Below are 144179 nucleotides of genomic sequence, written 5' to 3'. Positions count from 1 at the left end.
TTCTCTTTAGAAACCGTGTTGTCGAGACAGTGACGGGAACATCTTCCCTCAAACTGTGTCCCACTGGGATTTGCTGCTGAGCCTCTTTTCGGGGTGTCTGGGAGATCGGAGACAGATGAGTTAGTGAGGGAGGGGCTGGGTCATGTGATGGGAGGCTCTGGGGGCTTTCAGTGAACGAGTTGATTGTGAGTGATTTGTGTCTTTGCCCTCCCCTCTCAGGTTGCTGCTCTTGCTGTCCTGCTGCATGCACCGAATGTGCCAATGGCTGTGTGTGTAAAGGGAAATCCTCTGACAAATGTAACTGCTGCTCCTGAACAACACGCTCTTCAGGCACAATCTCCGAACAATTGTCCGTTTGCATTGCGTTCCTCAGTCTGCGTATCCTCGTTGGAGAGCTCATGCGAACTTTTGTCTGTTTGTGAATCATTGCAAGTTTACTGAATGTTGTTCTATTACATCTTTTCATATGAGTACTTCAATAAAGTTTGTCTCTTTGATACACTTGAAACATCGTCTTTTTCTTTGAAAAGCCGCCGTGCATCACGAAATAAGCGATATTGATGTATCACTGCCATGTAGCATACTGTTAAACTTTGAAGCCACATTGATGTCTGTGATAGTCTGGTGAATGAGGTTGAAGCGTCTTTTGCTGAGTCAGTTTAAGGATTGGTGGAGTGAAAAACTGAATGGCATTTCTACTGATGTTCTTGCGCAGGAACAAAGCAGTAACCCGTTCTGAACTGTGTCATAAATTTGATACGAGCTTATTCTATCCGTAAGTTCATCCTCCATCCTCAGGCATATGACATTGACTGTTTGAATGCATTTGAATAAACGCAGGCATGTGTGTGTCTTACAGGCAATGTTTTTCACAATTCCAAATCGACGATTTCGTTCGTCATTGTACACCTTTCTGTGTAAAATGATTCCCACTAAGCATTAACGCATGCGTAATAAATGATTACTGGCCCTTTCTATCACTTCTGTTTTGGCCTTTCATCTGCCGAGAGCGTGTTCACCTCCCCATTCCATTTTCTTGATCCACTTCTGACCACCACATTACTTACGAATATTCTTGTGTTCAAATCGCTTGTTGCTTGAGTCAGAGAAAATTACACAGCTGCACCCGTGTTCAAAAAACGAATGTTAAGACAATTCCCAGTCGTTACAGACCTTTCATTCCAACTTTGGTCGTGGGATATCCTCAAGTAATGGTGATTTGGTATGTCATTTCAAGCCACATGAACCGATGTTGATTGATTCGGGAGAGATAGCTTTTTGACTGATTTACCCCTGCGGTCCTCTCTGTTGAAAGAACATTAGCCAATGGAATGTTGGTTTAGAACCAAAAAAGAGCATTTCTCTGGAGGCAGACATCATACTTAAAGTGCTCAGTGAATGATATTTTTAACATCTCCCCCCCTAGCGACGAGAATGTTGGCCATGTATGGTACAAAGGATTTGAAAGTGGACTGGTTGTTCTACTCAACAAGGAGAGAACATCTCTCAGTCAGTGTTCACATTTAATATCTCGTGTAACGTCTCTTTGGAGGACTAAATCCAGATGAACTAATTCTTTGCAAAGGCAACGATTTTCTCTGCTGGAGACCATTAACTTTGCTGTACTAAATGCTGCCTCCAATCCGTTTAATGAATGTTTCTATGCACAGTCGTTGATATTATAAGTTCATATTTCAAATAACACATAAGCCTCAAATTAAATGTTATTCTTGTGAATATGGGATTACAAGGACAAATATCAGAATGTCACAGAATCTCAGAATTCTAACAGTGCAGTCGGAGAGCATCTGCCTGTTGTTTCTGCATCAGCTCTTTGAGCACCTATCATCCCTTAGTGCCACACCCCATTGGCTTGCAGTAACCCTGCGCATTCCGTTCATCAAACAACCAAGTCAAGTTCTTTTGAATATTTCATGTCTTCCTTACTTTTTTGTATTTCTGGAATATCTTTTTCCCCGTCTTCCATGCCCAGGCTTTTCGCAATTTTGAAAACTTCAACCAACTGCCCCCTTGTCCCTTCCGTCTCCAAGGCAATCAATCTTTCCACGCTGTCTACAGAACTGGACACAATACACCACCTGAGGTCTGATGAGCGGCAAATAAACTTTTCGTGATTTCTCCCTACTTCTGTAATCTCCACCAATATTATTAAAGTCTAGAATATTGCATCATTTGTGGTCTATGCTTGTCTCTCTATTGTTTACGGTTGATGCACATGTACTGGCAGGTCCCTCTGCTAATGCAGACCTCGTGCAACCAACGCCTTTCATTTATAGCGACTCTCCCCATTTTCGAACTAAATGTACAAAGCCAAGCATTTCGGGCTTTCTGACAAATTGTCCTTAATATACTTCAATGACAATTGTGCATTTCAAGATTGCTGCATTGCATGAGTGCAGTGTGAGATGTCCCGTCGTTGGGAAAAGTGCGATATCATTAAAATCATTCTTTAAAGTTGGCACTGCACTGTGGTGTCATTATCACTGCAAAACAGAGATAAACTGCATCACCCTGGGGCATACAGATCCTGTGATGCCAATATCCAAATTGCGCGGCCTGGGTGAAGTTGTCAGAACCTTCCTGACTGATGTAAATCTAAATATGAAAGCGATGACAAGGTGCAGCCATTCAGTCCATCATTCCCCACGCTGCTCCATCAGCATCTGGTTTCACGTCACCATCAGAGTCCACCAGATGGCAAAGTGGCTTTGAGTTTCCTTTTGTGTATTCTGGGTTTGCAGGTTTGAATATGCACCTGACAGGTTGCATGATAACCATAAATATCATTTAATAAATCAACAGAATTGAATATACGGAAGTAACTGGAAGAATTTATTTCATTCACTGACACAAAATTGAACTCAAAATTAAAATTTACAAACAGTTCATTAGTTCAAATTGTTATGAATCACAGATTGCATAGAAGTGGAACATACAGCTGGGAGAAAACAGAACAAATGGACAATTGTTCGGAGATTGTGCCTGAAGAGCGTGTTGTTCAGGAACAGCAGTTACATTTGTCAGAGGATTTCCCTTTACACACACAGCCATTGGCACATTCGGTGCATGCAGCAGGACAGCAAGAGCAGCAACCTGAGAGGGGAGGGCAAAGACACAAATCACTCACAATCAACTCGTTCACTGAAAGCCCCCAGAGCCTCCCATCACAAGGACCAGCCCCTCCCTCACTAACTCATCTGTCTCCGATCTCCCAGCCATAGCACCCTCAAGAGTCTCCGCAGTAGTTCCCAGTGGGAGACAGTTTGAGGGAAGATGTCCCTGTCACTATCTCGACAACACAGTTTCTAATGAGAAGTTTATGAGATCAGCGCTTTGCGATTGAAACCTCAGACACTGCGTGAAACAGCAGCTTCATTTCTGGAGGTTTTTCCGATTGGAAATCGAATGGGAATTCAATCCGGTGTAATCCCGGATTTTCTACGCGTCTATGGTGTCCCTGTGTGAGTTGTGCCCAGGACTATGTCTCACATCAATAGAACGGGAGCAGTTTGAAAGCCTGTCCCAGTGACTCACTTTTCTGGCAGCGTCCAGCTTTGCTGACAGCACATTGACAGTCGGAGCATCTGCAGGTGTTTGCACAGGAGCAGGAGCCTGAAAAGAGGAAAAACACAGACAGTGAGTGGTGTCCAACGCTCAGCAATGGGCCCAGGCAGGGCCTGTGCAGGGGGCCCGGCTCTTTGTGCCATTGCCCTGTGCTGCAGTGAGTTGAAGAAGCAGCCTGGCCTCCCCCCAATGCTGCTGGCTCCCAGTCAGGCTGAGCCCCACACTGGGACACTGTGCTGAAAGCACTGAACCAGGTACCACTCACCATCCAGGCACAAACAGGGCTTCGAGTCCGACATCTCACCGACTTGTTTTGCAGCTTCGATCCGTCTCCAATCCGCGCTTCTCGATCTTGTGCCGTTTGCTGAAGCCGAGCCGAGCTTTATGAGCTTGTGATGGGAGGCGAACCGGCTGCAAAACCGGGGAACGGGAGGCTTGGCGCTACCTGAATGCACACGGGCCACCGGAGTGAGTCAGCGGCTCGAGGTTTGAACTGCAGCCGCTTCCTTCATTCACAACACGGCCCTGAAAGATTTCTCAATCAGCGCAACGGAGATCATGTGACCGGAAATGTTTGGAGAGTTCGTGAAATCATACTGTAGGTCTCACCGCGGACATAGCCTGCCCTCTATCCGGCTCCTCTCGTATCATTTCCATTCTCCCAGAACAAAAACATTTATTTTTAAGATTTGTCATTTCATCCCTAGTTTTGTTAATAAAGTCCTGAATTGGTTGGCTATGAATCTTGAGAAGAAGTAAGAAAAGTACACGCAAACTCATAGAATCTAAATATGAGAGAAATTACCAGTCTCTGAGCTGTTTTTCTGCTCTAGACGATGTTTCTCACAACCAAAATACATGAGTTAGTCAATATTTGCTGCATAAAGTCACACAGGGATAGAGATTCGCAGCATGGAATCCGGCCCGACGGCTGAACGTGCCCCTGTCACCTCGGTTCCATAATTTAAACTTTTCCCACTTTGCCCGTGTTTGATCCATATGCCCTCTGATGTCTCCCTATACATATAGCTGTCTAAACGTATCTGAAATGATGAAATCGTGCTCGCTTCCACCATGATCCAGTTAGTTTCAGACACTCACCACTCTCAGCGTGAAAAAGATTTCCCCTTCTGACCATTTTGTATTTCTCTCCTCTCACCTTAAACAGATGCACATCCAGTTTCAGCCGTCCCTCCCTGGGGAAAAGCTGTTGTCTCTCGACCTATGCCTCCCATGATTTTCTCGATCTCCATAAAGTCACTCCTCAGTCTCCTAAGTTCTAGGTGAAAAAGCCCAAACCTTCCCAGCCTCTCCCTATAACTCAACCCTTCTGGCCCAGTTAGCATGCTCATATATTTTTTCCTGCACTCTTTCTAGTTTAATCAATTTTCTAACTTGGGCAACCACAACTGCAGTAAGTTCTCTGAACGTGGTCTCGTGGATGTGTTGTACAGCATCAACATGATGCCCCATCTCCTCTACTCAGTGCTCTGATTGTTGAAAGCTAGCATGCTGAAAACCTTCTTCATCACTCTGTCTACATGTGACTCCACTTTTGAGGAGCATGAACTGGTAGCCATAGATCCCTTTGTTCTAAAACACTTCCACAGTCCTTCCATTGACTTTGTAAGTCCTGCTCTGGTTTCAACATCAAAAATACAACGCTTTGCACTTACCTAAATGTAAATCCATCTGCTTTTTGTCAGACCACTGATGTGGATGGTCAAGATTTTATTGCATTCTCAGATAACTTTCTTCACTGTCCACTGTCCCATCAATCTTCGTGCCATCTGCAAACTTACTAACCATTTCTCTGAATTGCCAACCAAATTATTTAATTAAATAATAAATAGCAGTCTCCCAGCACTGATCCCTGACCACAATAGTGGTCACAGACCTCCAATCTGGAGAACAACCCTGTACCATCACACTCCAAGTTCTACCATCATGCCATTTTTGTTGTTAATTGGGTATCCCTCCCTGGATCTTGTGAGATTTGATTTTCCTCAACAACCTATCATGTGGTATTTTATCAAAGGCTTTGATAAAGCCCATGGAGACAACATTGCCCACACAGTCCTCATCTACTTTCTTGGTCACACCTTGAAAAAACTCAATCAAATTTATCAGATATGATTTCTGATGCACAAAGCCTCAATGAAGGTCGCAAATGCCTGTCGATCCTGTCTCTCACAATCCCTCTTGACAACTTACCCCCATACAAGGTATGCTCGTGGCCTATTGGATACCAAGCACTTCCCTGCAGCCTTTCTTAAATAATGACAGAGCATTCATCACCCTCCAATCTTTGGGCCCTTTATTCATGCTGTCGACGGCACACATGCCTTTGTCAGAGGGCCTGTAAATTTCTCCCTTGAATCCCGCATAATCTTGTGATATACTTCATGAGGTCTCAAGGATTTATCTTTCTTAATGCAGTTAAGACTTCCATCACCTCTTCATCCATAATGTGGACTTGAGGTGATACAATTCATCCTATAACATGGAGAGGCAGGAAATAAGAAAGATGTCGAATCTAAGTGGTGCACATGAACAGAGAGACATCGCAGTATCGGTGCACCAGACATTCAAGGTGGCAGGGGAGTTGGAGAGCACAGTTCATAAAGCATACAACATTGTAGGAATTTTTAAAAGCCGTGTAGAGCACAGGAACAGGGACGCTACATTCAAACTCTACAAAACGCTTGTCGGATGACAGCTGGAGTATTATGTTGAAATTTGAAGATAGATTGAAAATAGCGAGACTGTTTTCCTTGGAGAGGAGAAGGTGAAGATGAAATTTGATTGGCTTTTTCACAATCATGAAAGGTTTGGACATGGAAGACAGGGAGAAAGATCCTCCAAGTCATAAAAGAATGAGCGGGCACAGAGGGCTCAGGCACAGTTTGTAAATGCAGCAAAGGTGATATTTTCCCTCTGCCAGTGTGGAAGGCACAATGGGAAAGACTGAAGCAGATAGGGACAATTGACACTTGCACTAGAACATTGTATGAATATTTAATCAAAATAATTTAACAGGGATAGTATTGATTCTCGACATGAAGTCATGATGCTCACTCGGAGAGCTGATATATTAATGACAGCCTAACCAATTCCTTCTGGAAAGCAATAGACTGTGGTTCTGTGACTGTATGGACTGGAAGCTTGGAGTGGAGACGGTTGTTTGAATGAGGCCTCATGGTGGACATCAGACCAAGCCCTCAGACCCAGCGCTCAGCTCCTGCAATGTCATGAGAATTGATGAATTTTTTCCACTAAATCTGACGATAACATCATTCCTTTAACTGTGTATTATTCCAAACTTATTCTATAAACACTGTAAAGTAAGGCAAAAACGTTTCTCCCCCTCTCCTGTGTTGTACCTAACATTTGTACCGAGGTACTTATATCTAAGTTGGTGCAACAAGAGGAAACATTTTACAAATTCCACGGTACTCCCCTACTTATATACTGCAGTACACGTGAAAATAAAGATTATTCTATTCATTTTGCCTTGTGTCTCCATAACCAGATCGTTCATTTTTATTTAAATAAGGATGTGTCTCCTCAAATCGACACATACACTGACAATAACTCAACGTTTAGATACAGCTTCAGTATTTTGGAAACAACATTTTGGAGAGTAAAGCCGATGGGCTGCACAGAGAAAGGGTCAGCTCAAACAGAGAATGCGGTCCCTGCCTCCCACAGACCGTGAGGGTGAACGGTGTTGCAGACGCTCGGATTCTGGCTGACTCCAACAGGAAATGTTGTCACATTGCACTGATTGGGAAACCTTTCAGGGCCGCGTTGTGAATGAAGGAAGCGGCTGCAGTTCTGACCTTCAGCCGCTGTCTCTTAGACGCTCATTGTGTGAAGGCTAGTTGCAGTTAAGTTTCACTTCAACTTTAATGTGAAAGTGTAGGAACTGTGGTAAGTTCTTTCTGCACCAAATATTCAACACTCGCTTCACAAAACTGCATCAAACTTGTTCAAATATTTGTGCAATTAAAATCTTTATAACTGTCAGACATATTCAAGGCGCTTACAGAATAAATGCTGCCAAATCTACCAAATAGTGACAGGCATGGTTTTAACCTGTCAATATGTAGCCAATAAGGGTGTGGGTTATTTGTTTTCATGCCTGCGCTTGCAGAGATTCAGAAAATGACTACCTTGCAGGAAAATGATGCCAACACATAATTAATTGGGATTAAATAATAATTATTTGAACTACCCGTTGTCCTCGAGAATATGGTTCAGCATGAATATTCTTGCCAGTTAGTCACTTACAGCTTTATCATTAAGTTTTCAAATGGTTCGAATTATTTCTATAGAGTCAGTTGGGTGTTACAGAACATGGGACGATGAAAAGAAAGGAATGGAAAGGCTTGCATTCATAAAGCACTTTTAATTACCCGTGCATGTCTCAAAGCATTTTACAATGACAGATAATTTGCATTCCGTAAGCACTTATAAACAACAATATCATAATGACCAGGCAATCTGTTTTGTTTTGTTCGTGAAGGTTAAGTATCAGCCATGGACAAATCCTCTGTTCTCCTTTGAAATACAGATATTGGATCTTTTACATTCTCTCTAGCAGCCAGCTTGGGCATCAGTTTAACATTCAAAAAGTTGCACCTCTGACAGTGTGGCACTTTTTCAGCTCTGGAGTGTCAGCCTGGATTCTCATGGACACCCAGGAGTGGGACTTAAACCTGGAATTTGGTGACTCAGATGCAAGAGTGCTGTCAACTGTTGCACAATAAAAGCTGGCATAATTTAGACATTTCAGTGCATTAAAGCACAATCATTCGTAAAGTCCAGTCAAATACCTCTTTGAGAGAAGATACTCCATTCACTAAACTTGTAAAAGTACAGTTAACTAACAGTTCAAATTTGAAATTACATAAAGTGTCCTACGGTTCATTTCCCTTCAACATAGTACTTGCAATATTATGATGCCATGTTACACTTAGCGTTACATGTGACTTTTACAAGATATAGCAGTTATATTTCATTACAAGTGTTCTCTGGTCCATAGAACTTGAGAGCTTCACCCATGGATTCCAGTCCCTCATTATACTAGTGTGGGCGGGCCTTAAATGGTAGCCTTTTCCCATTGTGCCTTTGTAGCAGCTGTTGCAAGTTTTAGGGGCCCCTGAGCATGTCATTTTGAATGTGTATCACTTAGTTGGGACCAGCATGGCAAAACAGAGAGCACATATCAAAGAGCTGATTGCTCTCCATAGCATCTCGGTGTGCATTCCAAGTAACCATTGATAATGTGAGTGAATTGTTTTCATATCAGCAAAAAACAGTATTTCATTGTGAAGCAGGTGAAATTTCTGAACAGATCTGAATGTTTAGGCAATGGGTTAGAGCTCAGTCAGGGAACATTTCATTAGTTATGTTTTGAAACCATAGTGCTATCTGGTGTCATCTGGTGGAAGAGGTTCTGTGGAGCGTAAGCAATGTGAAATGCAAAGCCTGCAATGAAATTGACCATAAATAGGATTGCTAAGATGTTCAGACATAGCTTAGAAATTGTATGTTAGCTTTGTGCATGTGTGTCTGTAGCAGGATTAAGATGATCACTATTACTGCAGTTTACATTCAACATATCATTAATAAATACTGAGTTTTCAATATTACGGCTATCCCTCTGTGAATTGCAGGCTCCAGTAGCTTAGTACTTGATGCAATAAATGCCTTCTGGGCAATTAGGAATGGGCAGTAAATGCTGCCTAGCAGCAACACCCTCGTGCCGTGAATGAATAGAGAAAATAAAATAGTATTACTCAGTCTGGAATGCTCAGCTTCATTTTTGGAGATGTCCATACTTTGTTGCTGTCTGATCATTTTCTTCCTCTGAGTTGTCCAACACGAACTAAAACTGCATACTTCTCCTTCTCTGAATCATATGTTTTTAACTCCCACACTGAAAGATATTAACTAAAACTGGTGATATTGTTCACAAATTTCATTCTGTCATATTGATAACTTCACATTATGTCATCCTGTTTCAGCACCTTGTGTGCTTTAGAGACCATTCACTAAGATAGTAGTGCTTAGTTTGTTCTTCTCCCAGTAAGTCAAATGTGACCTTTCATCTACTGATTTCAGGTGCAACTTGGACACACATAACCAGTCTTGACCGACCGATGTTTCAACATTTTGAGGTGGGCAGTGACAACCTTCGTAAAATCATGATGTCATGAAGACCATCAATGGCAGGATTTAAGGCTTAGTGGAGGGGGTGATGTAAGTAATATTGACATCTTAATGACAAATTTTGCACTTGTGTTCACTAGGATGAGGCTCCAAACCTCCCCCCTCGCCCCCATGGGTTCATTTATGCACATTTCTTGGTTTACTGATGTAGTTGTACATAGTGATAAAAGACAATGCATTAAAGCAATGAATATCATTCCGGGAGACAAGTAATCACAACTAAACCTGAACACAAATGAACAATTTTTGATTCTGATTCTTTTTTCTGACAAGAAATAATCACTATTTTTCAGCAGCATCAACAACCTGCAATTACACAAAGCTTTTAATAGGGTAAAATGCCTGAGGTGCTTCATAAGAATGAGATTAAAGATGATTTGACACCAAGCCATGTGGGGTAACATTAAAACAAGTCAAAGAAGAAGGTTTTAAGGAGTATCTTAAAGTGGAAAGATAAATCAAGAGTTGAAGAGATTTAAGGACCTAGTTTCAAAGACTATGATTTTACAGCTATAGATATAACCACCAATTGTAGAAATATGCAAGAGGACAGATATTGAAGAGTGCAGAGACATTGGGCTGATGTCTTATTGGAGGCTAGAGAGGCAGTAAGAATCTAAGTTATAGATGATTTTGAAACCAAGAATGAAATTTGACAATTTTGGTAGCTTAAATACAGTAACAAAATATGCAAAATAATAATTTATTTCAGGGTGTAACATAAATATGGCATTTTGTGTTGAAAGTGAATATTTGCAGGGTGTTGCATTATCACTTTGGTTGACAGAAATTGCTGTATTAAAACAGGGCTGGGTTTAGAATCAGCAAAAACAGGCATTTCTGGCATAGTCATCCTTTATCAGGCAAATATCTTGTCTAAGTGCATCTTTCTGATTCAGGGTACATGACCATTCATACTGCCTTTTTTTTCCAATGATCAGTCTGTGATGAGTCAGCTCATTTTTGCCTGGGCAGTAATAGGATTGCCTTTGCACTCTGCGCTAAGAAGAGGAAACTTTAAGATAAAGTCATTACTGATTACTATCAGAGACTCTTATTGGGAAAGTTTATGAGTGTAGCCAAAGAAGAATAGTGTGACATTTACCTGTGACATTTCACAAGGTAATTATGGATGATGATGGTCATTTGATTCATTGAACTTCATCTATCCAGAAAAATTCTCCAATTTCCTCAAAGACAAATCTAGTTGTCAATTCCATTATTCTGTGTGAAGAGAAACTTTACATAGTGCTCCTTAGGATGTACAATACCAAAAGAGCTCATTGAGTCCAACCAGCCATGTATTGCTGTTTATGTTTCCGCTCAAGTCTTCTCTAAATTTTCCTCATCTAAATCTATTACTTTAGCTCCCGAGGCCCCTCCCAGTCATACGCTTGTTTATTTTCTCCTTAAGTGCATCTACACTGTTCATTTCAACCAGCACCGGTGGTAGAACACTCCACATTCTCACCACAATTTAAGTGAAGAAGTTTCTTTTGAATTCCCTAATGGATTTTTGGTGATGATCTTATATTGACGGCCTTTAGTTCCCAACAAGAGGAAACATTCTCTCTGTATCTGCTCCATCAAGACCTTTCATAATTTGAAAGTCCTCTATTAGGTTACTGCTCGGCTTATGTCTTTCCAGAGAAATGAATCCAAGTCTATCAAACTTATCCTGGTATGGATGCTCACACATTCCTTTGTAAATCTTCTCCATACTTGCTTTTACTATCTGTCTGTCCTACTTATGATATGATGATAAAATTGCATACAGTACTCTATAGTACCACAGAAGGCTGCAGAGCAGAGGGATTTGGGAGTCTTCGTACACAAATTACAAAAAAAACTAGCATTCAAATCCAGCAGGTAATAGAGAAAGCAAATGGAATACTGACTAATAGTTCTGAGGGAATGGGATTTAGAAGTAAGGAGGTTTTACTAAAATTACACCAGGCACTAGTGAGACCACAGATTGAATAATATGAACAGTTTTTATTCCACGTATCTCAGGAAAGATAACCTGGCATTGGGGGCAATCTAGAGAAGGCCCATTAGACTGACACCTACTGAGGAAAGACTGTCTTGTAACAAAAGATTCAGTAGGTTGGTCATGTACTCATTGAACTTTAGAAGAATGAGAGATGACTTCATTGAAAGGTACAAGATTCTTACGTAATTTCACAAGGGTAGATACAGAATGGTTGCTTCCTTTTGTGGGAGAGTTCAGGACCATAGATCATAGAATACATCATAGAATCCCCACATTGTGGAAACAGGCTCTTCGGTCCAACAAGTCACACTGACCTTCAGAGCATCCCACCTAGACCCAATCCCTTATGATCCACCTAATCTACACATGCCCGAAAATTACGGGAAATTTAGCATGCCCAGTCCACCCAGCCTGCACTTCTTTTGGACTGTGGGAGGAAACCGGAGCACCTGAAGGAAACCCATGCAGACATTGGAAGAATGTGCAAACTCCACACAGACGGTTGCCTGAGGGTGGAACCAAACCCAGGTCCCTGGCTCTGTGAGGCTCATAATCTCAGAAAAAGGGGTACCCTTTTAAGACACAGATAGGGAGGAATTTCTTCTGTCTCAGGAAGGTAAATTTGTGAAATACTGCACCGCACAGGGCTGTAGAGGCTGGTCATTAAGCATATTCATGACTGGGATAGATTTTTAATCAGTAGGGAAATCAAAGCTGATGTGGATAATGGAAGGGAAATGGAGCTCAGGCTTACCAGCTCAGTCACAATCTCATTGAATGCAGAGGAAACCTGGTGGGCTCAATAGCCTAATTCTGCTCTTATGTCTCATGGTATTTGCTTTTTGTTACACATGTCAGCATCAAACTTCATTTGCCATTATTCTGCCCATCTACATAGTACTCCGGATGTTGCAACACTTAAACAATGATGTTCTCTGGTCTTGTCAATATTAAACTGTTAATTGGACAGCAATTTCTGGTGCTCCTGCATGCACAGTCAAACACAAAAGCCTGAAGATTGCTGTTGAAGATGTCCTACTTCTCCAGGAGCTGGACAATAATGGTATCTCACTGAAATACTCAAAATTGAAACACACGGAATAACTTAACATTGGCATGATGGATGAACACTAAACCCCTGAGAGAAAGTTAGCAGTTGTCCATTCCAAAGTAAGTAATTTTTAAAGATTATGTAACTGGTCATGATTACAGGTGAATAACCTCTCTGATACTGAAAAAAAATTGTTGCTGGCTGTAGAGCAGAGATGTGGTAGTGGATAGCATCCTTGGTTCTGAGCCAGAAACTCTAGAATTAAATCCCATTCCAGGATGTGATTACAGGTGTGAGAGTTGGAGAAATTCCTGGTCATGTATGTGATGGAATGAAAATTGGGAGCTCTGCTGTAGTACAATGGGATAGGAAATTGTCGATGATGATGATGTAAGTGGCGATGCTATTCTGACATCAGCACAGCAGAAGAGAAACAAGTGATCGAAACAAAAAGAGAGGCAGAAGAGAGACTCTGTACTAGAGAGCCGCATTTAGTACAGTATATAGTGTAAATAATGAGTTTATAGCACCATTGAGAATGAGAGGTCCCTACTCTAAAGAAGAACTAGGGATGTAAGGGACTTGGAGCAACAGAAGCTTAGTAAGACAGAATAGCCTCTAAGACAGCAATTGTAGACATCCAACACCCTATTGAACCAAACAGTATAGAACTGATGATGTCACAGTAAGTAACCAACTGCCTGTGGGAGAAGCACAATACATTGTGTAGCAGTCCAAGGTAATGGTGACTGCAGAGTTCTCTCAAGAGTACTATCATCCCTCACAGCTCTGGGCTAGAAAATGCACATGAAAGTATGCGTTACCACAGAAAAATGCATTCCTTTTTGTAGTGGGGTGGGGGGCAGTAAATGTGATGTTTGGGCACAGCAGTTGGCTTAGTTGCTTAGAGCGGCCTGATGAGGGTAATGGTTGGTGCTAACAGCCCAGACTTCATTCCTCTTTCTGAATAGATTGGATTCCAGAATTTGTTGCCTGTTTAGATATGGTTGAGGTCATGTTGTTGAGGGTCAGTTCTGCTTTGTGGCAGAGAGTTCCAGAAACTGCAGAATCTCATTTGTTTAGATTTTAATTTCTGGTAGAGATACCCCAAAATCAAATGTTATCTTTAGTTTTTCAATCTGTTGCTTTTTGAACATGTATGAATTAATCTTTCTTTCCCTCACTTTATTTAACCTTCTGCACATAATCTCACATAGAGCATAGAACATTGAGCATTACAGCGCAGTGCAGGTCCTTCGACCCTCAATGTTGCGCCGACCAGTGAAACCAATCTGAAGCCCATCTAAACTACAGTATTCCATTATCATCCATATGTTTATCCAATGACCATTTAAATGCCCTTAATCTTGGCCAGTCTATTACTGTTGTAGGCAGGGCATTCCATGCCCTTACTACTCTCTGAGTAAAGAACCTACCTCTGGCATCTGTCCTATATTTATCACCCCTCAATTTAAAGCTATGTCCCTTCATGCTAGGCATCACCATCCAAGGAAAAAGGCTCTCACTGTCCACCCTATCTAATCCTCTGATCATCTATGTGTGTCTACTAAGTCACCTTTTAACCTTCTTCTCTTTAACAAAAACAGCCCCAAGTCCCTCAGCCTTTCCTCATAAGACCTTCCCTCCATACCAGGCAACATCCTGGTAAATCTCCTCTGCATCCTTTCCAATGCTTCCACATCCTTCCTATAATGTGGCGACTGAGCTGTACGCAATACTGCAAGTGCAGCCGCACCAGAGTTTTGTGCAGCTGCAACATGACCTCAGGGCTCCGATACTCAATCCCTCTACTAATAAAACCTAACACACTGTACGCCTTCCCAACAACCCTATCAACCTGGGTGGCAACTTTCAGGGATCTATGCACATGGACACCGAGATCTCTCTGCTCATCCACACTACCAAGAATCTTACCATTAGCCCTGTACTCTGTATTCCCATTATTCCTTCCAAAGTGAATCACCTCACACTTTTCCGCATTAAACTCCATTTGCTACCTCTCAGCCCAGCTCTGCAGCTTATCTATGTCCCTCTGTAACATGTAACATTCTTCCGCACTATCCACAACTCCACCGACTTTAGTGTCATCTGCAAGTTTACTAACCCATCCTTCTACGCCATCATCCAGGTCATTTATAAAAATGACAAACAGCAGTGGCCCCAGAACAGATCCTTGTGGTACACCACTAGTGACTGAACTCCAGGATGAACATTTCCCATCAACCATCACCCTCTGTCTTCTTCCAGCAAGCCAATCTCTGACATGATATTTAACGCTTGTTTCAAGGAAAGCACATCCTGAGAAATAGGATCAGCATACTATTCTTTAATAGTGTTTGTTTATGATCACATTTTCTTTCTGTTCTCAGAGGTAACTGTGCAAGGGAAATAGAGAATAAGAAAAAGAAGAGACAACTGTAGGGCCTGCATGAACTGGCCTACAGATTAATTGTACTGAAAGAGTGAAGTCTATAGGCACACTTGTGGCCTTGGTTACAAAGTGTTTCACACAAAGATCAACAGTCCCACAGCCTGCGACTACAGGTTGAAAGACACGTTTCTGATAGGTAATCAGGTTACACCCTTTGTCTCCATGCCAAGTACTTTGAAGCCACTCTGAGCATACAGTCTAACACACCCCATGCTAATGTGTGCAAAATCTTATTTCCTGCACAGGCTTGTTCTAGGTGCAATCTAGGGGCATCAGCAACTTACATCAGGTGCTGCTGACATTATAGTTCCAACGGCTTACTGGATTTTTTGCTGCCTGCACTTTAAGCTTCACATAATTGCCCATTTAAACATGGCAGCTACAATTTGTCGGTTGCAGAAACTTGTTGCAAAGTAGCCGCCTGCCTCTCTTTAGTAATAGTGACTACAGTTTAAAATGGACTCTTTGGCTATGTAGCTGTTTTAAAATGTCCTGAAGTGGGAAAGGCACTAAATAAATGGAAGCATTTGTAAAATTTGCATCACGCACTATATTCCCAGCTAGCTTTAACTAGAAAAGATTTGGATGATAATACAGAAGGAATGATCAGGAAGTTTGCAGATGACACCAGAAAATTGGTGGCACAGTCAACAGTCAAGAAGGTTACCTAAGACTACAAAGAGATCTTGATCAATTGGGTCAATGGGCTGAGGAGTGGCAGATGGAGTTTAGTTTGGATAAATGTGAGGTGTTGCATTTTGGTAAGATGGACAAGGACAGGGCTTTTACAGTTAATGGTAGGGCCCTGGGTCATGTTGCAGAACAGACAGAACTAGGGGTTCAGGTACATGACTCTTTGAAATTTGCTTCACAGGCAGGCAGAGCAGTTATAAAGGTGTTTCAGAGATAATGGGAACTGCAGATGCTGGAGAATCTGAGATAACAAAGTGTAGAGCTGGATGAACACAGCAGGCCAAGCAGCATCAGAGGAGCAGGAAAGCTGACATTTCAGGCCTAGGCCCTCCTTCAGAAATGGGGGAGGGGAAGGCATTTCTGAAATAAATAGGGAGGGGGGGGAGGCGGATAGAAGATGGAAAGAGGAGAAGATAGGTGGTGAGGAGACAGACAGGTCAAAGAGGGAGGGATGGAGCCAGTAAAGGTGAGTGTATGTGGGGAGGAAGGGAGGAGATAGGTCAGTCCAGAGAGGACGGACAGGTCAAGGGGGTGGGATGAGGTTAGTAGGTAGGAGATGGGGGTGGGGCTTGAGGTGGGAGGAGGGGGCAGATGAATGGGAGGACAGGTTAAGGAGGTGGGGACGAGCTGGGCTGGTTTTGGGATGCGGTCGGAGGAGGGGAGATTTTGAAACTTGTGAAATCCACATTGATGCCATTGGGCTGCAGTGTTCCCAAGCGGAATATGAGTTGCTGTTCCTGCAATTTTCGGGTAGAATCATTGTGGCACTGCAGGAGGCCCAGGATGGATATGTCGTATGATGAATGGGAGGAGGAGTTGAAATGGTTCGTGACTGGGAGGTGCAGTTGTTTAGTGCGAACCGCAAAGTGGTCCCTAAGCCTCTGCTTGGTTTTCTCAATGTAGAGGGAACCACAACAGGAACAGCAGATAACAAGGTGTGGAGCTGGATGAACACGGCAGGCCAAGCAGCATCAGAGGAGCAGGAAAGCTGACGTTTCGGGTCAGGACCCTTCTTCAGAAATGGGAGAGGGGAAGGGGATTCTGAAATAAACAGGGAGACAGGGGGAGGCGGATAGAATATGGATAAAGGAGAAGATAGGGTGAGAGGAGACAGACAGGTCAAAGAGGTGGGGTTAGAGCCAGTGAAGGTGTGTGTAGGTGGGAAGTTAGGGAGGGGACAGGTCTGTCCAGGAAGGGCGGAGAGGTCAGGGGGGCTTGAGGTGGGAGGAATGGTTAGGGAGGTGGGGATGAGCTGGGCTGGTTTTGGCATGTGGTCAGGGGAGGGGAGATTTTGAAGCTTGTGAAGTCCACATTGATACCCTTGGGCAGGAACAGGTACAGCGGATGCAGTATACTATGTTAGCAGATGTGCAGGTGAACATCTGCTTGATGTGGAAAGTCTTTTTGGGGCCTGGGATGGGGGTGAGGTGGGTTGTGTAGGGGCAGGTGTAGCACTCCCTGTGGTTGCAGGGAAAAGTGCCGAGTGTGGTGGGGCTGGAGTGGAATGTGGAGCAGATAAGGTTGTCACGGAGAGAGTGGTCCCTCTGGAAAGCAGATAAGGGTGGGGAGGGGAAAATATCTTTGGTGGTGGAATCGGATTGCAGATGGCAGAAGTGCCGGAGGATGATGTGAGGAGAGATAATGGGAACTGCAGATGCTGGAGAATCCTAGATAACAAAGTGTGAAGCTGGATGAACACAGCAGGCCAAGCAGTATCTCAGGAGCACAAAAGCTGAAATTTTGGGCCTAGACACTTCATCAGAGATGCTGTGTTCATCCAGCTTCACACTTTGTTATCGGAGGATGATGCGTTGGATCTGGAGGTTGATGGAGTGGTACGTGAGGTCAAGGGGGATTCTGTTTTGTTTGTTATTGCAGGGAGGTGGTGTTAGGGATGAGTTGCAGGAAACGCGGGAGACCCGGTCGAGGGCGTTCCCAACCACTGAGAGGTCAAGTTGCGGTCCTTGAAAAACGAGGACATCTGAGATGTTCAGGAGTGGAATGCCTCATCCTGGGAGCAGAAGTGAAGGAATTTGGAATAGGGGATGGCACTTTTGCAGGAAAGTGGATGGGAGGAGGTGTATTCTTGGTAGCTGTAGGAGTCGGTGGGCTTGAAATGGATATCGGTTTCCAGGTGGTTGCCTGAGATGGAGACAGAGAGGTCCAGGAAGGTGAGGGATGTGTTGGAGATGGCCCAGGTGAACTTAAGGTTGGGGTGAAAGGTGTTGGTGAAGTGGATGAACTGTTCGAGCTCTTCGTGGGAGCACGAGACGGCGCCGATACAGTTATCAATGTAATGGAGGAAGAGGTGGTGTTTGGAGCCTGTGTAGGTGCGGAAGAGGGACTGTTCCATGTAACTTACAAAGAGGCAGACATAGTTTGGGCCCATGCGGGTACCCATGGCCACCCCCTTTGTCTGTATGAAGTGGGAGGGATTGAAAGAGAAGTTGTTGAGGGTGAGAACGAGTTCAGCTAAGCGGCTGAGGGTGTCAGTGGAGGGGGACTGGTCGGGCCAGCGGGACAGGAAGAAGCAGAGGGCCTTTAGGCCATCTGTATGGGGAATGCAGGTGTATACGGACTGGATGACCATAGTAAAGATGAGGTGTTGGGGACCGGGGAGTTGGAAGTTCTGGAGGAAGTGGAAGGTGTGGGTGGTGTCACGGACGTAGGTGGGGTGGTCCTGGACCAAAGGGGATAAAATGGAGCCGCGATAGGTGGAGATAAGTTCGGTCGGGCAGGAGAAGGTGGAGACAATGGGTTGACCAGGGCAGCTGGGTTTGTGGATTTTGGGAAGAAGATTGAAGCGGGCCGTGCGGGGTTGAGGAACAATGAGGTTGGAGGCTGTGGGTGGGAGGTCACCTGAGGTGATGAGGCTGTGGATGGTTTGAGAGATGATGGTTTGATGGTCGGGGTTGGGGTCATGATCAAGGGGGCGGTAGGAGGAGGTGTCGGAGAGTTGGCACCTGGCCTCAGCAATGTAGAGGTCAGTGCGCCATACTCCAACTGTGCCTCCCTTGTCTGCGGGTTTGATAGTGAGGTTGGGTTTGGAGAAGAGGGAGCGGAGGGCTGCCTGTTCTGTGGGGGAGAGGTTGGAGTGGGTGAGGGGGTGGAGAGGTTGAAGCAGTTAATGTCTCGACGGCAGTTGGAGATGAAGAGGTCGAGAGAGGGTAGGAGGCCTTGGGGTGGTGTCCAGGGTTAAAGTGTGCTAAACTTGCCTTCATAGCTCAGCCTTTTGAGTAAAGGAGTTGGGATGTTATGTTGAGGTTGTACAGGATACTGGTGAGGCCTCATCTTGAATACTGTGTCCAGTTCTGGTTGCCCTGCTATAGGAAGGATGTTATTAAATTGGAGAGGGCTTGGGATTTCACTGGGAATGGAGGGTTTGAGTTATAGGGAGAGACTGGGGTGTAGGAGTTGAGGGGTAACCTTATAGGATTTCATGAGGGGCATAAATAAGCTAAATATCAGGGGTCCTTTCCTGAGGGTGGGGGAGTTCAAAACAAGGGGGCATATTTTTAAGGAGAGGAAAAAGGACATTAGGGGCAAAAAAACAAAGTTGCTGGAAAAGCTCAGCAGGTCTGGCAGCATCTGTGGAGGAGAAAACAGAGTTAACGTTTCGGGTTTGGTGGCCCGTCCTCAGAACTGGGGAAGTTCTGACCTGACCTGAATAACAAAGGGAGGGCATGGGGGTTTACCGAGTTAAATATGTGGGATGAAGGTGCTGCATGTGTGAGTATTTATACAGAGGATGAGAGTATATGAATGTCCCACTGTGGACAGGTATGACATCTCATTAAACAATTTAAATTGGGCTGTGCACTGCAATTAGGTCACTGATTTAAAATTCACTTTTGCTGCCGAGGTTTCATAGGGATCAGAAACCTGGCAGTGCATGGAAAGCAGGAGCTGCTGGACCCCAAGTTAAATGCCTTCCTCAGTTCAAGCTGGAATGGCCCACTAGACTCATGGAAGTCTCCCCTCAGTCCTGAATGCTAGACTTACGTTTGTGAATGTCAGCAGTGTGACCTGTGTGGGAATGAGGTTACTCCTGCCTCAGATGAACCTTAATGAAAGAAGAGGCTAAGGTCTCCTTTCTATGACAGACTTGGTAATCTGTATCAGGCAGATGTGCGGAAATTGCTATCCAACCTGTTTCATTCTTTTCTGCAGTTCATCCCCTGCTCTTCCTAATAATAATACATCCCAGAGAACTTTAAGTGCAGATCATCAAAGAAAATTTGACACTGAATCTCAGTGAACTAGTCATCAAATATCCAAAATCTCAGTCAAAACGGTGAGTTGTAAGCGGTGTCTTAAAACAGGAAAGGGACATAGAGGGATGAGGAGCTTTAGGGAGGGAATGCCAGAGTTTAGGGTGATTGTACTAGTGCATTCAATAGCTGAGCAATTAAAATCAGGACTATCTGAGAGGCCAGAATTAGAGAAGCATAGTCATGTCGTAGGGTTTTTGGACAGAAGTTGTTCATAGACAGAGGGAGGAGCAAACCATTAGCAGGATTTGAAAACAAGGATGAGAAGTTTAAAATTGAGGCATTGCCCAAATGGAACCAATGTTGGATATCAAACACAGAGATGGGCGGTGAGTGTGGTTTGCTGTGAGGTAGGACAGATCCAGTGGATTTTTGGCACGATCTGATGTTTGGGAAGGTTTCCTATGTTATAACAGTGACTGAACTTCCAAAAATGAACTTCATTGGCTGTAATGGCCTTTGATTTCCAACAGATGTGAAAAACGCTATTCAAATGCAAGACTTTCAGTTGGAAAGGGAAGAGCTTAGCCGAGGGAAGAGTAGAACTGTCGAGTCCAGGGGTAGCAATGGCAACGATGAGAGCTCCTGCAGCAGATGAGCTGAGGCTGGAGTAGAGGCGACTGTTGGTAGTGAGTTGGTTTTGACAAGGGGGAGTTTGTACAATTGGCAGCTCGGGGTCAACAAGAACCCAAAGTTCCAAGGGGCCTGATTCAGACATAGTGCACAGGGACAGTTGGAGCAAAAAGGGTGAATAAAAGTAATATCAAAAGTTAAAGTGAATTAATGAACATGACAAGAATATATTTATTTTCTGGACAAGGCCTAACAGATTAGCACGAGAAGTAGTCAGGCATTCCATTTTCTATTTTCCTGCACACTACTGTTTTCAATTAGCCATCAGACTAGTAAATACAAGTTGAGTATTAGATGTACTTTGGCACCCCCTAATGACCAGCCAGATTATGACTGCTTCAATTAAATTTGCAGAACTGCGGATGCTGTAAATCGGGAATAAAAGCAGAAGTTATTAGAAAAGCTCAGCAGGTCTGGCAGCATCTGAGAAGAAAAAAAAATCAGGGTCGACCCGAAGGAATACCGGACCCAAAGAATGTGCAGACCTGCTGAGCTTTTCCAATAACTTTTGCTTTTATTCCTGATTTACAGCATCCACAGTTCTTTCAGTTTTTATTGTGCATTCTGCAAATTTATTTGAAGCAGTCATAATCTGGTCGGTCACTAGGGGGGGGGGGTGCCTAAGTACATCTAATACTCAACTTGTGCTTGGTAGTCTGAGAAGAAAAAAAATCAGGGTCGACCCAGAGGGACGCCAGACCTGAAAAGTCAACTCTGATAATTTTCCTCACAGACGCTGCCAGACCTGCTGAGCTTCCAGCAACTTCTGTACTTGTGCCTACAGAATGCTGCCTGTGTTAATGAAGTCTAAATTTTATTTGGGTAACCAGCAGAACAGGACATCAGGCTGCTGTTTGTACTGCTTGCAACTTCGAGTGAACTGTCGAGAAATATCACTCGTGCAAACTGTATACGAAATAGCTGGGGCATTAGCAGATATCACAGGCCAGTTAGCCTGATATTTGTGGTGGGGAAGCTCTTGGAGAAGATACTGAAGGACATATGCACATTTGGAAGGAATGGACTAGTCTGTGACAGACAGCATGGTTTTGTACGCGAAGATCATGTCTCACCAACCTGAGTGAATTTTTTGAAGAGGTGACAAAGATAATATGTGAGGGAAAGGCTACAGATGTAGTTTATATGAACTTTAGTAAGGGATTTAATGAAGTCCCACATGGCAGATTGGTACAAAACAAAAATAACATGGGGATTCAGGGTGATAATGGGAACTGCAGATGCTGGAGAATCCAAGATAACAAAGTGTGGAGCTGGATGAACACAGCAGACCAAGCAGCATCTCAGGAGCACAAAAGCTCTAGAGATGCTGCTTGGCCTGCTGTGTTCATTCAGCTCCACACTTTGTTATCTGGGGATTCAGGGTGGTCTGGCTTGTTGGGTACAAAACTGGCTTGGGCTTAGAAGACCGATGATAGTGGTGGAACGGTGTTTTTTTTCAGAGTGGAGATCGGCAACTAGTGATGTTCCACCGAGATCAGTCTTAGGTCTTCTGTTGTTGTAGAACATATAAATGATCTGGAGGAGAATGTGAGTGTGGTCTGATTAGTAAGTTTGCAGATGACGCGAAGATTGGTGGAGTTGCTGACAGTGCCGATGATTGTGAAAGGATACAACGGCATACAGATTGGTGACTTGGGCACAGAAATAGCAGATGGAGTTTAATCCAGTCAAATGAAAGGTAATGCATTTTGGAGGATTAAATTCAGGTGTGAATTATACTGTAAACAGCAGAACCTTTAGGAACATTAACATACAAACGTATCTGGGCACTGTTCCCTGAAAGTGGCAACACAAGTGACCAAAGCGATTAAGAAGGCATATCGCATGCTTGCCTTCATCAGCCGGGATTTGGTGTACAAGAGTTGCCAAACCCTGGGGAGGTAATGGCCTTGTGGTATTTTTGCTGGAATGTTAACCCAGAGGCCCAGATAATATTCTGGGGATGTGGGTTTGAATCCTGCCATGGCAGATGGTGGAATTTGAATTCAATAAATATCTGGAGTTAAGAATCTAATGCCACCCATTGTTGATTGTCAGAAAAACCCACCTGGTTCACTAATGTCCTTTAGGGAAGGAAACTGCCATCCTTACCTGGTCTGGCCTACATGTGACTCCAGACCCACAGTAATGTGGTTGACTCTTAACGACCCTCTTGGCAATTATTGATGGGTAATTAATGTTGTCCCTATATAAAAGCCTTGTTAGGTCACATTTGGAGCGTTGTGTGCAGTTTTAGTCACCACATTACCAGAAGGATGTGGAAGCTTTGTAGGGAGTGTAGAGGAGGTTTAATGGGATTTTACCTGGTCTTGAGGGCATTGGCTATGAGGAAAGGTTAAAAAGACTAGGACGGTTTTCACTGGAAAGAAGGCAGCTGAGTTAGGGTGGATAGTCAGAGGCTTTTTCCCATGGTTGAAGTTTCAATTACAAGGGGGCACAGGTTCAAATTGAAAGGGAGAAAGTTAAAGGGAGATGTGAGAGGGAGGTTTTTCACGCAGACAGTGATCGGAGTCTGGAATGCACTGCCAGAAAAGATGATGGAAGCAGGAACGTTGGCTACATTTAAGAGGCATCTGGAATAGGGAGGGAATAGAGGGATATGGTCTGAATAAGGGAAAAGGTTTGTTTTTTAGTTTAGTTAGGGCTGATGGTCGGCGCAGGCTTGGAGGGTTGAAGGGCCTGTTCCTGTGCTGTACTTCTCTTTGGTTTTGTTCTAATTATTAGGAATGCTGAGCTGGGACATCACAGAAAAACACCAATATCCAGTTTTCTGTGAATACTGACTTTTCCAATATAAAGCGAATGACATCCACGTTTTTTTGGAAATTTCTATCTGACGGGGGGAAAAAATCTTCCAATTCAATATGAAGAAAAATCCTGCTGTAAATGCAAAAATAAAACAATGGAGGGGCATACAACAAAACATATATTTAGAATCATGTGTCTGCTGGGCAAGAACAGACCATGAGTGAGGTATGTGAACAGCTGGGGTGAAGTTTGTGAGTTGCTTCGGGGAGATTTCTTGCTGACGGCTGTTTGTGTGAGCTCCCCGGAACTCTCGTGCTGGGAACATTCCGGCCGGAACATTGAGCAGGTGGCACCGGTGCCCAAGATGGCGGCAACTACACGGAAGATGGTGTGAGAATCCTAGGCCCCGCGATGTTTCTGGTGAATTACAGTAGTAGCAGCAGCGAGGAAGAGGAGGAGGAGGAGCAGGAGCAGAAGAAGCGGGGTCTGGGCGAAGCGGGTTCCCGGGGCCCAGCAGAGCAAGGAGCTGTCGGCGGGGCTGAGTGAGTATCTCAGGTCGGAAGTAGCGGAAGAAGGGTCGGTGTGCATCGCCAGGAGGTTCCCCCGACTCAAGTATTACCCAAAATAAATATAACAAACAGAATTAATGTAACAGCACAGAGACAGGCCATTCAGCCCAAACAGACTTTGCTAGAATAAATATTCTCACATGCTCCTTCATAACGTTCTGTCAGTACGACTTACAACATCTAAGATTGGCTGGTAAAGCTGTAACTTTAAAAAAGGGGGATGGTTCAGTTAGATACAGATGGAACGTCTGGGGTAAAACTCAAGGCAATTAAAGCAGGAGCACCCTGGATGGTGAAAGAGATACAAAGAATGGCAAAACCAACAAAAGAGGAAGGACTGATGATAGATGTAAGCTGAATAATATGAGTGAAAAGATCAGACTAAATATAGAACCTTCGGAAGTGAAATGAAAATGGGAATCAATATAACAAAGAGTATGAAAAAAGATTAGCAGATACATAGAAGGAAATCCATATGCACTTAAATAGTAAAAGGGCGAGAGAGGGACACTTCATAGTCAAAATACTATATGACTGCTTAAGCATCAAAGAATGGCTGTTAAAGTGTAGCAGCAAATCACAAAGTGACTGAGGCTTGGATGGGCTGAAATTTAATGAAGAGGATGTTTTCAAAAGAATGGCTGTACTTGACATTAGTAAGCCATTAGGACCATAGGGATGCTGAAGGAAGCAGGCTGGAAAATATGGTGATATAGTTTTCCTTGAAACGAGATGTGCCAGAACATCGAATATTTGCAAATGCCGCACCCTTGTTCAAACCAGACTAGTCAGTTTAACCTCAGTGCTGGGTAGTAAATGTCCAAGACCAAGTTAACAGTCACTGGAACAAATAAAGCTAACTAGAGAAAAGCTGTCCTGGATTTGTTGGAGGCAGATTTTGTTGAACTAGTTTGATTGAACTTATTGATGAGGTGCCAGAGAGGATTAATGCAACTAATATACTTTTATAATGCACTTCCAAATGACATTCGATTATGTGCAACTCAATATGCTTAGCACCAAAGCTAAGACAATCAGCCTTTCATCATTATATATTTAAGCAAACAATTTTATTGTCATCCTTTTAAATGACCTTTATACCTCATTGGCACTTGTATACCCTGTTTATAATTCAGAACACTGAGAAAATGTGACTTAATTAAGGTTTGAAGAAAGTTCAACATAATTCAGATACTTAGTGATATGTTTATTTGCGATCATGGATCCCTTTGTTCCACTACCTTGCTTAGATACTTATATTTTAAGTAACGTAGAATTTTTATCCTTTGTGTGTGTGGAGTTCTTTAATATTCCCATATTTAAATAATAACAAATATGCCTGATCATTATATTTTGGCACACCACATCAGTTTGCATCTCATTCTGTTTTTAAAAAATGCAGCTGTAAATTTCTGTATTTCTTCCTACAAACTGGAAATGGAGAGCACAATGAAGGATAAGAAAGAGGAAAAAAATCACTTGTAAGAATGGGAGAGAAACAAAGATATGTAATTTAGAAACAAAGAGCAAGTAGCGTGAAAGCAAGCAATACATTTTTATTTGAACCCTCTGTCTGGATTTTGCTTAGCACAGTGATGTACTGATTCCAGTTGTTATATGCTGACTCTGAGTGTTGATGTTTTGTTTTTATTGGTGTTGCACAGAGTGAAATCCCAACGCTTGCCAGTCCCAGAGAGTGTAATGGGTATGTTTAGGGAATTTGAAGAGGAGCCGGATGATAGTGCCAAACATGATGGTCGCATACGCAGCTTTCCACACCAGCGAGGCAACTGGGCAACACTTGTATACTTGGAATGTAAGTCACTGATTTTTAAAGTTTAGCAAATTTCAACATGGAAATTGGAAAACTGCTGATGGAATTTCTAGTGATGTCAGTACAAAGTCTGAAAGGAAAGAAGGAACTCTGGGTTACATACTGTATTCTTACATGTTCCAAGGTGCTTCACAGCAAACAAATTGTCAAAGCGATTATGAAAGCAAAACCCACAGTTACTTTGAAAAGAGAACAAGCCCCCAAAAAGCAATGAAGTGATTCACTTGTGTCTTATATCCTTTTGCTGTTATTCATTGCAAAGAAATACTAGCTGTGCCAAATGTAGAATAAATGTCGCTACATCTTTGTTAATGTTGGTGGACTGTGGATCTCGGTACATTGGATTTATTGTGTAAATGATCCTCTAGTGGTTTGTTTTCACTTGTAAGATAAATATGCGACATAATGAGAGTTCATCATTAGGCAAGTGATACTGATGCGCTCAGTTTTATGTAAGTATTTTCACAATACTGGCAAACAACAAGATAAAGAACGTCAAAATTCAAATTTGTTAAGACAAACGAGCAAGCATTTTATTTAATGCTTTAATAGTCTGTTAATAACAGGGTACAGCAAAAGGATATTTTTCATTGGCAAGTTTACACAACATGATTGTAACACCCACCCCTTGTATAACGTTTCTCACTGAAATGTTTAATGATCAGAACACCATGTAAAAACATGACTGGAACTAAACTTTAAACATAGCCCATTGTAATTGTATTGATGACCACAATAGATGACCATACCTTCTATTTCAAAAGGGAAATAAACAGGGACAGTTAATAATCCACTTTCACTTCCAGTTGATAAGTTGTTTAGTGCTCTGGCAACCATTTCCATAGTTTTCCTCATCTTGTATCTTGGCAGTCTTTAGTGACACATTCACATCTTTTTATCAGGGTTATTGGCTACACTCTGATCATTTTGTTTTCCAATTAGACTGTTTGTAGATTAGCTTAATTTCATCATTAAATACCATGTATTATTGTCTATCTTTATTGAAAACTCCCATTAGAGAGAGACAACTGGTGGTGAGTTTAACATGAGGGTCACCGTGACTCAGCTGATGGAAGGTTGAGAAAGCAGAACCTTCGTGGTGACCTCAAATGATATGGGAATTGAACCTGTGCTATTATCATCACTCTGCATTGCAACCCAGCTGAGTGTTGGATTGAATCAGCCTAAAAATAATATTGCTTCAGTGTGCACTTTGTTATCTCAGTTATACATACAACTCAGGTGAGTGTGTTCTCTCAGACTCAGGCTGATATTTAGTCGACTGATGCACTAAATTTCAAACTTGAATGGAACTCAGACTCTTTATAAAATGCAGACGGGGGCTTTGATCCATTCATTCGATTAAAATTGAGAAGCTTGTGTCACGGCTAAACGAATTCTTGACTTTATTGACGGGCAGTTCGGTTGGTAGATCTGAGAGCCGATTTTCAGTTGGTGGCGAGAGTCATGATATGGAAGACGACAAATGAAAGTAAAACAAAGCATAAAAATACCGTTTTCAGATAGCTCAGATTGTAGAAATTTTCATTTTGTTTTAAGCATAAGTTAAACATTTGGGGTGAAAGTCTAAACTATCATATATAATTTGAAAGAAAAATGCTGATTGTAAATTCACCAAAAATGACCTAATTCTGTCCTGTATAAGATAATAAAATGTGAGGCTGGATGAACACAGCAGGCCCAGCAGCATCTCAGGAGCACAAAAGCTGACGTTTCGGGCCTAGACCCTTCATCAGAGAGGGGGATGGGGTGAGGGAACTGGAATAAATAGGGAGAGAGGGGGAGGCGGACCGAAGATGGAGAGTAAAGAAGATAGGTGGAGAGAGTATAGGTGGGGAGGTAGGGAGGGGATAGGTCAGTCCAGGGAAGACGGACAGGTCAAGGAGGTGGGATGGGGTTAGTAGGTAGGTGATGGAGGCGCGGCTTGGGGTGGGAGGAAGGGATGGGTGAGAGGAAGAACCGGTTAGGGAGGCAGAGACAGGTTGGACTGGTTTTGGGATGCAGTGGGTGGGGGGAAAGAGCTGGGCTGGTTGTGTGGTGCAGTGGGGGGAGGGGACGAACTGGGCTGGTTTTGGGATACAGTGGGGGAAGGGGAGATTTTGAAACTGGTGAAGTCCACATTGATATCATTAGGCTGCAGGGTTCCCAGGCGGAATATGAGTTGCTGTTCCTGCAACCAGTTCCTTCAACAGTTTCAAAATCTCCCCTTCCCCTACTGCATCCCTAAACCAGCCCAGTTCGTCCCCTCCCCCCACTGCACCATACAACCAGCCCAGCTCTTCCCCCCCCACCCCCCCCCACCCCACCCCCCCACCCAAAACCCAACCACCCCCCCACCCCCCCACCCCACCCCCCCACCCAAAACCCAGCCACCCCCCCACCCCCCCACCCAAAACCCAGCCACCCCCCCACCCACCCCCCCCACTGCATCCCAAAACCAGTCCAACCTGTCTCTGCCTCCCTAACCGGTTCTTCCTCTCACCCATCCCTTCCTCCCACCCCAAGCCGCACCCCCATCCACCTACTAACCTCATCCCACCTCCTTGACCTGTCCGTCTTCCCTGGACTGACCTATCCCCTCCCTACCTCCCCACCTATACTCTCTCCACCTGTCTTCTTTACTCTCCATCTTCGGTCCGCCTCCCCCTCTCTCCTTATTTATTCCAGTTCCCTCTCCCCATCCCCCTCTCTGATGAAGGGTCTAGGCCCGAAACGTCAGCTTTTGTGCTCCTGAGATGCTGCTGGGCCTGCTGTGTTCATCCAGCCTCACATTTTATTATCTTGGATTCTCCAGCATCTGCAGTTCCCATTATCTCTAATTCTGTCCTGTACCTGAGTTTATAATATTTCAGCATGCCTAGGAATGTTGTGAATGTGGTTTGATGTTAGACTTTCTGTGTGGGCGACAGTTAAGGAGAGAAATTGTCCATGTTGTACATTATTGGGGAGGCTTCACTGACTGTTCAGAGGGCCAGGACTAGCTTTTTGGCTCATTTTAGCAGGACATTTTCTTTACCATTTTGTCAAGTTGATGCTGTATTTGATTTTAGCCACTGGTAGGAGCTGTAACAAACATGTTAAAATAACTAGTGGCTGAATCTTTAACGCTAAAGGGGAAAGAAATGATCTTTCTGCAAACGAAGTCTCTTTTCCACAATGTTCATCACTGCTAAGACCCTTAAAGAATGTGCCCTCTCTTGGCACCTTGCTTGTTCTCAGTTAGAGAAAACTCGGACCTTTTATTCACTGGTTGGATCTGGGCATTGCTGGCTGGATTAGCGTTATTGGCCTTTCTTAGTTGCGCACGAGAACGTGTTGGTGAGTTGCCTTCTTGAACCGCTGCAGCCCATGTGTTGTAGGGAGAGCCACGATGCCTCCTTTGGAAACTGGGCTGAATTTTCCCAGTCCCCGAGAAACATTGGCTATGGTAACAGAGTGGGAAAACACAGTGAGAGTGAAATGTGAGGTTTTCAGTGTTGAGAAAAAGAAGTCTGTTTTCTGTTTAAATGACTAGATGAGAATCTCATTGAGTGGCAAGGAGCATTTTGTATGATTTAACAACTCATTATTGCCTAATCTTGCTTCATTTATATGTAGATTGCTATTTCCCAGGTACCAGAAGCAAACTAGATGGGACCAAGTCCCAGTCTTGAAAATAACCTAATGATTACAGCTTGCTTTTGACTTCCCCTGGCATCCGTTTTGACCTGCTTTCCCCACTGTCTTAGAGCCCACTCCATGGGCAGGGACTGCCTATACTTTTCATTCGTGGAAGCACCAGCCTTACCCCATCATGACACATCTTCAACTCACTTATCATCCAGTTCACCACTTGGTACTGCATAATGAACCTTCTTATAGCATGTGTGTGAGCTTGGTTGGATCATGGACACCACACCACGCCAATCCAGGTATATACTTAAGACCAAACTGGCAATGTTGGAAATAGTGTGCAGCTAGGGTTTAAGTGTAAGATTGCACAAAAAGCAGGGCCATGAAGGCAGTGTGCAGACTTGAATGAAGTGAGCAGGGTAAAATTGAATGAGAAATGTCTCTACGGCTCACAGAAGGAATCCTCCATGAAACCACCAAATATGAAAATTTCGTCGAATGTTTAGAAAATTCACCCCTCAGTTTGAAGACAACTCCATGGTAATCCATGTTATAGTTTGTGTCACAATTGCCTCGAGACAAGAAGAAATTTATTTGAAGGCCTTCATTGATAGCAATCGAGGAGGTTTAAATAAGTTGAAGAAATCTTTGGCGGGCAATGATTTTTCGGTCAAAAACACAACAGCTAGACTTTCCCTGCCCTGCATAAAGTGGATGAAATATTGTACACTTCAGCACATCCTAATCAGCAATGTGCTGAACATGTTTTCAATCTACTCAGATAATTCCTGAACAATAGGAATGTGTCCTTACTTTGCTTGGAGGTTAACCTGGCAACATAGGGCAGATAGCAATTATTTTAATATTAATATGCATTTATGCTTTAGTTACTCTTTGCTTTAACAACAGGACCAATTGAATAATTTTGATTTTGCTGTTTCAAAATACCTTGTAATTAAATGAATGTGTGATAACCTATTGCATAACCTGTGCAACTGAGCAATTGGTGCTTTCATATTTTCTAAAGGAAACAAGACTCTGTTTTTAAATTTCAGATTACCCTGTAGAGGAGTTTTTCGAACTTATTGATTTGCTGCTGACTCATCTGCAGACTGTCAGGCTACCGATGGTTCGCCTGTCAGAGTTTCATATCAGTCTGTCACAGACTGTTGTGCTGCGTTATCATTGGATAAACATCTTTGTGGAATCTTTAAAGGAAAAGCTGAGTTTCTTTGACAGGTGGGTTTGAGTCTACTGTACTGTTGGTGCATAAACGTAACTGTCTGTGGCAATGAATAAAATATGTTTTCAATCATCATGACTGATCAGAAATAATAACATGTTTAAAGTAATGTTTGTGTTATTTTTCATCCCATTTTGTTATCTGGGATGATTTGTATAGTCTAGCAGTTAGGATTTGTTTTTCCTATCACTGCAGTCCAGTTTCAGTTTATGGATAGGGAATTAATTTACAAAATTGAATGGAACTTGGAAACATGTTGTGCTTTTTGAGCCTGTGCAAAGTCACAGAAGAAGCAGTCACCTTGTTAGTGCCTAGCTGGAGTTCAGTAAAGTCACGTTCCAGTTTTAGTCAGCAAGCACCCACTGACAAAGTGAATCATTACATGGATACACCACGCTGCAGCCTGCTTGGACGTGGCCGCCCTACTGATATTGGCTACAGAGAGGCATCTGGAAATGGTTTAAAAGGGTTCACCATGAAGATCAAAGCTGAGTAGGCAAGCGGTGGGGTCTACAGTGTGGAAGTGGTTTCTGCTGGATGTTTCTTCTGCCGTAGGTCCTCAGCTATTACTCCTCAGTGTGGTAGAATGAGCAAAAAAAGTATTGCTGGTGGGTTGACGAGGTCCTTGAATAAAAATAGACCATCTCCAATAGTTTGCCTGTTGCAGTTACCCTCCTGGGTTTTGGTGGCAGGAGCAGTAATCATGCCCAGAACAGGAGCAAACCCCCGACCAGGGACAAAGAATCAGGAGGCAGGCAAAGTTTAGGTGGGTGGCAGTTTTATTCAAGCAATCACTGGATCTCACAGGGAGAGGGCCAGTGACTGCCCCCGAATCTGGCCTTGACGTGAGAACTCAATTACCCCCGTAATCTTTGGCTCAGATTGGAAGAGAGGTCAATAATGCTCTGATTTTCCCAATGGGATACAGTATTTTAGTACACTTTGTTATAGGAATCGCATAGAACGTGGTCACTGTGCCTTTCCTCTTACGCTATACATCCAATCTTGTGTAACACCTAATCAATGATGGGGACTTCTGTGGATAGCCTTAGGTTCCGTGTCATCTCATGATGTTTCATAGACATTGCAATCACCAGGCCTTGGGATCTTTCAACGCACCCTATCAACTCGCATTCCAAAGTTACTGGCTATACTCCTTTAGACATATCCCATATTTGCTTATCTCTAAGCTCTGCTTGTATTCTATTATTCATTGTATTTATTGCTATCCCTATCAAGTTATGTTATTTGTAGAGTCATACACATGGAAACAAACCCTTCGGTCCAACCAGGCCATGCCAAACATAATCCAAACTAAACTTGTTTCACCCACCTACTCCTGGCCCACATTCCTCCAAACCTTTCCTATTCATGTATCCAACCAAATGTCTTTTAAACATTGTAATTGTACCAGCATTCACCACATCCTCAGGAAGTTCATTCCACACGCGAACCACCATCTGTGTAAAAAAAAAAAAATTGTCTCAAGTGTTTTTTTAAATCTCTCCCACTCACCTTAAAAATGTGCCTCCTAGTCTTGAAATCTCCCATCCTAGGGAAAAGATCTTATTTCCTACGGTCCAAATGACAAAAGATACAGAAGGAAGTTGGTTCTTACCAACTGATATAAGATTCATAATTTTAGTTCTACTATATAGTTAGTAAAGTTTTATATCTACTCCTACTGTTAGCATTCTTTAGCCAATGAGTTGTGAGCAATTTCTTTCTTAGAGTGTGTACTAGGCTTTCCTTTAATGGTAAGTGGTGGGGAGGGGTGCTGCTTTACTTTCACAGACTAGTTAGTGTTCATATTTTTATTTGAATCGTTTTCCCCAATGCTTTCAGTGATTTCTGTATTTTTGTAATATGTGTATTTAAAGCAATGTTGAAATCTATCTCTGTGATTATCTGAAGAATCTTTAACTAGAACCTAGTCTTAAAATTGTAAATAGTTCAAGAAAAATAGCTAATTATTGTGAAATGTTCTTATCTGTTGGTTTGCACCATGACACATTCCGGTCACTTAATCTTTGTGGGATGAGATTTATTGTCTCTCAGAAACAAATACAGAAGTTGCTGGAAAAGCTCAAAAGGTCTGCCAGCATCTGTGAAGAGAAGTCAGAGTTAACGTTTTAAGTTTGGTGCCCCTTCCTCGGAACTGTACTTTTCTCATTGATAAGGCTGAAACTCGATCACTTTCATAGCTGAAAGAGTTTGTTTGGTCTCCTATATTTATACGAGCCATAGTCCCCCTTTTAATCATCTGCGTCTGTTATTGTGGGATTATACATTTTTCTTCAATGTTTGTTACAAATTTTCAAGCTTTCTGTTACTTGGACATTTCTGATCACACTGCTTCTAACAGAACTTTTTCAGCTGCTGTTTGTACAGAACTCCTTTTTACCTTGGAATAACCCCTGCTTAAAGTTACCATTGTGTTACTTATGATCTCCCTTAAATGCTGGATCAGGCTTTTAATTCTGTTTAACTACTTGTCAGCCATTTTGAACAGGGCTAGAGGGACTTTCAGTCATTTTGTGTCTGTCGGTTATGGGCATTCCACTTAGTGCTTGGAATATCTGTGACAGTGTGCAATGTTGAGTTGTACATCACACGTTTAATTTGGGTAAATTAGTACAATGCTGGGGTGGCGTATTCTGCAGTTCAGTATTTGATAGTAAAAGAAGAGGTCCTTAGGGTTTTGGCCTGTGATGCCTATACAGTGCCAGCCTGTTTACTGAGGAGATTGTTGCAGGTTTCACTTTTTCTGAGTATTAATGAGGTGCTATCCATTCACGAGTGTGCTAGCAAGTGTGATAGCCAGCTTGCCACAGTGCAGGTCATTCTTCAGTCTCTGGTCAACAATACACAGTAACAGAGTTCAGGAGGAATAACAAAATTGTGAAATGGGATGACCACAGAAATTTTACACAGAAGTGTGAAATAATTCATTTTGATGAAAAGAATGAGGAGAGCCTAAAGGTGCAGAAGCAGATCCACTGTTGGTTTATGTGCACAAATCTGGACAGAGTCGATAGAAACTGTTCCTGCTTTTAAAAGAAAAATGAATGAGAAAGCATACATTTAAAGTGATGTGAGAAAAGACCTCTTCATGCAGTGAGTAGTTAAGGCATGGAATGCACTGCCTGGAAACGAGGAGTAGGTATTTTCAATTAAGGCAATTGAGAGATTGGATGATTATTTGGATAGAAATAGTGTGCCGGGATTTGGGGAAAAGGCTGGAGTTTGGTAACAGAATTGATGCAAGCACAATGGGCCCAAATGGCTTCCTCCTGCACTGTAACAATTCTGCAGCTCAATGATCTATTGAAGATGACTGGACAAGTTGAGCAAGCTTAAAAAATATGAGATCCCTAGCTTTATAAATAGAGGCATGGCATACAAAAGTAAAAAATTTTCCTGTGTGAAGTTAAAGAATGGGATCCCTACTGAAAGAAGAGCTGAAGCAGATAGATAAATGTATTCAAAGGAAAGCTAGGTAAGTGCAATGGAGAATGCAATACGAGGATATGTTGATAGAGTTAGGTAAGGGTTTTGGAAGGTGGCTCTCATAGAGTCCGAACATTGGCATGGACTTATTGAGCCATATAGCCAGGTTGCCTATTGTAAATATTATGCAGGTTATGTTCAGTCTTTAATAAGTACTGGTTGGGCTCCAGTGGTGTATTGTGTGTATTTCTGGGCACTACAATTGGAGCAAGTGCAGAAGATATTTACAGGAATGATAACAGATATCGCAGATTTCACTTACATGGAGAAAGTAGAAGAATTAGCTGGGGCAAGATTAAGAGGAGATTTGACCAACATGTTTAAAATAATTAAGGTTGTTGAAGCTTAAATAAGGAGCAGCTGCTTCCAGTTGCAGAAAGATTGGGAACCAATTGGCACTGTGCGCTCTGGTGGCACAGTGGCAGTGCACTTAACCCTGAGCCAGGAGGCCCAGATTCAAGCCCCACCTCTTCCAAATGTATATAATAACATCCCTGAACAGGTTGATTACCAGTGTTAAGGTAGTTGGCAAAAATGCCAGTGGTGATATGAGAAAAATAAAGTTTATACCATGTCACATGATCTGGCTGAGAGAGTGGTGGAAACAGATTCAATAATAAAAGAAAACTGACTAACTGCTAAAAGGGGTGAACTGCCAAGCTGTCGAGCAAGGTCAAGGAAAATTAATTAATGGATAGCTCTGTCAAAGGGTTGGTAGGGAAATGATGGGTTGAATGCAGCCTCCAGTGCTGAATAGTTCTGTGATGTTTTTGTGTTTACCCTTGCTTCATCGTTTCCTTTGTAGCTGCAGTATAGCTGATCTCTGTGTGGCTACAGCAAAGAATCGGTTGGACAAAAGTGTCCAAATTGATAACCACTGCAAGAACCTGCACTCTTGAAGACCTCAAGTCGCAAAGCACCTCGTGTGCTATTAAGTACTTTTATTGTGTGGCTATTGTTGTAATTTAGCTTATTATTAATGCTCAGATTTTTTTTATTATGCTGCAGGTTCTATTGTGTTTCAGATAAAGTGAAGATCTACATTAATGAAGAAAAGACCAGGTACAGTGTCCCTTAACAGCACTACTTCAGACTGTACGATGCACAAACCATGTTCCCAGCTGTCCTTGTAAAATTGGGAGATAAGAATTGAACACAGTATTTCAAAAGGTGGCCTAATCAATGTTCTGTACAGCCACAACATGACCTCCCAACTCCTATACTCAGTGCACTGACCAATAAAGGAAAGCATACCAAACGCCGCCTTCACTCTCCTATCTACCTGCAACCGCTTTCAAGGAACCATGAACCTGCAATCCAAGGTCTCTTTGTTCAGCAACAATTTTTGAGATATGTTTAGAAAAAACTAAATTCCCTGCTAGTGATTACACTAGATACTTTGGGTTCTTTTATTCTGAAGAGATAACCTTCTGATAAAATATTCCATATAAAAGTTATAGATTTCTAGCACCGAGAATTGTCTGGTAGCCCTTTAACTTAATTTACGGAATACTTGAGACTAGCTGTTTTCCTCTGAAAAACACTTTCAAAACAGTTGTTTTCTACTTACAATGCACCCTTAATAAATACTAGCATAACATCATGAAGAACTGACTGTGACCTGTTATGAGGTATAAGGTCTTTTGTGTGATTGTAATTTATGTGCAGAAAACCTAATATGTCCCATATTTGTTTATCACCTTATTTTTCAGAGACAGATAATTATTTTTTCTGATTGTTCTCAGTTTGAAAATATTTTTAAAGTGTAAATTGGTGAAAATCATTTTAATACTAAATAGTTTGCATTAAACCATTAATTTGCAAATCCGAGCAAGACTTGTACGCTTAATGGTAAGGTTCTGGGGAATGTTGCTGAACAAAGAGACCTTGGATTGCAGGTTCATGGTTCCTTGAAAGTGGTTGCAGGTAGTTAGGAAAGTGAAGAAGGCGTTTGGTATGCTTTCCTTTATTGGTCAGTGCACTGAGTATAGGAGTTGGGAGGTCATGTTGTGGCTGTACAGAACATTGATTAGGTCACCTTTTGAAATACTGTGTTCAATTCTTATCTCCCTGCTGTAGAAAGAATGTTGTGAAACTTGAAAGGTTCAGAAAAAATTTACAGGGTTGTTACCAGGGTTGAATGGTTTGGGCTATAGGGAGAGCCTGAAGCTATTTTCCCTGGAACATAGAAGGCTGAGGGGTGACCTAATGGTAGCTTATAAAGTTATGAGGGGCATGGATAGGGTGAATAGACAAGGTCCGTTTCCCCATGGTAGGGGAGTCCAAAAGTAGAAGGCATAGGTTTAAGGTGAGAGGAGAAAGATTTAAAAGGGACACAAGGGGCAACTTTTTCATGCAGTGGTTGTTGTGTATGTGGAATTCAGAGCCTTCAGAGGAAGTGGTGGAGGCTGGAACGATTACACCTTTTAAAAGGCATTGGATGGGTATATGAATAGGAAGGGTTTAGAGGGATATGGGCCAAGTACTAGAAAATGGGAGTAGATTTGTTTGGGATATCTGGTCGGCGTGGACAATTTGGACCGTAGAGTCTGTTTCCGTTCTGTACAGCTCTGTGCCTTAGCCCTTGATAGTGAAAATGGTAATATAGTTGCTTTGGAGCACTGTAATCTATAAAAAGTACTTGTTTGGGATGTTCTCAATAATTAGCCCTCTTGTTGACCACGCCTTTTTTTTTCAAGATTCCAAAGTGACATAGTCAGGTTTTGTGGTTAAGATGTTTAATTGAGTCAATGGTGAACTTTGTCTGTGAGCAATATGTGTACCTGAGTTAAGAATGACATTAGTCTGTGTCATTATTCAAAATTAATCAGACAGTTTATAAAATAAGCCAAGACTGCAGCCACTTATGATTGGAAGATGATCAGATTGTAATGATTCCAGCTAACTGTGATTTTAGTGAAGTAGGACTTTCTCTACTCTCATTTCCTCATATTCACAGTACAAGACTTGTTTATTGTTTAAATGATACACTAGATTATGAGAGATGTGTTCAACTTAAAATTGCAGTTCTGAAGAATCAAGTTAGATTTGAGATGGAGACTGTGTTTTTCTCCACAGATGCTGCTAGACCTGCTGAGTGTTTCCAATAATTTCTGTTTTTATTTCAATTTAAACTAGGTTAGTCTGTGAGACTGTGAAGCCTACTGAAAGGATCTGGGCTTATGATCTCTCAGATAATGGAAACCTATCACACAATATATAGAAAGGGTCAGTAATGAAAAAGTTTTCATCTTGGTCCTACAAAAGATTCCACCGATACTGTTTGTTTTGTGAAGTCACCGAGATCTTTCCGTTCCTATACAGGACTTTCCTTGGCCTAGAGGTTTCGGGTGGCAACAACTACTTACAAGAAGTCGTCAGTGAGGTGGATAAATGCATGAAGGAGTTTGATCTGAAAACTTACCATAAGGTTTGATCACTTTATAATCCATGCTGCATGTCAGAGTGCATCACCTATGATCTCTTACACTGTACACTAATTGCTTCAAAATATTTCTGGCATTTTGGAGGCACGTTTCATAATTTTTATTTGCTTAAAAGAGTTAATTTTGAATTTGTACAGTATATAGTATTGTAATATCTAAAATACTTAGCTCTTTTCCAAGTTTAACCAGTGGACTGAATAGCCTCCTTCTATGCCATAATGACAATTTGATTCTGCAGTTTTACTCAATAAAATAGTGCTTTACATAAGATAAGTAAAGTGCGTCATCACATGCTGAGTCTTTGCTGTGAATCAAATGCCAGTATAAACTTGAGTTTCGATGTGCAGCTCTTAGTTCCATAATATCAAGGGGGCTACATGATGCAGTAGGTTAACACTGTCCCTGATGCCTGGAATCTAAATTCACAAGATTCGGTGATGATTACCGATATGAGATGTCATGCAGCCTAACCTCTTGCGTGCATAATGAAAGATCCTTTGATTTCCACGTTGTAGCACCCAATTGTGTCTTAAATCATTCCAAGGTTTTTGTCTCCATTTTCGTATATGGCAGAAAGCCACAAGAATATGCATTTAACCAGTATCTATTACATAAGAAAGTGTCCTGAGCTACTCTCAGAAATGTAATCAGCCCACATAAATGACAGAGCTAAAACACTGCTGTATTAGTGGTGATAAAAGGCTTGATCAAAGAGTTCAATTTAAAAGAGAATTTTAATGGAGGAGAGAATGTATTCTTTGATTTCACTCAATAAGATCACCCCTCACCTTTTCAGGCTGAACAGCCTGTTTCTCTGTGATTTTGTTTTTGCGTACAACTAAGACTTTTTCCATGGCATAGGCCTTGTGGTTCTTTTCTACATCATCTTGCAGCTTTTGATGTTTCCTCTGTGTCTTGGCGGCCAGAACTGGACATGATGCCAGAGTGGTCAGGTTACCAGGACGTGCACGTTTAGATCACAACTTTTGTTTTAACTGTGTAGTTGATTTTGTTGACCTTGAAATCCTGACTGGTGGGATGAATGTACTATTTCCTTGTTGTAGTAACTATCCCTTTGTAGATTAGCTAGGGTAGGTTCAGTTATTTGGCACAGATTGACAATTCCTGAGAAATGTGGAAGGAGATTCACACTGGTACAGTAGGTAACATCTCTCCTTTGCTGGACTTCAGGCGCATTTAGACAGTGTGAAAAACTTTATTCTCTATCTGACGTTACAAGCACCTGACATAGTCATAGAGGTTTACAGGACGGAAACAGCCCTTGGGCTCAGCCTATCCACCTGCCCAGTTTTCACCATTAAATTTGTTCCATTGCCTGCATTTGGTCTATATCCTTCCATTTCTGCCCCATACATGTACCTGTCCAAATATTTCTTAAATGATGAACTTGTACTCACTCCAATCACTTCCTCTGGCAGCCCGTTCCAGAAACTCACCACCCTCTGTGTGGAAAAAACATTGCCCAACTGGACCCTTTTATATCTCTCCCCTCTCACCTTAAACCTATGCCCTGTAGTTTTAGACTCCCCTACCCTGAGGAAAAGCTGTTGGCTATATACCTTATCTGTGCCTTTGACAATTTTTTAGACCTAGAAGAACATCCCTCAGTCTCTTACATTCCAGGGAAGAATGTTGCAGCCTCTCCTTATAACACAAGCGTTGTAGTCCAGGTAGCATCCTAGTATTTTTTTTCTGCACTGTTTCTAATTTAATAACATCCTTTCTATATCTGTGTTGCCTGATGCTCATAGTGGTAAATGGTTATTTCACAATGCTGATACCGTCATTATTAAATGCACAAAATGTACACTAAGGATGCAAAATGAAAAATTAAGCTAGTTGATAGTGCATTGTGTGACAGCTTTTTCTTTAAGTCCTTTTATTGTGGAATATTGTGCCTTTTCTTCAGGTTTGCGAATGCAGCAACCCCACCTGAATTATTCTGAGCTTCAAATTCTCATCATGTGATAATTACTAAATCTGGAAGGGTGATGGTAGTTACAAATAGTTTAGGTGGCTTTCCCTGCTTCAGTAAAGAGCACAGCAGATCACATATGGAAAAATCTAACAGAACAGGCTTGAAGACCCAAAAATTATCTCCAGAACACATTAGTGCAAAATGCACATATCTCAAAAACATCACATTTGGCCTTTGTAAACTGTAAAGGAAAGTCTGTTTTTAAAACTTCCATGTGGTATTGATGCGGACTCATTCATCTGCAAAATAAATCTCTCTTGAATTTTGACAGAAACCTTCCTTTCACATTAGTGTGGCTTGGTGCTTGGGGGATGTCACTGCTGAACTTGAGAAGCACAATCAGGAGCTGCAGGTAGGTACTCGGGTACTAGAATGTGAAACTACATCACATGTCAAAATTAAAACTTAGTGAGAATCAGTAGGTGATTTTAAGTCACCACTGGAATACAGTCCAAAGGTTCAGATTACCACAAGAAAACTAATGTTTTGTTTTCATTGAATTCATAATTTGAATACTTATTTTTAAAGCTGTTGTTTCCATCTGGATGATGATTCAATCTTGCCAAATAATGAAACTACATTGTAGTGTACATCAGACACACTTTCTGCTTTTGTGCCTGGGTATATTGTGTTGGCAGTATATTCAGAAAAATCAGGTAGGGAGTGAGAACTTGTTTCTGATCTGTCCATTTAAATTAACAACCAGGAGATCAGCTGGCCTAAGCTAGGATCACAACATCCAAACCCACATGATTCCTCTATACTTGCTGGGTCCAGCATTTTGGTGCCCTTGGGAATAGGATTATGCAAATCGTAACAAAAAAATAGTAACAAACGATATCCAGAGGGATATCTGGCATAACCATGATGTGGGTGTGTGATTGATTCAGATTGTAACTGTCTCTATCTCTTAATCTGTGTCTTTTTAATGTAATTCATGAAATCATTCTAAATTTGCACCACCGGAACATAGGATGTGCTGTGGTTCTTGTGAAATTTTGAGGAAATACCTTTGCTATTTGTTGATCAGCAATAAATAACAAATTGACATAGTTTGTGTCATTATCTGACCTTCATGGATTGGATTTGCACTAACTGAATGGTTGTAAATGTGTACAAAGGGATCCCCGTGGAACTGGTGAGTTTCTGATATTTCACAGTTACATTGTTAATATTTGTGTACAATATGATCTTATTCATGAATGTGCTGGGTATGTTTATTTTGTAATTTTGCTGAAGGAAAATCTTCACATTTGTGAAAACAAATAGCCCTACATCATTCTGTGTTACATCAGAATATAAGAAATAGAAGCAGAGGTACGTCATGTGGCCCCTAAAATCTGCTTTATCACTCTATGATATCGTGATTGGTCTTTCATCTTGGTTTCACTTTCCTGCTTAGTCCCCTGGAGTCCAAATCACTTATCTATCTCAGCATTGAATATACTCAACAGCTGTGGAACATTCCAGCTTGCAGTGATGCTTGGATGCAAATTCTACATTGTTCATTTTTTACATTATTGATATTGGTCAAAATTATGTTATATTTTGGAAATGTTTTCACTATGAAACTTGGTGGAAAACATGTCAGTGCTTAATTTAGAATTGTTCCCTAACCAGTAATGTTTCTAATGTTAAATTGTGGAGGGGGGGGGGCAAGTAGCAAGGGCCGTGTGGTATTATTGCTGGATTGTTAATCTAGAAACGCAGCTGATGTTCTGGGGACCAGGGTTCAAATCCCACCATGGCAGGTGGCGGAATTTGAATGTCATGAAGGATCTGGAGTTAAGACTCTAGTGATGACCATGAAACCGTTGTCCGTTGTCAGAAAAACCCATCTGATTTACTAATGGCCCAGGGAAGGAAATCAGTCATCCTTACCTGGTCTGGCCTACATGTGATTCCAAACGCACAACAATGTGGTTGACTCTTAACTGCCCTCTGGGCAATAAATGCTAGCCTGGCCAGTGGCACCCACATCTCATGAATGAATTTTTAAAACATTGAGAGAGCCTCAGTAATGTATTGCCCTGTCATAGTGCTTATTCCTCCCAAGTGTTGACATTGACAAGCTTGCATTGCATTGTGACAAATATTTTGTGGAAGAATAAATATTTCTTGTGAAATGAACTTCTAGTTTTATGCTGTTAGTAATTTAATTTGTAAATATTATTTTCACAGAGGATTCAAGACCCTTGCCAAACTGAAATTGTGCTTTCTTCATCTTTTCCGAAAAACTTCTTGAATTGCAGAAAATCCATAGAATTTTTTTTTTAAAACTGTGAATGTTGATAATTGACTTGGTTCTATTAAGTGAAAGAACGTGGCAAACCTCGAAGGAATTCACTGATTTCGGGGAGTATTTCAGCTTGAGCTGCCTCTGGCCATTAAATGCCAAGCTCAGTAGTCTGACAAACCTTTGTCAGCATTTCCAATTAAGATGAAATGCATGAATGATTAGCAGTAAAATAAAGCATGTTAAGTTAATTATTTTATAGCAGTTTTTTCAGGCAATTGGGTATCAATGGTGACACCTCATTTAATTGTCAGTTATTTTATATGATGCAAAGACGTGAGGTATTGCAACAACAGCTGAACAAAAACATTATACCTTTTCTTTCGAATGAGCTAGATCCAAAAAGCAAAAAATCTTGTTGTGTTGCTTTTCCTTTGTCACTGAAGTTTACCTTCCTTTAAAATCATCACCTCAAATTCCATTGGCAGTAGGTGCCTCTAGGTACTTTGCTCAAGTGGTCAATTCTCATAACTGAGCTTTGACAGTGTATGCTGGCAAAGGACTCAGCTGTTGCTGGGGGATGTCACATCTTGAGGTTTATCACCTAATATTTAGTTCACCACATGCACAACGAGCATTGATGGACAGTGTTCAGTAATAGCTGGTTTCCCCCTTCCTAGCCCAGAATGCTGAGGGCAACTGTAGCAGCCTTACTTGGACTAATCACAAACTTGAGACTGAGTCTGGGACCTGTGTGGTTCAGCAGCTTTCTCTGGAATGAAATCAGAAATTCTGGACTTAATCAGCAGGCCTGGCAGTATATGTGAAAAGTGAAACAGCTCATGCTTCAGTATTTAACGCATCTCATCACAATGTTCATCAGGTAGTGGGTCCAAGTTTCTTTCAGATGAAATATCTATTTTTTTTAAAAATCACATCTTATCTTTAATTGGTTGGATAATGTTTTGTTACAAGGCATGGTGATGATGCTGTTTTATTGCACAGCACAAATAATGCTACCGTTTTAGATTTGAAGGCTTGCCTGTATATCTGCCACTGTATATGTCACAAGTACAGAACAAGCATAGGGTATATTCCACATCAAATCTGCTTTTTATATAACCACTTCATCTATTTAACCTACTTAAAGAAATATATTCTGTTACTCAAAGATTATTGAGAATTTTTTCGATGGAATATTGTGGATAATTCTACAGTCTACACCTCAAACAATGTGTTAAAGGCTTTTATTAAAATCAGAGGAGATTTGCTGGAAATTAAGGATTTCAGCTTTTTAAAAAAATTGTTTCATGAGATTTGGGTGTCACTGGCTAGGGCTGCTTTTATTGCCAATCTCTAATTGCCCTGGAGAAGGTAGTTGTGAGTTGCTTTCTAGAACATCTGCATTCCTGGCAGAGACACCACAATGCTATCTGGAAGAGGACTCGAGTATTTTAAACCCACGGGCAATGAAGGAACAGCAATATGGTTCCAGCTCAGGATTGTGTGTGGCTTGGAGGGCAACTTGTAGGCGATGGTGTTGCCCCCCCCCCCCCCCCCCCCCCCTCCAAGCTGCTGCTGCTGCCTTTGTCCTTCTCAGTGGTACATATCACAAGTTTGGAAGGTGCTGAACGGAGGAACCTTGATGAATTACTGTAGTGCAGCTTGTACGTGGTATGCACTGTTGCCGCTGTGTGTCAGTGATGAAGGCAATGAATGTTTAAGATAGTGGTTAGCATACCAGTTAGGCTTGGCTGCTTTGTTCTGTATGGTGCCAAGCTTCTTGAGTGTTCAAGCTCAACTCATCCAGGCAAGTGGAGTGTATTCAATCACATTCCTAACTTGCACCCTGTGGATGGGCATTGTGGTGTCAAAAAGAAAGTTATTCAGTGCAGAATTCTTAGCTTGTGATCTGCTCTTGTAAGCGTATTTGTATGGCTGGTCCTGTTCAGTTCCTGGTCAGTGGTAATCCACAGGATTTTACAATTTTGAATTTAGCAATGGTAATGCCACTCAATGCAAAGGTGTTAAGTGATTGTTAGATTATCTCTTGCTGGAAATGGTCAATACCAGGTACTTGTGTGGTATGAATATTACTAGTATTTATCGAGAGAAGCCTAGATATTGTCCAGGTCTTTCCAAGCATTTACGTGACTGCTTGAATATCTGAAATGTTGCAAATCATGCTAAACATGATGCAATCATTGGTGGACAGCCTTACTTCTGATCTTATGAAAGAGAGAAAATCATTGATAAAGCAGTTAAATATGTTTGACCCTAGGATACCGTGCCAAGAACCCCCTTCAGTGGTGTCCTGGAGCTATATTTGACCTGCAACAATCACAACCGTTGTCCTTTGTGATAGCAGTGACTCCAACCAACAGAGCGTTTTATCACTGGCTTTCAACTCACTCCAGTTTTGATACGGTTTTTTAATGCCATGCTCTGTCAATGCTGCCTTAATGTCAAGGGCAGTCACTCTCTCCGCACCTCTAGAATAAGGTTTTTTTAATACGTGTTTGTACCAAGGCTGTAACGAGGTCAGAACTCAAACTGAGTAACAGTGAGCAGATTATTCCTTTGCAAGTGCCACCTTATTGCACTGTCATTTTGGAGAATAAGAAGGTAGATTGTTGGCTCAGTAATTGGATGGCCTGGATTTGTCATGCTTTTTGTGAACAGGACACGGCTGAACAAATTTCTGCATTGTTAGGTAGATGCCAGTGTTGTAACTATAGTGGAAGCCGTTGGCAAGGGATGGAGACTAGATCTGGACCACAGATTTTCAGCAGTATTGCCAGAATGTTGTCAGGACCCACAGCATTTTCTGTATTCACTACCTCCTGTCGTTGCTTGATATCATGCGGGTTGAATTAAAGTAGCTGCGGACTGGCATCTGTAATGTTGGGCACCTCAGGGGGAGGCTGAGAAAACTCATCCATCTGGCATTTCTGGTGAAGATTGTTCCAAATACTGCAGCCTGATTTTTTGTATTGAAATGCTGGGCTCAACCATAAATGAAGATGGGGATATTCATGAAGCTACCTGTTGGATAAATTGTTTATCGCTATTTACAATTGTACATGGCAGGATTGCAGAGCCTACATCTCATTTATTGGTTGTTGAGAGGTTGGAAATGTTAGGACTATTTTCCTTGAGACAGAGAAAGTCAAGATGTGACCTAATCGAGGTTTTCAAGATAACGGAAGTTTTGGGAAAGTAGATAGTAGAGAACTGTCCCCTTTGACTATTTCATCAATACTTACAGGTCACAGATTTCAAATAATTGACGGCAGATGTTTTCACTCCACGTGGTCAGGGTTTGGGTTTGAAAAGGTGTGAAAGTTGATTCCGTAAATAATTTGAAAATAGAACTGGAGAAGTGCATGAAGCTGTGGAGTTTACAGAGTCTGGACAAAAGGAGAAATGTGGAACTGAGTACAGCTGCACTGTCAAAGACTAGCTCAAATACTTCCTGTGCTGTTAGTTTCTATAATTACTAGAATCTGCACACACTGCTTGTGTCCAGAAAACATAAAATCTTTTGGAAATTTAATGGGGGCCAATACAATATTGTTATTGAATATATTCAAGGCTGAGTTTAGATAGATTAAAAATCTGAGAGTCAGGGGTTATGGGGGCAGACGGGAAAATGGAGTTGACACCACAATCATTTGATATCGAGTGTCAAAGAGGGTTGTTGGGTTGAATAGCCTACCCTTGCTCCTAATTCTTGTGTTCCTGAATAATTTTACAATTTTTTTTCTGTCAAAACATTCAGGGACTAAGCAAACAAATTTGAAGAATTAAATGTTTTATCAAAATTTAATGTTTAAGAAAATCTCTTAACATTTTATGGTAGTGTATTAGATCTGGCAACATTCTCTAAATCTGATGTTTTGCTGTTGTTTATAGGCTATAGTGGATAGATTTGAAAACAGTAGCAGAGTCCTCCAAATGTTTGCAGATCAAGTGCGATGTAAAATTGGAAACAAGATCTTCTCCTTTCCGATGCGATAGCAGCAGTTGCTCATTTTTAAGAACTCGACTGGAAGCAATAACTTGACCTAAGATCAACACCAAGAAACCTCCTCTTTCCCAGCTAGCTGCACCAGCTATGGAGATGCAGCATAACGTCTGCCTGTAGCAGATTGTGTGCGTTGGCTGATTCATATTTGTGTGAACAATTCATCTTTCAGAATAAAAACACTATTTTTTGAATGAAAGAGGAGATAAAGGAAGTAAATAGTAATTTTATTTTAAATCCTCAAACAAAGAGAGTGGCTTTTTACAAATGGATTTACAGCAGAACTGCCTCCAATTGAGTGGGGTTATTGTGCCTGTCATGTCATAATACCTTTACTATGTGGGCCATCAAAATAGTTGGACTTTAAAATTTGCTAATTTTTTCAATTTTTCATTTTATTTCATTTTTAAGCATTTTAATATTGAACTAAACACTGAGACTATTAGGGTTTGAAGCTACAATCTTTCCAGTCTTGTTGCATATTTAAAATGCTTATTCCACATACAGGCTTCAACTTGAAACTATTTATAAATATGTTTATCTTTCAGAATGTGTATATATAGCATTTTCCTTTCTTTCCTTAACTTTAAAATCAGTGGGAATTTTCCGTTGAAATTAATATCTTGCGTATAACTGCGGAAAATGCCAAAAATAAATAAACCAAGTATTCATCTAAAAATGTTTTTCTGTCAGAGTTGTGGTTACATATGTGAAAACTGTGAATGTGACAATCATGATAATATTGAACAGGCTTCAATCCAAAATAATTTACAGGTAAGGTTGGAGAATTGCAGTCATGTTTTTGTGCATATTTGTTTGTAGATATTGAAGAACTGTAAGCTATTTTGATAGTTTTCTTTTTATGTAGATTTGATTACAGCATAACACAAGTGTTGAATTTACTGGCAAAAAAACAGCAAGTTTAGTGTACTTGTGTTGTTAATTTATTTTTTAAAAGCAATTTGTGACAAGGAAGATATGCTGAGAGTTCAGAATTGATACAAATCACTATGTTTTGTGCCGTTCCGTCACTAGCCTCATTGATTTCAACATCAATCTCACTTGTGCTTCAAGAAATTTTCAGGTTTTCTTTCTAAATATTAATGGAAGAGGACACAAAGTTAGGACTAGTATTTGCAACCAAAGGGCCCATTTGCTGAAGAGATTATAGACTTTGCAATTCTACTCAATGTTGCAACAGCCAGGAAATCATAGGAGTCTGTAATTAAATAAAGATCTGCAGATGCTAGCGATCTGAAATGCACATAAACCGAAAATGCTAGAGATATCAGCGGGTCTGGCAGCGTCTGTGGAGAGAAAACTGTTAACATTTCTAGTCCAGTGACCCTTCTTCCGAACTGCTCTGTTCTGACAAGGTATCACAAGACTCAAAATGTAACTCTATTTACTTTCTTGATCTCACTTTTACTTATGGTAATTTGCATTAAAAAATTCTTTCATCTTTTTCTTCACCCTCTAATTTTCTTTTGTCTCTACCTGATCTTTCAGTAATCTGACCTTTTTTTTATTGTTCACTCTGTTTCTGTGTCCTTTCTCAAATTTGTAGACCAAAAGTGCGCACTATACTCCAGGTGCGGTCTCACCAGGGCCCTGTACAGCTGCGGAAGGACGTTTTTGCTCCTATTCTCAATTCAGCTTGTTATGAAGGCCAGCATGCTATTAGCTTTCTTCACTGCCTGCTGTTCCTGCATGCTTGCTTTCATTGACTGATGTACAAAAACACCTAGATCTCGTTGTACTCACCACCTTATCTCTAGAAACTCTGAAATTTACTGCAATTGGACAACAACTCTAATGTAATGATTGCATTAGATATGCATTTGAAGTTCCACAGGAAAGAGAGGATCTGAACTAGAAAACTGAAGGGTCTGTTTTGGTGCTACATAACTCTATGACCCCAACACTGTTTTTCTCGTTTCAAAATTTCTAAATTTGCTTTGTACAGATAGAAGTTTCTGAAGTTGGAAAGGAAGTGGAATGTTCTTAAACGTGTAGGTTCAAATCAAGGCAATAGGTTGTTGCTGTATTTTGATGGATTGCCCACATCTGCCTGATATTTAGCATGGATAAATGCCGTGTCATCTACTTGGAACTAGGAAGTTATGGGTTTGTCAAAACATGTAGGGGTTTACATTTAAATGTGCTGGATCAAGAAAGAGACAGAGGTTAACCTCTCACTAAAAGTGCACAAGCAATGCAGATGTAGGGAGATTGTGCTGCTTGGTGCATGCTGGTAGTAGGGGTTGGGCACACCCAGGGAAAGAGATGGAGAAGTTGGCTGGAAGTTGCTTGTGAGTACAACTACTTCAGACTGCTGCTTCAGTAGCGAGGGACAGCTCTCCCTATTTTAGAACCTGTTCTTAGCTGTCAATGAGTAACAAGGACTTTATTGTACCAGTTTGATATAGCTGAATGTCTTTCTCGGCCACAAACCAATAGCTTCAATTATGGCCAATGTTGCTGATTTTAGCTTGTATTCCAGATTCCAAAACTGAATTCAAACTTGCGCAGCCATGTGAGGCAGGCGGGCAGGCAGGAGGAGATGGTACAGGAGGGGAAGGGCAGAATGTCAGGGTTGCTAGGAGTATGGTTGAACCAGCAGGGTGGGGAGTGTTGGGAGGATAGAGGTGGAAGGCTGGTACCAGGTTGGCCAGTTGACCAGTAGGTTGAGTGCTGGGGCTTTAGGTTAGCGCAGGGTGGTGTTGGGTTCCTTGGGAATAATTGTTGGATTGAGGGGTTCTGATTAAGAAGGTGGCGGCAATTTAATTTACCAGGAGTAAGAATTGTCTAAATGTTTCCAGGTGATTGTTAACTAAAGGAAGGCTGAATCCTCTTCTATTAAGAGGGTATTTGAAGGGTTCCACGTGCAGGGGTTTAGCCGTCAGAATCTTCAAATTCCTCGGCAATTTCTACAGGGTCTGCTGTATCTAGGATTCTGCAATTCCAATGTCCACTGCTCCAATGTTTACCTGACTGTTAGAACGTGTGGGCCAGGAACACCAATCTACTGTACCTGGAGTGATAAGATTTCAAATAAAATAGCAATGTAACACAACATCCTGAAGGAGAGAGAGGCCATTAAATTCAAGTATTGCAGGGATCGACTCAAAATGAATTGATTCAGTTTAAAGTAAAATTCTGTAAGCTAGAACATTTGGTCGAAAAAGTAAAGATCTCAAAATTTGCAGTCATTTATTATTGTTGTATTGTCAATTTATAATGCCTTAAGTTTCTAGGAACTTTTTCAGGGCGCATAAGAGCTTAATTCAAGCTTAGTTCAAAGAGCATAAAGGATTCTTAATGTCTCCCTCTCAAACAGATGGGAAGGAAGGATTTTGTTTTAGTTTTGGCAAGTCCACGGTCAGTTAGGACAAAAAAAGTGCTGGTTGGGAGGGATGTGCATCATCTGAACAGAGCAAACAAAAAGACTTGCAAGGAACATTTACGAAGCTATCAAGAATATTTAAACCTGTATGGACATTATGGGGAAGTGAGAGTGAATGCTCAAATTGATAGCAAGGCAGCATTGTGTCTTCAAAAATGAGCATAGCAAAATACAGATAATTACATGTACAGTAATGTTACATAATGATGTACATAAAGCAAGTTTAAGTTTATCTAGGCTGTTAATATTAGTGGAATATTTTGATGAACTATTACATTATAGTTTTTTTAAAAAATTCACTTGAAGGACATGGATATCGTCGGCAGACCAGCATTTATTGCGCTTCCCTAGTTGCCATTGAGAAGGTGGTGGTGAGCTGCTGTAGCTTGATCTATGATTTTGATAGGAAGGGAATTCCAGAATGACCCAGCAACAGCAGAGAAATGCTAACATATTTCCAAGTTGGGATGGTGCCTGGCTTGGAGAGGACCTTGCAGGTGATGGTTTTCCCATGTACCTGCTGCTACCTGTCCTTCAAGACAGAAATGGTTATGGGTTTGGAAGGTGCTGTCCAAGGATCTTTCAGTTTCTGCAGTGTACCATGTGGCTGGTAAACACTGCTGCTACTGAACGTCAGTGCTGGAGGGATGGATGTTTGCGCATGTGTTGCTAAGCAAGTAGGCTACCTTGTCCTTGAGTGCTGTTGAAGCTGCAGTCATCCAGGCATGTGGGAATATTCCATCACATTCCTGACCAGGGCCTTGTAGATGGTGGGCAGGCTTTGAGGATTCAGGTGGTGAGTTACTTGCCACAGTATTCCTAGCCTCTGACGTGCTCTTGTTGCCACTATGTTTGTTTATGTCCAGTTGAGTTTCTGATCAATGGTACCCCAAAGGATGTTGATAGTGGGGGATTCAGCAATGGTAGCACCGTTGAATGGCAATGGGTGGTGGTTAGACTGTCTCTTACTGGAGATCGTCATTGCTTGGCATTTGTGTGATGTGAATGTTAACTTGCCACTCATCAGCCCAAGCCTGGATATTGTTGTTTTGAACATGGATTGCTTCAGTATCTGAGGAGTCACAAATGGTGGACATTGTGCAATTTGATGGTGGCTTCTATTTCCCAAAAAGCGTATGTTCTATGATTTGATGAAGAGGAACAGAAAAGCAGAAGTGAAATTGCCAAGAAATTAGTAAGAAAATAAACTGTATACGATATACAGGAATAATGAAAAACCGTTAACTTTGTGATGTTATTTATGAATGATTTGATTTATGTTATGTTTCTATTTATCCATTGCGCTATTATAACATTTCCTGTTAAAGATTCTATATACATAAATATCCAAAAATGCAACAGTTTAATACTGAATCAAAAGCGATTTTTGAATATTGAGAAGGATGACTATTACAAGGCCAGAGAGTTACATTCTAAGAGGATTTGTCAAGGAACAGAGAGAATTGGAAAAAAAATCTTCAAAAATAAATACCCAAGATTATAATCTCAACAGTTGTAGGTCTAACCACCATTGGTGGGTTGGAAGGTAGGCAATATACAGGAGACAGGAGCTCGAGGATTTTTAGGGTTGAAGGAGTTTGAGAGATTGGGACAAGGCCACAGGTGGATTTTAACACTAGAATGTGCATTTAATAGAGAGGTAGTTTTGAACCAGAATGCCTGTGTAGGAAGCAGACTCCAAGCAGCAAAGCTTGAAATGAATAAGCTTTTGGAGGGTGCAGGAGCATTCAAGTAGTTAAGACTGCTGATCGTAAAAGCATGAGTAAAAAAAATTCTGCAGTAGATGGGCTGTAGCAGAACTTCCTGTATTATGCCAGTCTCTATTTGGTATTGTACACGTGGGCACCTTGGGGCTCAGGAAGCAGGATCATTGTCTTGCTGCCATTCATCTACAGATAGTAACATCCTAATGTAGTGGAGGAGTGTCAAAAATATGGAACCCAGACACACATGCACAGTTCTCAGGGTGTTAAAATCAAGTTTATTATCCAGTGAAAAATATAACACTCTAGTAGAAACAGACACTGGTTTACTGAAGCAATATTGGCATTTATCAGTGAGACATTAGGAATTACAAGCTAATTGTAGAGGTGTGAGCTACACTATAGTTGCCAACCCCTCAGACAGACATCAAGCTAACCACAGACTCTTCTATCTCAAAGTAATAAGTATTTGATTTTGCCACCCCAGCTTCTCAAACTACACAACGTTTGTTGAGGTTGGGATGAAATGGGGCAGGGGCAAGCTGGCAATCTGCCCACATGTCACTGTTTATTCACGAGGCACTCAAAGGGTTATATTCGTTGATGTGCCTCAGGCATTTCCCAAGTAGCTTCCACTGGGAATAGCTAGGGGGACAATTAGAGTGCTGCCGGGGCTGTCCAGCCATAGAAACCCCATCCCTGATAAATATGGTGCTGAGGGTTTCAGGTGAATTTTTCCTTTGATTATCAGGATTATAGTGGTGCAATCTTGAAGACTTCAGGAATTTCATCACAAGCACAAGGGAGCAGCAATTGTGGAAAGAGACTCTTTTTTAAAGTATCTGTAGCAGCTTGCATAATGGCTGCACCCAGACTTGGCACCATGAGAAATGTGCCATGTATCAAAAATATAACATTAAGAAAATATTCATATCCATAAATAATCACTGGCAAATTCACTGACCAAATATTTGGAATATGCCATATAGTACTATTGCAAATATATTAAAATATACCATGTGGATATTATCATTAGACTGAGGAAATTGTCAACACCCAACACTTATAACAAACTTTCAGAATCAAAACCATTCTAGGCTTTGAAATGTCCAGAAATCTTTGAAAATGTAAATGGGATACTAAAGGCTTATTTTATTATAAAAGTAACTATATCCTGCTAACCCCATCTTGCCTTCAGCTTTTAAAATTTAGGCACATCACTCCTGTCTTTTTTTTAAAAATTGCTGTTTAGGAGCAAAGAAACTATCAAAATTGAAACCTAGGACCTGATCGCCATGGCAATGGGCAGTAACTCTCTCAAATCTTTTTTTAGAGGATCGTCTCTATTTGTCTAGAAGAGTGGTGGGGGTAAAGGAGAGAAAGCTTTGGCTAATGCAAACTACCCATCCTGGCCCAATACAAACAGAACAACTGATTCTTTTCACACTATCCCATCATCCCTTGATGATAATGTTTGTCTTATTTTATGTTCTGTTTACAAATAGATTTACAAAAATAACTTGGCCTATGTACCATTCTTCTGCTGCTAGATTGTTAAACATGTCCCTTTCCTCCAAAGGTCCTATCCCTGTCATCCTAAGAATGTACCCAAGGAGCTTTACAGTATTGTCGTAAGAAAATTGTTACATCATTTATAACTTTCAACAATTACCTGAACCAGAAAGGAAACCGGGTTATCAACACTTTTATGGCAATGGGACAAGGAAACATGAAGAAGGGTGCCTCCTTCATACAATCCACTTTGGAAAGGGTACAAAGTTTTTAGGAGAGAAACTGGATAAAGGTAGGGATTTCAGAATTAGGGCTGAGGAGAAGAGGAGAGAAATACCTTTTGTGGAAAGGTGGAGAGGAAATTAAAGTACAGCATCAACACCTTTAACATAATCCACAAGTGAGACAAGGCACAGAAAAAGACAGAATTAAATTATCAAAACATAGGAACAAAATACTGCATGACCACAGTCTCTAATATTCTTGGCTAGAAGTCATAAAGTTAAACAATTCTAAGCACAGAGACTCAAAAAAGGTCAAATAATTGTCAGTCATTAGTGCAGCTGTCCACAGAAAACAAGAGACTTCACCTTTGGGAAAATACATCATTTGCTCCTCTATCTGAAGTGTCAACTCAAAACAGGAAGAGGAGCATTCAAAGTAGTGAAAAACAAATTCAAAAATCAGTAAGACAGTTGGTACCAAGATAATAAAGTGTGAAGCCGGATGAACACAGCAGGCGAAGCAGCATCTCAGGAGCACAATTGTTACTAGTTGGTACCAGGCTGGTCAATAACAATGTGTTCAATAAGCTAATGGAGGTAGGGATATTCAAAACACAGTTTGGATGGTAAAAAGAGAGGGGTTTAGCATACTAAAGGGATCAATCTTAGTGGCTTGAATGTCATTCTTATCTATGCTTCTGTACTTAGAGCAGCACATTCTCCATCGTCATTTCAATGATAACCCCCGTCAGGACAGGTCCCTACACTTCCTTTGTTAATGCACCTTAGCTTCAGAAAAGTGCACCAATATAATCCCGTTCACAGTTAAGGGGTTCAGCAGAAGCAGATAGCTATTAGGGCAGTAGCTAAATCCATCGCCCCAGAAGTGATGGGCATGATCAGATGTAATCCCTAAATTATGGAGAAAAATAGGCTCTGCTCCTGTTCCACTTCTCAGATGGTACTGCCACAATACGACTATCATGGTAAAGAACTTTTGGTTCAAAGCAGCCAATGTGGACTCGTTACCTTACACTTGAAAAATCTTGTTAATAACCTGTTCATCCAAGGTATGATACATCTTCATGACAGGGGGGTCACTTAGACAGTAAAAACCAAATGAACTGTAGATGCCATAACTCAGGAACAAAAACAAAAACAAAAGTTACTAGAAAAGCTCAGCAAGGTCCGGCAGCATCTGTGAAGGCAAAAACAGAGTTAATGTTCCGGGTCTGGAAGGATCACTGGACATGAAGTGTTATCTCTGATTTTCTCTTCATGGATGCTGCCAGACCCTCCTGGAACTTAGACAATGACTTTCTGGGCCACAGGTTTTTTTTGCATTCTACCACAAAAGCCCCCTTGTTACTTCACATGTTGACTACCCTACTTCAGTTAAAACAAAAGATCAGCCACAGTCCAAAATACATGGTGGAACAGGATCAAGGGCCCCTTTTCAACTCTTACCTTCCTAGTTAACGCTAATGTCAAAACTGGAAAAAGGACACAAACCGAACACCATTAACCTCTGAAATATGGAAAACATGTTACTTTGCAACTGTCTGCATTATATCTGCGCTGTTCTGGAGTGACTTGAGAGTGAGGGTTTCACTAAGTCTGTAGCCCCTTGGAGGAAAATTAGTTGGTTTTTTTTAATGCAACTTACACTCCAATAAAGCCAGATATCAAATTTTGTCTGAAATAGATACATTACACAGAATTCATGGTATGATGCTCTGCCTCAGTTCACCAGGAAAACATGGCGAGACTATAAATAAAAGACAGCTTTCTCACATTCGGAATTCAAAACAGAGGCAGATTAAATAGTACTTTTTTGATGTAGGAAATTGTGGTGAGGTTGGACAGCATATCGATATGTTCGTTGGAACGCAATTCCTTCAAATAGACTTTGCCTTTCTGCTTCCCTACCCAGTTTTGGCACTGAAGAGCACTCACAAGGTTGACCGTCCCATCCCCGTTACCATAGTGGACTTTGGGCTCCTGGTCAGGGAAAACATCGTAGTGAAAGGTCTCAGGTGTTTGTATTCCAGTTCCATACAAGCAGTGTATTGTTACCCCGGGGGCAGTCAAGTTGTACACCAGCGATTCAGTCTTTTGCCGCATGAGCCAGCCATCTTTAAAGTTTATGTCCTGGTAGAATTTTGGTAGTCCTTCATGGAGTAATTGTATGTTGGTGTGGTGACAAACACTTTGTCCACTGACCAGGTGTTGTTATAAGGAAGCAGCCAGTTTGTGGAGACGGCAGTCCGTTGCTGTTCACGTATCTTCAGTGAACTGATGACAGGAATTCGATCATTGTCTCCTGTCACGGTAAACAGAGTTTAAACCTTAGTGTTAGCATTCACGGGCACTTGCAGCACCAAAACAGGCCTCTCTGTGACAGTGTTTAAGAACCTTCTTCCATGTCCTTTATTTCCCTTCTCCCTTGTATGTTTCTCTTCCTTCTCCTTCTGTCCATCAATGACATTTGCCTCAACTTCTCCAGAAGACTAGCCTATTCCACATTCCAAACACTCAAGAAAGCTGCTGAAAATAATGGTGGTGGGTGGGGAAGGAAAAATTGAAATCCCTCTGAAACATAGAAGTAGAGCTAATGAACCTGTGGGTGTGTTGACTACCGGTTAGAGTCATTCAGAACTCATCCCACTGCCCTTCCTTTTCTGAATAAAACGCTTACCTTTTCTTTCGGGATACAATGAACTTTGCCTCAACTATCCTCTGCCACTTACATCCCGTTATGTAATTTTTTTTTTTAAGTACAACCACAAATTATAATCAAGACAACCACTCCCACACTTAATTCACAATGCTAATAATGAAGATTGCCACAAGAAACTTTCATTTTTCTGGTTAAGGAATCTCATGACCTACCTGTAGCCAACACACGCAAAGTCTTTGACACACCTCCCCAAGGAGCCCCCAGTGCGACGTAACAATTAATATATTTGTCTTTCCACTCCTGGGGCTGATGGTTGAGGAAGTAAAGTGTGTAGAGGTTTCCCATGCTGTGCGCAATCAGGACAACAGGGCTACCATACTGTTCGTACATGGATTCAATCATCTTCTGCAGCTCTTTAAAAAATGGGCCATTTTCATCTGGGATTAAAACATAGGAGAGAATGTACTGTGCTATTGGAGAAGAAACAGATTGACATTTTTCTCAGACAGCCCAACAAAATTGATGAATACCTCAGGAATATTCCAAATTAAGAAGTAAAACTGTTGCTCTATTTAAAATCAGCATAGTAATGATGTGCAAACGGATAAAAAATGTATTTTTAGATTGGGGCTAATACCATCAGGACAAATACATAACATTTAAAATGCAACATGAACATAAGATACACTCAACTGGTGCCTTACTGTGGGGGACAGAAGTGAACAAATTGATAGAAGCAACAATGGAGCTATGGCGAGAAATAGGATAGTACCAAAAACCTGGTCAGCAAGAGGAACATTTTAAAAAGATTTTAAAAAGGGCCTTCCAACAATCGTGGAGTGAAGATGGGAGAGAATGTAGAAAACACCAATGTTGAAAGACTACTGAAAGGTTTGGGGCAGGGAGCAAGTTGTGATGTACACAAGCCCTCGTAGAGAAGAACTGGAAATTCCACACAGTAGCAGACAGGTTAAGATCAGTTGAATTTTGAGTATTCAAGGAAGGCAAGAGCAAACAGGGAGGCAATGGCCTAGTGGTATTATCACTGGACTGTTAATCCAGAAACCCAGGTAATGTTCTGGGGACTCAGGTTCAAATCCCACTATGGCAGAGAGTGGAATTTGAATTCAATAAAAATCTGGAATTAAGAGTCTAATGATGACCATGAACCCATTGTTGATTGTTGGAAAAACCCATCTGGTTCACTAATGCCCGTTAAGGAAGGAAACTGCCATCCTTACCTGTATGGCCTACATGTGACTCCAGACCCACAGCATTGTGATTGACTCATAACTGCCCTCTGGGCAATTAGGGATGGGCAATAAATCCTGGCCTAGCCAGCAACACCCTCATCCCCTGAAAGAATAAAAGGGGGAAAAAAAATAAAGAAAAGCAGACTGTAGATGGCAAAATGGATTTCAGTCGCAGTGGCAGGGGAATGTGAAGAGAAATTATTGTTGGAAATATATTCAGTTGCCAATGTACCAGGTGCAGAGCAATGTTTCTGACTGGAGAGGTTCCCTTGGTTTTTCTCAGTTTGAGAGGAGCATATAAGAATTTCTTTCTGACATGGAGACTAGTCCTTACACTGCCAGGGATAGACAGGCAGACACAGAGAAAGTGAGATGGGGGCGTGGGAGTGAAGAGAGAGAGGGATAGAGAATGTGTGAGGGAGAGAGAGAGAGAGAGCGCGAGAGAGCGCGAGAGGGCGCGAGAGAGCGCGAGAGAGCGCGAGAGAGCGCGAGAGAGGGAGGGAGAGGGAGGGAGAGGGAGGGAGAGAGAGAGGGAGAGGGAGAGGGAGAGAGAGAGGGAGAGAGAGAGGGAGAGAGAGAGGGAGAGAGGGAGGGAGAGAGGGAGGGAGAGAGGGAGGGAGAGAGGGAGGGAGAGAGGGAGAGAGAGAGGGAGAGAGAGAGGGAGAGAGGGAGGGAGAGAGGGAGGGAGAGAGGGAGGGAGAGAGGGAGGGAGAGAGGGAGGGAGAGAGGGAGAGAGGAGGGAGGGAGGAGGGAGGGAGGAGGGAGGGAGAGAGGGAGGGAGGGAGAGGGAGAGGGAGAGGGAGAGGGAGGGAGGAGGGAGGAGGGAGGAGGGAGGAGGGAGGAGGGAGGAGGGAGGAGGGAGGAGGGAGGGAGGAGGGAGGAGGGAGGAGGAGGGAGGAGGGAGGGAGGGAGGGAGGAGGGAGGAGGGAGGGGAGGAGGGAGGAGGGAGGGAGGAGGGAGGAGGAGGGAGGGAGGAGGGGAGGAGGAGGAGAGGGAGAGGGAGGGAGGGAGAGGGAGAGGGAGAGGGAGAGGGAGAGGGAGAGGGAGAGGGAGGGAGAGGGAGGGAGAGGGAGGGAGAGGGAGGGAGAGAGAGGGAGAGAGAGGGAGAGAGAGGGAGAGGGAGGGAGAGAGGGGGGGAGAGGGGGGGAGAGAGGGGGGGAGAGGGGGGGAGAGAGGGGGGGAGAGGGGGGGAGAGGGGGGGGGGAAGAGGGGGGGGGGAGAGGGGGGGGGGAGAGGGGGGGGGGGGAGAGGGGGGGGGGGGGAGAGGGGGGGGGGGGAGAGGGGGGGGGGGGGGAGAGGGGGGGGGGGGAGAGGGGGGGGGGGGAGAGGGGGGGGGGAGAGGGGGGGGGGGGGAGAGGGGGGGGGGGGAGAGGGGGGGGGGGGGGAGAGGGGGGGGGGGGGGGGGGGGAGAGGGGGGGGGGGAGAGGGGGGGGGGGGAGAGGGGGGGGGGGAGAGGGGGGGGGGAGAGGGGGGGGGGGGGAGAGGGGGGGGGGGGAGAGGGGGGGGGGGGAGGGGGGGGGGGGGGGGGAGAGGGGGGGGGGGAGAGGGGGGGGGGGAGAGGGGGGGGGGGGGAGAGGGGGGGGGGGAGAGGGGGGAGAGGGGGGGGGAGAGGGGGGGGGGGAGAGGGGGGGGGAGAGGGGGAGAGGGGGGGGAGAGGGGAGGGAGAGGGAGGGAGAGGGAGGGAGAGGGAGAGGGAGGGAGGGGAGGGAGGGAGAGGGAGGGAGAGGGAGGGAGGGAGAGGGTGGGAGAGGGAGGGAGGGAGAGGGGGAGAGGGAGGGAGGGAGAGGGAGGTGAGAGAGGGAGGGAGAGGGGGGAGGGAGAGAGGGGAGAGAGAGAGAGGGAGAGACAGGGAGAAAACGTGAGATGGGGAGGCAAGGGGAAGAGAGAGATCGAGAGAGAGATCGAGAGAGAGAGAGAGATCGAGAGAGAGATCGAGAGAGATCGAGAGAGATCGAGAGAGAGAGATCGAGAGAGAGAGATCGAGAGAGAGAGATCGAGAGAGAGAGATCGAGAGAGAGAGATCGAGAGAGAGAGATCGAGAGAGAGAGATCGAGAGAGAGAGATCGAGAGAGAGAGATCGAGAGAGAGATCGAGAGAGAGATCGAGAGAGATCGAGAGAGGAAAAAAAAGCAGAAAAAAAGGGTCAAACAGGCCCCACTGAAATGAAGCAGTGCCGGGTTTCGCTTGATTTTCCCTTTTAAAATGCAAACTACATGTGAAGTCCAGAATTAACTTCCTGGTCTTTTTATAAAGAGATTAAAATCTACGCTATGTCTAAAAACACCTGTAGAAAGAACATCGCCACATTCTGATCTCCTTAATCATTTGGACAAAATGCTGTCCTTGAACTATAAAAACATAATGGAAAAGGATTTCCAATTTAAATGTTTGATTTATTTTGAACATTTTCTACTTCTTAAAAAATGAAAATCATTCACAATAAACTATTTTGTTCTGAAGCACAAGTCTGGTTGGCTCCACCCAACTAGCCAGGAATTTACCAGAGGAAGGATGCACTTCGCTTTCTGAAACCCCACAGCTGGGGATGCACACTTCTTCACTTTGGTTTCACTTACTGGGTGCCCGACGCCAATCATAGGGAGCACCTCGGACATCTTCATCTCTCAAGTAACCCCATTCCACCATAGATTTCACCAGAGTGTAGAAATAAATCCCTGTAAAACAAGACAAGTGATTCAGAACTATTTGGTTAAGTGCAAAACAGCAATGTTTCATCTCAGATCTGAAGTGACTCCAGTACATTTAATTAGACTCTTCACCAACAACAAAAACTCCAAGAGAGAACAGAGAGATAACAGGAATTTATTTTGGCACAAAAGGCTGACAATCTCTCAGCATTTTTAAAGCAAAGGCAGAAATTGACAAACAAGGTGGTGACAGGTTATTGGGAGCAGGCGGGAAGGTGAAGTAATCAGATTAGCCCTGATTTGAATAGCATTCAGGTTTTAAGGGTCGAGGGGTGCACTCTTGCTCCGAATTTGTACATTCATAAGATGTGAACTTAATCATGGGATACAGGAGGATGGACCAGGATTATTTCATTGGAGCTACTGAGTTGAAGGTATCTTGACTGTGAAGACTTTGGTGAAAGTACACACTGCTGTTTTATCTGCTATTAACAGAGAGAGATCGGTTGCATCTCTACCCCTCTCATCAATGGAAAGAATGGAGATGCTTGGTATGCAACTTTTACAGAAAAGCCCACACTGCAGTAACTTCTCTGTCCATTAAAATGGCACTTTGAAACACATGAAAAATGAAACACATTTTGCAGTCAGTTTTCAAACATGCATTTCTGCTCAAAATAATTTCCACGTCATTGGACTTAATCTGCTAACAACCAACATAACCAGTTAGCCCCTCAGTGTGAAATTGTATATAAATAAATATATTGAAAAATTCCATGACTTTGTTCAGTAATTTGGTGCAGTTTGATCAATTAAAATGTCGACCACAATAAAAAAAGATTAAGTTAGAGAGAGTCTAGTCAACACACAAATAATTTTCAAATCTGTAAGAAAAAGTGATTTCAAAAAGCCGTACAACATCATTTGGCAGTTCCAAGAGAGTAAACGACATGGACGATGGTGAGATTTGAGTCAGAATCCAAGAGGGGAGTGTGCCTAGGCCTATCTTGACATTGGGAGCAATTGCCTGCGTGTTTTATATATCCACTGAGCAGTGGGGAGAGTTTCTCGCAAGGTAGTGGTGAGTTACCAATTTAAGGGTCATTATTGCTTGAGAAACATCTTACTAACGCCACAATTTGACTCATTAATATTCAGATTCGTATCTAATTAAATGTGCCAAAAAGTTAGATTGAGAATTCTTGACGTGGAAGTCAGAGTGGGTAACTGGCAACTGCAACTCCCCACTTGCTCCAAAGAGCCTCCACATTGGACACTGGGCACCAGCAACACCAGGCACATTCCCTGGGTACCAGCCAAATGCACTCCATGTCCACAGTGAAGGATATTCTCAATGTGAAGACTCTGTTTCCACAAGAAGTCCATTATTAAGGATGAGATTGTGGAGTACCTGGAAGTGCATAGTAAAATAGAGTGGAGTCAGCATGGGCTTGTCAAGGGTGGTGGAGGGGGGTGGGTCATGCCTGACAAATCTGTTGGAATTCTTTAAGAAGATTAAAAAGTTAGACAAAGGACCGCCCGTGGCTGTGATTCATTTGGATTTCCACAAGGCCTTGAACAAGGTGTTGTAGGGAGGCAGCTAAATGAGAGTCCTTGGTGTTAGGGGCAAGATCTTGGCATGGATAAAGGATTAGCTAACTGGCAGAAAGCACACAGAGTGGGGATAAAAGAGGTCTTCTTCAGATGGGCTTTTACAACAACTGACAATGGTTTCATGGTCACGACGAGGCCTCTTAATTCCATTTTTTTTAGATATTTGAATTTGAATTTGAATTCAATGCGCCACGGTGGGATTCAAACCTGGTTCCCAGAATATTATCTGGGTCTCTGGATCACTAGTCCAATTATAATACCACAAAGCCATTGCCGCTCCCATACCATGGTACAGTAGCATAGATAATGAGTGTGAGGAGCATTAGCGAGAAGATGGCAACAGAAAACCAACCAGATGTATGGGCAGGGCTGACTTCTAGCAATGTTACTTTTAAAAACAGTGCAAAGGAAGAGAGGAATTTCAGATGTGAATTACACCCACTGCATTCAGGATCAGGAAACTAACTGCGCAGGTTATTATATATGCTAGAAATTCCTCAGCCTTTTGCATTACTTCAGGCAATTTGACCTGCATAACCTAGCAGAAACGCTGGGTCCTGAAGTTAAGATCCACAGATATTCAAATCACTAGTCCAGTGCGAAGTCCAATTCATTCAAGTTTATTGAAGATTTTTTTTTTGCCTGTGTGTTGATTATTGGAAGTGAAGATTTGTCTTGCATTCTTTACCACAAATAATTTTGCTGGATCCCAGAATAATAATTCACTTTCTAAACTCAAAGTACAAATACAATGGAACAGGGGCAGCCTACTTTAACACTAAACTGTTCCTCCCTCCACAGACCTTGCCAAACCTGCTGAGAATGTCTACCATGATAATAAAGTGTGAAGCTGGATGAACACAGCAGGCCAAGCAGCATCTCAGGAGCTCAAAAGCTGACGTTTCGGGCCTAGACCCTTCATCATTTGTGCTCCTGAGATGCTGCTTGGCCTGCTGTGTTCATCCAGCCTCACACTTTATTATCTTGGATTCTCCAGCATCTGCAGTTCCCATTATCACTGAGAATGTTTACCATATTTGGTTTATTTGCTACTCGAGATTAAAAGCCCATGAAATGAAACAATGGTCCACATTTTCATCCAAGACTAAAGTGAAGCCATCAGTGCTTATTATTATAGAGTAAACCGGACAGCAAACACTGGTTGCTCACACAGAACACCAAGTGACTGTCCAACGACCAGCTCCTTCACAAGCCTTGCTACGCTATTACAGTACTGATTTGGCACTGATTCAATATAATACCTATGAAAGACATGATATCATGGCATTTAACCTCTAGATATGTGCTAAACATTGCCCATTCAGGTACATTTTTAACAGCACTAGGGCAGGATTTGTCAGATGGTTTAGATACCCATTGAGCCATCGAAAGCTTCAATGGAGCAAAGTCACGCCCACTGACCCTGCCTGCCTAACGCTAACACAAACAGTGTTCACTGGCTGGAGATGGCACTTCATGCCATCACTCGGGAAGACGCTCTGCCTCGGAGAGCTGCCGGCCAGCACCTCTGCATTGCCTGCACCACCAGGAGAGGCAGAGCAAGCAATCTTCAGATTCTGTATCCCCAAGTGCCAAGGACCAGGTAAGTCTCACTGCGGGACACGGTGGCAAGGTAGGGAGGGGGAGAAAAGGAACATCCCCAGGGCAAGGGGGCAGGACTACCCAGTGTGTAAAGAGGAGGCCATTGGCGGTGTTGAGGGTGGGGATTGGTGGAGATGCCACCCTTTCTCACCTGCACACTAAGCAGTCACATGCTAGCCACCTTGCCAGACCCTGAACTCTAACCAGGCATGAAATGGTCCTTAAGTAGCCCACTCAAAATTCTTCAACTGGGGCAAGGGTAGGGAGGTCAACCTTCACCTCTCTCTGTTCCTGTCAAATAGTGGACAGGTCATTAGAGGGCAGTACAAATGCTATTGAACAAAGTTTAAAGTTAACCCAGCAAAAATAAAAGCAAGAACATACTTGCTAAACACAAAACCAACTGAAGATCAAATTACCACTTGAAAGGAGTGGAGACCATCAGCTGTATAGTTAAAGTTACCGGCGTCTCTCTGATTGCATGAATAATAAAAAATTTTCAGTCAACAGAGATTCATGTATTCAAAACTGTGGATTTGATGGAACAGATGGCAAAAAAAAATATTTTCAGTGGCAGGATACAGACGACCCAGGCCCAGCGATTTCAAATAACGGTCAGAAAAAGCCAAGAGGGGGACTGAGGAGAAATGATCTTTGATGTTGATCTGGAAGACACTCTTTAAAAAAAGGGTAATCGAAGCAGATTCAACCATTTTAAAAGAAAAGAAAATAAATTCTCAACTTGGAGTAAATTTAGTTAAGAAACTAAATGGATTGCTATTTCAAATGAGCCAGAATAAACATAATGGGCTGGTTGGCCTTTTCCTGCACAGAGATTCTACACTCAAGGACTTTCTCTTGAGCTACTCTTGCTCTGTTTCATTCATCTGGAAGCCAAGACTGTAATGCATTTTGACAGGAATTACCCGCAGGGCCTGCTGTCTTTCCTGATGTTAATCTGTGGCTTGATGGAGCTCTGGGATACAGCCACAAAAACCTTTGTTCGTCACAATCTCATGACTGCTTCCATACCCGTGACACACCAGGCATGTAGAGAAGGAATTTATTTAATGGGGCTGTGGCTGCTCTGGAAAAATACTTGACTGATTTTCAGACGGACATTCCTATATTCTGGTTCGGTCATTAAATATATTTTTAAAAAAAATAAAACCATGAATTTCTAAAGCACTGTTAACATGGGGAAAAATATTCCAAGGCACTTGAAGAGTTTTACAACACAGGGGTATATTAGAACAGGTGACCAAAAGCTTAGTCAGCGAGATGGATTTTAAGAAGTATCTTGAAGGAGGGGCAAAAAGGTAGAGAGCCAGCAAGAAAGTCTCCAGAGACCAGGGCAGCTGAAGGAAAGAGAATCTGTAATAGCAAAGACACCCTACATAAATCACAAGAATCTGTTTATTTTCAATTTAGGACATATAATTATCATTGGTTAAGTCAAAGATGTTTAAAACATATAGAAGTACACGCAGAAAATGAATCTGAATTAAATGTAACCACATGATGTGGATAAACAACAATGCCTTTTCTACCCGTGTTTTTAACTAGGTCAATTAATGTCGTAAATGACACTGGCATTCCACAATTACAGCAAAACTTCTGCCTTTGTGCCTGCAATAATGTGCCGACTTCCTAACTCAGTGGATCACTTCGTGCGATTCCTCAGTCCCTCCCTTGCCATTTTTTTCACATCTGTCACCATTATCCTATTTGGGTCAGCTACTTTCTATCCTGATTTGCTGATGCTTAAATTTTCTGTTCTGCTCGACTGAGTTCTATTCCTGCCAACTTTTGTTTTTGATGATAGCCTCGGCTCAGTCATTACCTCTCAGGCAGAAGATCATAGGTCCAAACCACAGACAGGACACTAAAATAATCTCTGCCACTCTGGTGCAGTATGAAGGGGGTCCTACACTGTCAGAAGTGCTGCGTTTCAGATAAAACTTTAAACTAAGGCTGCATTTGCTCTCCGAGTGGCACAAAAATCCACACAGACTATTTCGAAGGTAAACACCAAAGCTCTGTGGGTTTGTGGCCAGTGTGTTGTGTAAGGAAGTGAGGAACCTGGAGTCACTTTATCATATCACATCACTGCGTATAACTGGGTGGCTGCATTTGCTGACATGAAAGGAATATGTGCATTAGCAGCAATGGGTCTTATAAATGTAGTTGCAAATAATTACAAATGCCAATTAATAATGCTATTTTAATAAAAGGAAATATCAGTCACAGAAAGCATAAAACAAAAGTACAACTTCTTTTTAAATTTTAACATCAGCTTAATAACATCCTCAGTTGGCAATAATTGGTGTGTAAGTCACAAATGCCAACTAAATGTACAACCTTAACAAATCAGTATCATGGTACTGAACAGGGTGATATACATAAAGAGTGAAACACAAGTGCGGTTTCTTTTATTGTTCAATAAACCCCTTAACATTGCATACCTGCTTGTGGTACGTTGGTGTCAGCAAGCAGATTCCCCATGAACAGTGTGGACAGGAAGTTTGGATATACAAGAAAGGGGGTTCTTGTGGTGCAGTCACAGTTCCCCTATCTCTGGGCTAAAAGGCCTGGGCTCAAATCCTATCTGCTCTTGAGATGTGTGATAACAGGTTGATTAAAAATATCGACATGAAAAGGAATAGTCTGGAACTGTGCTCCAGACCACATTACAACATGGACATGAACACACAAAGACAGATTAGTCCCTTCCTAATATAACTATAAGTCAGAGAGACTGCTATATCTATACTACAAAATACTCTTGCATATTGTGATGAATGTATAACGGGGTTACTGTAAAGTCGTAAGTCTGAAGACAGTGCTTGACTTTGCTTTCTCTTCATCCAGTCTGTCCTGAATGCAAACTTCGTAGCATCAAACCAGATGATAAAAGATTAGGAATGCTGCAGCCAGATCTTGCAATATTTCACATTACAGTGCCTATATTTCAAAAGACTTTCAGTGGCTCTGTGACACCATGTAAAAGGGATTTACTTATGAGGCAAGCTGTAGTCCACACACTCATCCCTTGGATTCTCCTACTCTTTGGTTTTCAGCTTCACACTTGACTTTCCCACTCATTATCCCTGCATCTCTGAATCTTGCTTCCAGTTCTCCATTTTACACAAAAAAAAACTAAAATAGAAGAGTGTGGAATCACTTCAGGGACCACCATAGCCAACTGAACAAACACTGAAGAATGGTGTCGCACATATCTTTTTAAAGCAACACCAGTTAAACAGAACCTGAAAGAAACTATAGGAAACTTTCAAAGTCATAGGTTGTCCTCAAAAGTCTTGCACCATGTTAAGAATTTGCTGACACTCAGACTATTTCTGTTAATGACAAATGCACTAGTTTAATTACCCAAGGCAATGTTCACTTCCTGCAAATGAAAATTTGACCTTAATATGCTGCCAAACAAAAAAGTAGCCATCTTTATTGTCAGTGACACCCGATAGAGTACACAGCAGGTTGCTCTATGTTCTCTAGATCTCCTGACTAATAGCATTACCAAGGCATCGGACCCAATGGCCAAGCATGAAAACTAGAAGCTCAAGAAAAGGAAAAAAGACTCTTAGCACAACAGTGTATTTAACACAAGCGCAGTCCAAATCCAATAAAGTACTTCACCTGTTAACTCCAAATAAGTAGCTTTAAACCACCACTGGTTTCCTTCACAAAACTTACACCCAAGATATCACATTCATGTTGTTATTTAAACAAAAACTGACCAACAGTCCTTTTGCTGGGATCCAGGAATTCCAGAGGATACGTTTTACCAAACCCAGGGACTCGCACATCAACTCCGGGTGGTGTTTGTGTGGTCTCAGTCGTCGTGTTGTAGATCAACCTTCAAAACAAAAAAGAAATTACAAAAATATAACTGAATTCCAGTCCCTTCTATTTCTTCTTCAAATCGTTCTGTAAATGCATCTAGTCCCCACCACCAATTGCCCTCAACAAGGTGGTGATGAGCTGTCTTCCTGGTTTTCTAAGCCAGTTCAGAGGGCATACATACAGACCAGGCTGGGCAAGAGTAACTTAAAAGGACATGAGGCAGCCAGATGAGTTTTTAATGTTAATTACTGTTATAATAGAGGACAAGCAGATGACTTGAAACCAATTGAGATGAACCTGCATCAAGTGAAACAAAGCGGTAGTTTCATAGTCATAATTGTTATTCACTTTTAATCTGAAATTTAATGAGCTGAATTGAAATTCTCCAGCTGTCAGAGTGGGCTTTTAACTCTTGCCTCTGGGTTACTAATCCACTAACAACCACTATGTATGGGGAGGTAGTGACACAGGCTAATGGGCAAGGAGATGGATTCAAATATTGCAGCTAGTAGAGTTTAAACTCAATTAATAAATCTGGAATTCTAAAGCTGTTTTCATGTTTACCATTTGATTATCATCAATAATTGTAAAGACCCATCTGGTTTATTAACGTCCTTTCCGAAATGAAACCTAAGCTTACTTGGCCTGACCTACAAGTAGCTCCAGACTCAGTAACCTGGTTGATGCTTAACTGCCCCCTAAAATGGACAAGTCAATTCCAGGGAAATTAGGGATGGGCAATAAATGCTAATGCAGTCATGAAAACCCATTAAGGCATAAAGAACGAAAACATTAATAGACCCCAGCAAATTCTTACAATCGCTCTCACTATATGCAGTTGCCTCCTGCTCACTTTTACAGTCTGCAGATGCCTTCAGTCCTACACAGACACATCACATTGCCAACGCAAAGTTGATTCTTTACCCAAAGAGATAACTGAAAGCCTGTCAACAGCATTGCAGCTGACATTGCAAAGTTTCGTGACAGCATCTTGTCTCTTATTTTAGAAAAAAGACTGTACTTAATGCCACTTGGCTAACAGTGTATGGCAAACAGCAAGTCAGATCACCTGTTATGTCAGTCATCCCCATCTCAAAGTCACCTTGAATCTCACTTGATACAGAGTTCACTTCTATTGGATTCATATCTTCCGCCCGTCCTTTATAAGAAAAACTCTGAATCACTCATCCAGAAAACGTAATTATAATGAATGAAAATTTTATGTCTGGGAACAGAAATGTTGCATAAAGCGTTATTGATGAAGACAACTTTGTTTATTCAATGGTGATACAGAACAATTCTGGTACTAGAATTCTAGGAAACAGCTGCTTAGCAGCGCCATGGCTTCGGTGGTTAAAGTGCCCGTCCAGTAAACAGGAGACCCCGGGTTCAATTCCAGCAGTGCCTGTATCTTACTCTAAAAAAATTCCTTGTTTAAACTTCTATCTTTACACCATGTTATTGCAGAATGCTGGTGATGTGGAATGCAACAGCCATTTGAAATGTTATATCAAATGCCAGTCCTCTTAATTAGTGACATTATGGAAGAGAATTTTGGCACACATATTTACGAGTATTCCTGCAGAACACACTCTTCATTGTACTCAAAAAAGGTATATAATCTAGAAATGAGTGGTGCACCCGAACCAGGGCAAAAGAAAACTAATGTATTAATCATGATTAAATATCTGTTGATCTCAAGGTCCAAAGCTAAGACAGGACGAGCTGACAACATAAGCAAGAGGACCTTTGATAAAGGGACGTTTAAGGTAATTGACATTACTTAAATTGCACAAATGTTACCTGAGTTACATGAATACAGATGCAAAATTAAACAAAAAAGTTATAATTTCCTGATTTGTAGTGCAACACTCGGAAGAAATTTCTAAAGAAACTTGTAAGTTGACTGATTTGGTGTTAAACAGATTATAGACTTGAGTAGTACAGCAATTTGGTGCATTCCAGACTTGCCTGTGAAAAGAAATCAAACTACCCCGATGCCTACACATTCAAAGGAACAGAAGTAAAATTAGCTTCCAAGACTTCTACAGCGGCCACCCATTCAAAGGGCCAAAGGAAGTGACCATTGTTCCCTAGTTAAAGCTCAGTCAGGGACTTGTACAAGATCTGTTTTGTATTTGTTCATGCTGCAGCACATCTGAACTCAACATTTGGTATTAGCCTTATGATTTGATTTATGAGCATGCAGATGTTTGTGCATCACGATACTGAAATCTCTCTCCCCTACAGCCGTGGGTGTGCATTGTGTCTGTTCAGTTTTGCCATTGGCCCTCTCCATTGGTTGAACAGATTTATTCATAGAATGCTAATGACCGCCAGACCTGGGCTCATTCTCCCCAAAACATTTAGATCTGGCTGCAATCTATTCTCTTTCAGGATCCTGGAATGGGCACAAATCCACTGAATTATTTGGTACCACATTGTGATGGGTTTATGTTGACCTCTAACAAAGTAATTTAACAGCCCATATAAATACACTTGATTGGCACATTCTGCAGGTTTTGTGGAGTCTGTAGTGGACAGAGTTACACATCCTGATCTCGTGAGTATCACCTTTCAAGATCCGACCTGCGATTGTTAGCGTAGACTGAGTAAAAGGGGCCTCACAGTCAGCTGCAGGAAAGTGGGACTGTGTTAACAAAATGAGTCAGCAGGCTCTTCCTCAGGAAACTCCACCACAAACATCTGTTCTGATCAGATAACTGAGACAGCAAGCCAGCCAATGCAGGGATCCAGAATAAAGAAACTGAATTAAGGGATCCCCCTCAGAGTCTCTCAAAGTGTCTGTTCAGTGTTAGACACATTGAGGATTGGAATTTCTCAGAAACCGTTTCTTCCTTCCCCAGAAACTGTTTCTTCCTTGCCCTAATCAGTGGTTGAAATTTCCATTAGTTCCCTCTCAGATTCTTCTGAATACAACACTGTGCTTCAGCAACGCGTACTGCGCAGTCTGGCACTGCAGGTGATCTTAACCTCTCTAGAACTATGGTGGCAGCAAGGCGATCCCATAAATTATGCCAGCTTTTTCTGCATCAGCCTACATTTGATACTGCTCTTTCTCAAAGATCTGCCTCAAATATTCCTTCATTCTTCACACGCATGCACAAAAAGTGGTTGGACCATTTCACCCCAAACCTCTCGAAGCACTTCACGAGAGTTGCACATGTTTCACACTTGCTCTAACCCAACTCCCCACTCCATCTCTCTGTAAACCCCTACTTCAGACACCCCTCTCCGCTCAGATATTTGATCATTTCAATCCAAATCCCAATGTCTATCTTTATTAATTAACTAATGGGACATGAGTGTCACTGGCACACCATTTAATGTACAGCCCAAACTTCCTTCAAAGGTATTGATAGTGAGCAGACCTCTTCAAATGGCGAAAGTCTTTTAGGAGAACTTTCTTCAACTGTAATGTTAGGGAAGGAGTTCTGGGAATTTGGAATAGCGACAATACGTCTCCAAGCTGGAGTTCCCAAGCATTTGCTGCCTCACAGGCGCTGTCCAAGGATCTTTGGTGATTTTCTGCGGTGCACTTTGTAGATGACACACACTGCTGCTACCAAGCAGCAGAGGCAGAGGGAGTGAATGCCTAACGCGGTTGGGTGGATGGAGAACCAAATGGATTTAACTGGAGTGTTGTTGCAACTGCAGCCACCCAGGCATATGGGAAATATTCCATTACTCTCCTGACTTGTAAATGGTGGACAAGCTTCAGGGAGCCAGGAGGTGGGAGTTATTCGCTGCAGGATACCAAGCCTCCGACCTGCTCTTGTGGCCACTGCATTTGTGTAATGAAACAGTTTCTATTGTGGAGAAAGACATGGAGGCGAGAGAATTCAGGGAAATCAATACTATCGTTTTGAAAATAGTACATAATACAGAGCAGGAAGTGCTGGAGGTCCTAGGAAACAAGGGTGGATAAATTTCCAGGACTTGATCAAGTGTACCAGTGGAAAGATCTGTATCATCTATAACCACAGGGTGAGGTGCCGGAGGATTGGAGGGTGGTTAATGTTGTTGTGCCTTTATTTAAGGAAGGCTATAAAGGAAAAGCCTGAGAACCATATACTCAAATGTGAAATTGGCAGTGAATAAGTAGTTGGGAGGGTATTCGGAAAGATAGGATTTACATGCAGTTGGAGAGGCAAGGACTGATTAGGAATAATCAGCATGGTTTTGTGCAAGGGAAATCATGTCTCACAACCTTTGATGAGTTTTTTGACAAAGTAACCAAAAAGATTGATGAGGGCAGAGCGGTTGCTATGTTTATTTGGATTTTAGTAAAGCCTTTGATAAGGCTCTGCACGATAGACTAAGTAGTGAAGTTAGATGACATGGGATCCAGGAAGAGCTTGACAATTTGATACAAAACTGGCTTTACGGTGGGTGACAGAGGGGTTTTTGTTTTAACCAGACTGGAGGCCTGTGATCAGTGGGTTTCACAGGGATCAGTATGGGGTTCACTTATGTTTGACATTTATATAAATGATATGGATGAGAATTTGGAGGCATGATTAGTAAGTTTGTGGATGACACCAAAATTGGTATAGTGGGCAGTGAAAAAGGTTATAAAATTACAAAGAGAGCTTGATCATGTGGGTCAATGGGCTGAGAAGCGGCAGTGAGAGTTTAATTTGGATAAACGTGAGGTATTGCATTTCGGTAAAACAGACTAAAGCAGGACTTGTACAATTAATGGTACAGCCCAAGTAGTGTTGTAGAGCAGAGACACCTAGGGGTTCAGGTAAAAAATTCTTTGAAATTTGTGTCACAGGTAGACAGTAGTTAAGAAGGTTTTAGCAGAATTGCCTTCATTGCTCAGACCTTAGAGTACACGAGTTGGGAATGTAATGTTGAAGTTGTACAGAATGTTGGTGAGGCCTGTACTGGAGTACTGTGTGCAGTTCTGGCAGCCCTGTTATAGGAAGGATTATTATTAAACAGGAGAAGGTTCAGAAAAGATTTACCAGGGTATTGCTGGAAATGGAGTTATGAAAATGGGCTGGACAGACTGGGACTTCTTTCACAGGAGGTTGAGGGGTAACCTTAGAGGTTTGTAAAATCGAGGGACATAGATAAAGGTGGATAAGCACATATGTTTTCCCAACGGTAAGGAAGTTGAAAACCTGGGAGCATATATTTTAGGTTTGAGGAGAAAGGTTTAAAAAAGAACATGAGGGGTAACGTTCTTTTTGTTTTTACGCACAGAGTGGTTAACATGTGGAATGAACTGCCAGAGAAAGTGGTTGAAGTGGGTACAGTTACAGCATTTAAAAGACCTTTCAATAAGAACATGAACAGGAAAGGTTTGGAGGGATATGGGCCAAACACAGGCAGGTGGGACTAGTTTAGTTTGGAAACATGGTCGGCATGGACTAGTTGGACCAAAGGGATCTGTTTGCATGCTGCAAGGCTTTGTGACTCTCAGTCCTATTCAGTTTCTGGTTGTTACTGACTTTCAGGACATAGATGCTGGGATATTTGACGATAGAAATGCAAGTGAATATTAAGGGGTATTGATTATATCCTCTCATGTTACCTGTCGTTTAACAGTTCAAGTCTGATGCTGTCTGGGCCTTGCTACATGCAGGCACAGGCTGTCTCATTATCTGATGAATTACAAATGGAATTGAACAAAACAGTTATCAGTAAACTGCAAAATAACTGCCTACAGGCCTCTAAAGTACCAATGGAAACAACTTAGGCAGTTTGTTTCATTAAAAGGTGCTCTGAAGTTGAGATAACAAGGTTTAGAGCTGGATGAACACAGCAGGCCAAGCAGCATCAGAGGAGCAGGAAGGCTGACGTTTCGGGCCTAGACCCTTCTTCAGAAATCTTCAGTCAGCTTTCCTGCTCCTCTGATGCTGCTTGGCCTGCTGTGTTCATCCAGCTCTGCACCTTGTTATCTCAGATTCTTCAGCATCTGCAGTTCCTACTATCTCTGTCACTGAAGTTGCTGAAGTTGTTGTTTCTCAAACAGCAACGTGATACTCTGGCTCCTGGCCTACATTCAATGAACATACAGACTGCTGGCACTGTCTCATTTAAAAAAAAACAGCAGAGACGGGTAATCCAATCTAGGAACATCCACATGTAGGATTCACAACTGATCAAACAGGAAAGTTATTTTGTTCTTGTTAAAGCATTTCAACAACATGAACATTTGGATTTACCATACAAATAATGGCTGAAGATTTTGTACCTTTGTACCCAAAATGGCGCCAGGAATGCTGACTGTACACTTTTCACCGTACTCCTGTAACACCGTACTTGAGTACATGTGACAATAAAACCTAATTCTAATTACACTTTCCATAAACATGTTCCAGTGAAAACTATAGTTTGGCCTTTTCCCAGAAGAGGCATACTACAGAAGCACAAGACCAGTGATATGACAATCATCTTGAGTTTTACAAAGACTGTGTTGAGCAATAAACCCACCTCTGTAATATCTTTATACTGGCATCACCAACAAGGCTGTAATATTCTTCCTGTGCACAATTACAGTACTAACTTTGGCTAGAAAAGTCATTAAATAGTCAGGAGGTATGGGAGAATGGTATGCTATAAAGCCACTCCTCAGTCAGTTCAATTCAGTCATGGATATTGCAGCAAAAAACACAGGGTTAAGGAGCAACTTTTGTCTGCAGCAGAACCATCCTTCATTCTAGGATCTGTGAGCACAGAATTTTTCCACACGGCAATAAGAACTATTTTACAAAAATAACATGAATTGGCGATCGTTATTGAGGCTATGGACCTTCACTCAGTGAGGAACAGAAAGCTGATCATGTTATTCACTGGCACACTGCCATTGTGTTTTTCCAAATAAAAATACTTCAACAAACACAGGTGATTTTCTTTGGAGCTGCTTTCATATTTCCCAGAAGATAATGCTAGAACTGATCAATGAGCTACAGCCCAAGTAGTAAAATTTCAAAATGAAGATCAATATGCTAAGCACGTTCATTCCCTTCTATTACTGATTTCTCCCCTCTGGCTGTTTATTTCAGGTTGAATTTGAATCATACTCTGCAACCATATTTGTAATTTAGGGCTCAAACTCCAGCCCTGTAATATGACATCATTTACTATTCAAAATTTACAACAGCAGAGATCTATCTGATATGGAGATGGTACGCTCTATCTGTTGCTTACAAGTTTCACACCTTCAGCTACTTTGGTCTTTTAACCGTAGGGACTAAACAGCAAATGCTGCAGTATCTGGCAATATTGATCTCCCAATCTTGGGGACAGCTGGTGGCTCAGCTGGTTAGCACTGCTGCCTCACAGTGCCAGGAACCTGAATTCAATTCTACCCTTGGGCAACTTTGAAGTTTGCACAAATCTCCCTGTGTCTGCATGGGTTTCCTTCCAAAGGTGTGCAGGTTAGATTGACTGGCCATGGTGAATTGCCCATAGTGTTCAGGGATGTGTTGGCTAGATGGATTAGCCATGAGAAATGCAGGGTTACAGGGATAGGGTAGGGGACTGGGTCTGGTTGGGCTGCTTTGCAGAGGGTAGGTATGGACTTAATGGGCTGAATGGCCTGCTTCCACACTGTAGGGATTCTATGATGTTCTGATCACTTTCACATTGATGCCTGTAGAACACTGCCGCGCACAAACTGTTTGCCATGTTTCCTATGCAGAAAGAAGTGATTATAGAGGGTAATTTAAAGCAATGGAAGGGACTCATTTCCAAAGAGAAAAGCACACAGAAACAAATCCAACATGATTTGATCTGATCGGCATAAACTAACACTCTAACCAAGCATGGACCACAGCTGTAAGGAATTGAAGTTTAAAATAAACAGGATCGGGACAGAAATGTTTGTTAAATTATATAGGTTACTAATATCTTGAACACATGGCTACAACTTTCTAAAGACACAGTTGGGACAGTGAGTAAAGTCTGGAGTAGAAGACTGCAGTTTAGGCTAGCTCAGAAAAGTCACTGTAACCTAAAACCAATTTTGAAAATGACCATTTCCCAGGGTAGAACCACAGATAGCTTGCAGGGAAAGGGAAGAACAGAACCAAGCATTCTTCCTCAAAAAATTTGTGAACAAAATTCTGCGGCGAGATCCATTTTCTGTAGCTTTCATGAGCAGAATTTCACCTGAAACACACCTAAGAAGTTGCAGCTGAATCCACCCAAATATGGCCAACTTCACTTTGTTGGATTCAGGGAGACACTGAAGATGTCTGAAATCAATTAAGTTCTCTGGACACGGAATGGCAGTGCTGAAAAAGCAAAAAGCCCCGCCCATTTGGAATAGAAACAATAACTGTCCATTAAATTTAATCTGAAATAGTGGTGATGGTAAAAATTGCGTAACCTGTAACACTAAGAGATGCTGGTTGAGCATGAGATGGTGAGATGATAATGAGCAGTTCTGGGCACCAAGTAGTTTCCTACAGATGCTAGGCCACCTCACCAGCAGCATGACTGGAAAGGAAAGACCAACCTCTCCAATCAACCAACTCTCAAATCAAGAAAAGATCTTTCACACATTTGCACTAAAAGAATATACCACAAACACAGGAAACATCTCTGTCCACTAGCAATGAGCATGGGTTTCAGTACATCAGTCATTTTAATTCTGCACTCTGATCTCCTTATCCCCCACTTCCTAATGCTGGTCCAATGAAGCTGGAGCTTCAGCACCTTACCACCTCAATGGGCATTCTACAGCTTTCAAACTTAATGCAGAGTTCAACAATTTCCCATAATGTCAAACCACAGGTGTTACCAACAATTCTGCTAAACGTGTAGGACTTTGGTTCGGCCACATTTAGAGTACTGCGTACAGTTCTGGTCGCCACATTACCAAGAGGATGTGGATGCTTTGGAGTGGGTGCAGAGGAGGTTCACCAGAATGTTGCCTGGTATGGAGGGCGCTAGCTATGAAGAAAGGTTGAGTCGATTAGGATTATTTTTGTTAGAAAGACAGAGATCAAGGGGGGAACCTGATTGAGGTCTATAAAATCATGAGGGGTATAGACAAGGTGGATAGCAAGAAGCTTCCCCCCCGCGCCCCCAAGAGTGGGGGACTCAATTACTAGGGGTCATGAGTTCAAAGTGAGAGGAGGAAAGTTTAGGGTAGATATCCATGAAAAGTTCTTTACGCAGAGTGTGGTGGGTGCCTGGAACGCATTGCCAGCGGAGGTGGTAGACACAGACACGATAGTGTCTTTTAAGATGTATCTGGGCAGGCACATGGATGGGCAGGGAGCAAATGGACTCAGACCCTTAGAAAATAGATGACAGGTTAGACAGAGGGTCTTGATCGGTGCAGGCTTGGAGGGCCGAAGGGCCTATTCCTGTGCTGTAATTTTCTTTGTTCTTTGTTCTGTTGGTCCCACTTATACTTCTGAGACCCATCATTATTAGTCCCATTACCTTTTTGCCGTACACCATCATTTTATCACACCTGCAAACCAGGGCAGGACTTATACACTTCATGGTAGGGCCCTGAGGTGTGTTGATGAACAAAGAGACCTAGGGGCGCAGGGTGCATGGTTCCTTGAAAGTGGAGTCACAGGTAGACAGGGTGGTGAAAAAGGCATTTGGCATGCTTGCCTTCATTGGTCATTACATTGAGTATAGGAGGTGAGATGTCACGTTGTGGCTGTGCAGGACGTTGCTGAGGCCACTTTTAGAACACTGTGCATAATTCTGGTTGCCCTTCCCAGAGAATGATGCTGTTAAACTTGAGAGGGTGCAGAAATGACTTACAAAGGACGTTGCCAGTATTGGAGGATTTGGGTTATACTGAGAGGCTGAACAGGCTAGAGTTTTTTTTTGCCTGGAGCGTCAAAGGTTGAGGGGAAAACCTTATGGAGGTTTATAAAATCACGAGGGGCATGGGTGAATAGCCAAGCTCTTTCTCCTCAGGTGGAGGAGTCCAAAACTGGGGTATAAGTTTAAGGTGAAAAGGGAAAGATTTAAAGAGATGTAAGGGGCAACTTTTCATGCAGACAGAGGGCGTGTATGGGACAAGCTGCCAGAGATGGGTGGTGAAGATAGGTACAATTCCAATATTTAAAAAAGCACCCAGATGAGTACATGAATAGGAAAGGTTTAGAGGGACAGGAACCAAAATATGGCAAATGAAACTAGGTCAGATTGAGATGTCTGGTTGGTACGGACAAGTTGGGCCGAAGGGTCTGTTTCTGTAGCGTACAACTCAGTAACTCTGCCTTGTGCCCGGTCGTAAATTCTCACCCTGCCTGCCTGCCTCTGTATGTGTCCAAAGTGCTTACATCTCTAACAGTTTCCAACTTTGACCAAAGGTCGCTGATCAGAAAGGGTCACTTTGTTTCTCCCTGACCAGGTGGTGCATGACCTTTCACATACCTAATGTTGTCAATCCAGCAGTCAATGACCAGGGGTAGGAGCAGCTCCAGGTTCAACCACAGGGTGAAGTAATCCTCTGTTTTCTTGGTGCACACGTAGTGCACCACACGAGGTTTGTTCAGCTTCGCTTCCAGCTGGTTCCCCAGGTCACCTGGAACTGTCAATTCCAAAACAAATACAAAATTACAACTAGGAATCAAATCAGCACACACATCTGCAACACACAAACAGGGGAAAAAAAAAATCACAGCTCCCGACTGTGGGAGGCAGTAATAATACTGGCAATCCACTACCCCAGGCTAATAGTCTGAGGGCGCGAGTTCAAATTCTGCTATAGCGGATGGGGAGATTGGAATTCCATTTCTTTTTAAAATGTCTAGAACAAAGATCAATGGCAATTACATGCTTTCAGTTATTATAAAAACTCATCCAGTTCATTATTGCCCTCCAGGGAAAGAAATCAGCCAATTCTTACCTGGTCAGGCCCATACGTGACTCCAGACCCACAACAATGCGGTTATCTCTGTACTGCTGTCTGAGAAAATAGGGAGGGGCAATAAATGCTGGTCTAGCCAGTGGGGGCCATATCCTAAATCGGTGTGCGCGCGTTTACCTGTCTGCCTGCATGTGTGCACGTGCACCCGTGTGTGTGTATAAGCATGCGTCTGTGTGCGTGTGTATATGTCGGTGTCTCTCTACGGCCAAGACCCATCACTCCAAAGACAAGGTCACCTGAAGGGCTGACAGTACAAACTGGTTTGTGGTATTTGAATTCCATTGTTAAGTACAGTCGGTTCTGCTATAACCGATGTTCCGATAACGCGAATCGGCCATAACGCGATTGATGATCAGGAGAACGCTAATCCTAAAATGTGACTATGATGTGAATGCACCGGCACACGGAGGAGTACGCATTGACATCGCATGATCATTTTGCAGGTTACGTCCCAAACACACACAACGTTAGTGCCAAAAGATTCTCCGCACTGGCATCACGTTATTGTTTTGCAAACTTTGTCGTGAAGCACTTTGAGAGGAGGTACAGTGCTCCATGATTTTCAGGGATTTTTGCTCGCAAATTCTGACGTGTTACCCATAAAAATGCGAGGACAAAAAGTGACAAGAATGCTAGCAAGAAGCATCCTGGCGGTAAAATTGCAGGTGGTGAACATAGAAGTAAGGCTGTAACACTGGAACAGAAGCTAGATGTTGTAAAGCATTGAGCATAGTGAGAGAACATGTGATATAGTTCGTGTAACAGGAATAAAGGAGTATGCCTTATGCGCCATTAGATTAAAGCAAGCTGTATTGCTGGAACAAGTCTGAGTGCTAGCAAATCTGGGATGTCACAAGCCAAGGAACTGGAGGAGATGAAGCAGCTAAGTATGTGGATAGAAGATCAAATGAAAATGTAATCTGGGACAACCTTTCTCACCAGAACAGAGAAAGCCTTATCAATTTACGAAGATCCAACAGAAAAATAAGTGCCGAAAATCCTGCAGATATGCCTGCCTTTAGAACCACAGCATCCATGCAGCGACCGAGTGAACAGGCCCTTCGGCCCAACGAGTCCGCACTGACCCTCATAGCATCCCACCCAGACCCATCCCCCTAGAAGCCACCTAATCGACACGTCCCTGCACGCTCTGGGCAATTTAGCATGGCCAATCCACCTAGCCTGTAAATCTTTGGTGGAAGGAAACCGGAACACCTGGAGGAAACCCGGATATGATTCAACTTCCATTCAAACTATGCTATCCTTTGTGTTAGGCTATTAAATGATTTTTGAGCGATAATTTTGGTAGTCTGCCCCTAACCCCGCTTTTACCACTGGCCCTGTTGTTTTATGGCGAGATTTTCTATAATGTGATGTTGTGCAGGAATGCAACTATCATGTTATGGCAGAACCCCCTGTATTAAATTAGAAATTAAAAGCTCACATCACTAAGTAATCACAAAACTTTCAGATCTTTGTGAAGCCCAACCTTGTTTATTAGCACCCTTCCAGAAAGGCAAGCTGCCATGTGTGTTCAATCTGGTCTGTATGTGACTCTAATCGCTACACCGACGTAGCTGAATCTCAATCACCAAGTATTCAGTTGTGGCACTGAACAATGGGTGTCAATGATAACCATGTCCCAGAACATATTTAAAAAGCACTCTTGCCTACATTGCTTTACAATATTCATGACAGACAAATGTTAAAGATGTGCACCAGATGCGACATTTATACGTGGATATTAAAAGCAATGTCAGAAAGCATTACAGCATTGCAGTGGTGCCAGCTATGATTCACTGTGTCTATTACAGGAAAAACATGTCAGTAAATTAATGGACTTGGAGCACATGACAATCTTATGAGGAGGTTGGAGTCTACCCACATGCCAAGGACTGGCTAGAAGTCAAGGAAACAATTTTCTCAATCGAGATTTAAATAACACATTAATTACTCCTAAGGACAGACCCTGCATTAATAATAACACAAAACAAGTCAAAAATAAGGACTTCATACCAGAACGCACACCTCTCACCAGTTTAGCAGCTTCACCCTGGCTGGTAAAACACATTATTGTTTGATAATGCACAAATTCAACCAAAGTAAAGCACTGTCTAGGAGGAGTTAAGTGGACTGTTCGATATTTGCCAACATTTGATGGTGGATTTCCTAATGTATGACCGAGGTCGGGGGAGACAGTACATTTGCTATGTCAAGTTCAGTGACATGGAGCAGCACCAGATCAAGTGAAGGTGTTCACTCACAACGGGTTCAAATTTCATGTGGAATTCCCATGCTGCTCAAAAAAGTAGCCAAATTGCTGCTGTAACAGAGAAGCAGGTTACAGATTGAGAAAGAGTGGCTCCCGGTTACTCGGAGGTGAGTGTAAGACTGTTCAGGGGCTCTGCCTCCTGTATTCCTCCCTTTTATGACTGAAGCTGGTTCGGGCCATACCTGGCAGAAAGAAAGGTGGGTGTGGCTGTTGGCGGTCAATCTACTTGGGGGTTCCTCAGGGTACTGTCCTACGCGCAACTACCTTCAGCTGCTACAATGAAGTTTCCTCCTCAAAGTCAGAAGTGGGCATGTTCACTGATGATTGCATAACATTCAGCATTATTCGCAACTCCACAGACACTGATAGATTTGTCTCCATTTGCATCACGACCCGGACAATGTCAGGCTTGGTGTGAAAAGTGGCAAATAATGTTCAGAGGAGCAGGAAAGCTTGACATTTCGGGTCCAGATCCAGCTTCACACTGTTATCTCAGATTCTCCAGCATTGGCAGTTCTTACTATCTCTCAAATAATATTCATACCACATTTGCCAATTAATGACCATCTCCAACAAGCAAGAATCCAAACAGCTCCTCTAAAATGTTCCAAGGCATTACCTTCACTAAATCCTTTACGACTTCTTGGGGCTACCACCAGCCAGAGAATGAACTGAACCAGCCACATACGTATTGTAACAGCTAGAGTCAGAAGCTTGGAATTCCACAATGAGTAACTGCCTCCCCAGAAGCTGTTCATCACCTACAAGGCACAAGCCAGGAATGTGATGGCATATTCCCCCCACTTGTCTGGATGGGCACAGCTTCAACAACACAACACCATCCAGGGCAAAGTGGTTCACATGATGAAATTTCATCTATTATCTCCATGATTTATTCCCTTCATCATAATCACAGCAGTGTGCACTCTGGGGCAATCTACCAAAACACCTTGCAGCATCTCATCAATGCCCCCTCACTTGGAACTCCACAACCGTTCCTTCATTGTTGTAGAATGAAGGTCCTGGAACTTCCTCCCTAGCAGCACTGAGGATAACCTAGCATCCAGGGGTTCAGGAAGGCACCTCACCACCACTTTCCCCAGAGTAATTAGGTATGGGTAATAAATGTTGCCCTTACCGGCAACACACATCTCGTGAACAAACAACAACAAAATGTATCAGAGATAATGGGAACTGCAGATGCTGGAGATTCCAAGATAATAAAATGTGAGGCTGGATGAACACAGCAGGCCAAGCAGCATCTCAGGAGCACAAAAGCTGACGTTTCAGGCCTAGACCCTTCATCAGAGAGGGGGATGGGGGGAGGGAACTGGAATAAATAGGGAGAGAGGGGGAGGCGGACCGAAGATGGAGAGTAAAGAAGATAGGTGGAGAGAGTGTAGGTGGGGAGGTAGGGAGGGGATAGGTCAGTCCAGCGAAGACGGACAGGTCAAGGAGGTGGGATGAGGTTAGTAGGTAGCTGGGGGTGCGGCTTGGGGTGGGAGGAAGGGATGGGTGAGAGGAAGAACCGGTTAGGGAGGCAGAGACAGGTTGGACTGGTTTTGGGATGCAGTGGGTGGGGGGGGGGGAAGAGCTGGGCTGGTTGTGTGGTGCAGTGGGGGGAGGGGATGAACTGGGCTGGTTTAGGGATGCAGTAGGGGAAGGGGAGATTTTGAAACTGGTGAAGTCCACATTGATACCATATGGCTGCAGGGTTCCCAGGCGGAATATGAGTTGCTGTTCCTGTAACCTTCGGGTGGCATCATTGTGGCAGTGCAGGAGGCCCATGATGGACATGTCATCAAGAGAATGGGAGGGGGAGTGGAAATGGTTTGCGACTGGGAGGTGCAGTTGTTTGTTGCGAACTGAGCGGAGGTGTTCTGCAAAGCGGTCCCCAAGCCTCCGCTTGGTTTCCCCAATGTAGAGGAAGCCGCACCGGGTACAGTGGATGCAGTATACCACATTGGCAGATGTGCAGGTGAACCTCTGCTTAATGTGGAATGTCATCTTGGGGCCTGGGATGGGGGTGAGGGAGGAGGTGTGGGGACAAGTGTAGCATTTCCTGCGGTTGCAGGGGAAGGTGCCGGGTGTGGTGGGGTTGGAGGGCAATGTGGAGCGAACAAGGGAGTCACGGAGAGAGTGGTCTCTCCGGAAAGCTGATAGGGGAGGGGATGGAAAAATGTCTTGGGTGGTGGGGTCGGATTGTAAATGGCGGAAGTGTCGGAGGATAATGCGTTGTATCCGGAGGTTGGTAGGGTGGTGTGTGAGAACGAGGGGGATCCTCTTGGGGCGGTTGTGGCGGGGGCGGGGTGTGAGGGATGTGTCGCGGGAAATGCGGGAGACGCGGTCAAGGGCGTTCTCGATCACCGTGGGGGGAAAGTTGCGGCCCTTAAAGAACTTGGACATCTGGGATGTGCGGAATGGAATGTCTTATCGTGGGAGCAGATGCGGCGGAGGCGGAGGAATTGGGAATAGGAGATGGAATTTTTGCAGGAGGGTGGGTGGGAGGAGGTGTATTCTAGGTAGCTGTGGGAGTCGGTGGGCTTGAAATGGACATCAGTTACAAGCTGGTTGCCTGAGATGGAGACTGAGAGGTCCAGGAAGGTGAGGGATGTGCTGGAGATGGCCCAGGTGAACTGAAGGTTGGGGTGGAAGGTGTTGGTGAAGTGGATGAACTGTTCGAGCTCCTCTGGGGAGCAAGAGGCGGCGCCGATACAGTCAATGTACCGGAGGAAGAGGTGGGGTTTGGGGCCTGTGTAGGTGCGGAAGAGGGACTGTTCCACGTAACCTACAAAGAGGCAGGCATAGCTGGGGCCCATGCGGGTGCCCATGGCCACCCCCTTAGTCTGTAGGAAGTGGGAGGAGTCAAAAGAGAAGTTGTTGAGTGTGAGGACGAGTTCAGCTAGGCGGATGAGAGTGTCGGTGGAGGGGGACTGGTCGGGCCTGCGGGACAGGAAGAAGCGGAGGGCCTTGAGGCCATCTCCATGCGGAATGCAGGTGTACAGGGACTGGACGTCCATGGTGAATATGAGGTGTTGGGGGCCAGGGAATTGGAAGTCCTGGAGGAGGTGGAGGGTGTGGGTGGTGTCACGGACATAGGTGGGGAGTTCCTGGACCAAAGGGGAGAAAATGGAGTCCAGATAGGTGGAGATGAGTTCGGTGGGGCAGGAGCAGGCTGAGACGATGGGTCGACCAGGGCAGGCAGGTTTGTGGATTTTGGGAAGGAGATAGAAACGGGCCTTGCGGGGTTGGGGAACAATGAGGTTGGAGGCTGTGGGTGGGAGGTCCCCTGAGGTGATGAGGTCGTGAATGGTGTTGGAGATGATGGTTTGGTGCTCGGGTGTGGGGTCATGATCGAGGAGGCGGTAGGAGGTGGTGTCGGAGAGTTGGCGTCTGGCCTCGGCGATGTAGAGGTCAGTGCGCCATACTACCACTGCGCCACCCTTGTCTGCGGGTTTGATGGTGAGGTTGGGGTTGGAGCGGAGGGAGCGGAGGACTGCCCGTTCTGCGGGGGAGAGGTTGGAGTGGGTGAGAGGGGTGGAGAGGTTGAGGCGGTTAATGTCTCGACGGCAGTTGGAGATGAAGAGGTCGAGGGAGGGTAGGAGGCCTGGGGGTGGTGTCCAGGAGGAGGACTTGTGTTGGAAGCGGGTGAAGGGGTCAGTGGAAGGAGGGTTGGGTTCCCGGTTGAAGAAGTAGGCATGGAGGCGAAGACGGCGGAAAAACTGCTCTATGTCCGACCGTGACTGGTATTCGTTGATGTGTGGTTGTAGGGGGACAAAGGTGAGCCCCTTGCTAAGGACTGACCGTTCGTCCTCAGTCAGTGGGAGGTCTGGGGGGGATGGTGAAGATGCAACAAAATGTACTGGGATGATAATCACTTCAACTGACCAAATTGTTTAGGGCACTTACTCTGTCTTTTGAATGCAGCTTTTCTGCACCTCATTGAATCACAGGCAATAACGTCCAGTTCCTACAGAACACATTGCTAGAAGTTGAGGGTTTCAACAATTCCTTTTAAATTTCTTAGTATTCTCAGTGCTAAATCAAAATAAAACAGAAAACTTTAATTTTGGTCAGCTAAGAATGGAATAAAACAGAAAACGTTACGCTTCTTCAACTGACCACTTGGTCCTGTCCTATTCTTCATTTCGGAGTTTCTTTTGGCAACGTCCTGGAAAAACACTTCAGGTTCCATATTTACACAGACAACACCTGGCTGTACCCCAGCTTTCAAGCTCAGATATACACATCATCACAAACAGCAGCTATTTCCATTCTTGTGACACTCCCACTTCTACCAGTGCAGGAACCTGCATGCTATTGGAATTCTTATCCGTGTCTTTGATACTGCTGGACTAGACTACTCAAACTCACTCCTGATCAGTCACTCCTCTTACATTTTGTGAGCTTATTCAAACTGTGCTATCTGTATCCTGACAGGTGCCAAATGCCATCTGGCCAACATTTTCCCCCTACCACCCAGCGGTCACTGACCTCCACCAATTTCTACATAAGCAATGCCTCAACTCTAAAGTTCTCATCCTTGTTCTCAACTGTCTCTGTAACCATCTCTTATGTTCTTCCTGGATATTTGCATGTTCTCCTATTCTTATGCTTTGCACAATTCTGATTATAATTGCACCATCACTGGTGGCTGTGTTTTCAACAGCTGAGAACTTATCAACCCTGGAACTCCCTTCCTCAAACTTCTACACCTCTCTTTCCTTCTTTAAATTGCTACTTAACATTTACCAATTTGGTTACATTTTTGATCACCTGCATGGATGTATTCTCACGTAGCTTAGTGTCGTGTTTTGTTTGAGAATATTCCTGTGAAGGTCCTTAGCATCTTGAATGTAGTAAAATGTTCGATGCCAGTGTAAGAAGTCGTTGTTGTTGCTTGAATCTGATCAGAAGGCAGGCCGTCTCTATAATTTGGCTTTCAGAAACACGTAGCATTAAAAATCAATGGCACATCTCCTGCATGAAACCTGACTATAGTTTCCCCAAATGCAATGGTATCGTCAGTGGACTAGTAATCTGGACCCCAGGCAAATGTTCCAGGGACATGGATTCAAATCTCACCATGGCAGACAGCGACATGTGAATTGACTAAAATCTGGGTTTAAAAGCCAGTCAAATAGAGACCATTTCACGATTGTTGTAAAAATCCATTTGCTTCACTGGTATCCTTTAGTAGTGGGAAATTGCCTCCTTCCCTAGTCTGTCCTGACAGTCCAGACCCAAAGGAACGTGGTTTGCCCTCAACTGCACAAACGATTTGGAGTGCAAGACCAGCATGGCCAGGCACTTATGGACTGTGGTGTTGAACGGTTAACAGTGTTTCTTTGTTTTTTTACCTTTTAGTAAGCAGGACTACAACGTTTAACTTCTTAAACTTAGTTTTCTTGACTTTTCTGCCTTGTACCAGCATTCTGTACCTAGGTAGGTTTGTACCTAAGACAGTGCTGTAAGTGGCAATTTGTAAACTTTTCAGTACACTCATGTGAGTATGTCACAATAAATCTAATTCAAATCAATTCAAAACCAGCCACTTTGTTAAAGATGAATGGACAACAAATGCCCGACCAGCCAGTGATACCCACATCCCAAATAAAAAATAAAGAAAATTGTTGCAATGGATTTTAAAAGTTTTTCCGTCGTGAAACCATCTCAGATATCATTATGGCTCAAATCCCTTATTGCTTTGAATCCTGTTGCATGATAAATTCTATCGCCACACCTTCTACTAATTCCCTAAATTCCTGCATATCAGTTTGGGTATTAACCTCACAACTATGTAAAGAAACTAAGTGTTGTTTTGTACGCCAAGCATCACATGGGCATAATTAAACAAAATCACACAGCCTCATTTATTTGCAGAGATCTTAAAAACAGTGAACCATCTACCAAGATAGCAGGAACTGCTGATGCTGGAGAATCTGAGATAACATGGTGTAAAGCTGGATGGACACAGCAGGCCAAGCAGCAGAGGAGCAGGAAAGCTGACATTTCGGGACAAGACCCTTCGCTTGGCGTGCTGGGTTTATGCAGCTCTACAGCTTGTTATCTCAACCATCTACCAATCTTTCTTTCCTTATCTGGCTGACTAAAACCAAGCCTGTTAACTGCCTTAAATCATTTCTTCTAAACTTTAATCTCCAATCTTTCATTTCTATTGTAGGTGTGCTGCACTCAGAAACCTTCCTTTTTTTTAAAGCAAGAGTTACAATAGTCACATGCATTAGAGGGCTGGCTAACTGCTCCAAGGTTAAGAGTCTCCTTGAACACATTCTAATCAGTACAATATACAAAAGGGAGTGCTACCATCATGTTACGTTTAGTGAGAGAGATCAAAGCAAGAAGACATGCCTTAGATTCACATTGCACAGGAGTAATGCTATCTCTTGGCCCAAAGGAGATTTTCTTTTATAGTCAAACTGTGGAGAGCTGGCATCTCTTCCTGTATCTGTGCTCAGTATGGGTCAGTGCACTGAAATGGTTGAGAAAGCTGGGGATATTGTAAGACCGAGATATACGTTAATAACAGGCCAATTTGCCAACCACCATCTTTGGTTTCTTAGCAAGATGAAACACATTTTCCTGGGGTTGCACAAAGCTTAATCTTCAATGATTGGAACTGCTCCATCTTTTAGACAAATGGGTATAGGATTTGGTCCAGCCAAGTTGTATGTGCTGAAACTGAACTGGCCACATAACTGCTGTGGCTACAAGAGCTGGACAGAGGCTGATCTTGCAGCATTTAAAGACCAGAAGACATAGGAGCAGAATTAGGCCATTTAGCTCATGAAGCCTGCTCCACAATTTGATCATGGCTGATATGTTTCCTTAACCCCATTCACCTGCCTTCTCCCTGTAACCTTTGATCTGTTTACTAATACGCTCAGATACTTGACTTCCACAGCCTTTTGTGGCAGTGTGTCCCACTGATTCACCATTTCTGGCTGAAGAAATTCCTTCTCATTCTCAGTTCTAAATGGCAGTTCCTTCACTCTGTGCCCTCAGGTCCTAGTCTCTCCAACTTGTGGTAACATCTTCTCCATATCCACTCCATCTAGGTCTCTCAGTAGTCTGAGAAGTTTCAACCAGATCCCCCCCCCTCCTTCTAAACACAGAGTACAGATCCCAGAGCCCTCAGCCACTCTTCACATCACAAGCCCTTCATCCCCAGGTCCATTCTTGTAACCCTCCTGTAGGCCCCCTACAAACTGGCACATCCTTCCTCAGATACGGGGTCCAAAAACTGCTCACAATGTTCCAAATGCAATCTGACCAGAGCTTCATATAGTACCTCATCTTCTCACTCCCCAAAAGCCGTCCACCATCTACAAAGGCACAAGTCAGGAGTGTGATGGAAAACTCTCCACTTGCCTGGACGGGTGCAGTTCCAACAACACAAGATTGACACCATCCAGAACAAAGCAGTCTGCTTGATTGACATCACATCCAATCATTCCACCACTGATGCTCAGTAGCTACAGTATATGCCATCTACAAGATGCACTGTAGAAATTCACCAATTCTCCTTAGACTGCGCCTTCTAAACCCATGACCACGACCGGCTAAAAGATGAGGGCAGCAGATAGATTGGAACATCACCACCTGCAAAATTCCCTCCATCGCACACCATCCTGACCTGTAAATATAATCGCCGTTCCTTCACTGTTGCCGGATCAAAATCCTGGATCTCTCTCAATAATAGTATTTTGAGCTTACCAACACCTAATGGACTTCAGCCATTCAAGAAGGCACCATTTTCTTTTCAAAGGCGAGGCAATAAATACTGGCCAGTAGCATCCATATCCCATGAGTGAATTTTAACAAAGATAGAATGCGGTAGCTTCATGCCATAAACTGATGACTTAAGATAATGTGACAGCAAGCTATTATGAAGTCTAGTTCTTACAGTGAGGTAAGTTGGCTAATGCAATATCAGTAATGCAACCAAACAACTGTAATAAATTACTCAACGACACAGTACACATTGGAGAGAGCACGAAGCCTTCAAGTTGATGACAGATTCTTTCTTATGCTTATCCGGGTACTTGCACAACTGATTAAACAATACAATGAACGAGCGAATAGAAAGAAATCTACTCCTTTAAACAGGTTGACCACACCACGTGCCAAGTATTTAACAGTGGAAGAACACATTTACACAGCGCAAGGTCTAATGGGCATTTAAAAAGTATTCAACTTCCAGGCAGTTCACATTGCATGTTCTGACCCATTCCTAAGTTTTCTGTTCACAATACACAATCGTTCATCTCAGCAAACTAGGTCTAAAAAACCTTAGGTCTGTTCAGAATCGGGTACCTTCAGTGAGATGGTGGCAAAGTGCTGCTAATGGCTTCACTGCTCTGGACTAAGGAAGGGCTAGTGACAATTGGTCAGCTAACTTAGTTGATGTCTATTGCTGCACCAGTTGCAAGTTCCACATCAATGTTGACCTATTGATGGTAGGTGCAGGATTGTCTGCAAAGGGCCTATGGTTCATCGATTGAAACACTTGCATGAGAGAGCACACTGAGCGAAGTAGTTGTGATGCTACTGGCCAGAAAAATGCAATGATGATAAGCAAGTGTATTAATACATGTACATCTATGAGCATCAGTAAAACTGTATTGAATCAGCATCAATAAAGGTCTCAGTCTCGCTTTTCATTATTATTGGCATTTGAACAATAGCAATGCAACTCTTCAGATAATACATCTTCGAGCAAACTTTCAAACTGTGTCTCTTGTTATTAAATATACTGTCCTCAGCTTAAGAGGTATAAATAAAAGCAAGATCATGTCAATTTCAACACCTGTGACACACAAAAAATGCTCCATTCGAAGAAAGGGTTGATTTTTAACTTCAACTTCAGCTTTTCAATTTTAGTTCAGTTCCACTTGCCTTACAGCACAAGGTCTTACAGGACTAACTCGGGGATGGCACCACCCATGCGCAAACTTCACAGCCCAATGTCAACACAAAACCATTTCCTTCACAGTTCATGCTAATTTTCAGCTAAAGGTTTCCTAACACCTTCTGAATCTTTTCTCAATTTGATTTTCTAACATATTAGTTGTTTACAATAGATATATAGCTGCTGCTGCTGTGACTCCATTCTCCTCTAATAGAAACATGGATCTAAATTCCCTGCCAATTTACTCTCCTCTGAGTGACATGGCAATATGAGCAGCTTGTTTCTCTGTCTATTTAGTAACAGTCAGTCATGTAACTGAAGTGTGGAACACGTTCACTGTTAAACTCCAGCTTGTCCCACAGTATGAAATGAAAAAACAGATTTATAAGTGCGTGCGAGTAAAAAGGAAGCTGCAAAAGGAATTTCTTTCCTTCTCAGACTGGAAGGATTTCAGCCCTCCACATCCCATTTATCATTTATTACATTCCAAGTCACAAATCTTCCAAACATGGAACTATTCACTGGCGCTGGATCTCTGTAATTCCCACCTTGCTAGTGATGTTGATGTAAGCTGATTTTTAGAACGAAGCGATTCTCACATGACAAGATTGAACCTACAATCATTGGAGATTAGAAGAAAGTGAGGTGGTCTTTTTGGAGAGAAAAGGAAAGATTGAAGGGGTTTGTTGGGGTAGATGTTGAGAGAATACTTTGCTCTGTGGCAAAGTCCAGGATAAAGGTCTCCCAATATAAGACGGCAAAGAAAAGGAAGTTCTTTTGCTCAGGGAGGTGCTAACGTTTGGAATTATTTTCCTCAGAGACCAATGGAGGCTGGGTCATTGAATGTATTTCAGGCCGATTTGAAAGGGATTTCCCCCCCCCCACCGCCACCTCGAGGTATCAAGGATTACTGAGGGGCAGAAAGCAAAGCGATGTTCAGTTCTCAGTCAGATCAGACATGATTTTAGTGAATGGATAAACTGTGTTTGATGGACCAAATGACCCACTCTTGTTATTTGCGGGGTCTTATAGTCTTCACCACATGGAATGCAACGGTTCCAAAAGGCATTGCAACATTTTCAAGGGAAGTTGGGAAGGAGCTGGCTTTGCCAGTGATGCAACCATTCCATAAAAAAAGGGAAACAAAAAGAAAATAAACAGGCTGCTCCCATTCCCAGCTAGAGTTTTGAACCTGACAGACTAACACCACTTGATCTACCAGATTGTACCTGGGCTACAGAGTCTGAGCTATGAGAAAAGATTGCATTATTACATCCATTGAAAAACACTTGCATTTTGCCAAGTTTGCTGGTCGATGCTACAAATTTAATTTAGAGGGTGGCCAGTTTAAGTAGGCAAGTTCATCAGCACAATTTGGAAGGATCAAATCTCTGACCTGCTGCTGTAACAAAGTTCCACAGAACTGCAGACCTCTAGAACATGACTGCGTTAACCAGGAGTGGGGTGGGAATGGATCAAGACTGGTGTCACATTGAGGTTTTAAGTGTGGCTTCTTTAGTGCACGTCAGGACATACTCAAAGTTCTTTAATTGACGTCATGAACTTGCAAGTAGAAACAATGATTCAGATTTGCCTTATACAGGGTTTTAGGTGCTCCAAGCTGGAACTTATCAATGTGTTTTTAACCTATATGCGTACACCATTACAGGAAACCCCACGTACAGGAAGGAAGGCTGTCCAGCTTGGTTACTGACTAAGCTATGTGCTTTCACTCAGGCTTACCAGTGTCCAATCCACGAATGCACATGCTGGGCATCACTCCTGATCCCACAGTGAACCCATTAGCTCTGGGATTTCAGCAGATCCACTGCATGCTGGGCCCAGTCTTCCCTCTGGCTGCTTCACATTCAAGCAAAAATAGCGTGCATTTATAAAACACCTTTCACAAACACAGACAGTCCCAGTGCGCTTAAGCCCACTTAGTACTTTTGAAGCATGCTGTGATGTAGAAATATTTCAGATTGCGGAATGCTCTAGATCTTGCTGCCTATCCTGGAGCCCAGGATTTCACAGCTGTTTTAGCTACTGGACAGCTGATCTTTGCGGAATAGTGAAGACTAAGATGCAGACACATTGCTTTAGTACTCATTGCTGATGGTGACTATTTAACAGGAAATGGCCTTATTGTGACCCCAATTCCCTGCTTCACGTTGTGGCTCCCTAGTCTAAGATGTTATCTATAGATAGTGTTTTGGGTGGCTCTCTCTTGATGCCAAGAGAACGAAGCATCATTTTAAACTATTCTGGCAATATGCTGTGTGCACGCACATTTCCTGCAACATACCAACTGAAAAGAGGCTAATTTGAGAAAGTATTTATGAATTGAACAAACGTACGGGGCTAAATTTTTATTCTAGTTCAGACCTGTCCCTCAGCAATGATTACCCATTTAAGCTTGGAGTATTCTCAATATATTCAATAGAGAAGGGTGAGAACAAAATTATCGAAAAAGAAATGAAGAGAGGCAGACAGAGGTATAAACTGGGGTGGGGGAGGGGGCGGAATCTGCATGCCCACTGGAGGAAAGATGACGGAGAAGATAAAGACAATAAGCAGGGGGCTGTGTGAAATGGGGAGTTAAGCAGGGATAGAGTTCCAGAAATATTCTTTACTTTAGTCTGACAATGACACCAAAGGCAGCGAAACACTTTTGGTTAAAAAAAATTCATTTAGCTGGGATCAAAACCCAGTTTCTTGAAGTCAACAGTTCAAACAGGGACAGGTTTAAAAAGTCTGAATGTCAACGCTCAGATACTTCCTCCTATTTCCACCTGAACTACGATGCCACCACTGACCATCGAACTGTCGTTTCCAGGACTGGCACTAGCCCCGTCTCTACTGGAAATCCCCCCTCTGCATCTTCCCACCTCATTAGTTCCACAATCCTATCACACCCTTCTACTTCCTTCCCAAAATTCACAAAACAGGACTGCACTGATAAACTTCTTCAGAGAGAAGGGTGCAGACCTGAAACATCAGCCTTCCTGCTCCTCTGATGCTGCCTGGCCTGCTGTGTTCATCCAGCTCTACACCTTGTTATTTCAGACTCCAGCGTCAGCAGTTCCTACTATTTCGGCACTGCTAAACCTGCTTGTATCTACCCCGCTGAATTTACTTCTTCCTTCCTTGACTATTTTTGTTCCCCTCATTCAATTGCTTGCCACTTGTAAAGTGATCAGAAGAATCATAAATGATGTTTCTTGCTCATGATTATTGAGAATTCTTGAGTAGTAAGGGGATCAAGAGTTACATAGAGAAAGCAGGAAAATAGGGTTGAGAAATATCAACAAAACATATGACATGATCAAATGGTGAAGCAGACTTGATGGGCCAAATGATCTAATTCTATTTCTATATCTTACAGTCTAAACATATCAGTTGCACAACTTCCAGTTTCCTCCCCCTCAACAGTTCAATCCTTCAGCAGGATGGTCTGAATATTTGTCATTTCTTCTTTGAAAAGGAGGCCCGAACAGTCCCCATCCAGCACCCATCTGTGTCTGACTAAGCTTGTTCTTATTTTGAACAAACTCTCCTCTAATGTATTTCACTTTCTCCCAGTACAAAGTGGGACTGACTACCCACACAGGTCGCAGTTTGTCTCTTGCAGGGGTAGATGGAAGATTCCATGTTCCAGTCCTAAATGTGGCCCATCCTACAACACTCTGTTACATCAATTACACCAATGATGCTGCTTCTTGCTCTCGCCCAGAATTGGAAAAGTTTTGCTTCCAATTTACATCTTTCTCTCACCTTCACCCAGAAATCTGACTCTTCCTTTCTTTGACTTAAATTTCATTTCTGGGGATAGGCTGTCCATTAGTACCAACAACAACCTCACGAGCTCTCACAGTTACTTTGACCAGATTTTCTCTCACTCTACTTCCTGCAGGGCTCCATACCATTCTCTCAGTTCCTCCACCTCTGTGGCAACTGTTCCATTGATGAGGAAATCTAACACATGTTCTTTTTCCTCAGTTAAGGATTTCCCCTTATCCGCCTGCATCTCCAGGGTTGACACAGCCTCCGGTATGATTCACTTCTCATTTTTCTGCCCTCAACCCTTCCTCTCTATCTCAAACCAGTGACATTGTGCTCCCTATCCTCATTACCCACCCAGTCAACCTTTGCATTCAAAAGATCATCCTCCGACATTTCCATCATCTCCAGCAGGAGACACAACCAAACACACCACCTCCTTGCCTTCCCATGACAGTCTCATCCACTATCCAATCTTCTGTCACTCTCAATGAATTTTCACCCCATCCTGGCACCTTTCCATGCAATCACAATCTGTTCGCTTCCTCCTACCTCACTGTCCAAGATCCCAAACACACCTTCCAGGTGAAGCAGTGATTTACTTGCAAATCTAGTCTACAGCACTCAGTGCTCAAACCATGGTCTGCTTGACACTTGAAAAACCAAACACAGACTGGATTGCCTTCACCGTCTGACAAGCACGTTGCTGCAGATCATTTCAATCCACTATCTTGTTATCCTGGAAAATTTTTGGCTCAGGCCTGCTGCAAACGCTCCAGTGAAGCCCAATGCAAACTTGAGGAGGGAAACAGCATCTTAGTTTTCATTGAGACACTTTACATCCTTCAGGATTCAACATTGAGTTCAACAATTTCAAAGCATGAACTCGGACTTTCATTCCAGAAGGGTCACATGGGACTTGAAATGTTTACTCCGTTTCTCTTGTCACTGATGCTGCCAGACCTGCCCAGTTTCTCCAGTACTTTGTGTTTATATTTTCAGTTTTAAAGAGGACTGTCTCTCTGAATTTGCAGATTAGTTCTATAACCCTGAATCATCATCATCATCATCATCATGGAGTTCGCCACAGGAAGGCAGGACTAATACCCATGATGGAAGTCGCTGTAGAAGACAAGGAGGCAGATCCCAAGTCGATCCCGCTAGAATAGAGGACAAACCTTGTGTTATTGGCACCAATTAGATCCACAATGGCTCCCCAGGCTACGGAGCCAACTAGCCCACCAGCAAATCTGCATTGCTTAGACAACATATGCCTTTACTTACATGTTATAGCATGGAGCTTCTTTCCATTACATGACTGAGCAGGAGTCTCTCGCTCTCTCTGTTCCAACACCAGTGGTGTGTGTTTTAAAGATTTAAACATTGATTGTCAACTTGTGTTATTAGCATGCCCTCCTTGCTGATCAAGTCCTGGAGTGAGACTTAAACTTGGAGTATCTGGCTGAGAGGCAGAGATTCTACTGACTGTGCGACAAGACCTCCTAGTCCTGAACATCTTTCACGAACATAAAATTGCCCATTTTTGACAGTTATCTTGTCGACCTAACACCTTTTGGAACAGGGGCAAAGATTTCCAATATTCTGAGTAAAACAACGCAGAATAAGGCTTATCAAGTAAGGTAAGTAGGGCTGATAGCAGTGTCAATCAGATCCCATGTAGAAAAAATATTTTAACTATAACCTCTGGTGTTCCTCACTCTGCTGGTAGCAGAATTAGGCAACATGTAAAATTTACATACAATAGCAGATATCAGGAATTGGTGTTAAAGTGGGGAGACAAGTGAAGTTAGTTAATGATAAAAATCAACAACTTCATCTGACAACTCCAACTTAAGTACTCCTGAAACAGGCTCAGCTCTAGGGAAAAGGCACTGATGCCAGACTCAATATGTTCTACCTTGCAGCTAAATATTTCAGTGGTAAAGAATAAAGGTAATTGATCGAGACCAAACCACTCCAACTGCCCTTCCTCAACCAGCCCCATTAAATCTGTGAAAAGAACTTGGATTTATATAGTTATTTAACACACGCTCAGGACATGACAAATGTTTTAAAACCTATGAATTATTTCTGAAATGTATTTAATGAGCAAAGTGAGGCAGCTAATTTGCAGTCAAGGTTCCACGACCAGCAGCTTTCATGCTTGATCAGATGGGGAGCTCTGTTTTCTAGACTATAAACTCAGGCACTTGAGCACAAAAGCTAGGCAACAACTGTGCAGTAATAAAGGGCAGGTTTTATTCAGAACTTCAAATTTTTAAATGAAATTTCTGCCACCTTGGAAAGATTATATAATGTGATTTCAAGCGGAGAAAAGTTCTTCCAGTGTCATGGCCAAAGACCGTCTCTCACTCGCATTGTGCAAACTGATTATCTGGCCAACTGCTGTCTTGGGCACTTTAGATTATAATAATTACAGCACAGGAGGCCATTCAGCCTATCACATTGATGCTGATTATCTGCCATTTGATGCCACTACTTCACCTTTTCCCCACAGCCCTGAAAATCCTCCTCTGTTCAATAATTATCCAATTCTCTGAGGAAAATCTAGACTGAACCACTGGCAAAAGAAAGGTAGTGCAATCCAAACCCTAACCATTCATATGAACATGAGCATCAGGAGCCTGCTCCACCATTCATTAAGATCTGTTGTGTTTTGCGTTTCATACTCCCAGATAACCCTGGTTTTTTTCAATTTGTTGGTATGAAATGGGCATTGCTGGATAGGCCATCCCTTATTTTCTGTTCCTAATTTCCCAGCTATGAGTCAACAATATTGCTGTGGGTCTGGAGCTAATGCAAACCAGACTAGGAAAAGATAGCAGACCTCCCCCCCACAGGGCAGTGAACCAGATGGGTTTCCATGACAACTGACAGTGGTTACATGGTTGCTGTTCAATTCTTTCACCTTGCAGGAATCTATATTACTCTCCCACAGTAATGCTTCAGCACATTTATGCCAAAATGTATTCACCGCGTATACATTTTTCAGGTTCTGTGGCTTCTTTTATCAACTTAAATCATTGACCTCCAATTGTTGTGCTTTTACACTTTACAACAGAGCTGTAATTTCACTGGCTAACATAAGAACATAAGAAATAGGAGCAGGAGTAGGCCATCTGGCCCCTCAAGCCTGCCCCACCATTTAATAAGATCATGGCCAATCTTTTTGTGGACTCAGCTCCATTTACCCGTCCGCTCACCATAACTCTTAATTCCCGTACTGCTCAAAAATCTATTTTTGCCTTAAAAACATTCAAAATAGCCTCAACTGCTTCACTGGGCAGGGAATTCCACAGATTCACAGCCCTTTGGGTGAAGAAGTTCCTCCTCACCTCAGTTCTAAATCTACTCCCCCTTATTTTGAGGCTATGCCCCCTGGTTCTAGTTTCACCTGCCTGTTTAAACAATCTCCCTGCTTCTCTCTTCTTATCCCCTTCATAATTGTATACGTTTCTATAGGATCCTCCTTCCTTCTTCTAAATGCCACTGAACATAATCCCAATCTACTCAATCTCTCCTCATATACCAATCTTTGGGGTAGTAATGAAAAGGACTCTATAAATATAATGTTCTTAGTACAGTTCAACAACTTTAAATGAAAATACAGTACAGGTGTCATTTTAGCTACTACTGTTTGAAGAGTGAACATTTGCACCTAGTTTCACAATAAAACAGCGATGTGATGAAGAGGGGCGCTAATGTGCGGCAGGGGGAGCTCAGGCATTCTGGCCTGCTCTTTACCTATGTCACTACATATACAAATTGATACAGCTCGGTAACAAACACCACAGAAACATCCCCCCAGCAGTTTCGAGTTCGGTGTATTTAGTGGGAGGAAAAGTGAATATTGGATACAGCGATTTGACCGTAGAAATATTATCTATACCCAATCCATTTGTAAATGTTTAAACCATACATCAAGCATACAACATTATTAATTTTTTTTACCTCCAAGCTGAGGCTGTTAAATGTAAACATATAGATCAAGTCTCAGAGATAATGGGAACTGCAGATGTTGGAGAATCCGAGATAACAAAGTATAGAGCTGGATGAACACAGCAGGCTAAGCAGCATCTTGTCTGTTTTGTTTTAAAGGAAGTAACATTTCACACGGTTAAAACCAAAAAAAAACACAAATTCAACTGGAGGATGATGCATTCAACTGCAGGCCCACGGGCATTAAAGCTAAATAATAAACTTGGTCACAGAAACAGAGTCCTTAAAAACAAATAAATAGCGTGCCTCAAAATACGTTAAGTAACTAGACAAAATCGAGCCTTTTTTTTTGCTCGTGAACTCACCCAGTACGACTGGAGGTCTGGTCGCCTTTAAGCAAGCCGGCGCTGTTGGCTTATCGTCGCAGGCGAAGGAGGGAGCGCCGGGGCAGGCAGCGGCGAGGAGCAGGGCGAGAGTGAAGAGGCCAGTTCTGGAAATCATTTCCCAGCTCTCATAACTCAGGGAGGAAGGTGCGATAGTGAGAGAAGGAGCTGGCCGGAGCGCCGAGAGGCGATGCAACGCGGCGAATACAATGTAGCAACTCCACGGATACAGTGTAACTAACACTGAGTTTCACTGGGAAATATACATGAAGGGGAGCGCGCTTCAGCCGCTCTGTAACTCTGCCCGTCCATAACAAGCAACAACCCAGCCACATAGCACAGCGCAAATAACACTCCAGGCTCTACCAATCGCAACTTAGACGGATGCAAAACTCCACCTTCGGGATTCGGTTGGTATGCCTTTACCCAATAAACCAATAGAGAGGCAGGATTGGGCCCGTTGGCATCGAGAAACAAGAAGTGAAACAAAGGAGATGCAGGCAATGGAATGATCATTTTTATGAACGTTACCCACTACACAGTCCAGTCTAGTCCCTGGGAATATCAAATAAAAACCGACAGAACGGCGGATGCTGTAAATCAGAAGCAAAACAAAACAGAAATTGCTGGGCATGGAAGCTGCCTGATCCGCTGTGATCATCAGCATTTCTTATTTTCAGCACATATGCTAGTGAAGAACAACAGGATGCGATCTAGATAGGGTCACTGTTTTCTCTCTACAGATGCTGCCAGACCTGCTGATAGCTTTTGTGCTCCTGAGATGCTGCTTGGCCTGCTGTGTTCATCCAGCTCCACACTTTTGTTATCTCGGATTCCTCCAACAATTTCTGATTTTGTTGTTCTGGGAGTGCCATGCTGGTGTAGGACAACAGGACCGGATCCTTCCCAAGAAGTGTCACCGGACTGGATAGGATAACTGTTTCTTATCTACGGATGCTGCCAGACCTGCTTGAGTTTCTCCAGCAATTTCTGATCTCCAGCATCTACAGTACTTTGTCTTACTTTTTTTAAATTGTGCATTGTCTCCTGAGTAACTCTAAAATTTTCACACACCCCTTTCACTAAGTGTTAAGTTGTCCTGAATAGCTGTCCTGGCTTCGGAAGAGATAAAGACAATTCTCTGTTCTTCCCAGACTGTTAAGCCAATATTTCTCTCACAACCCTGAGTAGATGAATTTGGTAAAAGCAAAATACTGCATATGCTGGAAATCTGAAACAAACACAATACTTGTTGGAGCAAATCAGTAAATTTGCTAAAAGAAAAAGTAACATTAGACAAGAAATGTTAACTGTTGATTCTCTCTGCTCAGATGCTGCCAGATTTGTTCATGATCACGTGGCTTTTTGTGGGAGCTCATTCCATATAAATTAGCTGCCATGTTCCCTATATTACAACAGTGGCAGCCACTTCAAATGTATTTAATTCATAGAATCCCTACAGTTTGGAAGCAGGCCATTCAGTTCGACAAATCCACCATGATGAGCATCCCACCCAGACTCAGCTTATCCCCGTAACCGTGCATTTATCGTGGCCAATCCACCTAACCTGCACATCTTTGGACTGTGGGAGGAAAGTGGAGCACCCAAAGGGAACCCACGCAGACACGGGGAAAATGTGCAAACTCCACAACAACAGTCACCCAAGGGTGGAATCAAACACGGGTCCCTGGCACTGCGAGGCAACAGTGTTAACCATTGAACTGCTGTGCCAATTTGCTATAAAGTGCTAGGGGATGTCCTGAAGTTATGACAGGCACTATGCACAGACAAGAGTAATTCACTTTTTCATACAGAACAAGCCTCATCATCAACTGATGGAAGTTTCTGCAGAAAACAGCTTTGTACATTTTCAATATTGCTCCTGATAGATTTGGATGTTAATCTATGTGTACAAGCTTGACTGAGGAGGTTGCTGTGATGTAGTGATAATGTCCCAAACTCTGAACCAGGAGGTCTGAGCTCAAGTCCCATTTGCTTCCAGAGATGTGTCATAACGTGTCTAAGTTGATTTAAAAAAAAGTAGAAGCCAGGCTGAGAGGGATATCTTTATATCAAAGCTTATACACTCAGTAACAAATTTATGAGGAAACTGTCCCTAACTATGGTAAGAGGCAAACATGTAATATCACTGACATCAGGGCTGGGTTCCCATGTCAGGTTCATGACTGTTTCAGTAATTGGGGGAGCACTTGAATTAGTTCATTGACAGTTGAAGAGGAGTTGCTCCCAATAAAAGAGCTCAGCTGCAGCCACTGAGGTTCCCTGTGGAATACATCCATTCCCAGGACTTGTAATTTTTTAAAAAAATTCTTTGGGTGCAAGGTTGCTCTCAAGGCCAGCATTTATTCTCCATCCTCAATTGTTCAATATCTGGAATTCAATTCTGGAAATATCCTCATTGATTTCCTTTCTGTCTTCCTAAGTGCAATTATATCCGACCTCTAATACCAGATCAGCGTAAGGCTTCTGTCCATGACTGGCCATTCATACCTGGACCATGTTTACTTGTGTGAATAGCAGCAAAGATAGGATGAGGTAGTACTTTGATGCACATTATGGTAAGGTAGTCTGCTGTTCCTTACTGTGTATAATTGCCACTTACACAACATTTCATCGACCTGTGAGCTCATTCCTCCTGTAATTGACAAGAAAGAAGCTGAGAAGATAGTTGTAGGGCCGACCTCATCGTGGGAGAGAGGAAGTTCAAAACATTCTCCTGGGATGTCACACAGCACTGCAGATGGGCACCAGCCTTAGAGCAGTTCCTTCACCCTCTGTGTTGCCTGCAGTTGTATACTATCTGGGAAGCAATTAGGACTTCAACTGAAGCATTACTTCGAATATACAACTCAGAGACAGGCCCAAATGATCAATGCTAATTTTCATTATCCATATGAGAGTCCTCTTGCCTTATTTAATACAATCCTATAAAGCAAAATACTGGGGAAAGTGAAAAGTCTGGAAAAGGACTCAGAAAATTGTGAAGAAGCTCAGTCGGCAGGCAGAAATGGTGGACAGAAAAAGAGTGAAGGTTTCAGATCAATAATTAGACACTTCATATACATATTTTGAATGACTAGGCAGAAACTTGGCCAATAGAATATAATGTGGGAAGTGTGAGCGAAGATGCTTATTCCATTTAGAATCAGATTTATGGACCACTCAACTAGTGACGCTGGAGGGTCAAAACCATTCTGTATCTGCTACAAGGTCTGATCTCCTTATTATGCCAAAGTGATATGGGACCCATCAGCCACATTTAAAAAGACTGCATGTGTTATAAATATAAAACAACTAGTTCAAGATGAAGAGTTTACTGATAATTACTACAGCAGTCAAAGTTAATATCTTTTTGTTTAGTTATTTCCATTAAGTTAATGAAGACTACATCTGCACTATAGTTAATGAAAGACCAAAGAACGTCTTTATTTAATTCTTTCATAGGACACGGGTGTAGTTGCCTTGGTCAACATTTATTACCAATTCCTAATAACATATGTGAAGGTGATGGTGAGCTGCATTCTTGAACCACTGCAGGCCATTTGGTGTTGGTAGACCTGTTACACTGGTTTCCAGGATTTTGACTCAGTGATAGTGAAGGACCAGCGATATGTTTCCAAATCAGGATGTTGTGTGACTTGGGAGGAACTTGCATGTGGGTGTTCCCATGTATCTGCTATCCCTGTCCATGTAAATGGTAATGGTCCTGAATTTGGAAGGTACTGTCTCAGGAGACATAGGGAACTATTAAAACGAAAAATATTCTGAGGAAGGATTGTCTCACCAACCACTCCACTCCACCCCAGGTATATATAACCAGTGTTAAATTTACTCTTTGTACAGGAATTCAGTAGCAGCAATTAACTTGCCCCTTCTACCTTCTTTCCTAATACCACAAGATCGGTATTATAAAGAAAATCCACTTCAACCAACAGCAAACATTTCTAAAATCCAGGAAGGCTCCAGTTTAATTTCACTATCAAGTATCTGTTTCCAGCTATTTGGCAATTTCAAGTCAGTTTCAGCAAAAAATAAGTGAAACCACTGTTTAATTAATAATGAGACAAGAACAGAAATTGCTAAACTCAGCAGGTCTGGCATCATCTGTGGGAGGAAAATAGGGTTAACCCTTCGAGTCCAGTGACTCTTCCTCAGAACTGATGTTTGTAAACCTCCCAACTTCATTTATGTACCTTTTGAAATAATGCAGAGACAAACTCTACTGGTGTCAGCATATTCTGCATCCATATTGGGGATAACACAGCCAGAATGGAAATAGTGCAATTCTCTACCCTAACTGTTTGTCAAAACCCCAACTCAGAAAGCAGCTTCCATTGGAACAATATGACATTTTCCACAACAGTCATCCTGAGGCTTGTCCAGGTGAGAATGTCAAGTTGTACTTAACAAGATAATAAAATGTGAGGCTGGATGAACACAGCAGGCCCAGCAGCTTCTCAGGAGCACAAAAGCTGACGTTTCGGGACTAGGCCCTTCATCAGAGAGGGGGATGGGGTGAGGGTTCCGGAATAAATAGGGAGAGAGGGAGAGGCGGACTGAAGATGGAGAGAAAAGAAGATAGGTGGAGAGGAGAGTATAGGTGGGGAGGTAGCGAGGGGATAGGTCAGTCCAGGGAAGACGGACAGGTCAAGGAGGTGGGATGAGGTTAGTAGGTAGGAGATGGAGGTGCGGCTTGGGGTGGGAGGAAGGGTTGGGTGAGTGGAAGAACAGGTTAGGGAGGCAGAGACAGGTTGGACTGGTTTTGGGATGCAGTGGGTGGAGGGGAAGAGCTGGGCTGGTTGTGTGGTGCAGTGGGGGGAGGGGACGAACTGGGCTGGTTTAGGGATGCGGTGGGGGACGGGGAGATTTTGAAGCTGGTGAAGTCCACATTGATACCATTGGGCTGCAGGGTTCCCAAGCGGAATATGAGTTGCTGTTCCTGCAACCTTCGGGTGGCATCATTGTGGCACTGCAGGCAACCAGCTTGTGACTGATGTCCATTTCAAGCCCACCAACTCCCACAGCTACCTAGAATACACCTCCTCTCACCCACCCTCCTGCTTTCCGGAGAGACCACTCTCTCCGTGACTCCCTTGTTCGCTCCACACTGCCCTCCAACCCCACCACACCTGGCACCTTCCCCTGCAACCGCAGGAAATGCTACACTTGCCCCCACACCTCCTCCCTCACCCCTATCCCAGGCCCCAAGATGACTTTCCATATTAAGCAGAGGTTCACCTGCACATCTACCAATGTGATATACTGTATCCATTGTACCCGGTGTGGCTTCCTCTACATTGGGGAAACCAAGCGGAGGCTTGCGGACCGCTTTGCAGAACACCTCTGCTCGGTTTGCAATAAACAACTACACCTCCCAGTCGCAAACCATTTCCACTCCCCCTCCCATTCTTTAGATGACATGTCCATCATGGGCCTCCTGCAGTGCCACAATGATACCACCCGAAGGTTGCAGGAACAGCAACTCACATTCCGCTTGGGAACCCTGCAGCCCAATGGTATCAATGTGGACTTCACCAGCTTCAAAATCTCCCCTTCCCCCACCCCATCCCAAAACCAGCCCAGCTCATCCCCTCCCCCCACTGCACCACACAACCAGCCCAGCTCTTCCCCTCCACCCACTGCATCCCAAAACCAGTCCAACCTGTCTCTGCCTCCCTAACCTGTTCTTCCTCTCACCCATCCCTTCCTCCCACCCCAAGCCGCACCTCCATCTCCTACCTACTAACCTCATCCCACCTCCTTGACCTGTCCGTCTTCCCTGGACTGACCTATCCCCTCCCTACCTCCCCACCTATACTCTCCTCTCCACGTATCTTCTTTTCTCTCCATCTTCAGTCCGCCTCCCCCTCTGTCCCTATTTATTCCAGAACCCTCACCCCATCCCCCTCTCTGATGAAGGGTCCAGGCCTGAAACATCAGCTTTTGTGCTCCTGAGATGCTGCTGGGCCTGCTGTGTTCATCCAGCCTCACATTTTATTGTGAGAGATAATGGGAACTGCAGATGCTGGAGATTCCAAGATAATAAAATGTGAGGCTGGATGAACACAGCAGGCCAAGCAGCATCTCAGGAGCACAAAAGCTGACGTTTCGGGCCTAGACCCTTCATCAGAGAGGGGGATGGGGGGAGGGAACTGGAATAAATAGGGAGAGAGGGGGAGGCGGACCGAAGATGGAGAGTAAAGAAGATAGGTGGAGAAGGTGTGGGTGGGGAGGTAGGGAGGGGATAGGTCAGTCCAGGGAAGACGGACAGGTCAAGGAGGTGGGATGAGGTTAGTAGGTAGGAGATGGAGGTGCGGCTTGGGGTGGGAGGAAGGGATGGGTGAGAGGAAGAACCGGTTAGGGAGGCAGAGACAGCTTGGACTGGTTTTGGGATGCAGTGGGTGGGGGGGAAGAGCTGGGCTGGTTGTGTGGTGCAGTGGGGGGAGGGGATGAACTGGGCTGGTTTAGGGATGCAGTGGGGGAAGGGGAGATTTTGAAACTGGTGAAGTCCACATTGATACCATATGGCTGCAGGGTTCCCAGGCGGAATATGAGTTGCTGTTCCTGCAACCTTCGGGTGGCATCATTGTGGCAGTGCAGGAGGCCCATGATGGACATGTCATCAAGAGAATGGGAGGGGGTGTGGAAATGGTTTGCGACTGGGAGGTGCAGTTGTTTGTTGCGAACTGAGCGGAGGTGTTCTGCAAAGCGGTCCCCAAGCCTCCGCTTGGTTTCCCCAATGTAGAGAAAGCCGCACCGGGTACAGTGGATGCAGTATACCACATTGGCAGATGTGCAGGTGAACCTCTGCTTAATGTGGAATGTCATCTTGGGGCCTGGGATGGGGGTGAGGGAGGAGGTTTGGGGACAAGTGTAGCATTTCCTGCGGTTGCAGGGGAAGGTGCCGGGTGTGGTGGGGTTGGAGGGCAGTGTGGAGCGAACAAGGGAGTCACGGAGAGAGTGGTCTCTCCGGAAAGCAGACAGGGGTGGGGATGGAAAAATGTCTTGGGTGGTGGGGTCGGATTGTAAATGGCGGAAGTGTCGGAGGATAACATTTTATTGTCTTGGGTTCTCCAGCATCTGCAGTTCCCATTATCACTTGTACTTAAGAAGGGCTGGTTATGCCCTGTGGGCAATAGGATTGATATTGGAAAATATTGTTTCACAGGAGGACAAGATACAGCTAATAAACTAATGAGAATGAGAGAAATCTGATGTCTAACCCATGAGATGTTTACCTTTTCACTTTTCTGCGACCTGATACTCCCAGAAGCTATGTAACATGACATGTGGTCGATGTATTATGTTTCATTTCGTGGATGATTTCGCTATTACAGAAACTCTTTTAGCTTTCAATTTCAACATTGATCCATGGTAAATAATTCCACTGTTTGTAAAACACAGTGGTGTGCATACATTTCACCACTTAGAATGGGGAAAGGAGATGTTAGAGCCTCAATTAACTTCAAGTAAGCAACTTCAATTTTTACGTTTTGAGTTTTACATTGAAGTGTAGCAATTAAAATGTTTTCTACAGACAGGTTTAATATGCACCACTAAACATATAAAAATATTTTGTTGTTGCATATTTAAAGTTCCTTTTCCCCACACGACTGACGTCAGTTTACGCTCTGTGGGAATTATTTTTCAAGGTGTGCCCTCTGGTGGTTTCTCTAAGAATTCTAAAAGCTGTCCCAGATTATGGATCAGTTAACTCCTGAAGACACAGAGTCATAGTTGGCCCACTCAAAGATTGCCTGAGAGCTCATTCATGCTCTTCAGGATGACAATAATTTTTATTTTAAAAGAAAATAGACGGCAAAAGAAAGGTTTTTCTCTCAATGAAGCAATTGATTGACGCTGTAACTTTCAGAGCATTCTGTAAATCGCCATTGAAGATATCAGCAAACAATATTCAACTTGCTTGTGCGGCCTTTCTCTGAAATTAGCTGGTAATTTGGGATATGATTTGAAATTGGTTAATATCTCTTTATAAGGGAGGACGTGGGTATGATTGTGTTCAGCGTTGTTAAGATATTGATTTCTGGGCTTGGGTTGCTTATACAAACGTGAAAGCTGGCTTAGGTGGGTCTAATCATAATTTGTAGTTTGCAAGTTCAGAATTCCTGGATGTCAGCCACGAAAATGGCAGTGAACCTCCCAACAGATGCAGTTATTACAATGTAAAGAAGCCATTGAACCTCTCAGAGAAGCTCATTGCAGGCTAAAGGTCTGGTTTGGAAATTTGGAGTTAATGTGTACCTGAAACAGGGTACCCAATCGCTGAGAAAACCAAATAAAAACCGAAAGCCCTGTGGAAGCTGTAAATCGGAAACAAAAACAGAGGTTTCCGAAAATGCTCAGCATGTCCGGCAGCATATATGAAGAAAAAAACAAAGTTAACGTTTTGGGGAAGGGTCACCGGAACCGAAACGTTAACTCTGATTTTTTTCTTCACAGATGCTGCCGGACCCACTGAGAAAATCACACATCTAGTTGATGGAATCGAGAGGGTGTTTGGAATAATTTCCTAGCAATATATCTTGAATGAGCTCTAAAGCTTGAATGTCATAAATTGTGTCAAAATGATGTTTGCCAGGAAGTTCTATGACATGAACTTTCTGCTTTTGCTGGTCCTTCCATTGTCTACAAAGAGACAAGCTTTTCTTATTAACAGTGTTGTCACCAACTCCGTAGATAATCTGTACTGGCTGGTTCGATGGGAAGCTTTCATTATAGATATAAGTCATTGGTGTTGGGACTTCTGTTCCGTACATACAATACAATTCCACCCCTGGCGGAGGCAGGTCAGTCAGAAAGCTTTTGCTGTATTGCCACTTGAACCAGCCATCTTCATATCCTATATCAGTGAAGAATTTCCTGTAGTCTTTGTACGTGTAATTGTAGGTTGGTGTGGAGACAAAGATATGATCTGCTGGCCAGGCCTGCCTGGTAGGAAGTAGCCAAGGGTTCGTTGTTGTCGTCCGTTGCTGCTGTCGTATCTTCATGAGGTCAAGAGCGAGACCATAGTTGTCCCCTGGAAAAATGAGTATTTGAGAAAGAAAAGCACAAATATGAAATCTCCTTCCTCTTATATGACCACAGATATACTGTACAGTGGAGTTGCGGGGTAATCACCTCTGTGACTTCTGTGGTTGCCTGTTGGCAGTAGAAACTCAGCAGGTCTGGCAGCATCTGTGGAGAGAAAGCAGAATTAACGTTTCAGGTGCTGTCACCCCTCTTCGGAACCCAGGTTCAGAGATTCTGAAGGAGGGTCACTGGACTTGAAACGTTAATTCTGTTTCCACTGCACTGATGCTGCCAGATCTGCTGAGTTTCTACGGCAACTGCTGCATTTGTTTCAGATTTCAGCCAAAAACAGTTATTCTAGCTGTTTTTATTTTGCAAGGGGTCTGTGTCAAAAAAAACCCCACAAGCTTTGAAAGCACAGATTGAAACTCACAAGCATGCCTCTTCTTATTTGTTTACTTTTGGTACTGGATGGTCTTTAGTTTTCCCCTGCCTTTTCAGCCTCATAGTTCTTTGCGTAGCATTGTCTGGACTAAATGTTTTCAGAGTGACATGATAATGATAGCTGAAAACAGTATTCATGATTAGCCTGAATATGAATGCATTAATTTTAGACTAATTTAACAGCTTTAAAGCACAGTCAGCTTCATTTAATATTAATCTACAATGAACGGACAACAAAGGAAAACCATATTCCCATGTCACTAAAGAGAATCTTTTTATTTATGGATATTCTGTTTAATCCATTCCCTTTACTGCTCTGAATTTCATTTTCCATAATGCTGTCCACTTCTAGAATCTCGCTACCAAATGTCTTATTTTTCCATCTACCTTGGTTGCAGTGTCATAGTACCACAGCTATGAACACTTGCCTAATGCATGTTTGATCCACACTCACTACATGAGCAAGTAAACTTGTTCCTAAGGTCAATGTTCAACTGCAAAAAAAATCAAACCTCGCTCAATGTTTACATAATTGATACACGTGCCCTCTTGATCTTGATGGACTGCTGCATTTTGTTGTGTGCAATTTGCGATTTAAAGCCGGGCCTTGGTGAACTTTGTAACCCTCCGGGAACAAACAGCCCCAAAGGAATGCTGTATTTGACTGTCCCAACATATTACTTACATTCAGCACTGCCGAGGGATTTTGCAAGGTTTTCAATAGGTCACCCCAAAACAGTTCGGGTGTCACTGGAAAGCAGTCCCAGAGCAGATGAGAAGATGGCAGATAGAGTCAAAAGCATTGTCCATGCAGAAAAGAATTGTTGTGTTGCTGAGGTGGGTGATTTAGGGCAACTGACTGTGCAGGGTGAACTCTAAAAGTGTTTTTGGTGTCAGTGAATGCATAATTAATAGTAGAAGTTGGGGACTTAATGAGAAGTCAAGTCAGATAGTTCTGTGCAGTCAGAACACAGGAAAGCAGCCTAGGAGTTAGTAGGGAGCTAAATGTTATCCTCAGGGCGTGAAGGCAGACTATGTATCATTAATAGTTCAATATAGTTGAAACTTGGAGTTCAAAAGCCATAAAAAATAATTTCTTGGTGCATTTGCGGAAGATTGGAGCTCAGGAAACAAACCTGGGGCAATGCTAGCTTGGTAAAGCTGACTGTCGGCGAAAAACTGCCATTATGCCTCTGACTAAGTGCTGAAATGCAGTTTCTGCAATCAAATGGATTGTTGTGTCATGAAAGGAAGATGAACCTCGAGTACAGAAATAGTTGTTGAGGCATTCCTTAACGGACTAGACTTTGAGAGAGTTTAAGACCAGACTGTTGAAGATGAGGGGTTGCAATCCCTTGTGAAGGTTTAATGAGATTTACTGACTCACAGTGTGACTAACATCTGGAGGCGGATTGCTAATAAATCTGTGATTTCATTTTGAATCATGTTTGCTGTTTGACGTGTTCTGTGGGTGTTCAACCTTAATTTGGCTGCTTCCCATATTTACTTCATATTAATTTTGGGATGTCAGAATATGAGTTATATCTATCTTGGTACAGTTTCAACCTTTTTTTATTAATAATCTTTGCTTGTTTGTTTGAATAAGTTTTATTCGTAAATACCTTGTCATTCTTTACTGACTAAAGAAGCCTTTAAGGTTCTTGAGTAAATTTGTAGCTTGGGTTGTGAATGCTGTGGTTGGTTCACTCACCGAGCTAGTTCATTAGCTTGCAGATATTTCAATACCCTGCTGGGTCCCATCATCAGTACTGCTTCTGATGAAGCGCTGTTTTGTTATTTAAACTCTGGAGCCCGTTGGAGTTGATTACCTCATTACCGGTTTTTCTTCACAGTGGTGTGTATGTAGGGTCTGGTTCTATGTGTTTGTTGATGGCCTTCTTGGTGGAGAACCAGGCCTCTAGGAATTCCCGTGCTTGTCTCCGTTTGGTTTGTCCTAGAACCCTGACCGTCCCAATCGAACTGATGGTTCTTCTTGTTTGTGTGTGTGGAAACGAGTGAGTATTGGTTGTGTTTTTTTGTTACTAACTGATGTTCATGTATTCTCGTAGCCAGTTTCCTTCCTGTCTGTCCAATGTAATGTTTGTCGCAGTCCTTGCATGGGATCTTGTATGTTATGTTACTTCCGTCCATAGTGGATAAGGGGTCTTTGGTTCTTGTTAGCGGTTGGTGTAGGGTTGATGTAGGCTTGTGAACTACTCTGATGCCCAGTGGTCTTAGGAGTCTTGCAGTCAGTTCAGATACATTCTTGATGTATGGTAACGTGACAAGTGCTTTGGGGCATACTGTATCTTCCTGTTGTTGTTTGCGTGACAGGCATTGTCAGACCCAGCTGTTCAGGTAGCCATTGTCTCTAAATACTTGGTGGGGGTATTCTTCTTCATTTTGGCGTAGCTCTGGGTTTCTGCAGTGTGTTGTGGCTTGTTTGAATAATGTTTTTACGAATTCCATTTGTGGGTGTTTGGGTGGTTACTGTAGAAATTTTGGACTTGATCTGTGTGTGTGGCCTTTCTGTGTAGTTTGGTCAGAAATTCCCCATTTGCCCTGCGTTCTACCATCATGTCCAGCAATGGGAGTTGTTTGCTCTTTTATTCTTCTCTGATGAATTTGATACTGGTGAAATGTTGTTTATAAGTTGTGTACAAGTCCTACGGTCACTGGGCATCGGAGTAGCACACAAACCTATATCAACCCTACGCCAACTGCTAGCAAGAACCAAAGATCCACTATGGACAAAACCAATGTAATATACAAGGTTCCATGCCAGGACTGTGACAAACATTGCATTGGACAGACAGGAAGGAAAGTGGCCACAAGAGTACATGTTACCAACCGTCAACACGAAGACACGACCAATATTCATCTCCATTCACATGGATAAGGAGGACTTCCGGTTTGATTGGGACAACGTCAAGATCCTAGGATAAGTCAGAGACAAGCATGAGATTTCCTAGAGGCCTGGTTCTCCACCAAGAAGGCCATCAATAAACACAGCAAATTAGACCCTACATACACACCACTGCAAAGAAAAACCAAAAATGAGGTAATCAACTCCAATGGACTCCAGCGTTGAAACAACAAGCAGGAAAACACAACGGCACTTTAACCAGAGGCTGCACTAATGGTGTTGCTAAGCAGGGTAATGAAACGTGTGCAAACTAATGAACCAGCTTAGCGAACAAACCAGCCACAGCAAGTAAAGAAGCCTGTCTGATTTGTTTGACCAGACAGAGCCTGACACCTATGTAATCTGACGTCAGTAATAGTAATCCCCTTAACACACCTCGCTCAAATGTTGAATTGACATGAATGGAAATTCATGATTTTAAGCACCTGAATCTAGTTCACTCTAGACTGGGGAAGATTACCATAGGTAAAGGATGATAGTGGTTAGAGAGGACAGGTTCTCAACATCATGCGCATCCTAAGCTTCCTAAGATCTAAGATCCAGCACCTTGTCTACAGACCATGAACCATTCTGAGATTCTTATTTATCCATACCCACCTATCCCACAGGCCCTGATAATCTACAGATCATCCCCCACCTCCCCCCCAATCACAACGCAGGAACATCTCCCAGATTCTCCCTTACTTCCTCCACATGCTGTGAAACACAGATCCAGAAACCATGAACTCCTTCCTCACTCTGCATTGTGGAAGATGAGTGACTTTCCTGCATTTGCCAATGCAGTTGTTAGATGCTTACCCGCCAATGTGCTAATTCTGTAATTCTCCCTTTTGAAGGCTCCATTTTGATCTGGGACCAACTTTCAGGTAGCTGAGCTGACATCATCTTCTTTCCCAGATGGAAGATGACCGGCCTAGAGGCTACATATCACTCTCTGTTGCAGTTATCAAACAGCAATACTCGGAAGTAGTTTAAATGATGTTCTACAGGGTAGCAGCCAAGTTGGTAACCTATAAACCATTATTCAATTACTAATCCGCTCCCAAAAGTAACAATCCCATAATTATATTCCTTTAATATATAAATATTTGTGTTTCTCCTAAAGCAAAGATTCCTGTTAAGTTTATCTAAATCAGTTCAGATTACAACAGTTAAATGTTAATTGTGATTTCACTTTTTCCCAGTGATTTTCTAGTCTGGATGTGAGTTTGCTCGCTGAGCTGGAAGGTTCGTTTTCAGACGTTTCGTCACCATTCTAGGTAACACCATCAGTGAGCCTCCGACGAAGCGCTGGTGTTATGTCCCGCTTTCTATTAGAATTATTATAGAACTATTATAGAAAGCGGGACATAACATCAGCGAGCAAACTCACGTCCAGAACCTCAACCTGAGCTACAAATCTTCTCAAAACTCGCTATTTTCTAGTCTCTCTTTCCATGTTCCAAATGCACCAATCTGACTTTTGTGTGGCCCAGGCTATTTCACAAAATGAGGAACTGAATGGGGTAGAAAAGCAAACATGTTTTGTAATCCCTCATATGGGTAGCATGATAGAAACCAGGTCCCCTATTCTGGGAGTCATCAGAAAAGTTAAAGATTTTATCAAAGCAAAATTCTCCAATTTATCCCTTTGTTTAACACCCAGGTTAACATAAAACACAGCTAGGATGAATGGATTCTGCTTAATGTCCACTATCTGTAACTCCAATTCTTCATACTGGGCTGTCAGAACCATTTGTCCTCTTGGGATGACTATCATTCTATCTAGTAGCCTCAATCTTAAACTTCAAGGACTTCAGTTTGGGTCACAGTCTCAAGCCAATTTGCACAGGTCTGTGAAGTTTATGCTGTTCTACAAAACACTCAGTTGTCTATCTGACATTTAAAGTTTGCTTGTTGTTCTTTTTTATGCTGTCATGATTCTAACAGTCACAAAGCATTTATCACCTTTGGATCTGACTGTACCATCTTGTTGAATGGTGTCATGAGATTAATCAGAAGCATTAGATGAAATCTAATGCAGTCATCCTTATAGGTTTCCTTTGCTTCTTTCAGCTTCTAAATTGCTGATTTACTTTCTTTCAGTGGCAGCATTGCTTGGCCTGTGCTGGATGTGCTGCATCTTCTTTAGTGCCCTCTAGAGCATTCACAATCTGTTCGCTGGTCTTTATCTTTTTGCTGAGGTTTGTGATAGTTTTTTTTCCCTTTATTTCATATATTATATCCTTACTTAGCCTGTAATGTTTCTCGGCATAATGCAAAGATTTATCTTTTCTCCTATTAATACACATGCAATGATTGACATACTCAGTATTCCAGCAATTGTAATTGTTTTCTTGAAAGTGTTTCTCTTCTCTCAGTAGACATGTTTGCATAGCGGGACCCCTTATGCGTAACACAATCCTATCCTGATGAGATTACCTTTCTGTTATCCATGTGCACAACATTCAGATAGAAATGTCCATGCAGTCATTTATTGATCAATACTTTCCCTTTCTCCCAAACTCTGGTCTGTATATAAGTAGCATTAATGTGTTAATATAAAATATGTTTGAAAAGTTTTCAAATTTTTCCTGTATGGATTTCTGTTCTTCAGTGACATTTAGGCTACAATTTGGCTTGTGGTACTTTTTCCTCAGCACTAATCACAGGACTGTTACATTTATCTGTTCAGCCTTGTTATTTAACTTTGTAGCTGTTATCACAGTTTTACCACCGAGTTGAACAAATTCCAATTCTGACTCATATTTCCATTTATTTCCAATGCAGTGGGGAATGTAAAATTCACAACCATCCTGCCTCACCCAGTAGTTCAAGGTTGCAAATGTGTGGTTTTAGTTCTTCCGTGCTATTCTATTTTTTTTGTAATGGATGCTTGATTTTTTACAGCTCTGAAAATATACACAATTTCGGTTGGACATTCCGGATTTGTTTAATTAATGACTACCACAAACTAAAGTGATAGCACTTACAGTGATAAAAGGAGCATGACTAAGGCAAGGTGAATCACACTGTGACAAATGTATTTCCCTAAATCAAAAGAACCTAGCAATAAAGCTGAACAAAAAATTATGAGTAACTTCACTCATCAGCAAAATACGTTATCAAAGCATTGGGATTTATTCCTACAGGTACAAAATTCAAAAGTTGAAAAGTAATGTTCTACTTGTGTAGGACACTGGTCAGACTACACTTACAGTATTGCCTACAGCTGTAATCTCTACACTATAGAAACGATGGATGCAAAAAAAAATTATTAGGTAGGACTGAACCTGAAGATACCTCTTTTATTGAAAGACAAGACTCAGAGGTGGCTTGAGAGAAGCTTTTCAAATTATAAATACATTATGCAGAATAGGTATAAAGTCAAAAGACAGTACCTTACAATGTTGGCTATGTTAGGTTTATCACTGCGAGGCTTAGTAGTCCTTCATTATCTATTGACCCCACCCTTATAGCATTCCTGTTGTTTGATTTTAAACATGTCCTTTCACCCACTCTATTCCTGGAAGAATTCTTCATTGAACGGACATTGTAGAATTGACTGGCGTCTTTGGCACTTGTGGGAATTTTAAAAGGTAATTGTGCACCCAGACAAGCACAGTCAGCCTGGAGCTGCACCGTACTGTTCCTAACATTTACCCTGGGCATGGCAAATGAGAAAAAATTGGTGCTTCACTTTGTAGCAGGGCCATGGAGATGCTGCAGGATGGTGTGGTGCAGACCAGGTCACCCTCTTCTCCCAGGGGTAGCGGTGGAAGTCTCAACACCTATACCAACTCCGTCTGAGATTGCTAACTGTATCAGTGCATCTGAACAGAGGAATGCCCAGTTATTTCAGAAGAAGGTCGATGACTTTCTGCTCTCTGCCAGTGTAAGTACCGTCATATTCTCTCCAAGACCTCTCCTATTGTGCACACCGATACTTACTGCATACTCCCAATATTGCCTGCAACATTATCACCCGCTCCAACCCCAGAAATCACTCACCCTGCATGCCCTCTATGCTGCCTACTCACTCATTTGGGACACCTCCCCACTTTCACCAAGAATAGAACCATGCCACTCACTTCCATCTCTCTTAATAGCTGCCTCTGTCTCAAATTCCAGGAAGAACACAGGCTGCAATTAGGTAAAAAGCGACAATGTGGGTGCTGGACTGGGCTGCTCACTCCTTAAACAGACAACATCCTGACTGACCACTCGGGGCAGCTAACTGACCGTGCCCAAGCCCCTGGACTGGTATTGGAGGCTGCCCTTGACTTATTGTGCCAAAACCCCCTTACAGAAGGCTACTCCTTTGATTTAGAATCATACAGTCATGCAGACATGCAGCTCGCAAACAGACCCTTCGATCCAACTCGTCCATGCCAAACAGATATCCTAAATAAATCTAGCATTTGTCCATATCCCTTTAAACCCTCCTTATTCATATACCCATCCAGATACCTTTTAAATGTAATTGTACCTACCTCTACAACTTCCTCTGGCAACTTATTCCATACACACAGCACCCTCTGCATGACAAAGATGTCCGTTAGGTCCCTTTGAAATCTGTCTCCTCTCACCTTAAGCACATGCCCTCTAGTTTTGGACTCCCCACCCTGGAAAAAGACCTTGGCTATTCACCCTATCCATGTCCCTCATGATTTTACAAACCTCTATAAGGGAACCCCTCAGCCTCTGATGTTCCAGGGAAAATAGCCCCAGCCAATTCAGTTTTTCCCGATAGCTTAAACCCTCTAAATTGGGCAACATCCTTGTAAATCTTTGAAATCTTTTTTTGAACCCTTTCAAGTTTAACAACATCCTTCCTATAACAGGGAAACCAGATTTGAATGCAGTGCTCCAAAAGTGATCTAACGAATTTCCTATACAGCTGCATCATGACCTCCCAACTCCTATACTCAATGCACTAACCAAAAAATGCAAGCTTTACTGAGCATTGTTGATATCCTTGTCAACCATGAGATATAAAAAATGAAAATTCCTATTTGAGTTGCAATAAGCTTCTCAATGTTATGCTGTTCTAAGCCCCAGCCAAAACCATGAGGTGAGTGCTCTGAATGTCAGGGAACAGATTTCAACAGACTCCATGGGAGGGACTCGAAGGAAGTAGACACTGTTGCAAACAGTTGCTTTGAAACTGCTCTGTTCTCTGTTTTGAACCTGAATGGAAATCAGACAGATTCAAGAATGGACAACTGACCAAACACCATCAGTTTTAGTTCTGGGCACCAAGCTGAAAATCTGACTCCCCTCAAATACCTGTTTTCTCCTTTCCCCACCTATGAACAGATTTCCCCACTGAAAAGATAAAAGCAAGAGTCTATCTACATTTTGTTTAATACTAATTGCATTCTGAAATATTCCACTAAGTTCACAGCTTGTGTAAGCATTTCCCTAACCCAAGAAATAAAGAACACAAGTTATGAAGGGATTGCAGGAGACTGGACTGTGAGTGTTCATTATGCTGGTCTTCAACACCCTCTTTCATTGCACAAAATCCTTTCCAACTCCTGGAGATGTGTGGGGTAATAGCATTAAGAATTAGTGAGCTGCATATTCATAAATCCTGGCTCTCCCTCTATATTCCAATGACTATGCAAATAAAGTTTGTGAGGTTAGCCTGCCAACTTTCTGGTCGCCATGCAACATGCGGGCAACGCAGCAAAAGCCAATCACATTATTAGCAACTTACAGAGAACTGAGATAATAGGTAGACTCAATGTGCACATACTCTGCTAATACTGGCACCGTGTTAGGGGATACTGAGCTGAAAGCAGCATGAGGTGAAATGAAAGCCAATCTTGAAGCAACTCTTACTCAAATTTCCAGATTGACAGTAGGATTTCTGAATCCTACCTCTCTTTATGACTGTTTGATGGTGGAAATCGGGTCGTCAGGTTTTATAGCTTCACTTACATCTCTGGAAGTTGCACGAAACAAGGGTGGGAGAATAAATATGCACACATAATTGGTACCTGAGGCAAGCACAGCGAGAGATTTCACTGTTCCCCCCCATGGGGCTCCGAGTGATATAAATCCATTAATGAATTTGTCTTTCCATTCCTGGGACTGCTGTTTCAGGAAGTATAAGATGTATAGATTCCCCATGCTGTGGCCCAGCAGGTAAACAGGCTTGTTCTGCACTGTGTACATTTCCTCAATCAGTTTTTTCAATTTGTCAAAATATCCTTCTTGCTCATCTGTGAAACAAAGAAGTGCAAAGTGTTACAATCACCAAGAGCCCCATTGTACTCAAGTGCTATATTATATTGCCTGACAGCTTGGAAAGGATTGAATTCATGCACTTCACCCAGTCAGTTCCTAATCACAGTCATGCTGTTACGTACAGAGGCGAAACCAACACCATCAGTAATTTGAGAAAATTAGACCGTAAACCAATTTTTCCTTTCTGCACACAAATGAATGTTTTACTCCAATTTAGTTAATTGACAGATTCATCTCTTGGGCACTACCCCAGAGAAAGGGTCACCTGATTAGAGCTGACATCGTCCCCATCGCATGGTGAAGGCTTGAAGCCAGAAAACTGACAAAGTGATGGGACATTTGTGGTGGAGAGATCATATCAAGAGGAACTGGATTTGAAAATTTAAGACAATTACAGGTTTACTTCAATGCTGTATTTTAATTTGAAATCTGGTTGGAGGTAGGAAGTGGTTGGTCGCTTATTTTTGAAAGGAGAAACTGTTTCTATTAGCAGAAATGATGCCGTTTAAAATCGTTGACAGATAAAAATGGAGGCCAGACGGGAAGATCTTTTTTTAACATAGTGAGTTGTTATGATCTGGAAGCAGGCCCCATTGTGGGTTTCAAGAGAATTGAATCTACAACAAATGGGATTAGCTCAGTTTTAGGATACCTGGTCGGCATGGACAAGTTGGACCGAAGGGTCTGTTTCCATGCTGTATGACTCTAAAAAAAATTGCACGGCTTTCAACAAATTGTTGGAAGTGGGACTAATTGGTAGCTCCTTCAAAGAGCTGGCACAACAGTGATGGGTTGAATGGTCCCCTATGCTGTTAGATCATATGCTCAACTACCACTGAAGACCACATTCACAATATAGTATTAATTTTTCATCTGGTTAGCACTTTTGTCAGAAAGGTAATGGCTTGATAAGATGTCTCTACTCACATGCTGCAACTCTCCAGTCATAGGGGGCTGCTCGCACAGTCTCATCACGAACATAGCCTGCATTTACCAAGAACTGCACCAATGTGTGCAAGTACCCTATCAAAACAAAACAAAATTAGAGTTTCTACTGTCATACATGGCTGAGAAATACCTACTTACTAAATGGTTTGATACTGCGCAACCCCACCTCCCCCAGCTTATTGAACCTTTACTATTTGCATTGTGGGTTACAATGGAAGAAACCACTAAAACTGAAAAATTTTGAACCCAACAATGATTGCTTTTACTTAGGTAAAGGTATTAAGGGATAGGGAATTATAAATCAATAAATAGATATCAGGATGTCATGTTGCAGCTTTATAAGATTTTGGTCAAGCAGTATTTAAATTATTGCATTCAATTCTGGTTGCCTTAATATAGGAAGGATGTGGAGGCTTTGGATAGGGTGCAGAAGAAGTTTACCAGGATGCAGCCTGGATGAGAAAGTATGAGCTACAAAGAGGGGCTAGAAGAACTTAGGTTGTTTTCTTTGGAGTGGAGTAGGCTGAGGAGAGACTTGATACAAATCGATAAGATTATGAGATGCATAGATAGGGTTGATAGTCAGAATCTTTATCCCAGGGTCAAAATGTCTAATACTAGGAGGCATCTATTTAAGGTGACAGGAGAAGGAAAGTTCAAAGGAGTTGTGAGGGTCAAGTTTTTTTTACAAAGAGGGTAGGAGGTGTCTAGAACATGCTGCCAGGGGTGGTAGTGGTGGCAGATATGATAGGTACACTTAAGGGCCTTTCAGATAAGCACATGGATGTACATGGAATGGAGAAACATAGACCAAGGGCAGGCAGAAGGGATTAGTTTAATTTAGTGTCATGTTCGGCACAATGTTGTGAGCCAAGCGCCAATTCCTGTACTGTACTGTTCTATGTTCTATAAATCAGGGCATAAATCATCCATGGTCTAATGGATTGTCAGAATATGTTTGAGGAGCTGAATGGCCTATTTCCCTATTTCCCTCTGTTCCAAATAGGTCAAGCATCAGGTGCATTAGGGACATGATCTTGGGGGAGTTTGCTCATGGATTTATTGTAACAAAAACTTTTGAGGTAATTTTTGTTTTGAAAATGTGGGTTTTGAAACATTGAGGAAAAATAGATTGATGTGAAGTTTAATGGAAACCTGGGTTTCTGAAGGTCACTTTAAGAGCTATTTTCTGTTTGAACAGTGTTTTGCATGTCGTTGGATATCGTTAAGTGTGCAACTGGAGAGAAATGTCTGCTGAGGAAAAGGCTGTGCAGCTTATTTCTCTGCCTTTCTGAAGTACCCTTGTAAAACCCGATTGCTCTCTTGAAGAGCAATTGGAAGGCTTCTTGATACTATGTTTACTGAGCAAGCTGCAACTGACAAGACCCCAGAGACAGCAGCTCTTTCTCTAGTCTTTATTGTGTGTACGTGTTTGCATATGTATGTATATTTCTGTGTGTGTTTGTGTTATTTAGAGAGGTGAACTTTTTTTTATTCATGGAATGAAGGCATTATTGACTAGGCCAGGATTTATTGCCCACCCCTAATTTCCCCAAGGACAGTTAAGAATCAACCATATCGCTGTGGGTCTAGAGTCACATGCAGTCAAGAAAATGTAAGGATGGCAGTTTCCTTCCCTTAAGGACATTTGTGAGCCAGATGGGATTTTCCAACAATCGACAATGGATTAATGGTCCTCAGTAGACTCTTAATTACAGATATTTGTTAAATTTAAATTTCACCATCTGCCATTGCTTCAAATCTGGGTTCCCAAATCATTGGATTACCTAGGTCACTGCATTAACAATCCAGCAATAACACCCTTTCATTGGAAACCATGTACGTTAACCAATTCTGCACCTTCACTGAATAAATTTTGTTTTGTGATACATCAAAAATTTTGCTTTTTTGTTAACCTGATTGATGAACTTCTTTAAATTCCATGCCTAATTTGGAGAGATAACGTATGTTTGGCCATATTTGGAACTGGGTAAAAAGCTATATTTTATATCATTGTGGAATATTGGAACTAGGAGTTCCACTGTGGACCACTGCACTTGTGCCAACTCAGTCATTTTGCTTTATTTATACACTGCATGTGATGCAGTATGGTTAGGAGAACAGAACATAGTTGCAACCTTACCTATTGCAATAAGGCTGGGTGTAGATTGCCAATTGTTGGGGTGGGAGAGGTACATTTACCATAGTCCCAGAGTACCATAGGGCTGCCCTCTCATTAGAGACAGGTGACTGATGGTGAGTTTAAACTGAGTGTTACCAGGCCTACGACGAGGCTGGGAAGGTGGGACTTTCATGTCAGAGTGGTAGGAAAGAGCTGATCAATAAAGAAATGGCTAAATTGATGGTCACATGAATAAATTCTGACTCTGTGACAGTCCGTTAATTTGTTCATATGAGTTTGGAGGGAGATGAGAAGTTTGGTTTAAACAAAGAATTGACAAGTAATAAGTTGAGAATATGGTCATTATCATATTATTGTTTGAGGGATTTAGCTGTACAGAAAATGATTACTGTGTTTCCTGCATTAATGCACTGTCTACATTGCAAGATATGCTTCATTGGCTGGAAAGTGTTTTGGGGTGTCCTGAGCCTTATGAGAAATGCTCTTCCAATGCAAGGCTTTCTTGTTGTACTGTGGATTTGTTGTTCACCTGCACATGGTAAATGTTAAGAATTGAAAAATTCAAGGCACACTAGTCACCAGCAGAGAGTTTGTCAGCTTTCCCAAACAAACCTGCAAGTTTAAATGGATCCAGATATTCCACAGAATAGGTCTTCCCAAAGCCAGGAACTCGGGTCACCACCCCAGGAGAATTGGAACTCCTCCTTGTTGTTCGGTTATAAACAAGTCTAAAAGAGATTCAGTTTTGTCAAATTTTTCTTAAAAATGTAAAACTTGTTAACGTAATGTTTGACCAAAGTGACCTCTCTGAACCTTAATGGCTTTTCACAGGGCTAGATTTTCGAGTTACCAACTGGCTGATAAACTGCCACTGACGGAAATGAAAATTAGGCAGTATCTGTAACAACAGCTCTAATCCTGAACACTAATCTGAAAAGACACTTCTTAGTATCCAAGGCTTTCACATTCAGTTCCCATCTGCTCAATTCATGTTTAATTCTGTTTATCATGAGGGTCTGTACATGGGAGATGGAACTCCGCAACATTTCCCATTCTAGTGAATTCTAACCTTAGCTTTGCTGCTGTGGGAATGAACCCCATAGAATGCAAGTGTTTTCCCTCTAGGAGAAGGAGAAACATTTCTAAACCATGCCATTGCTAGGCTTTGGCATTTGTCAGAAGCCTATCTAATAAGCTGAGCAAGTGAGAAGAGGAGGGTGACTTTGAGGAACTGGAAAACACCATCAAGAATGAAATGAAAAGCAACATGAACCACATTTCTCCATATGTTTCTATATGCAGAAAGGTGGCTCAGTAGTTTACACTCCTGCCTCACAGTCACAGGAACCTGGGTTTGATTCCAACATCAGTCTGCAAAGAGTTTGCTTGTTCGCCCTGTAGGTATCCGCTGGACACTCTGGTTTCCTCCCACAGTCCAAACATGTGCAGTTTAGGTAGATTGGCCTTGCTAAATTGCCCATAGTGTCCAGAGAGGTGCAGGCTAGGTGGGGTAGCTGAAGAAGTAGGTCTGAGTGGGATGCTCTTTGGAGGGCCAGTATCAACTTGATGGGCCAAATGGCCTGCTTCCACACTGGAGGAATTCTGTTCTTTTCATTAAAGTTTTGCTTTGATCTTATGACACACTAAATACAAAAAGAGCCTTACTTCCTGTAGAGAAAACCCACGAAAGAAAAATAATTTGATCCTTAATTGAAGAGTTTTTTTTAAATAGCTGCCTTAACCTGATTTCTCAGCCGTTGAATGATCCCCACTGAAGCAAATAGAGTGCTGGTAACAGTTGGGGCTGGGGGTGGCAAAGGAATTTGAGATCAATGGTGAGAATTTCCATGGAAAATCTTCTATTGGCCGTAATATGTTGATGAAAGACTGGATGAAAACCTGTTTACTTATCGATTGCAGGTTCCTGCCAAAGTTCTGGCAGCATCTAGTTACTAAAGAAGGGGACTGTGATGATAAGGTACTGACTGGCAGCAATACCTGATATTGTCTATCCAGCAGTCAATTCCAATGGGCAAGAACATGTTCAGATTGAGCCACAATGTGAAGTAATGGTTACTGTTCTTCATGCATAGCCAGTGGACTGTAGTGGGTTTGTCTAGCTTTGCTTCCAGGCGGTTTCCAACATGTCCAGGCACTGTCACAACAGAAAAAAAACACTAGATTATAGAGAGTCACCTACCTAAAAATGTGATGAATTACTTTTCTAGTTTGACACCTGGATGTAGATTGACATTACCCATTTATAGAAACCTTTTTCACATCTCCCTTAACATCTGTACAATCCATCATGCAATGGAATGCTGTCCACTTGCTTGGATGAGTGCAGCTCCAATAGTTCTGAAGAAGATTGGTACCTTCCGGACCAAAGCAGCCAACTTGTTTGATATCATATCCACGAACTTAAAATTCACCACCTGACCTCTGGTCCAAAAGGTGCACTGCAACTGATCAGCAAATGTCCATCGACAGCGCCTTGTAAGCCTGTGACCTGTGACATGACAGGCTGCTCAGTGTCAATGTGTGCCTTTAGAATTAAGACAGCCCTGCACCTCCTTGTACAAGACTATCAAGTATTTGTCGAATCTGCAGTGACCATGCCTCCTCATATTGGTTATGTTACAATGATTTGTCAATGAGACTCTTTTAAGGTGTAAGCTGCAGGTTGAATATGTGCCCTGTCGCAGTGTACACTTGTACTGTAGGCAATGCAAGAATTATAAGGTCAGTTGAAAGCTTACCTTTGGCTAGTGTGAAAGACAACATATTGTAAATGTATCAGTGAAATGGGAACTACAGATGCTGGAGAATCCAAGATAACAAAGTGTGGAACTGGATGAACACAGCAGGCCAAGCAGCATCTCAGGAGCACAAAAGCTGACGTTTTGGGCCTAGACCCTCTCTGATTAAGGGTCTAGGCCTGAAACGTCAGCTTTTGTGCTCCTGAGATGCTGCTTGGCCTGTTGTGTTCTTCCAGCTCCACACTTTGTTATATTGTAAATGTACTTCTGATTTCTACTTGCAACTCTTAGGCAGTTTTAACATACTAGTATTTTAAAATCTGGCAGTCTTTTCTGTATTGAAATATCCAGGTTTTAACTAATTTAGCAGGAGCAGGGAAACCAGAAAACAGCAGTGAGGAGTAGTGATGAGGTCTTAGATCAGAAAAATAAAAACAAGAAAATTACAAATAATTCTAAGTTTGCACAGGTCAAATTGAGGATCTCTATTACAAAGTAACATAGGAGGTATTAAATTGTGTATATATCAATGGTCACTGTACTGCATACACCGTAGTGAGTTACAAGCATAAATTGTCACAAAGGATTATGAAATTGTTGCATTAGTAGATACAGAGCTCATCCAAGGCCAAAACAAAATGTGTAACATTCCGAGATACCAAGTATTCAGAAAGGAAAGAAAAATGTAAAAAAAAAAGGGGTGGCAGAGTGGAGTAAGGATAATGATACAGTTCTGTTCTAACGGAAAGATGTTTCTAGGACTGTATCCATTTAGCTCGAGTGTTTTTTGAAGTCCAAACATTGAGGACCAGAACATTTGGTGACAACTTCCAACGGCAAATAATGAAACTGTGATAATAATTTCAGAAGCCTTTCATGATCCTAATACAGAATAGAAAGAAGAAAGTACTAAGAAAAAGAAAGTAAAGGAATTTCTGTTTAGTGACCTGGAGAATTTGCTTGAGCAATCTATCTCCAGACCAACAAGGGAAAAATAGCTGTGTTGATTCTTGTTTTGGGAAATAAAACAGGATTAAAAAGGGGTTTTTTTAACTTCAGGGAATCATCAGGCTAACAGCGACAAGAAATTTTGATTTTGAGTAAAACATGTAAAGATATCAGAAAAAAATCTTAAGTAAATCACTCAACTGGGAAAGAAATAATTTTGGACATGTACAGTTAGAGTGGAAAAGTATTAAAGCAGTAGTGAAGCTGTGCAAAGTGTTGAAAAAGCATATTCCATTAAAAAGGTCAGTGCATCCTGAGCTAATGCCTTCAAGGTGTTAAGAGAAATAAAACGTAAGTTCAAATTCAAAAAACAGGATTAAAACAAATATCAAGATAAATTTTGTTGAATAACCAAGAAGGTGATGGAAAGTACCTATGACCCAAAGGAAAATCTTCATGGACTAAAGGGGCATCACTAGTTTGCATTATTGTATCTCCCACCATCAACATCCTATGTGTTACCATTTACCAGGAACTAGACTGGACCTGGCAATACTGTTGCGGCAAGAGTGGGTCAGAGACCGGGAATTCTGCGGTGAGCAATTTACCTTGTGACTTCCCAAAGCCTGTCCATCATCTACAAGACACAAGTCAGGAATGTAACGAAATAGCCTCCACTTTCCTGGGTACAGGCCCCTTCAACAACTCTCAAGAAGCTCAACATCATCCAGGACCAAGCAGCCCATATCCAACATCTTCAAATTTCACTCTCTCCACCATGGCTGAACAATGTAAATAGTCTTTACAGTTTACAAGATGTAATGAAAGAACTAGCTAAAGCTCTTTAGCTATCACCTTCCAAATGTACAACTACAACACTCCCGAGAAAGACAAGGCATCATATGCATGGAAACATCTGCACTTGCATCTTTCTCACCATGTCACACACCACCCTGACTTGGAACTATGTAAAATAAAAACTGAAAGAATTGCAAATGCTGTAAATCAGGAACAAAAACAGAAGTTGCTAGAAAAGGACAGCAGGTCTGGCAGCATCTGTGTTGAAATATCAGAGTTCACATTCCTCTGAGGGAGGGTCGCTGGACTTGAAACATTAACTCTGACTTTTCTTCACATATGCCGCCAGATCAGCTGAGATTTCCAGCAACTTCTGCTTTTATTGGAACTATGTGCACTTGCCTTATTTGTTCATGGGGTGTAGGTGTCACTGGCTGTACCACCATTTATTGAAAATCCCTAATTGCCCTGGAGAACGTAGTTGTCACTTAAGAAGAACTGCCTTCTTAAACCACTTCAGTCCTTGTGTGTAGGGACATTCACAGGACTGTTGGCAAGTGAGGTCCAGACTTTGGTCCAATGACACTGAAGGAATGATGAGATAGTTTCAATTCAGGATGATATGTGACCTGGAGGGTCTTGGTGTTCCCATGTAACTGCTGTCCCTACCACTTTAGATGACAGAATTAGTTCCTACCCAGAGATTGTTGAACTAGGGAGAATTCAGCAATGATAATGTCATGGAATGTCATGCGACTATGGTTAGATTTGCTGATTTTGGAGATGGGCAATTGCCTTGCACTCGTGTAACACAAATGTTGCCGGCCACTTTTCAGGCAAGGTGAGGTCTTTCCTTCCCTTTTAATCCAGTAGTTACTAGGAGGTTAATGGCAGTTACTGGAGTGGTATGCACCTCCTGTGAGAGGCGGGAGATCAGGGAGAGTCAAGTGTCTCTGACAACTATGTCTACTGGAACTATGTCCACTTGCTGCTCCTCTCAGACTGCATGGATTGTTGGAGTAGCAACTGGACTCACTGAGGAGCATACATGAGGGAGAAATTGTGATTGTTAGTAGTTTCAGGGATGTCGTCACACTAAGGGATCAGCCAGATAGGTGGGTGACTGCTATAAGGGGCAGGCAGGCAGTGCACGAATCGCCTGTGTCTATTCCCCTTTCAAACAATTATATTGAGGAAGATGGCCCCTCAGAGGAAAGCAACAGCAGCAGCTACATCTGTGGTACCAGGATTAGCAATGTTGTACAGCAGAGAGGGTAGAAGTGCAGATGAGCAGTAGTGACAGGGACTTGATAGACAGGGGCACAGATAGACCTTTCTGTGGTTATGAGTGCAACTCCAGGATGGTGTGTTGCCTCCTTGGTGCCAAGGTTAAGGAAGTCTCTGAGTGGGCACAGAATATTTCGAAGGGAGTGGGTGAGCAGCCAGAGGTTGTGGCCCATATTGATACTAATGACGTAGGTAGGAAGAGAGATAAGGTGCTGCAAAGGGAATTTAGTCAGTTAGGAAGTTGGAAATCAGAATGTCTAGGTTGTAATCACAGGATTACTCCCTGCACCACATGCTAGTGAGATCAGAAATACGAACATAATACAGTTGAATGCGTGGCTGAAAAGCTGGTGTAGGAGAGAAGGCTTTAGATACCTGGATCTTTGGGATCTCTTCCAGGGCAGGATAGACCTGTACAAGCACAGATTTCACCTGAACTGGTACCAATATCCATAAAAGGGGTATGTTACTGCCACTCAGGAGGGTTTAAACTAGTGTGGCAGGGGGCTGGTAACCAGAGCAGTAGGTCAGCATGTGGAGTGATTGAGGAGGAGGTGGAGGTTCAGTCAAACAAATCTAATAGGAAGAACAGACAAGACCAGATTAATGAATACAGTTGGACTGGCAGTCTGAAGTGTATTCATTTTAATACAAGGAGTATAACAGGTCAGGCAGATGATTTTAGGGCTTGGATTAATATATGGAACTGTGATGTTTTAACCGTTATAGAAATTTGGTTGAGAGAAGGGCAGGACTGACAGCTCAATGTTGCAGAGTTTAGATGTTTCAGGTATGATAGAGAAGGGTGTAAAAGGAGTGGGGGCGTTACATTACTGATTACGGAGAATGTTGTGGCTGCGAGGGATTCATCCAGTGAGGTCTTATGGGTAGAACTCAGGAATAAGAAAGGTGCACTGTCTATGATGGGGTTATACTACACACCTCCTAATAGCAAGCAGGAGATAGAGGAATAGATATGTAAAATTATGGAAAGATGTAAAAACAGGAAGGTTGTTGTAGCGGTGATTTTAACTTATCCAGTACTGATTAGGACTCTGTTAGTGCTGGAGCTAAGACAGAGCAGAATTTGTTATGTGCATCCAGGAGGCCTTCTTGAAACAGTATGTAGATAGTCCACCAAGGCAAGGGGCTGCATTAGACCTTGTATTTGGAAATGAGCCTGACCAGGTGATTAATCTTGCAGTGGGGGAGCATTGTGGGAACACTGATTCAGGATGTTTTAAGTAGTTATGGATAAGAATAAGTTGTGGGAAGGCTAATTATGAAAGTATTGAGCAGCAACTTCAGAAATTAGTTTGGGGGTGGCTGTTAAGGGGTAAACACACATCTGAAAAATGGGAGTATTTTAAAGGCCAGTTGATCTGAGTTCAGGATGCATATGTTCCTGTGGGGATGAAAAATAAAGATGGAAAGATTCAGGAAACCTGGATGACAAGAGATAGTGAAAGTTCGGTCAAAAAAAGAAGAAAGCGTATTTAAGATTTAGGAAACTGACATCAGACGAGGCCCTTAAGGAGTATAAAGGAAGCAGTAAAGAACTTAACCAAGAAATTAGGAAGAATAAAGGGCGATGAAGTGTCTTTAATAAGTAGGATTAAGGGGAATCCTGAGGCATTTTAATGCATATATATCAGAAAGAAGAGGGTAGCTAGGGAAAGGATGGGTCCACTCAAGGACAAATGAGGGAATTTAAGTGTGGAACCAGAGGAAATGGGTGATGTCTTTAATGAATACTTCACACAGGTATTCACCAAGGAGAGAGGCATGAATGATGGTAAGATTAGGGATGGGTATGATGATATTAAGAAGGAGGAAGTATTGGTGTCTTGAAAATATTTAGGTAGGTAAGTCCCCGGTGCCTCGTGGGATCTATCCCAAGATACTGAAGGAGGCAAGGAAAAGGGTTCCTGGGGCCTTGACAGAGTCCATGGAACATTGAACATAGAACAGTACAGGCCCTTCGACCCACAATGTTGTGCCAACCTATTATCCTACTCTAAGGTCAAAACTAACCTGCAAACCCTTCATTTTACTGTCATCCATGTGTCTATCTAAGAGTCACTTAAATGTCCCTAATGTATCCCACTCTATTACCACCACTGGCAGTGCGTTCCACACACGCACCACTCTCTGTGTAAAGAATCTACTTCTAACATCTCCCCTATACCTTCTTCCAATCACCTCAAAATTAGCCCCCTTCCGATAGTCATTTGCTGCCTGGGAAAATGTCTCTGGCTATCCACTCTTCCTATGCTTCTCATCATCTTGTACACCTCTATTAAGTCACCTCTCATTTTTCTTCACTCCAGTGAGAAAAGCACTAGCTCGCTCAACCTTTCCTCATAAGACCTGCCCTCCAGTCCAAGCAGCATCCTGGTAAATCTCCTCTGCACCCTCGAGAGAGCTTCCACATCCTTCCTCTATTGAGGCAACCAATATTCCAAGTATGGTCTAACCAGGGTTTTACAGAACGGCAGCATAAGCTCGCAACTCTTAAACTCAATTCCCCTGCCAATGATGTCTTTTTTAGCCACAGGGAAGGAGTCAGAAGACTGAGAACAGCCAAAGTTGTTCCTTTGTTTAAGAAGGGCAAGAATAATCCATGAAATTATAGGCTGGTGAGCCTTATACCAGTAGTAGGGAAATTACTGGAGAAGATTCTTAGAAACAGGATTTACTTGCCGTGGGAAAAGAGTGGAAATGGTGAAGGTGATTAATGAGAGTAGGGTAGTGGTTGTTATCTGTGTGGAATTTACAAAAACATTTGACAAGGCAGCTTGTGGTAGCCTGGTCCAAAAAATTAAGTCACATGGGATGTACAGTGAGTTGATAAGTTGGATACACAATTGACTTGGTCATAAAAGGTACAGGGCAGTTGTGGAGGAGTGCTTTTATAAATGGAGATCTGTGACCAGTGCTGTTCCACAAGGATCGGTGCTGAAACCTATGTTGTTTGGAACAAATATAAATTATTTGGATGAAAATTTAGGTAGTCTGATTAGTAAGTTTGCAGATGACATGAAAATTGGTGGAGTTGTGAATAGTGAGAAATGTTATCAAAGGACTGATCAGTTGTAAAGTTGGGTGGAGAAAAGGCATTTGGAGTTTAATCTGGAGAAGAGTGAAGTTATGCATTTTAGAAGGTCAAACACAAGAGGGAAGTATATAATGAATGGCAGGACCCTTGGGAATTTTTTTTATTGAGGGATCTTGGGTTTTAGTCTGTAGTTCCCTCAAAGTGGCAACACAAGTGGATAAGGTGGGTAAAGAAAGCATACAACAAGCTTGCCTTCAGTAGTTGGAGCATTGAGTATAAAAGTTGGCAAGACATGTTGCAGCCGTATAAAACCTTAGTTAGGCAACATTTGGAGTATTGTATGCAGTTTGGCTCACCATATTCCGAGAAGGACGAGAAAGCTTTAGAGAGGGTGCAAAAAGAGGTTTACCAGCATGTTGCCTGGTAGCTATAAGGAGAGGTGGAACAAAGTTGGATTGTTTTCACTAGGCGATCAGAAACTGTGGGGTGACCTGTTAGAAGTATACACGATTAGGAGAGACATGGATAAGGTGAAAATCTTTTTCCTGGAGTGGACATGTCAAATACTAATGGGCATAGGTTTAATATGAGAGGTGGAAAGTTTAAAGGAGTTGTGCAAGGTAAGTTTTTTACATAGAGGGTGGTAGGTGCCTGGAATGCACTGGAATGGGAGCTGGTCGAAGCAGATACAATAGCAATGCTTAAGAGGCATTTGGACAGACACATAAACAGGCAGGGAATAGAGGCCTGCACGTGGTCTATGTCCCTCTATTCCCTGCCCATTTATGTATCTGTCCAAATGCCTCTTAAACATTGCTATTGTATCTGCTTCTTCCACCTCCCATGGGCCATGCACAAGCAGATGGGATTAATTTAGAATGGCATCACGGCCAGTGCAGACATGGTGAGCTGAAGGGCCTGTCCCTGTGCTGTACCATTCTATGTTCTGTGTTCATCCCAATATCCAGGCCTTACTGTGTCTGGACATGAACTGTATCAGTATCTGTGATGTCATGATTGGTGTTAAACATTTTGCAATGATCAGCAAATATCCCCACTTCTGATATTATGATGCACAGCAGGTCAGTAATCAAGAAAATGGTTAGGTATAGGAAAGTAACTTGAGGAATTTCTACGTGATATCCTGTGGTTGAGATGATTGAATTTCTAACGGCCACAACCATCTTCCTCTGTGTCAGGTATGACTCTAATTAATAGAGAGTTTTTCCCCAAATCCCATTGACTCTAGTCTTGCTAGGACTCCTTTATCCCACATTTGGTCAAATTTGACCTTGGTGTCAAAGACAGTCACTCTCACCTCAACTCTGGAGCTTAGTTCTTTTGTCTATGCTTCGCCAAGACTGCGTTGAGGTCAGAAACTGAACCCAAACTGTGTGCCACTTAGCAGGCTATGGCTTTGTATGTGCTACTTGATAACACTAACTCCTTGTGGAGCTGGATTCTCCAGCATCTGCGGTTCCCATTATCTCTAACACTAACTCTTTCATCACTTTGCTCTTGATTAAATAGGCAGTAAGGCAGTAATTTTCAATGTTGGATTTGTTCTGCTTTTTGCTGTATGATGTACTTGGGCAACTTTCCACATTGTTAGGTAATTGTTATAGCTATACTAGAATAATTTGTCTAATATTGCTGCTGGTTCTGGAGCTAGTTTTGTACTCACTGTCAGTGCCCATAGACTTCGCAATATCCAGTGCGTTTAGCCATTTCCTGATATCATGTAGAGTCAATCATATTGGTTAGAGACTGACATCCGTGATGATAGGGACCTTAGCAGGTGGCTGAGATGCATCATTCATTCAGCACCTTTGGCAGAAGATGAATGCAAATATTTCAGCCTTGTCTTTTGCACTGATGCACAGAGCTCCCTCACTGTTGAGGATGGGGATCTTGTGGAGCTCCCATATCCTGTTAATTGGTTACCTGCTATCCCTTCACTGTCACAGGGTTCTTAAACTCTCGAACAGCACTGACCGTGTACCTACATTCATGGACTGCAATGATTCAGGAAAACAATTCAACAAATGATTACCTTGTTAGCAATGCCTATATCTCATGAAAACAATGAAGAAATTTTATCTTTACAGAGGCACTAGGTAGAGGAAGTGTCCAAAAAAACTAGCATTTGGTGAATCATTTGGTATGTATCCTCAGAAGTAAATGTAAAAATCACAGAGGAATTGGTCACAATACTTTCAATTCTCATTCTGTAGAGCAGTATATTAAGGAGGAATGAAGGGGGTTAAAAATACACCATGAATAGGATGGGCATAAATCTAATAATTATAGATCAGTTATTCTGTTATTGATGATGAGAAAATTATTGAACCCTTTATGAAGGAAAAGCATAAACTTTCATTTGTAAAGGTACTAATTAATGAGGGGGAGCCAATATTGACTTGCTCAAGGTAAAATTTGTCTGGTTAACTTAGTTTGTGAGGTAACTGATAAACTTGATCAAAGTAGAATACGAGATAATAACTTTCAAAATGTATTTGACAAAGTGCCATATTAAGAAAACGGAGATCCATGGCATTACGTGGAATGTGGCAGTACAGATGCGAAGCTGGATTGTTAACAGGAAAGGAGCTGAGGCTATGGTTACTGCTTTTCAAAGTGAGAGATTGTTCGCAGCCGTGTTAAATTTGAGCCCAATAATTTTCAAGCAACTTCAAATTGAGTCCAAAAACCTGCAATTTTTATGTATGGCCTAGAATAGAGCATTTTAAAATTAGCAAAAGATACACAACTTGGCAAAGTTGTTGATCGTGATGAGAATAGTTATAGAATTTGGCATGACATTGGAAGGCTGGTAAAATGGGCAGAAACTAGGCAGGTGGATTTTAAAGTGTGATGTGGTGCAGTTTGGGAGAACTAATCCTGAAAGATAAATGCCATAAATAGTCTGATTTTCAAAAATGTGGATGACAGAGAGAGATCTTAATGCTCTTTTGCACAAATTCCTGAAAAAGGTTCAGCAAGTTGATAAGTGGTTACAAAATCCAGTTGACTGCTTGATTTATTAAATAGAGGTATGTGTAACAGAAGATCAAAGAGGTTTTAGTCAAAATTGATAACATCCTGGGTTATTTAGTTGGAACATTGTATACAATTCTGGACATCACATTTCAGGGATGATGTAAAATCTTTAAAAAGGTTATGAAGGAGGTTTAGCCCCAGGATGTTACCAGAGTTGAAAGACTTCAGTTATGATAGGACATGGAAGTGTTAGGATTGTCTTTGTTGAAATAGAGAAAGTTCGGAGGTCACTGAATGGAGATTTTTCCATACATTGAGAGGTTTTAGATTGAGTAAATGGGGAAAGTTTATTCACAACAACCAGAGATCACATCTTCAAAATTATATGTAAAAAAGTGAGCGTAAGGTGAGAAAAAGTGTAATTACTCAGAGTTGTTGGAAGCTGGAATGTTCTATCTGAAAAATTTTGTGAAAGAAGTTCCACAGAAGATTTCAAAGGGAATTGGAAACATAATTGAGAATGCATGAACTAGAGTTGTGTATGAACTCTGAAAGTTTATTCTCCATCAAGTCTGGCTTTCATCCCCTCTTCACTTCCAAAGGATTGGAACTACAGAGGTTTGGCCTTGCCATCTGTGGAACTGCTGACCAGCAACCCTCCTGCTGAAGGAGTTCCTGCTTGGCAGCCAACGACGCTACACATGCTACCTCCCACGAATACCAACAAGTCCTGGGTTGGGAGTCAAACCTGGACCACCTGGCCCAGAGTTAGGGACACACCTCCTTCTGCACACAAAGCACGGACCGAAATTCCAAAGTCCACAAATGTGCTGGTTAGGTGGATTGGCCATGGTAAGTTGCCCATAGTGTCAAGGGATGTGCAGGCTAGGTGGGTTAGCCATGAGGAATGCAGGGCTACGGGGATAGGGTAACGGGAATAGGTCTGGGTGGGATGCTCTTCACAGGGTTGGCATGGCCTCAATGGGCCGAATGGCCTTCTCCCACATTGTGGGGACTCTATGATTCTAAGAGGTACGTACAGGGCTGCATACAAAAACTGAGGACATGGGACTAAGCACAACTGCACTTCCAAAAACAGTCAGGGGAGGCATGATGGGTCAAAAGGCCACATTCTGTGTTCTACATTTCTATGATTTTATCTGTCCACTGGATCTTGATGTCTGTGGCACTTGTTCAGGTCACTACCTTGTTCAGTTCTGTATATCCTGCCCCCTGTACCTGAGGACAGATGCAGTGAGTAATAACAGTTCTTGTGAAAGCTTTCAATCTAACTTGCTAAATTGTTGTCTCCTGTGAAAGGCATGCTGGGATACCAAACAGCTGTTGTCACCAGGCCTTGCCTTCCATGGTAACTGCTTCTTTCTCAATGGACATTTTGCTCTTTAAATAGCAGCACCAACTACAAAAAAGGGATGGATCTGCCCATTTGAACAGCAACATGAACTTTGATCCACCATTTCTTTTAAAAACAACCTTCACGCTCAATGAAAACACAGCAGGATGTTCGTACAAAGATAACAAAATGATCATGATCTTTGATGCTATATTACATCATGGCTGATATTTTTGAAACTCTAGCAGAAGTCAGGTCTCTCACCCATTACACAAGGAAATACAGAGACAAATAGTGACATTAATTAACTTTGTGCCAAAAACGGGCTTAGTATTACCAGATAAAATTCAAACGTTTACAGGATAAAATCACAACTCAAACCAAGCTTAAACTATCCAAAATCTAAGTACGGTATATCTCCCCACTCTAAAACTACGTGTTACAGTATGATAAAAGTCATTTCTCATTTTCACAAGAAAACTGATATCTTTCCTCAGCCACATTGCAAAATGTTGCACAGCTGAATATTTCACAACCAGGACAAACAATTGCTGACTGAGTCTGCTTTACAGTGGGACTCCTTTATCCCAGACCAATAATACAACAGGCTGAATCTGAATACGTTATCAGAATAAGCTGCATGGTTTATCAACTAGGAGTATGGGAAAAGGGCTTAATCCCTGTGTTGGATATGTCTGTCTTATATCTTACATAGGGGCAAGAGAAACTCAGGGCTCAGAGTGCCTGGTGTTAATCATGTCACAATTGGTAGGTATCACTACAATGGTTCCCTAAGACCTAGATGACTACCTCAACTGTTCAAATGCACCTCTCCCCATAATTTGACCCTGAAACACAGGGTGGAGTGCTTCTCTGCAAGTGTTTGTAGAATTTTTCTGATCTAATATTATCATCCAAATAATCTATAGCTTTGAAACAGGCACACATTTCATTCATACAAGTGGATAATACATGTCGTATGTATATGAGTCTGGATTTTCAAACTTGCCGCAGCCATAAAACTAGTTTTTCTGATTAGCTGCGCACTATAAATTTGAAGATTTTGATTGAAATGGAAAGAATGGTTTCTATAACTACTGACTGACCCAATAGCAAAAAATGGCATCAAAAATGCCAAGGTCACTGCTATCAACTCTCACTACATCTCCAACTGCTACTTCCTTTAATTACCAAAAGTTACATGTAAGATAACTCTTCTGAAATCCACATTATAGTCTCCATCCCACAACCCGGGTTCTTGTGATGTCTTTGGAAATGCCAATAGCAGAAGAGCTATTGAGAGATGACTTGTTCCTGGGCATGAATGGCTAGGTTGGATGGATCTATAGCTTTCTGAACAACAGAAGATGTCTTTCTCTTAAAAAAATATCAACACAATTGATTCCTACCATTTGCTCCCACAATTCCCACTTTTACCACTGATATGAATGCCATCTGCTCCCCCAACAATCCAACCATAGAACAACTTTTACTATCTCTGCTTACCAATGATCAGGGGTGAGGGTTCGCTATGCTTAAAGTTTACATCTTCAGGGCCTATCGGTGGAAACAAAACGTTGAGAAGCCAATCTGTTGGTGGTTGATCAGTTGCTGACAGCTGGATAGGAACAGCCACCAAGATCAAGGAGAGAGCGAAATTCATTTGAGAGCGATCTCTCATTTTTCACTGCTCCCTCACAGCCTGGAATTTTCTCACTGAGACGAAAAGAGCTTTCAAAGTCCTGATTTTAGCTCGACAGATAGTACTGGCTGAGTAAATATTCAATGGGCTGATACACAGTCCTCTGCCAACAATGTATTTCTACTCTAATCTCAGAGCCAGCGGTTCTGCAAATGATAAAAAAAACAAAACCAAAACTTCCCAATGAGTGAGCATAGGACTTCTGGAAGAAGCAATGGTTCTCATGCTTGTGGACTGCATGTTTTTCCTTTAGACTTCCCCTAGTTTTGAACTCCCCCAGCCGAGGGAAAAGACCCTTTCTGTTCCCCTTATCTATGGCGTCATGATTTATAAACCTCTATAAGGTCACTCATCAACCTTCTAAGCTGTAGTGAAAAAAGTCCCAGCCTACCCAGACTGTCGCTATAACTCAAACGCTCCATTCCTGGCAACATTCTGATAAATCTTTTCTGAACCCACTCCAATGTAATAATAACCTTCCTATAGCAGGGTGATCAGAACTGCATGCAGTAATCCAGAAGAGGCCTCACTAATGTCCTGTAACAACCTCAACATGATGTCTCAATTCCTAGGCTCAAAGTTCTGAGCAGTGAAGACAAGAGGGCTAAACAAGTTCTTAATCTCTGTCAACCTGAGATGCAAATTTCAAAGAATTATGTACCTGAATCCCTAGGTCTCTCTGTTCTGCAACCCTCCCCATGCTGTACCATCAATTGTAAAAGTCCTGTCTTTGTTTGTTTTAACAAAATGCAATACCTAGCATTTATCCAAATTAAACTCCATCTGCCACACCTCAGCCTATTGACCCAAATGATCAAGATCTCTTTGTAATCTTAGACATGAGTAGGCTGTTCAGCCCTTGGAGCCTGTTCTACTATTCAATATGATCATTCAGCTTAATACCTTAATCTCGCCCTCACACCTACCCCCCCCCCCCCCCCCCCCACAACCCGCCACCAAACCCTTGATCACTTTAGCCCTAAGACCAATATCTAACTTTTTCTTGAAAACATTTAATGTTTTGGCTTCAACTGGTTTCTGTGGCAGAGAATTTCGCAGGCTCACCACTCTCTGGGTGAAGATATTTCTCCTCACTTCAGTCCTAAATAGCCTTTCTTGTATCTTTAGACTGTGACCCCTGGATCGGGACTCCCCAGTCATTGGGAACATACATCCTATGTCTTGTTAGTCCTGTTAGAATTTTATAGATTTCTATTGGATCCCTTCTCATTCTTCTAAACTTCAGCCAGTATATTCTTATCCAGTGTCTATTCATGTGTCAATCCTGCTGTCATAGGAATCAGCCTGATAAACCTTTCTTGCACTCCCTCCATAGCCAGAACATCCTTCCTCAGATGAGACCAAAACTGCACATACTACTTCAGGCGTGTCCTCAGCAAAGCCCTGTACAATTGCAGCAAGACACTCTGCTCCTGTATTCGAATCCCCTTGCTGTGAAGGCCAGCAGACCATTTGTCTTCTTCACTGAATGCTCACTTTCAGTGACTGGTGTATGAGAACACTTTCACCTCCCCCTTTCTCTCAATCTATCATCATTAACATTATAATATGGCTTCTTGATTTTGCTGCCAATGTGGATAACCTTACATTTATCTACATAATACTTCATCTGCAATGCATTTGCCCACTCATTCAACTTATCCAAATCACTCTGATTCATCTCTGTAGCCTTTGCAGATTTCACGTTCCCAACTAGCTTTCTGTCATCTACAGATTTGGAGATATTTCTTTTAGTTCCCTCATCTAAATCATTCATGTATTGTGAATAGCTGGGGTCCAAGCACTGTTCCCTGTGGTAAGCCACTAGTCACTTCCTGCCATTTGGAAAATGACCCATTTATTCCTACACTTTACTTCCTGTCTGCCAGTCAGTTCTCAATTCATGTCAGTATATTACCCCAATCCCATATATTTTGATTTTACATGCTATTCTCTTATGTGGAACTTATCAAATACCTTCTGAACGTCCAAGTAAACTACATCCATTGGAAGATAATAAAATGTGAGGCTGGATGAACACAGCAGGCCAAGCAGCATCTCAGGAGCACAAAAGCTGATGTTTCGGGCCTAGATCCTTCATCAGAGAGGGGGATGGGGAGAGGGAACTGGAATAAATAGGGAGAGAGGGGGAGGCGGACCGAAGATGGAGAGTAAAGAAGATAGGTGGAGAGAGTATAGGTGGGGAGGTAGGGAGGGGACAGGTCAAGGAGGTCAAGGAGAAGCCACACCCCCATCTACCTACTAACCTCATCCCACCTCCTTGACCTGTCCGTCTTCCCTGGACTGACCTGTCCCCTCCCTACCTCCCCACCTATACTCTCTCCACCTATCTTCTTTACTCTCCATCTTCGGTCCGCCTCCCCCTCTCTCCCTATTTATTCCAGTTCCCTCTCCCCATCCCCCTCTCTGATGAAGGGTCTAGGCCTGAAACGTCAGCTTTTGTGCTCCTGAGATGCTGCTTGGCCTGCTGTGTTCATCCAGCCTCACATTTTATTATCTTGGAATTCTCCAGCATCTGCAGTTCCCATTATCTCTGATACATCCATTGGACCCTTCTTATCAACTCTACCGTTATAGCCTTGAAAGTTTCCAATAGTCTTGTCAAGCATGATTTCCCTTTTGTGAATCCATGCCCAATCCTGTCACTATTTTCCAAATGCTCTGTTATTAAATCTCTTATAATGGACTCTAGCACTTTCTCCACCACCAATGACAGGCTGACTGGACTATAATTCCTTGTTTTCTCCATCTGCCCTTTTCTTTCACATTAGCTAACCCATGATCCATGGGAACTGTGCCAGAAACTGTAGAATCTTGAAAGATGACCAACAATGCCTTCACTATTTCTAGTGCTGCTTCCTTAGTGCCGTTGCTCAGATGTGTAGATTATCAGGTCCTGGGCTTTCATCCCTTCAATTTCCTCAATACCACTTCCTTACTAATACCGATTTCCTTCAATTCCACTGTCTCAATAGAGTCTGCATTCCCCAACATTCCAGGGTCATTATTCATGTCCTCTTTTGTGAAGACAAAAACAAAGTGTATATTTAATTGTTTTGTTGTCTCTTTGTTCCCATTTATAGCTCCCCTACTTCTGACTGTGAGGGAACTATATTTGTCTTCAAGATAACAAAGTATGAAGCTGGATGAACACAGCAGGCCAAGCAGCATCTCAGGAGCATAAAAGCTAATGTTTCAGGCCTAGACCCTTCATTTTTGTCTTCAATAGTCTTTTTCCCTTCACATACCTGCAAAAGTTTCTCAATCAGTTTGCATGTTGCCCACAAGCTTCCCTTCATAGCCCACTTATCCCTCGTAATCACTCCCTTTGCTGAAATTGAAACTGCTCCCAATCCTCAGGTCTGTGGCTATTTCTGGACAATTTGTATGCCCCTTTCTCAGAAATAATACTATCCCTAACTTCTCTTGTTGGACACAGTCAGGGCCACCTTTCCTGTTTTATTTTTGTGCCAATGACACAGATTCTTGATCCATTCACATTAGTTCCCAACTTGCCACAGAGAAACATCGTCAAGCACTCACAGAAAAAGACTTTTATGTGTGGTCAGCATGCTTTCGTAGGCAAACTCCCCAGATGAGCTATGCCCCACTAACAGCAGTGAGTAAATGACTAATTAATACCTCTTTTGTACTGGTGGTATTACTTGGGAAGAGAATATTGCCTAGGCTGCAAAAGGCTCCAATTCTGACTAATATTTGAAAGACTGGCATTGGAGTTCTGGAGTTCTCTGTGTAGGATATAATACACACATGATAAACATGTCTCTCTGGGGTTTCTACCAACCGTTTGCCTAATTAATCTATGGGCTACCCCTTCCAGTGACATTGAAGGGCAAATCGTGTTTGACTAATATGCTAAACTTTTTGAAAGATGTAACAAGCCAAATGGATAATGGGGATCCTGTAGATGTAATATATCTAGACTTCCAGAAGGCATTTGATAAGGTACCACGCCATAGGTTAATTCATAAGTCTGGACCATGTGGCATTAGGGGTAATTTATTAGCTTGGATAGGTAACTGGCTAATGGACAGAAGACAGCGAGTCGAGATAAATGGTTGTTTTTTTGGGATGGAAAGAGGTAACTAGTGGGTGCTACCGGGTTCGATCCTTGGAGCCCAGCTATTTACAATCTACATTAACTACTTAAATACAGGGAAAGAAGGCTCTATAATAAATTTGTGGACAACACGAAATCAGGTGCAATGATACATTGCCATGATGAAATAAGGACCTTACAACTGAGGATTAGGAGAGTGGACAAAAATGTGGCAGATGGATTTTATTGTTGATAAGTATGAGGTTATGCATTTTGGTTGGAAAACTGGGAAGGCAACCTATTATCTAAATGGGGAGAGACTTTGGGATGCCATGGTGCAGAGGGACCTGGGGGTCTTTGTTCATGAGTCACAGAAAATTAACATGCACATCCAGCAGATAATAAGGGAAGTGAATGGAATGTTGGCTTTTATAGCTAAAGGAATAGAATTTAACGGCAAGGAAGTACTGTGGCAACTATACAAGGTATTGGTGAGATCACACCTGGAGTATTGTGCAGTTTTGGTCCCCTTATTTGAGGAAGGATGTAGTGACATTGGAGGCAGTTCAGAGGAGGTTCACTAGATTGATCTCAGAGATGAGGGGTTTACCTTATGAAGAGAGATTGAGCAGTTTAGGCCTGCACTCTCTAGAATTTAAAAGAATGAGGGGAAATCAAATTGAGGTATTCAAGATGGATAAAATGGACATGGAACAGATGCTTCCCCTTGTGGGGCATTCTAGGATGAGAGATCATGGTGTCAGGATAAGGGGTAGCAAACTTAAAACAGAGTTGAGAAGAAACTACTTCTCCCAAAGGGAGGTGAATCTGTGGAATTCACTACCACAAAGTGTGGTGAATGCTGGGACAGTGAGTAAATTTAAGGAGGAGTTAGATAAATTTTTCATTGGTAATGGTTTTACAGGTTACGGGAAAAAGGCATGTAAATGGGAGTGAGGAGCAATCAGCCATGATCAAATGGCGGAGCAGACTTTGATGGGCTGAGTGGCCTAATTCTTCCCCTATTTCTTACGAACTTATGAACTTACATGCACTCCAGATATTGTGCTGGAGATTTAGCCTTGACTGTGACATAAACCTACCACTATCTGACGGACAATACAGGGTATGACTGCTTAGCCAGGCTGATACCAGTGAGCACTTTAAGAATTTATTTCAGTCTGGCATTCGACTCTGGCAGTTCCCTTGCTTGTAGTGAATGCCCCGCAAGGTTTTAAATCATACATTTCATGCAAACAAGCCTACAGTGTTGGAATAATTCAGTAGCAAAGGTCAATATAGTTTCCATTCTGTTAGGCACACAGCAGTGCAAACAAATGTTCTTGGTTATCATCATCTGCTACTGATTATTTTTTCAGTGCAGTGAGTTACACCATGTCACCAGCGACCTATCGCTGCTTATTATAGGAGTGGAGATAACTGCAGAGAAATCAAAGGTCCAGTTTTTAGACTGAGCTCACTTTGGTAAACACAATATATTTAAGTTAATGACAGCAGTAGACAGTGGTAGGCTATTTAGCTTCTCAAACACACTTCTTTATCCTATTAGATCATGATTGGTGTGCACTTTCAATTCATCTATTTACTCTTACTCCATATTACTTAATAACTTTATCAACTACAAACTATTGATCAGTGAAGACAGCATTAATCTCCTGATTGAAACCTCCAGGTCCCATGCATCTCATCACCACAGGTGATCAAGGAGTATCTTTACTGAACAATTTCACACATTTAGAGTTGCTCTTGAGGCAAATGATCTGAGGTACATTGTAAATTAGGCTGTTGTAACATTTTCAATGCCATCTCTCTTAATGGCATCATTTCTCTCTTCTGGGTATGTAACAGATTAAAAAATGAGCCACAAATTCAATTCATTTGGTTATTTATTTTGTAACAAAGATGTGAAGCAATGCTATTCTGTAAATCTGCTTTAGCTTGGGTGGGCTAATATGTAACATTGTACACTGAGGAGATGATCATTGTAAAAAAAATCCAGCAACATTTTTGATCATAAATGTGATGGTAATTGTCAATTAAATGACTTCTGATACTGGACTTATCACTAAGGTGGAAAACAAACCTTTCTGAGGCAGCCCCAACTTGAATGATCCATAGCCATTGGTGGTTCAGTGGTTAGCACTGTTGCCTCACAGTGCTAGAGTACCCAGGTTTGATTCTAGCCTCAAGTGACTGTCTGAATGGAGTTTGCACTTTCTCTTCATGCCGGTGTGGGTTTCCACTGGATGCTCTGGTTTCCTCCCACAATCCAAAGGTGTACTGTTTAGGCAAATAGGCCATGCTAAATTGCCCTGCAGTGTCTAAGGATGTGCAGGCTAAGTGGGTTAGCAGTGGGAGTTGTGGGATTACAGGGAGAGGGTTGGAGGACAGGGGGGGGAATTCAGATGTTCTTTGGAGGATACGTGCAGACTTGATGAACTAAACAACTTCTATTTGCACTGTAGGGATTTTATGATTGGTCAACTACGCACCTATCCAACTGTGAATGGGAAAGTAATTATTTACAGTGGAAAATTTGTGTGAATTCCATTTCTGATCCTTACCTGATGCTAGTGTAAGATGTTGTGTTCCAGAAGTAATTTGATTGGCTACACTATTCAGCTGTAAGCAAGACACTTTATTCTTACCCTATAGTTAAAATACAAACAAAAGTGTGAGGAATTGATTCAAGTTTAACTCTCTTGAAAAACTCAACAGGATAGTAGAATATTTAACTACTAAACAGCAACTGTTGCAATGTAGTAATATCCTATGAACACATACTTGGTAAAGGCAAATTCAGTAAAATAGACTGTCTCACAAGCAGTGTTTCCCTAGTCCAGGAGGAAAGACCATCAATAGAAAATTCAAGCAGAGAAAGAGAGAGAGAACACCAATGTTATGTTGTAGCAGAGAAAGATATACAGAAGCTCCAAAACACCAACAACTACTGAAAGCTAAACTAAAACCCTGATTCTGTGGGAGCCTGACTCCACCAATTCATGCTGCTTCTAATGATCCAACTTAAAAATAAAGCTCCAGGCCTCACAAGCTATTTACTTTATTGGCTTAGAACAGTCCACTTGGTTACTTCTGACTCAACCTCTCCTCATAAAGACAAAAGGACACTCCCACAGACAATCTATAGTAAGGTATATCTTGGCACATGTGATAATAATAAATCAAACCAAATCAAATAGTCACCGTTGTCCCATTCTTCCATCAGAGAGAGACAACTGGTGACAATTTAACCTGTTGAGGGTGAAGTTGAGAAAGTGGGACATTTATGTTGACCTTGGACATTATGGGAACTGAACCTATGCTGTTCAGTCTGCTTTGCAAACGAGACAGCTGATCTAAGGGGAATTACTAAATAGCACAGTAACCCAAGTATAAGAGGTGAGAATTTTAAAAATAAGTTGCAATTCCGATCAAGTGCTATACCATAACAGGCAGATACCCAGAGGCATAACTAGAAAGTAAGAAATGAACTAAGAGCGCAAAGAGAGATACTTGAATAATCTAAGAGTGGAGAGCTGGGAGAAATTATAAAATAAATGCCTTGCAATTTAAGGGAATGGGTGATTCTGGCCTAACATGGAAACTTTTCCAGAAATAGCATTCCATCACAAAAGGCTGGAAATCGTCCATTACAGTTGGAATCCTCTAGGAAAGCCACAAAGTGCTGGAAAATCCTCTGGTACAACTGCAAACTCTTGGAGAACCACCACTACTACAAAATCAAAATCTCTGATGTAGATGAAATACATAATCACATTAGGAATCCATGACATGAGAAATAATACTGCCAAAATCATTTAATTTCAGTGACGGGCCAACAGGTACAAATAGATTGGACATTCTGGGGAAAACAATTTTTGAGATATTGAAGAGCTTTTAAACTTCATTAATTCAGAAGACTGAAGAAATATACTTCCATACAAATTAGGAATTTAGCAGATAATGTTATTGCTGACCATGGGGTTAAAAAAAAGCAACAAACACATTTAACGGAGTGCTGTATACCTTTGGTAATTAATTTAACCTCAGAACTAATAATTTTTTTTGAAAAAGTTTGACTTAACAGATGAATACAACATTCAATAGAATTAATAGATGATTTCATCAATGATCTCCACAAACAAATAGAGAAATGCAACTACAATGACTTAAATTTTGAATTCATAAGAGATCGATTTTTTAATAGCCATTACTGATGAGACTTTGTCAGGTTTAGTACAGTCCATAGAAGATCTGACTTGAGAGAAAGCCATTCAGAGTGCACGTAAGGCAAAGGTGCAGAAGAAATACAGATTGACTCTAAGGGGAAACTTGAAAGAGGCGATCTTTGGCATTCATTCAATTTTTTAAGTCACAGAACTACAGAAGTCACATCTGATAAGTTTATGTAAGGGCAGGACAACACCAAGCAAGAAAAGCCATTGCCAACATTGCAGAGCAAAGATACCTTACAGACATGGACAGTGCCCTTCTATTAAAATTGAAAACTTTTTCAGCAAAATAACAGGTCTCTAGCGGAAAATGCGTTGAAACAGGACAGATCCACAGAAAAGCAGAGGACTACGAATTAACCACACAAAAAGATAAAGGACGTAGAACATTCTTCCAGAAGAAGACAAGCTCAAAGATTTCATGGCAAAAACAAACATTATGGCCTGCAAATATTTATGCCATGGGAATCTCACGAATTTCAAGTTAAATACAAAGGCACTTGTCTGAATCTTGTCAGGTATTGAGCCTTGGTTGACCACTTTACAGTCAATAGAGGTTGAACTTTGGGGAACACTATGTTTAAGGTATCCTAGAAATTCTCAGATATAGGAGAGATAACAAATCTTAGAAAACCTGTAAATCCTTCACAAACAGACATTCTGAGTCCCAAGGAGAAAGCTTGTGAATGATGTCATTCTCATTCAAAACCAGCAAGCAGATAGATAACATACAGTCAAGGAACAACTAACCAAGACACAGCTGGTCAAAGATCAGTTGGTACCAGATTTAACTTGACACGATACCTTATAGCAGAACTTTTAAATGAAAAAGACACAATTCCCTGAGGTTAATTACATTTGAATGAGAAATTTATTTAATACCATGAATGAGTTGGAAATCTGTGACCGTAATAATTTGGTATTTTCCACTGGTATCAACACTGAAGCTTCTAAGTGCCAATAAATCTTGGGAAGAAAGGGAGACAACAGGCAGCAACTGAATAGTAAACCTCACTTGAAAAAACTGAAGCATCTATGACTGAATGGAGTCAGATGGCAACACAGCATTGAACAACAAGGTACAAACAACTATAGTCACATATTAAATGCTCAGATGACTAGGAAGGGCAAAGTTCAAGTAAAATATATGACCTTCCTATCTTTCAAACAAGAATTCTCAACAACGATATTGGATATCATATCAGGTAAGAGGAATCTTCAGATAAGACAATTGTGGAAGGGAACAAATTAATTTCACCTAAAATTTAATCACTGAGGGCAACAGAAATATCCAAAGTAACCAGCGCATTGATGTAAGAAACATAGAACAGATCTACAGGTGGATTGAGAAGATAAAATCCATGGACACAAATTGACCATGTCTTGCATACAACTCCATGAAGACACAACTAAGGATGTGGTTCCAGGACAAAATCAATTTAAATTGCATTACGGAATAGCGGGGAGGCTGTGACATTGTCTGGAGACTTGTAAAAGATTTCAATGATGCCTAACAAAATTGGAATTGTAATATTAGAACTCTTTGTTCACCCATTGAGCAGTGCATCCCAAACTATTTCCTGACATGACCTCATTTTAATGCCTCATGATTCCGTGGTGAAAATTTTGAGGGTGAATGAAGGTTGTTCAGCTGTAGGAGAAGGTTTCATTTGGGGCTGAGAGTTGGCAATGCTCCATGCCCCATTCTTCCTCCCCCGCCCTGCTCCTACAGTCACTTGTTTCCTGAATGAGAACAAAAAGATAGGGTTTCCAAAACCAAACATGCCCTTGCAGCTTTCAGAAAGCAGTCCATTGCAGCTCAGAACTCAACTAAAACTCAAACCCATAATCCATAATTTGAGAAAGCTTACATCAGAGTGTGTAGTGATTAGAATGAGGTTGGCCAGGCAAATTCATTGAGTATGTGTTCCCTGATTGGGGCCATTAACCTTGGGCCAGTCAAGGAGCCCTGGCTGACAGATATCAATAGGAGTCCTAGAGAGCCCCCTCACTGTAGAGACTGGTACTGAGCAAGCTGGTCAGATCCCATGTACTATGCTTATGTAACCATGGGGGACCTTGGTGATGGGGCACTGAACTCTGCTCAGTTATTTCAGAGAGGAAGTTCTGAAATTAATGGATGGGGGTAAATTTCTGACATATGTACAGGAGAACTTCCTTGATCGATCAGTCTCCAGCTCAACAAAAAAGGAAACAGTGCTGATTCAAGTAGTAAGAAATGAAGTAGGGCAAAAAGTGTATGTTTCAGCAGT

General features: G+C 42.4%; 3 protein-coding genes across 4 annotated transcripts; 1 reads left to right on the top strand and 2 right to left on the bottom strand.

Moving 5' to 3' along the window:
• Window positions 1-24022: 24022 nt before the first annotated feature.
• On the top strand, window positions 24023-46238 carry usb1 (U6 snRNA biogenesis 1). Of its 2 annotated transcripts, none has more exons than XM_048546221.2 (7): window positions 24023-24226; window positions 25918-26069; window positions 30776-30959; window positions 35482-35535; window positions 37798-37903; window positions 40190-40270; window positions 46070-46238. In XM_048546221.2, the coding sequence occupies exons 1-7, from the start codon at window positions 24096-24098 to the stop codon at window positions 46172-46174; spliced, it is 813 nt and encodes a 270-aa protein (XP_048402178.2). In that variant the 5' UTR covers window positions 24023-24095; the 3' UTR covers window positions 46175-46238. The 2 variants fall into 2 exon arrangements, with proteins under 2 accessions (XP_048402178.2, XP_048402179.1); XM_048546222.2 differs by lacking the exon at window positions 24023-24226 and adding an exon at window positions 24502-24602.
• A 5323-nt stretch (window positions 46239-51561) lies between these two features.
• Window positions 51562-97276, bottom strand: pla2g15 (phospholipase A2, group XV). The gene is given in 7 exon segments (XM_048547000.2): window positions 51562-55212; window positions 55215-55370; window positions 55940-56164; window positions 59557-59655; window positions 66603-66721; window positions 77098-77254; window positions 96903-97276. Coding segments are annotated over 7 exon segments (1254 nt in total). The 5' UTR covers window positions 97039-97276; the 3' UTR covers window positions 51562-54850.
• A 6746-nt stretch (window positions 97277-104022) lies between these two features.
• Window positions 104023-133638, bottom strand: lcat (lecithin-cholesterol acyltransferase). Its single transcript, XM_048546850.2, has 6 exons — window positions 133377-133638; window positions 120665-120821; window positions 119279-119394; window positions 116503-116598; window positions 115326-115550; window positions 104023-105978 (listed from the first exon to the last, which is right to left on the bottom strand). Exons 1-6 carry the CDS (start codon window positions 133549-133551, stop codon window positions 105434-105436), a joined length of 1314 nt encoding a protein of 437 aa, XP_048402807.1. The 5' UTR covers window positions 133552-133638; the 3' UTR covers window positions 104023-105433.
• Window positions 133639-144179: the final 10541 nt, after the last annotated feature.

This window comes from Stegostoma tigrinum, chromosome 16 (assembly GCF_030684315.1).
Source record: "Stegostoma tigrinum isolate sSteTig4 chromosome 16, sSteTig4.hap1, whole genome shotgun sequence".
NCBI classification, from domain to species: Eukaryota; Metazoa; Chordata; class Chondrichthyes; order Orectolobiformes; family Stegostomatidae; genus Stegostoma; species Stegostoma tigrinum.
Note: the sequence above shows the minus strand (reverse complement) of the source record. Positions and strands in the feature narration are given on the sequence as shown.

Excerpts from the sequence above, each read along its gene's own strand:
- lcat (XM_048546850.2), bottom strand. The coding sequence starts at position 133,551 with ATGAGAGATCGCTCTCAAATGAATTTCGCTCTCTCCTTGATCTTGGTG. Across the intron at positions 116,599-119,278 it reads GGATCCATTTAAACTTGCAG|GGTACTTGCACACATTGGTG; the intron begins GTTTGTTTGGGA and ends TTGTTTTGATAG. Across the intron at positions 105,979-115,325 it reads TCTCGCTGTGCTTGCCTCAG|GGGACAACTATGGTCTCGCT; the intron begins GTACCAATTATG and ends TCATTTTTCCAG.
- usb1 (XM_048546221.2), top strand. The coding sequence starts at position 24,096 with ATGTTTCTGGTGAATTACAGTAGTAGCAGCAGCGAGGAAGAGGAGGAG. Across the intron at positions 26,070-30,775 it reads AACACTTGTATACTTGGAAT|ATTACCCTGTAGAGGAGTTT; the intron begins GTAAGTCACTGA and ends TTTAAATTTCAG. Across the intron at positions 40,271-46,069 it reads AGCACAATCAGGAGCTGCAG|GCTATAGTGGATAGATTTGA; the intron begins GTAGGTACTCGG and ends TGTTGTTTATAG.